We start from the raw sequence: 144,179 nt of genomic DNA, 5'->3' as shown, positions 1-144,179 counted from the left end.
ATTATGCATTTTTCAAGTGATATTAGTCCTTCTACATACCTTGGCATTTCCTTTTTCATTGGTCCTAGAAAATCCACATAGTGGGAATTGATTATTGACATAATCAGGTAGCACACCCTTGATTGGATAGTCTATTGGATGTGTCTCTCTAGGGAAATTTTACTTATTAAATCTATCATGTCTTCCATCTCAAATTACTACTTTTCTATACTACAAGCTTCTACTATCATTATTTCTCAAATTGAGAAAGTTATTTGAGATTTCTTATGGTCCAGTAACATGACTAGAGAACCTGAAATTCCTCTTATCTCCTTACAAGAAATGACATAGGATAAACAAGAAGGTGGGGTTGACCTTAAAGACCTTTCTAACATAAATATCACATTTGGGGGGGAGTTGGTTTGGTAGCTATATGAACATGCTTAGAATAAGGGGTGTTAGATTATCCAATAGAAATATCTTGACTTAGAGGACCCCATGAGAATCTTTTGATGAAGGTATGCTCTAATACCACTTGATGAAGGGTGCTCCCCTTAATACCATAAACACATAACATAACAAAGAAATAAAAAAAATTTGTAAGAAAAAAATATGGGCTTCTTGTTATCACCACAAATGTGGAATTACAGAATTCAAAATTACAATATGCTAACCCACATGGGCACCTTCATTATAGTAATCTACATGACAAAGTTGTGAACTATCACCCAGAGCTATCCTAGACAATGTTCAAGCATTTTTTAAATAGGAAATTTAATGCCACTCAAGAGGGTTCTAGACACTCAAACTTAATACCTAGAGTTGATAGATGTAGCAACACATATTGAGTTTTCCAAATACATTTTTGACATTTATTTTGGAAGTTTTGGTTAGCCTAACTTCAGAAGGCTATAACTCTTGAATTGTTTCTTCAATTGGATATTATAATCACTTTTCAAAAACCTTAGTTCCTAATCTACAAGCTTGAATTGGTGCAAACACCCATTTGTTGAGTTTTCAAGCTACATTGGGAACTTTTAGGCCTTCAATGGTGAGATTAAAATTTATATACCAAAATTGGAAACCAAAAATCTGCAATAAATCCATGAATATGAGTGATATGGAATTGAATCTCAACTGGTAGGATGATATATCCAAGATGAATATCCACCTTTGAAATTAGGACATTTTGAGCTTGTATGACTAACTTACTAAATAGCAAGCCTCTACAAACAATAACTCTACATTAAGACAACCCTTATTCAAACAACTATAATCAAACATTTCTGGTTGATGCAAGATTTCTCTTATACCCAAGATGATCTTGCATCATCTTTACTTCCTTGGATCCTTGAAGAGGCTTAGCAAGTTGGAATTTCATGGTTGCATTAAGAGGGCTAATTTCAAAATACATCACATGAAAAGTCAACAAAGGGGATTTTTGTTTGTTTTGGGATGACTCTTGAAATGATCTCCCTCCAACCTCCTCATCTTCTCTTTTGGAGATCCTTGTCTTCTTCCATTACCTAAAGACTATAAAGCTTCTTTCTATTCCATAATCAAAGATATGATGGTTTTCTTATCAAATCAATAGGATTCAGTTATTTGGGCTCCAAAAAAAGATGGAAGATACTCAATCAAGATGGGTTACAAGGTTTCCTTAAAATGGAAAGAGGATAGACCCCAAAGTAGAGTATTCAAATTTTGCTAGAGTGCCCCTATCCTCCCAAAAGTTGGTTGCTTCGCTTGGTTAGCTCTGAAGAAAAGAATTTTAACAAGTGATAAAATCTCAAAATTGAACATTGTGCAACCCTTCCAATGTGTTAGTTTTGATTCAGCATTGGAAGATATCAATCATCTTCTCCTATAGGCTGAATTTGTACAACAATGGTGGCCTCATATTCTCTAGAAAATCAATACATGAATTCCTCTTCCTTCAATATTATGGGACATTTTTCAAAGCTAGCTAATTCTGTTTCCTCATTTTTATTTTTTGATTTGGATTTGCACCCCTGTTGTAATTGTATGGTCTATATGGTTGAAAAGAAACAAATGTATTTTTGGGATAGTCTCTTCACCACTAGATATGGTCCTTAAAAATATTGAATCTTTTATTGTTAAAGTTGTTGCATCACATACCAAAAACACTTTAGAACACCTTGTTATCTCTTCTTGGGATATTAATATTGCCAATAGGTGAGAGGGTCTCCCTTCCCCTTTAAACCTTTTCAATAGAACTATCTTCTAGATGGTCAAGCATAGAAAGGGTGTAAAATGGTCTTTACTGATTGAAAATTTCATTAAACGAAACTTTGATGGATGCTCACATGGTAACCTTGACACATTTAGAATTAGGGCATGTTTAAGAGGTTATAGGGGGGAATTGATTGTAATTATGGTGTATGCATGAAAATCTAACCTATCGAGAGCACGTGTAAACAATAAAATGTTAGTAGCATGTGCATAAAACCATATTTAAATCAAGAAAACTACTAACTAATATTGTATTTTAATACTAATGCAATTGATAAGAAAGAGTCCCCACAGAACCCAAAGCAACTCAACAAGGGTGCCCATAACAGGTCTTGTTGGTGTGCTTATGTGTGAGGTATGTAGATGTGCTCTCCCAAACACAACTATGAATCCCAATGATATGAAAGATGCAATAATGAACATGGAACTAAGCTAAATGATGACAAATACTTCAAGAGATGGCTATAGAAGCAACCATTCTTGAGAGCATTCAATGGATAATGGAAGTGGACATAGAAAGAAAATCTAAGAGTGCAATACTATCATAAATAAGCAAAGAAATGCAAGAAATAAATAACTACCAATGGGTTAGTAGCAACATGCAAATTACTAAGAAAGCTCCAACTCTAAACTAGCATGATAGCAATGCAAATGAGGGAGATGTAAAATGCTTGAGACAATGGATCTATTTATAGGTTTGAGAGAGGCCTTGCGGAGGTGGCATCTATGTGGCATCCACATAGGTGCCACAAGGGAGAGAAATGGGTTAAAGGACAAGCCATGCAAATGTCAAAAAGAGCCTTGATGGTTGAGAGGCTCAAGGTGTGCTCACACATGTGTGAGCAACCTTGGGGAAAGGAGTGGGGGACAAAGGTGTAAGAGTACCCTTTTGGAGAGTGTAATGAAAGGAGGTTCCTTGAGCCTTGTGTTTCTCACACATGTGTGAGCAACCACTTAGTTGTTAAAGAGGTGATTAAAAGGGGTTTAGGATAATAAAGTGAGATTAATTAATAGATAGGCTTAGAAGGATGAGAGTGATGGGTGTAGACTGGGTTTTAAGATTGGATTAGAATCAAATAAATAAAATTTAACTTAATCACAAGATTAAAGAATTTAATAAAGTGGAGGGAACTAAATAAATTAGAATTTATTTAAAAGGGGGTTGATGGAGCACTATGCATTAAATGAATTTAATACATTTAGAGGGGATGCATTTAAATTAAATTTAAATACATTAGAGAAATGAACCTATTTAATTAAAAAATTTAATTAAATAAGTAAAAGAATATTAAAAAAATTATTAATTAATTAATAATTAAGTATAATTTAAAAGGAAATATTAAATGAATTAATATAGAGTTTGGGATGATTTTAAGAGTCTACATTTTGCCACTCTTTGGTGTGATGTCGTAATGACATTATATCAAAGAAAAGAAAATATAGGTTGCCAAGAGAGGATAGGAGTCCTAGGAGTTGTGTCATAGTGACAACAAGGGAGGAGGGTACTCCCTTGAGGAAATGGGGTGAAAAAGGAATATGTTTTGCCCCATTTTCTCAAAAATAGATGGGAAGGAAACGAGAAAGAGAAAAGGCTTAAAAGATGACCTTGCATGACTTGTTGGTAAGAGTGGAATGAAGTAGGGTGAATTGGATAATGATTAATCTAAATGTAGTTGAGCTACATGAGTGCATAAGATTCAATTGTGTTCATATGGGAGAGAACACCCTAGTTTGATATTGCAAGAGGAGTTATGCATCAAATGCTATAGAAGCGTAGATGACAAGATTCTTTTATGTGGACTAGACTCTCAACAAAATAGAGACTTTAGGAATATAGATGTAGGCTTCATAGTCATGATGGAAAATATTACATACACACACTAGAGAAGTCTGGGCACACCCAAATTCTTTTTAGGGATCTTGATGGAAAGTGTGCTAATGCATCACCCAAGTGAGAAATGCATAACTATAACTCAAAAATTGACAGAGATGTGCTAAAGAATCATAAAAATAGATTATATTACAAAACAACACATGTAATTAGGTTAAACCATTTAGATGATACCAAGATATTGAAGATCGAGGCGCACTTGGGAAGGTTATCACTGAAACAAAAAGATAAAATCAACAAAAAAACCTTATGACCAAGTAGTCATTCAGTCCACAGTTCTTGCCATGACCTTGATTTTGATAGTGAAATTTCGTAAGCCTATGTGTGAAGGATGCATCTTGTAAGGCAAAAATTTATTTTTTGATTGAATTGTATTGAAATGTTTGTGATTGTTCACTGGCAATGGTGTGAAAGAAACAAGGTTCTCAAATCATTTAGTCTTAGTGTGAATTTGTGTAAGTTTTTGTTGGAATATTCAAATAGGAAGAATACTTATGAGAGGGGGGGGGGGTGGTGAATCAGAAGTATTACACTTTAACCAATAAAACTTTTAGGTGGAAGTAAATTGCATGCATGTAAATACAACAAGTAAACAACACATAACACTGGAATTTGGTAACCCAAAAACCCTCCAGTAATAAGAAGGTAAAACTAGGGTGGGGATGATACCCACAAAAATTACTACAACAATATTGTTCAACCACTTATGATGGTCTGCCTTGTTAAAGGCCCGCCCTGTTAAAGGCTTTACACTATGTCAATAGTGACCTGGTTAGAGGATTTACAAACACTTTACATGAAGTGTCACCCTGTTAAAGGATTTAATCACCTATTTAAAGGATCTACGAAATAGCTGTTAAGCTAACCTATCACCATAGGATTTTCATTCTAATACAATTGCTAGAAAGTATTAGGTACAATGAACCTAATAGATTACAATCCTTGATTGCTGAATGCAGGCACTTGTTCTGCTGTAAGGTCCCATCCAAGTAAGGACTAGAACGATTGTTAATTTGTCTACAATATAATTTGATTAGTAGTAAATATTAATTTTCTCATTAGAAGAACATTATAAGACTTATGCAATAACATGATTAGGGAGAATCCTTATGTGACTTGCTATGATTAGTATTGTTTAAAAAAGATTGACTTATCATTCATAACCATCTAAATATTAGGTGCAAATGTGTATGTGATACTTTGTATAGAAGAATTCTACTTATTTAATTAATGTGCAAAGTTAGACTCAACTTATGATCAACTGTGGATTTTGTTCATACAATTGACAATAATTATAAATAGAAATGGTCGGACCTCTTTACATATGATACGATAGTTTAGATAGTTTATGAGACTGGTAGCATTAGAACTAATTCACACTATGATGAATTGTGTAATTTATGTTAACATCTTGATTAGCTAATGTGAGTTACCTTATGGATAAATAAATTATATTATTCATCTTATCTCATCATGATAATTAGATAGTTTTAGTAATTGAAATTATGGCCAATTGAATTGAATAGATATTGTGTTGTGGTAAATACATTCTACATAAGGTGACTATGAAAATGGAAATCAAGTTTTCGTTATGTGATTATTGTTTTGAAGTAAATTATGTATCATTTTAATTCAAAATAAAGAAGTACAGAAATGAATAGAATATAGATAACACAATGAATACTAGTGATACTTGTTATGTTATTCTAAGAGATATTATGATTTGTATCCTATAATTAGTGAGAGTAAGTACTTATGCTTGATAAATTTGATTAATGTATGTGTAAGGTGTAAGGTGTTTTGATACATATGCTATGAATTATTAATGTGGTTATTATTCTTGAAAAGTTTGTAATTAGAGCAATTAAAGTAAAAAGAATGATACTTATTTGTAAATGAATTTCATATGCAAATGATTCTGAAGAAATGATGTTGGAGTATGATATTGATCTAATGGGTTGATCTATGGTTAATTCAAGGATATGTATTAATGTTTACAGTCTTATATTTATATGTTTCAGTTACTGATGTTAAATTTGAATTTGTACAGCAGATGATTATGAAGGCCTAATTGAATGATTATGAAGACCTTTGAGAAAACTATGCCAACTCTTGTACAACAATCAAAGTCCACCTCAATGCAAACTTTTTGTAAAATCGGATATGAACTAAAGTTGGACTTTAGAGGGGTTAAAATGGATCCTAGAGTGCATTCTGGGTTTAAATATCCTAACCCACTTATACTACCTAAGGTTGGGGGTTAGTTGAGGGTCAAATCATGGTTAAAATTTACATTATGACACCTCAAAAGGTCCCCACTTCAAATGTGACGAAAATGAATAGTGGGAAACAATGGGTTATGACACATTGATAAGAGAGCCATGTGCCTTCATTAAAGAGGGAGGAAGACTTTGGAGGAGGGACTTTTTCACCATTGTTGGAGGTGAAAAGGGGAAGATATATGCAGAAGAGGAGGGGAGAATGACAAAAATATGGAGAGGAAGAAGAAGATGGAGGAAGAGGAGGAATGATTCTTGGTTGAAGATGAAGATCCATCTAAAGGGAGAGCTCTTGAAAAGATAAGTAACTTTTATACATTTAGAGTAGTTCTTACTTATTGAGATGAAATATTGTTAGAAAATTTATGACATAGTGTTTAGAGAGAACTCTTAGGATTGCATCCATGATCTCTTGGTTGAAATGAGTTCTCTTGCCTGGGGGTATGGCTAGGGCACAAGCAGCCTCATGATGCCATTATGGTAGGGTGGAAAAGGGCACTTGTGTGAATGGTTTTGATAATTATTGTTGTATCTTGCAAAGAAATGAAAATGAAACTTATAAAAGCTAAGCCTTGCTACTTGATTTAAGATTGTGTATATGATTCAATGCAAAAGAGAAGTTTGTGATCTTACATTTGTGATGTATGAAAGGTTTGCTATTTGAATACAAGAAAACAAAGAAAATAAAAGAAATAGTTCTTTCTTATTAAGATGCATATTTGAAAGACTGTTAAATAAAAATCTAATGCTCTTTTGAGTTCAAATCAATTAGTTAATCAAAGTTTCATTTCCTTATAGTGTGGATCTGAAATTTGTAGTTGAAAATAGTTATCTTAATCATGTCTTCCTTTAAAGAAATTTATTTCTTATTTTGGGTAGGAAAATATGGGCATGACATCTGCTTTCTTTGATCTTGATCCTTTGTGATTTGATAACCCTTGCTCTGAAAGTAGATTTCCTTATACACCCTTGTATATCCGCTCGTATTTTACAATGAAATTTCATCTTCCTTATAAAGACATTTGAGGATTTAGGGTTAGGTATGGATTTTTGATCCATATTCAATCTCTATTTTCCGCTCATTGTTTGTACTTCTTCCATTGGTTGCATGCCTTCATCATTTTTCTTATTGGCTGCATGTAGATTGCATAGGAAAGATAAAAGATTTGATCTTATCATTTAATCCTTCGAGATTTACCTTATGTCGGCTACAAAAACTATTTGCATCATAGTTTGTGCAATTACAAACTCTTATGCTAATATTCTGAGTTACTCGGCTCTTGAAGCATTACTGATGCTCGACACATGTTGTTTTCTGGATAACTCGACACCTAAACAAAATTGGCTTACTCAGCACTTATTTTATTTTAGTATTACTTGGCATCATCTATGACTCAACACTTGAATATCACTCGGCACTTTATTCTGCTCGGCACTTAAAGTGATTCAACACTTGAACTTTACTCAGCACCTGATCTTCACTTGGCATCTGAAAACTACTCGGCACATGAAGATCACTCGGCACCTGAAGTCTTTCCTAACTCGGCTCATGTTGTGGCTTGGCATTCATGGTGTACTCGGCTCCAATATAGAAAGTAGGTAAGTGTATTGGCACTCAAGTGTCAAAAACCATTATGAAGTTAACAATCTCCCCCTTTGACATGAGTGACAAAAACACTTAACTGACCTTATGAGTACATTTACTAATTTGTTTGGTATATACAAAGTTTAAAGAAAACTTCATCAAAATTTGTAACTTACAATATATACCTCAAAAATTTTGTAACTCCCCCTGAGTTGATTGTGCCATTATCTGTATATCATGCTCCTACTTTTATCTTTTCTCCCCCATTAATTCATCTTCATAATATCTGTATCTCCCCATATTATATCTCTTTTTCTTCTCCCCCTTTTTGACACTTATGTCAAAGAATGTTTAAGGGTTAAGACAATATTTAGCCAAAAATGTGTTGTTTACCTCCATAATCATCCTGAGAGCTACATCCCAATTGTTTAAAGCAATTTCTAGTGACTTATGCTGGATGACACTCTCTGCAGCAAGATGAATAAGTCCATCTGATGTAGAAAGATTAGGGTCTTTCTTGAGAATAGTTTTAGCATAGACTTGCTCTTTATGGAGTATTTCTAAATGTGGGGTAATGGAGGACTAGATCTGTATCAATTTTGCCTTGATATTGGCCTCTTCTGCTGTTAACACAGCTATTTCCTTTTGAGTGTGAAGCATCTAGGTAAAATGTTTCTCACTTTGAGCTGGATCTTTAGGTAGCTACATGCTAGAAATATTTAAATCTCTTTCCAAGCTCATTGTCTTTTGGCTAGTCTCCTGTGTGAAGTATGAAAAGTCACAACTTTTTGTACAATGAGAATATATTCTCAAGTACCTTTTTCACTTTGTCAATTAGCTTTGCCAATTCAACTTGGGAAAGTGCAATTTGACATGATATTTTCTCATTTACTTTTCCCTAGAATTTTCTTTTAGACCATTCCATAAGTTTTGCATTTGTCTCTTGGTCTTTATTTTTCACCTGGTCAACAATATCTGTCAATTGCTCTGTGATATGCTTTGACTCATCTGGTGATTTCAAACTGAAGGCATCCATAAAGATGTCCTTAATCTCATGTAGTGTTTTCTTTTGTTTATACTCCTTCCTAAGTATCTCTTGTCTTTTTCTCCTATTTAGTGCTTCTTGCACCTCATTTATTTGATCAATGGTTATAGTTTTTGAGTCATAGCCTGGTATGACTATCTCCTCATCTAATTTGAGGTCTCCATAGTGAAGTACCCTTGCAACTTTTGTAGTACTAGATGTTGGTATAGATATTTGCAATGGCTAGTGTGAAGGAGTTCTCGAGGTAAGAAAATTTATCAATGTTTGTATTGCCTCCTACTCTTTAGGGGTTTCCACTATTTCCTCCTCCTTCTGTCTTCTATCTTGATCAATTATGGTAATATTAGGAAGTGCACCTTGTGTTTGTGCTATAGGATCAAATGTAATAGTCTGTCATGTTTGTTCTGTTTGTCCTGTTTGTTCTGTTCCTTTTTCTACAGTTGCTCTCGGCTTCTATATTGTAGTATCAACTATGCCTGTTGAGATAACTGTTGGCATTTGAAGTTGACTACTAGTAGCTGTAGAGACGATGGAAGGTGGTTCTTGTGGATTCACCTTATCTCTAACTGTGCTTTCTACTAGTTTTTGTAATTCATCCATACTGACCAATACTGGATCTACACATAATATTGCTTGTTGTGTAGATTGGTCAAGGATTCTTTTGAGATCTTCTGTAGTTAATGGATTGATATTTTGACCAGAAGTATTAGGAACATCAATAATAGTTACAGTTTCTGCAGGTGTGATGGATACTTGAGGAGGGCTAGAGGGTGGCAATTGTGTGTCTTGCACACTCTGATTTGGTTGCTACTCTTGCTCACCTATTGCCATTATATCTTGTTTTTGTGTCTCTTCCTCCTCTCCATGTTTCTTTTCTTCTTCCTTCTTCTCTTCTTCTATCTTCTTTTCTTCTTCTACTTTCTTTTCTTATTCTCCCTTCTTTTCTTCTTCTACTTTCTTTTCTTCTTCTCCCTTCTCTACTGTTGTCTTCTCTTCTCTCCTTTTTCTCCTCTCTTCTAGTGGAGCAACAGCTTCTTCCTTGTATTCTTCTTCAAGAAAATCTTCAATCTTCTTGTACAAGTTTTTTCATGATTCCATTGTTCTTTGAACAATTTCTTCCATCTTGTTTTGGAGTATGAAGAATGCCCTGTATTTAGGTGTAAACCTATTATTATGCCTTTTAACTGCTTTCTTTACTTGTTCCTTAGTCAAATCCGACAATATGCTTGCTAGGGTTGATTCCCTCATCTCCTTCTCCATTTTCAAACAAAAATGTCATCTGTCTTCTACAATTTTAGACAGTTCTTTTGGCAATTATCCATCTAGTTCAAGTGGAGTGTACTTGAACTATGCCATCATTCCATAGACTGTTTCTTCTATCCTATTCTGTTCTTCTTTGGTAAACTTATTGAAATCAACTTTATTTAAGTTGCTTAAATCACCATTTCCAATCTTTTTACATAAAATATCAACTGAAGAATGGCTTACCTTTTCAGATTGATCTTCTTCATCAGTATCAGGCTGAGCCACATATCTTCTTCTTTTCCTTGGCTCTTCCTATGTTTCCTTGATTTGTTTCTTCTTTGTAACTTTCTCTTTAGCCTTTTGAGTGGAGGCCCTTGTTGCAGCTCATGTTGTAGGCTTTTGAGGTGATGGAATGGAAGATTTCTTTAGTTTTTGCTGAGCTGGAGGCTGTTCTGTTGCCTTTCTTTTCTTTGACTCAACTTTAGTTGGTGCTTCCTTGGCTTCTTTGTCTTCACCCAGTCCTTGAGTTAATTCCATTGGGCCTTGTTCTTTCTCATCTTCATCATCATTGTCATCTTCTTCTTCTTCTACTTCAATTTCAATTTCTTCACCAAATTTCTTCTTAATCTTCTTTAAAAATTTATCTTTCTTCTTTAATGTGGAAGCAGTCTTTAATTCCATGTTTATTTTTGACCTTACTACATCATAAGTGCCAAAATGTGGAGCACTTTTATCTGTTTATTCTGCCACTAATGCAGTTATTGCTATAGATGTCTCATCAACATTGATTTCATATCCAAATGGCCTTAGCCATCTCACTCTTGGAATTGCTGCTTGGATGTATGTGAAGTCAATATCAACCAAGAAACATATATCATTAACATGTTCTTCTACTAAAGTAACTGGTATTCTTACTCTTTGTTTCATGGATTTCTTGAAATCTTTGAAATAGCTTGTCATCAGGGTATCAAAAATTTCTCCCATTTGTTCTATATATTCATTGATTTGGGCAATGATTGTTCTATCATTCCTCCATGTCATTTTTCCAAAAGAGGGAAACTCATTTTGAACATAGAAGAATATACAAACTAGAATTGCTCCAAATTTGCATTGAGTGCCCTTTGTCCTTCTTATGGTAGCTAGGTTTTCATTAATCTATTGTAGTTGCAGTTCTACAAGATCATAAGTATGATCCTTTTTCACCAATTTGTAGTCTACATCTACTGCAATACATGGTACACTATTGAGTCTACTGGATTGGTAGAACTTACAGGCGATGACTCTAACAGAAAATTCAACTAGAGGATCCTGTATGGTGTGAATTGTCATTCCTCTCTTATTCCACTGAGCACCAGTGTTCTTTTCAATAACCTCCTTCGATTCACTTCTCAAGGTTTTAAATCGATCTAGGGTTGGGTACCCTGTTACTATATGTATGATTTCTTTGGTTAATTTGATGGGAATATATTCTAACCACAGACTACCACCATGAATTATGCTCAGCACAAGTCTAACCCATTCTATCTTGAATACGGTGGGAAAGCTCAAAACTCGGGTAAAACCCTTTCTTTCAACAATTTTGAATTCATCTCTTAAGACTCCATCTATGCACAATTTCTCATAGGCTTGCCTTATTTCCATATCTCCTAGGGCACCTATCTTACAATTGTAGCATTTCCTAATGTCTTGAACCATTACAACTTTTGGGGGTATTTGGGAGAGAGCTTCGGCTGGGTCATTTTTGTATGCAACTTCAGGTATGGGACAAAAATCAGGTTGCTTGACCTCATTGGACACTAACTGAACTTCAAATGACTCTTTGTCCTCGATTTTCTTGGAACTTGACACCATTTATGCAAACTAGGGTTTCCTTTTTATGAAATATAAAATTGCATAGCTCGACACAAATGAAAAATACCTCAAGATCGATGAAAACATGTTGGGAGAGGTTGCAATCTACTTGAAATGCTGGATTCTTTGTTGTGGAGTTTCTCTGCTCTTTTTCTCTTCTTTGCTTCTTGATCACAATGAGTAAAACTGATTAAAATCGCGATAATCTACCCTATTTTCATTGTATTAAATGCTCAACTGCCAACTCAACTTTTGATTTTTTTGTTTTTGACCTAACTCGGCATCAGTTATCAACTCAGTTGTTGTTAGGAGCTCGACATGTGTTGGAGTTTAACTTGGGTTCCAAAGATAGCTTGGCAACATCATTTAGATTTTGTCTTGACATCTTGTCTCATGCAACTTTATACTTTGCATAGCTTTTTTTGTCTTGGGACTGATGTGTGATATAGCTTTGTATATCAGTCCCATATACTTCTCATTCTTAGTTTGATGAAGTGTGATCACTTGACCCATTGGATGAAGTGGTCCCTCCACTTGATGTGTTGCACTCATCTTTCTTTTTCCAAGTTTTATTCATTTGTCCTCTTATATTTTTGACATCAATCTTTTCTTTGCCCTTATTTTCTTCAGTCTTAGGTGCCTTTGACCTTGTAGGACAGTTTTTGCTGGTATGACAAGTTTTCAGACAACTAAAACATGTGGTTTGGTTCAACCATCTCTTGCAGTTCCCTTTGAAATGTGTTCTTATGCAGTTTTGGGGCATATGTCCATATTCTTGACAGTAATGATAGCTATACCTGGTGTTGTAATCCCAATGATAATGACTTCCATTCCCTTTTGATTTCGCTGGTTGATTTGATGTCCACATAGGTTTTGATCTGCACTCAAATGCCATATGTCCATACTTTTTGCAATTATAACAATGTCCATCAAATCTTCGAGTCCTTGTGACATTGGATCTACAATCTTGTGTCATATGTCCTTGCATGTTGCACTTGTGATAGAAGTTCTTACTCTTGGGTGTGTTTGATTGATTGAATCTTCTCCCGTAAACATTAGCTGTATGCCCCTTATTATTATAGTAATGACAAGTGGGTTTTGAATTTTTACCTTTGTCACTTCTTTGTTCAGCACTCTTTGACGATTCTCCAACTTCAGTGCTGTTGTATCCAAGTAATCATGTATCATGGGTGGATCTTGGGAATTTCATCAATTGTTCAAAATACTTGATGGCTTCACTTGACTTGTTGAGATTATCTGCTACCTCTTTTTCTCTATTCAATTCATTTTGTATTTGTTCATTCTACATCTTCAAAGTAGAGATCTCAATATCTTTCACATTGAGTTCATAATGAAGGTTCATCATTTGGGCAAGTGTATCCATCTGCGTGTTTGAGATCCTTGTCAATTCAGTACATTTTTCTTCAAGTCTGTTTGCAAGATTTATTTTGTCATTTTCCATCATTACTTTATCCTCAACTGCTCTTTTCTTTTGTTCAGTAATTTCACATATCATTATGGCCTGTGATTCATGTTCCATCTTGAGAGATCTTATCTCCTCTGCTTGAACTTTGTTTTTCTCCATCAGTTCTGCTATTGCTGCATCAAATTCTTTAGTGTCTCCATTGGCAAACACTTGTGTGGTATCAATCTCCTTGTAGTGTATATCATTTTCAGCTATGGCTATCTCCTTTCTTTTCTTTAAATATTTTCTTAATTCCACTCTTGCTTCTTCTACTTTTTGTAGAGCGAGATGCACATCAATCACCTGGTTTTCAATGATCTTTCCAAGTTTGAAAACTTCCATCTTTAGATCTTTTTCTCCAAGCTGTCAAACTTTTCCTTGTGAGAACCTAGATGCTTTGATACCAATTGTTAGAATATTCAAATAGGAAGAATACTTATGAGAGGGGGAGGGGGGGGGGGGAGAATCAAAAGTATCACACTTTAACCAATAAAACTTTAGGTGGAAGTAAATTGCATGCATGTAAATACAACAAGTAAACATGAAGCTAAGACATGCATCAACAACACATAACACTAGAATTTGGTAACCTAGAAACCCTCCAGTAATAAGAAGGTAAAACTGGGGTGGGGATGATACCCACAAAAATTACTGCAGCAATATTGTTCAACCACTTATGATGGTCTGCCTATTAAAGGCTTTACACTATGTCAATAGTGACTTGGTTAGAGGATTTACAAACACTTTACATGAAGTGTCACCCTGTTAAAGGATTTAATCACCTATTTAAAGGATCTACAAAATAGCTATTAAGCTAACCTATCACCATAGGATTTTCATTCTAATACAATTGATAGAAAGTATTAGGTACAATGAACCTGATAGATTACAATCCTTGATTGCTGAGTGCAGGCACTTGTTTTGCTTTCTCTGATCTTGATCCTTTGTGAATTGATAACCGTTGTTCTGAAAGTAGATTTCCTTATACACCCTTGTATATCTGCTTGAATTTTACAATGAAATTTTTTCTTCCTTATAAAGACATTTGAGGATTTAGGGTTAGGTATGGATCTTTGATCCATATTCAATCTCTATTTTCTGCTCATTGTTTGCACTTCTTCCATTGGTTGCATGCCTTCATCATTTTTCTTGTTGGTTGCATGTAGATTGCATAGGAAAGATAAAAGATTTGATCTCATCATTTAATCCTTTGAGATTTTCCTTATGTTGGCTACAAAAATTGTTTGCATCATAGTTTGTGCAATTAAAAACTCTTATACTGATATTCTAAGTTACTTAGCTACTAAAGCATTACTGATGCTCAAAACATGCTGTTTCTTGGATAACTCGGTACCTAAAAAAATTTGGCTTACTCGGCACTTGTTTTATTTCTATATTACTCAGCATCATCTATGACTCAACACTTGAATATCACTCAACACTTTATTCTACTTGGCACTTAAAGTCATTTGACACTTGAACTTTACTCGGCACCTAATCTTCACTCAACATCTGAAAACTACTTGGCACATGAAGATCACTCGGCACCTAAAGTCTTTCCTAACTTGGCTCATGTTGTGGCTTGACATTCATGGTGTACTCAGCTCCAATATAGAAAGTAGGTAAGTGTATTGGCACTCAAGTGTCAAAAACCATTATGAAGTTAACAGTTTTTTTTGCAATCACTATTTTGATAAGCTCAATTTTGAAGCTTAGTGTCATGAGATAAATAGAAGAATTTGGATAAGATATGATAAGATAATGGATGAATTGAATTGGAATGCAAGGTGAATGTGAGAGAGCAAGTGATAAACATTCTCTAGAGGAAATTTTGTTTAATGGAAGACTAGAAATTTGATCAAGGTATATGCAAATAGATGGAAAAATGAAGCAATTGATTATGAAAAATGATTTGTATGAAATGATTATAAGAAGGGAATATGATTAGAGTATAGGAGAAATGAATTGATTTAATTGATGAAAATGACTAGATTGGGACCAGTAACAAGGGAGATCCAAGGAATGGTAAATGGATGAAAAGGGTGGGGATATCTGAATGGATGAATAATATGGGGGACCAAAGGATCTGCTATAGGAAAATGGGGAGCAAAGGAGCATGTTTGAAAGGAGTGACCAAAAATGTCCCATACCAAGGATAGGCAAATGGAAGGAAATATGGTGGGAAAGGATGTGTGAACATGGAAAGATGGTGCAAAGGCTATTGTATGGAGGAAGTGAGGGCATGTGGATGTCCAAAGTATGGATGAATATTTTTTTGTTGTGCCTCTAGTATTGATCATGAGCATAGGCATGAAAGTGGAATGAATAAGGGACATGGGATGGAGGGTATGAAATAGGGATAATAAAATGAAGAGTATGGATGAAATGTGGGATATGAAATGGATGATGTCGATGGGATAACCATGATCAAGGACATATGAAAGAAGGATGGAAGTATGTAGGAGTATGGATGGAGGATGGAATAAAAGAACATTACACGGACTATGGGATGCAAGATATGGATAGGATGTCAAGATCAAAGATGTGAAAGTGGATAGAAATATGTAGGATAATGGATGGATATGAAAAGTGAGCATGAAGGGACAAAAGAAATAGGATAGTCAAGATCAAAGATGGAAAATTATGATGGACGATATATGGAAATATGTAAGGCAGTGCAATATGGATGGAGCTTGCCACTAGTGTAGAGTGCAAGTGGAAGGATAAGGGAATTGCTGGATATATGATTTCAAAAAATGGTGGATACATGATGGGGAAATGGAGGGAGGACTCAAGCATCTATTTACATGGATGGTATCCCTTAATATTTCTTTCTCTTTTTTTATTATTTTCAAGGAATTTGTACTATTTTCTCATAGATGTTGGTAGGATGTGAAAAGAAGGATGAAATGGATTAGAAAATAAAAGTCAAGGACTTATGAAAAAGTTTGGATTAAGGGGGTACAGTGGTGGGGAGGAATACATGGTTGATGGATGCTAGTTTGGATGACTAGTGAATGAGTGGATGAAGGAGTTGGAAAGATCATCATTGGCATACACCTTGAAGGGTGATGGAAATGAGGGAATTTTGGAGGATATGTAGGAGAAAGTTTAAATTTTGGGATATAAGGACCCAAAATAGATAAAGGAGATAATGGATTTAGGATGGTCGATTTGGGACATAAGGACCCAAAATGGAAGCTTGGATGATCTATGAATGAGGGAAGCCTTTGGATTAGTGAAATTGGCTTTCACTTTGAATTTTTCTTTGTGATTCATTAGTTCATTAAGTAGCTTTGGAATCCACATGATCTTGCATTTTTTATTTTGAGCCTTTGTGGCCTTTTGATTTTTTCTTTCATTTGGATCACATTTCTCCTTTCTTGAACATGTTGTTTAGAGGGGACATGTTGATCCTTGGATTTTTGCAGATTTTTGGCTTTATTCACTTTATCATTGGCATCCAATTTTCTTTTGTTGGCCATGGTATGGGTGCATGAGGATAAAAGGTATGGAGAGCTTATAGATGAAATTATGGAGGGTGAAAACTAGAAGGAATTCAAGGATGTGTGCCTTTTTTGATTTTGATTAGGAGCATGAGGGGATGAAGTAGAAAACATGGATATGGTGGATGGATGTATATAAGGACCTAAACTGGATAGAAGGTATGAAGGGTTTGATTTTGGAACATAAGGACCCAAAAGGGATGTAAATGAGGAAGGAATGGGAATATGGAGATAAGGGCCCAAAATGGACTTGGAATATGGGTGATGGGAATATTTAGGTTTGGATGTAGGAATTTTAGGTTTCAAAGGAGTGGAAGGTGTACCAACATCTTGAGACAATATTTATCAATGGGATACTTATCATTTTCAATACAAGATGTGAGTCCATGTATAGGGGGTTCATGAATGGATTGGATAGTGTGATAGGGTCATGTGGAGGATTAGGATCATGAGGGGAATTATGAGGGATAATGGAATTGTGAAATGGATTTAGATCATGAAATGCAAATGAAGGGGTATTTTGATCTTGACTTAAAAGTGGATCATGTAGTGGGATGGAAGGAATTATTATATCATCTGGTGAGATAGGATCATATAATGGAATTATGAGATGGAACATTTTGATCTTGGTATGGAGGAATCATAGTGGGTGAAGTGGAAGGAACCTCTTCATGAAGTGGAGGATCTATGGATGCTAACTCTTGAGACAAAATGGAATTAGTAATGTGTGTGGTACATGAAATGTCTTGATCTTGATTAGGAAGGGGATCATGAGATGGACTAAGAGGGATAAATGGAGCTTGAGGGATAAGGGAGTGATGGGAGGGATAAATGCTCAGATCTAGAGGAGAAAAGGAATCCAAAATGGCATGCTTTGGAGGAAGGTCTTTAGATGGATTTGGCTATATGACTTTGGGTGATTAGATCACTTTATTTTTAGTTTTGTATTTAGATAAGGTTTCTAGTGAAATAGACCTATTACAAGGTGGGGATGATGTTGATTTTGGAGGATTGGGATTATGTGGAGGTTGAGGCATGGGTAAGGGATTGGGATGATGGTTTTGGACATTAAGCTCAAATCATGGGGAATTTCATGGAGGATTGGGGTTGGATGGAATATGAGGATTATCATCTTCGAAACATGGGGGAAGAGGATACATGTCTTGGAAGGTAGACTTTTGCTTTTGATTTGCTAGGCTCAAGATAAAATTATTGAGTTCCTCAATTTCTTTGGCAATAATATTTTTGTTTGAGGAATTATGTAGGATATGACTAGAATGATGTGTGGTTGAATCATAATGAGGTGGATTTCCCTTGTCAAAGCTAGAAGAATAAAGAATGTGAGATGGATTAGGATTGGACATAAAATTTTGAGGATTGATTTGATATGGGGTTTGTGCTGGAGGTATGACTCCATATTTCCTTTGAAGGTTCCCAACCATTTGGTTAAGCCAATTTTTATCCATGGAACTTAGATGAGGGGTGATGAAAGATTTGATGATGGATGAAATATGAACTTAGGACTAGGAGAAATTTTGGACTTTTTTTTAATTTGATTTAGATTGGATTTGACTTGATATTGATTGGATATGTTTTAATTTGATTTAAAATTGGATGAATAATTGAGATAACCTTGATGAGATTTGGATCATTCAAGATAACTAGGATTAAAGTCCAAGGATTATGATGGTGCTCCTAATTCCAAAGTAGAATATTTTTATGAAAAATTAAATTAGAAGAAGATGTGAATATATGAAATCAGACAGATTGATTTTGGATTGAAGATGTAAATAGATTGACTTAGAATTTGATTAGAAAAGAATGAATTTGACAAGGGATTGGATTAGAATGATGATGATTTGAGGGATTGTATTAAGGATGAATTATGATATTGGTTGAAGAAATTGGATCTTGATGTGGATTATGAATCATGACTAGAATGAAGATTAGGAACTTGATGGAATGATTAGGAAGATGAGGAAATGATTTGGATGAATAGAGATGATTAAAACTTTGAGGAATAATTTGAATGATCAAGACAAGATATGCATGATGGTGATACATTTGATGGATAGAAGAAGCAATTTTGAATTGATGTGGACAACTTGACTAAGAGGACTTAAAAAAGACTTGTTTTTTTTTTTTTTTTGAGATTTTTTTGACTTTTTTTTGAATTTTGAACTTTTATGATGTTTTTGGATTTTTTGAAATGTAACATGAAAAGGACATAATGAAATATATATACAAGAAAATACTAGATGGTGTGTCCCCTTCAAATTGGGGGAATTTTTTTTTTGAACACTTAGCATGTCGAACAAACCAAAAATCCTATAAAGTTTTGACTAGGATATAAAAGCTTAGCTAGGGGTGTCCTCAATATATGCAAGGTGAATGAGGCTCAAATCTATAGATGAAAGAAAATAATTCCACACAGTTAGAAGGAGATGGTAACCCGAATATCCACCTTCACTTTCCAAAGGTATAAAGTTCTTTGTGGCTTAGCCAAGAGTGAAAAGATTTTACTTCCAAGAGGGGTGTCTTTCGATTCACCTCTCAATATTTATACTCAGCTAGAAAACTAGAGTTGAGGTCATCCTAAAGGGTGATGAAATCCCCAAGTGAGCCTCCTAAAAATGTAAAAAAAGGCCTCCACTTATTTCTTGTGCACTCAAGATCACCTAAAGGTGCAAAAGAATTGAATACATAAGTGGTTTTGGGTTTAAAAGAAACTTGTTCTTTTCCAATGCAGCTTTAGGTTTTGTAATCTACTTTTGAAAGACACTTGTGTTTATAGTATACAATGTTCTTTCCAACTTGACAGTGTCATCAACATAATAAAATTAAGGATTTGTCAACAAAAATAAATTGATTGGCATCAACATAAGAAAATTGATAGAGATAGAGAAAGTTCCTTTATTGCATTCAACATTGAGTGAGTGTTCATTTTAAGAACCAAATTCAAAGGTTCATTACAATGTTCTTTGATCCTTAAGCATTCAAGATTTGATGAGATTCATTTTAAACCCAAATTGAAATGTGTATCATAGCATTGTTTTTTGACCTTTATGCATTCAAGAGTGTATTTGACTTCTAAGCATTCATTCCAAAAAATGTTTGTGAATTTTCTTAAGGCATTCAAGATTAAATTTAGATTTTTTTAGCTTCAAGACATTCAAGACTGTGTTAGATTTATCAAATTAATTGTAATGTACATTCCAAGACAAATGATTAAGCATTCAAGTTCATTCCCAAGAGCAATAAAATATTAAGGAAAACTTATAAGAAAATATGGTTAGGTGTTTCTAAAATGCTTCCATCTAAAATGTTGCAATAAACAAGTTGATTAGCTTCAACAGAATCTCAAAAAATGAAAGCTATGAGAAAATTTATTTTAACTTTTTTTTGTTATTTTTTCTATATGTAAATAGGCTTAGAATGACTCCAATCTCACAAAACCACTTAAATTCAAATTTTGATTTGTACTATTTTTAAAATAAAATAAAATTACAAACTATAGAATGTAGGCAGAGACAAAAAAAAATAGAGACAACCAAACACATAGATGACAAAATAAAAAAGAAATTATGATATACCTGTTACTTACATTCATAGATTGCAGATGATAGTAGCAAAGCAAAGATGCCAAATCACACAGAAGACAAAATAGAAGGTCCCTGGTAAATTGTAGATGCCAAAATAAAAGGTCATCAGAAAAACACAGATGATAGTCTACAACGAAGACACTAGTTAAGAGGCAGAGATGCTAGTTTAAATGCAAAGATGCCAGTTTAGTGGTGGAGACACTAGTTTAGAGGAAGGGATGCCTGTTTACATGGAAAATATGACACTTTATATGGAAAAGATGCTAAAATAAATGTAGATGACACAATGTGTGAATATAAATCAAAATCAACAATTTTTTCAAAAAAATGACTATTTTAGCATAAAATTTGAATGTTTAGAGGGACATTGGTCTCATTGGGCATGCCAAAGTGTATGCGTGAAAACCTAACCTATTGGGAGCATGAATAAACCATAAAATGTTAGTATCATGTGCATAAAAACATATCAATATCAAGAAAATTACTAACTAATGTTGTGTTCTAATACTAATGCAACCGATAAGAAAGAGTCCTCACACAACCTGAAAGCAACTCAACAAGGGCACCCACAAGAGATCTTATTGGTGTACTTAAGTGCGAGGGATGTAGATGTGCTCTCCCAAACAAAAATATGAATCCTAATAAAATGAAAGATTAAATAATGAACATGCAACTAAGCTATATGATGAAGAATGCTTCAAGAGATTTCTATGGAAGCAACCATTCTTGAGAGCACTCAATGGATAATGGAAGTGGACATCAAAAGAAAATCTAAGTGTTGAATATTATCATGAATAAGAAAAGTAATGCAAGAAGTAAAAAACTACCAAAGGGTTAGTAGCAACATGCAAAGTACTGAGAAAGCTCTAACTCTAAACTAATATGATAACAATGCAAATGAGGGAGATGTAAAATTCTTGAGACAAGGACTCCATTTATAGGTTTGAGAGAGGCCTTGGGGAGGTGTCATATATGTGGCATCCACATAGGTACCACAAGGGAGACACATGGGTTAAAGGACAAGCCATGCCAAAATCAAAAAGAGCCTTTATGATTGAGAAGCTCAAGGTGTGCTCACACATGTGTGAGAAACCTTGAGGAAAGGAGTGGGGGACAAAGGTATAAGAGTAACTTTTTCGAGAGTTTAATGAAAGGAGGCTCCTTAAGCCTTGTGTTGCTCACACATGTCTGAGAAACCACTTAGTTGCTAAAGAGGTGATTACAAGATGTTAAGGGTAATAAAGTGGGATTAATTAATGGATAGGCTTAGAAGGATGGGAATGATGGGTGTAGACTAGGTTTTAGGATGGCAATAAGATTAAATTAAATAAAATTTATCTTAATCACATGATTAAGGAATTTAATAAAGTGGAAGGAATTAAATAAATTAAAATTTATTTAAAAGAGGATCTATGGAGCACTTTGCATCAAATTAGTTTAATACATTTAGAGGGGATGCATTTAAATTAAATTTAAATATATTAGGGAAATGAACCTATTTAATTAAATAAATTTAATTAAATAAGTAGAAGAATATGAAAAATATAATTAATTAATAAATAAATAATTATAATGTTAAAGAAAGTATTAAATGAATTAATATAGAGTTTGGGATGATTTTAAGGGTCTACATATGGAACAACCAAGCCCACCTAGAACAAACAACATGGTTGATGCTTAGGCTCTACTCCAAGGATTATTAATGGAAAATAAATTGAAGATCGAGAATCTACACATTGAAGGAAATTGAATGATTGTTTTGAATGCATGTATAAATAGGTCAACATGTAGCTAGAAGAATGCATATATTCTTCACCATGCTTTGGTTCTGATGGAATATTTCACTTAAGTGTCATTTTCTCATACACTCCATGAAGGTGATACCTTTTCAGATGCTTTTGAAAATATTGGGTGTGAAAAAATTTCAATAGATTCAACAATTTCAAGTGTGACTAGTGCTATCTACCCTCAACTCCAAGAGGCTATTAACTTGGATAAAGTAGGGCTTTCTTGATCAGCCACTGATCTATTCTTACATTGACTCTGTTACCAGTTGTCTTCATTCCTATGAAGGATAAATAGATTTTTTGACTTTCCACTGATGGTTCCTCAAGTATCATGTAGTTGTCCAATTGTCTTCATTTACCTTCTTTCAAACTACTCATAGTTACCTTTATTTTCGACATACTCAAGTAGTGGTTATCTTTAGACTTTCAACTGGTTATGATCCCTTTGACGACTTGTGGATGATTGATTGATTACTCTCTTGCATATGATGCTTTTATCATTTATTTTTCTATGAGTACATTGAGATTATGTGGAGTAGATCACTTCAAATTACTCTACTTGCTTATCATCTTTTATTGCAATCTTTTTCAAAGACTACAAGTATAGATATTGCAAATCAATTTCTTAAATCCCTTTATGGAGTTTGATGGTTGGCATGTGAGTAATTCCTTTTCATTCTCACATGGTAATTTTCTTGGTGAAGTACATTTCTAACTTGTTATGATGCATTTTCCAATATTTTTTTATGTGTTTCTATTTATAGCCATTCTCACTAGATATTACTTATTCCAACCTATCTTTTTCCTCTCTCAAAATATAGAATATTGTCCAAGGAATTTTAGAATTGAATTGTCACTTATTGAGTGGGAAAGGCCATTCAAGTACCCCATCTTAGACTCGCAATTGGCTCAAGTGTTTACCATCTTGTGTTTATTTTTATTTTGCACTATAAAATGAATTGTTAGGGAGGAACTTCTTCCCCTGTCTAAAAAAAGGTTCATCTTTCCAACTCTGCTAGCTTTAATCTTTTTATCTCACATCATGGAATTTGTTTATTGCTAGAAGTATCTTGACTTCATAATGGACTGAACAATGTGCCCTCAAATTAGAACCTCCATTGTGTTATTGGAGCTTATTAAAGAATATGACCTTTGGTGTGGATATGAATTGGTCGCTAGCATTTTTCCACAAGAACCTATGAAAGATAATTGGAATTAAAAGATTATCATGGATAGTTTGTAAATGTCTATTTAAACACATCACATCCACCCACTTGAGCATATACTACAAGGCTTGGGTTAGGTTCTTTCCTTTGAATTGCATCATGCAACTTTTTCTAAGTTATAGGCTATTCTAACCATCCTTGGTCACAAATTTCATACCTAGCCATTCAACTAGTTGGGTATTGCTTCATGTGAATCTTGTGCTCTTGACACTAAATGATCTCATCCTCATGTGATTATTGCACCTTCTTTCATTATCCTATTCTCCAATCTAAAATAAGATGATGATGAAAGTGGGTGTCATGTGGTCCCAATAAAATAGACCTACATTTATAAAAAAAATAGCTAGCTCCTTGTACTCACTTAAGAGGTTTCACTTCAAGATGCTAGAGCAGTTGCTATTTCATTTGATTAATGGGTTCCTTGTATATTTATTTACTATGTTCTATTTTTAATAATTTTGTAGACCTTATCTCATGATGCTAGTGCAGTACCTATTTTTCCTATTGATAAATGCTTAGATGTGTCTTCTCTATGCATGGGTTGGATTTGATAAGGACAAAATGTTACAAATGGAGTTTCTCCACTGGAGTTTTTGCTATAATACATTGCTATTTTGTTCCTCATAGTGGCTTTTGGTGGCACCCTCATTTTCCTTTTGCTAATTGGTTTGGTACTTTCACACACTCCTCTATGAATATTACTATGCCAACTGGTCCAATTTGAGATTACTAGATGCAAGTTTAGTGTTGGGTTCAAGATTTGTGCTTCTTTTTAGATTCACCACTTCATTGGTCATGACTCAATGATAATGGTTGCCTATTTTTGTTGTGTTTTGACTTGTCTATGTATAGTCCCTTTGAGATTACATTATAGTTCATGAATTATTTTACTATTGGCTAGATTGTATGAAAGAGTTTAGATACATTAATTGTATCCCATATGATATAGGCATACTAGATTTGATTATGGCTTCTCTCTCTTGCTTTACATTATATCAAGGTCAGCTAGAAACCAAAAATTGTGTAATATTTTGTATTCGGTAGGGATTGAAGGTTTTCTTTTTGGTTCTTTCCCTCACAAACCTTGAACCAATGTGATTTATTAATATATCAGTGGCTTTCCACTATCACTAAAAAATGTATTCATTTTTTCTCCCTTAAAGTATATTATTTGTATTTATTATTAATGTAAGTTCTAATTACTAACATTTTGAATGAAAGTTATGGTTGAAAAAAAAATGAAATAATTTGACATAATAATATGCTATTATCAAGACTACTTTAACTAATTTGGAAAGTGACAATCATAAATTGTAATGCCTTGCTTGAGAACCCAAAAGAAATAAACCTAATATGTTAGAAAGTTTATTGAATTATTATTTTTTTCTAAATTTTATACAAAATCAAAGTAACAATACCAAAAAATATATACAAACAAATAATTTACACATGCAATTAGAATATAGATTTTATTCCTCAAGGGTTCCTTCACATTGAGTCACATTCAAGATTTTTTTATTAATTATTTAAGTCTTAAGTACAATATCCATAATCATAAAAATATAACATATTAATCCCATAAACAAATTCATTAATACAATTGATATAATGAAATATATCTAATGGATAACATCCATTGCACATGTCGCAGGATATGTGAGAATAGATACACGTACATCAAAATACAAGATACATGATACCATATAGATACATTAACTAAATAGAAGTCTCTAAGATAGGGATAAGAATGATAAAGGTACAACTACATCATCAATCTTCCAACATTTGCAAATCTGAGGGGGACCCAAATGGTAAGAAGTCACCACCTCCTAATTATGTGGTTACCTATTCAGGCTTCCACTCCCACCTTATAGGGAAGATAATGAATGATTCACATACAACTAATCAATCCATAAAACATTCCTAGGCAAGGAATTCTAATATGCAAATCTACCTCAAGGGTAACATAGACTACTCAAGAACAAAAGATTACCAAAGTTGAAAGAACACCCATCCAATACCAACACCATATACCAAGTCAACATATATATACCAAGTATATATCGAGTACTAAAATTTCAAGAGAAAGTCCACAAAAGACATCCACCTCAAGTCAAAATACATATATCAAAGTATAATCACCATGAATAACCAATTACCATCAATGAATGTAAACACCAACAATAAATATGTCAAATCACCATCAATGAAAGTAAACACCAACAATAGGTACACTACCAATAACTACACCACTAGAGGAAAATATAAAATCTATGGAGGAGACTTAGGCTAGGGAGTGTCATCGCATGGTCAAACTACTTGAGTTACCCTTGATTGGTCTCTCATTAGACCTTGGACCCTCAAGTGTTGAGTTACCCTAGACTAGTTACTCTGGACCCTAAATCCTCAATGTGACACATGTGTAACTAGAATACCCTCTAATGAAGATGAGGAAACCTAGTAATACCTCTCACTAGGTATCATCCCATTCCTATCCTTAACCTATTCAAGCACTCAAGGCATTGGCGAGGCACATCTCTAACTTATCTTTTTAATGTATCTCAAGGAAAAGGGCTAGGCAGGATATTTTAGTTATTGTGTTATCACTTATTACACAACTTATAATAGGTTACCTAGTATTGACCACTTTGAGTGTCAGACCCCTATTGCAAGTGACTCCTAAAGACATGTACCTAAAGAACCTACCCTAAGCACATAAACCATAGTTGTGTCCCATACCAAAACACCCAATGATAGAACTTGGTTCCTTAACATGAAACTAAAAAATAATTTGTTTCTCAAAAACTCAGTCATCATATATGATCACCAAATGAATCTCACAAACAAAAGCCTCAATATTGAATCATAAAGTATATCTTGACATCTAGTCAAATAACCATTATAAAAGAAATCTTAATAGATGCCTTTGGTGCACATCCTAGTTTGGCTAGCTCAATAGTTCACATAAAAGCCATCAAAAAATAAAATATCACATTAAAATTTCCAAAACCCATTACAAAAAAAAATACCACAAAACATCAAATAAATACACATTAAAATAATACAAGGTTCTATCAAATGATTTGGATTAGATTATTTTCAAAAGTTTTGTTTGATTATATAAAGGATATATAATTGTAGATAAATTTAGTATGTTAATTGTATAATAAGTTTATAATTAATTATTATTATTAGTTAAATCAATAATATTTAATAATAAAGATAAAATATTTTTGAAGTTCATAACAATGAGTTTTTATGCATTTTCTCTATGTAAATCAGCTAGTAATTTAAATGATATAATCTCATATGGAATGATACAAATCTACAACCTATACTGATGGAAAGATAATTAAATTTAACATATCTCTCATTATTACTAGTCCTAAAGAAAAGTTCATCTGAATGGTGTAAAATATGAATATTCCTAGCACCACTATTCAGATTTGAAGATTACCAATTTAGAAGAAAGAGCAATCTAAAGAGCATAACTTTTGTTTGAACTATTGGATCTTCATGAAAATCAAGAAAATTATTCATAATAGACTTATTTAAAATCACAAGGAATATATTTTCCTAACTATATATTTTCTAAAAGTTATAAGTGTCTGTTTGTGTGACTCTAATTGAAAAATCAAGCTCAAATAGGCCTAGTTTTAGCATGACAATCAATATTTGAACATGTCTACAAAAAAAATCAGATATGATTTTTATATATGTTAAATAAAATCCAAATGGGTCTCTAAAATTATATTTACATTTTTGATGAAATATATGAAATTTAAGTTATAACACAATCAAATGTTTGAAACACTTAAACTAACACATAAGAAACTGCAAACAAATTTATTCATAATAACGAAAACATGGAGAATACAATCTTTGCAACAAAAATTGAAAAGATATTTTAATATCCCAACCCTTAAACACCAAGTCAATTTGTTTTTGATATAAAAGTAGCCAAAACTAGGGGGCTAGCCCTTTACAATAGTGGCACAACCAGCAAAAAGCCAACCGACAACCAATAGACAACCACACACACCACCCCTAAAGATTTACATTAAAAACATAAGTAAAAAAATAACTATAATTAAAAGTACTAGAGATCCTACCCTTAGAACTAGTAGAGTTTAATAATTTATCAAAATACATATAGATGGTCATCCCATCCTACCACCTATAGCCCAAAACTAAGTTTGACATAAAAAAAAAACCCATCACCAAAGGCTGGATAGTAAAAACTAGCTGAGCACCAAAACACACCAGACACTAGGAGGTCATTAAACAAGGAAGCTATAGAGAAGCTTTGAGTCCTCTTTCCCTAGGCCCTCCTCCTCCAACTCATTAGCCAATAGTTGGAGAGTTGTTGCAATTGCATGAGTCACCTTGAGGGTGAATTTTGAGAAGAGGGTGAAGCCCTTCTAGACAACATTGCACTTGTCTTTCAGCTCTTGGAGATCCTTGTGAGTAACAACCCCATTTTTCTCAGTTCCCAACTTTAGAGCCTTACTATTCACCAGAGTATTGCTATTATCTTACACTACAAGAATGTTAATGGGGTCCTTTAGGTTATCCAGAACATCTTTCTTAACTAGGGAGGAAATAGTTTTAGTGGAGTAATATATAGTTTTTTTGTTCTCTTGGTTTTCCATAGAAGGTAGGGTGATGGTGGAAAAGACATGGGTGGGGTCAAGGAGGGGTGCTTAATAGGATTGCTCACCTCAAAATCCCAAGTGCCATCTAGAGTATTATCCCATTTCTTTGCATCTTTGTATGTTTCTTTGTTCCCCTTCTCTTGGCCATCCCCTAAGATCTTGTCACTCTCCTCAAAGTTAGTGTCTTCCTCCTCCTCCTCCTAAGAGTGACTATCCATTTATTTATATCTACCATGAGTATTAGCAATTCTTCCTGACCTTCTTTTTTTCCTACCAATTTCCTCATTCGAATCCCCAATTTCTATCTCCACCCTCCTTTTCATTTTAATTCTTTTATTAGTAGCTAGTTTCAGCGCTAGAGTCTTGTTCTTCCTACCTTTAATAGGGGTTCAGATAGGAGAGGGTTGAGGGGCAGGGGCATAACTATGACCCACAAACTCCAAAAACTAGTCCCCCTCAGAGGGGAGTACATTGTCAACGAAAAACACACAAGGTAGGCAAAGGGCTAGGTGAAACTAAAAAGTCAAAGCATGAGCCCTTAGTGAAGGATAATGAATTTGGCCCCTTTCTTCCTCTTCTCCCTAACATCCATCATAATCTCTTCAAGGGCGTGCATCAAGAAGAAAGGAATGCAAACAAGCTCCCTATTATAATAATGGTTAAGTAGAGGGAAATGGTAAAAGTAATATACATTGTGTCTGTCTTCCAGCATCATATATTTCATAATCATTAGACAAACATCATCCCTGGAAGCTTTATCCCTCCTAAAAATGCCTCAATACCGGTCTGGGGCTTCATTGCCTTTGAAGAAACTAGTCATACTAGCTTCATCTGCCACCTTTGTAATCTTCGACCATTTCCTACCAATAATGTCCAGGGCCATCGCCATGGCAATGGATTCCTCATTCACCTAAAATGTAATGCCATTGATAATCACTGGCCTATGCTTATAGCTAGCAATGAATTATTATGAATAGTTCTTGTCATAGCCCACCATAGCCTAGATGTAAGGGACAAACCCTCCTTCCTTCAATAGAATCCAAGTGGCCTATCTTTTGGAGAAATCCTCCATTGGGCTCCAATATATTAAGGTCCCCACCCATGTAAACAACTTGCTCAATGATACCTCCTTCCTCAATCTTAGCAATTCTCATTTGCACCCAGAGAATCACCAAGGTAGGGCTAAAAATGAAGTAACCAATGGTTGAGATGCTATCTTTCTTATGCTTCATGAGATTGCAAATTCTAGAATGTACTAACTAGTTTAAAGTATCATTATAGGGAGTGTAAAAAATCCACATGTAACACCTTAATGATCTAGCCTTAATTATAATCTAATTTTTTTTTGTAATCCTGCCATAATGCTGAACAATGATGGCACTAATTTTAAAGCTAGTATTGTTTATTGCATCCCCTTCTCCATGCCCTTTTGTGAAGTGATCCACATAATTTATCCTTGCAAAACATCTTGTCAAAATCAAGACAATCTTAACTATCATAAGGATAGAAATTCCACCAAAATCACCCATTCTCCAAAATTGGAAGGTCATCAAACTTGATTTAGAGGAGTCTTTTCCCTACTAATAAGGGAATTTTTATAATTAGGAAACATTTTAACACTCTTCCATCTTTTTATGTTCTTGAAACCAAACGCCAATCCTGCCAAGGCGTCAGCCACCAAGTTGATTTGTTAAGAAGACGAAAACCTTATTGTAGACTTTAGTCCCAAGCTTTGAAAAAATCTTTTATTTCAAAATCTAGATTCATAACCTATAACTTGTCTTCTAAAATCTCTATTCTAAATTATCTTATTGTTCTCCAAAAATCTTCTCACTCAAAATGACTACAATGGCCTCTTAATAAAGAAAAATAAATAAATAAGACCAATAAAACTAAAAGTTTTAAAAATGAGTAAACTTACAAAAGGAGGTAATTCAACTAAAATAATATTAGTTTTTCTATTTTTTCTTATATTTAAAAATTAAAAAAAAAATCACTTTACTTTTTTTTTGAGAAAAAAAAAATACACAATTTCTTTTTCTTTCATTCTTTTAATATTAAATAAATAAATATTCTTTATTTATTTACTTTCTTTTAACAAAATAGATTTATCCTTTTATAATAAAATAAATAAATATCCTTTCTTTTAAATTAAATAACTTATTTTCACTCAAATATCTTATTTTAATTTTATTAATTAATTTGTAATTAAATTGCATATAATTAGTTTAATCATTAATAATAATAATTAAAGCCCACTAATTATACACAACTCTAATTTTATTATCCTTAATTATATATTCATGATAAATCAATATTTAGTCTTTAATAATTTAGTTTATCCTTTTCCAACTTTCACATTTAGACTTTTAAATCAAGTGTTTTAAATAGAAAACAAATATTTAATTAATTTAATTTCCTAATTAATTTAATATCCTGATATTATAATTCTTTCTTCTATTTAAATAATATTTAATAATTCTTATATTATGTGATTGATCTAAATATCACAGTTAAACCTTTACCAAATAAATAACATAGTGAGATGTGTTAGGAATAAGGTGTCTCAACCTTGTATAATTCCTATTCCTATTATTTGTTTTGTAAAATGTATTTCTTGCAAATAATGTTGATGTGTCAACATCTTGAATTGTGTGTAAGGAGATCATGACTAAAATGATTATGACGGATTCCTATGACATGTAAGAGCTATGTTAGGAAGATTCAATGACAAGTGAAGACATGTGGCAACTAAGATATTTGAGTACTGTACACTCTAAAAAAATTTTGGGGTTCCTATTTTTTTAGAGAATGGTAAAACCCTAATACGGTTTACCTTTTGGGCGTAGCCCTAAAGTGAAGCACATGTTATAAGCATTTTTAGGGTTGCGAGGAGATGTGATGCGAAAAAGGTGTATTGTTGGTACTGCGAGCATCTATTGGAGTCTTCTATTGTTGATGTTGAACTTGCATTGCAAGTGTATTTTAACCTTGTGTTGAAGATAATACATTGTGCAGGTTCTGAGGGGATGGGGTTCTTTTACCGAAAGGTTTTTCCCCACCGACAAATCCTTGTGTTATGTGTTCCTTTCTCTGTCTATTTTCTGTATGCATGGTTGGCTGCAATATTGTTGTTTACATGATATTGAATCTGTAATTGTAGAAGATTTTAATAGGATTTGTATCATACTTTCCTTATGAGATTAGTGTAGGAAGCTGTTTCCGCACCTGAGTTTCCTTACAAGTGGTATCAGAGCTTGATCAGCTTTTGATCCTAGTTGTTGGGTAGGGTTTTTTGAGCTAATCTCAAGTTGAGTGGGAGTCTTGTCCAGAGCATCCTAAATCTTATTTGCAGATTGAGATGGCGAGTTCATCATATGGAAGAATGGAGGTGGAGAAATTTAATGGCACTAATTTCAAGTTGTGGAAACTCAAGATGGAAGACATGTTGGAAGATCGTGACCTATGGGAAGTGACTACAAGCACTACAAGACCAGAAACTATAGCTCAATCAAATTGGGATATCGAAGATCGTAAAGCTAAGGGTCTCATAAGACTCTGTTTAACCATTGCAGTCCTTCTGAATGTTCTAGATGAGAAAACCACATATAGTTTGTGGGAGAGACTTGGGGCTATGTATCAGGCCAAATCTTTGGTGAACAAGTTGTTCCTGAGGAAGAAGTTGTATTCTCTACAAATGGAGGAAGGTGGATCCTTAACGGATCATTTAAATGCATTTAATTTGCTGGTTGCATAATTGACATCAACTGGTGTCAAGTTAGAGGAGGAGGATTGTTGCTACATACTTTTGTGTTATTTACTAGATTCATGGGACCATCTTATGATGGCTCTCGAAAGCACATTAGTCACCTTCAAAATGGATGATCTGGTGTCTTCACTGCTATAAGAGGAGATGCGAAGAAAGGCTTCTATTTTAGAAAAAGAAGCCCTTGCTGTTCGTGGGAGATCCACGGAAAGAGGGAAGAAAAATGACAACAAGTCTGATAATAAGGGTAGATCCAAATCCTGTGGGAAGTCAAAGACTTCCAATAAGTCCAAGGCAAAATGTTGGAATTGTGATAAGACTGGGCACTTTCATAAAGACTGTAAAGAGCCTAAGAAGAAGAAGAAAGCCTCAGATTCTGGTTTTGAAAAATCTCAAGAAGATGGCAATGCATTCATCATAGCTTTGGCAGCCCATGCATCTGATGATGTGTGGTTGGTTGACTCGGGTGCTTCTTTTCACATGACCTCTCATCGAAACTGGTTCTCAAGATATGAAGAGTTTGATGGTGGAAAGGTGTACTTGGGTGATGATTCTCACCTAAAGATAGTTGGACGTGAAAGGGTCACTATCAAATTTCTTGATGGACGAGTAAAGGGAATCAATGGAGTTATGCACATTCCACATTTGGCACGAAACCTATTATTTGTAAGTATGCTGAATGATGTAGGTGTGCAAGTTGTTTTTTCTAAAGATGGATGTAAGATGATGAGAGGAGCTATGGTGCTTGCTAAGGGTACTAGGAGAGGTACTTTGTTTTATCTTGATGCACACATTTCTCAGTGTAATAGTTCTTCTATTTCAAAGAAGAGAGCAACTATCACTTCATCCCCACCATCTGAACAAGCAGTAAAGAAGACTGTGGTTAGTGGTTCTGATGGTAGTGCAACAAGTGTACCTAAGGGTGCAAACACTTTGGAAGGAAAGCTTCCTGCAAAAAAGACAATGTTGTGGCATTTGAGATTTGGTCACATTGGTGAGAAGGGTCTCAGAACCCTAAAAAATAAAAATCTCGTTGAGGGGTTAAATGATTGCAATCTCAAGTTTGACTTCTGTGAACACTGTGTATATGGTAAACAAAATCATGTTCAGTTTTACTCTAGTTCTCACAAATCTTCTGATGTTTGGGATCTTATTCATTCTGATGTATTTGGTCTTGAAAAAGTTCCTTCAATCTCCAAGTCTATATTTTTTGTATCTTTCATAGATGATTACAGTAGAAGGACATGGATTTATTTCCTTAAAAGTAAGAGACAAGTCTTTAGTCAATTCAAGGAATTTAAAGCCCTTGTAGAGAATCAAACTAGTAAGAAGATTAAGTGTGTGAGAACTGACAATGGTGGTGAGTTTTTCTTAGTAGAGTTTGAACAGTTCTATAAAGAACAAGGTATCAAGAGGCATAAGACAACTCCTTATACCCTGGAGAAAAATGGAGTTGCAAAGAGAATGAACAGGACACTGATGGAGAAGGCTAGGAGTATGCTTAGTGGAGCTGGTTTAGAACAAAGGTTTTGGGCCGAAGCTATTGCCATTGCTTGCTATCTGGTTAATATATCTCCTACATCAGCTCTTGTTGGTAAGACACCCATGGAGGTGTGTCTGGTAAGAAGCCTTCTATTAGACATCTTCATGTTTTTGGTTGTGAAGCTTATGCACATGTTCCAATGGAGAAAAGATCTAAGTTAGAAAAAAAATTTGTTAAATGTATTTTCATCAGGTACAGTGTTGGTGTGAAAGGATACAAGCTTTGGGATCCTGTGACTAGTAAGGTGTTGTATAGTAGAAATGTTATTTTTAGAGAGCTAACATCTTCTCCTATTGTGCTACAACCAGATGAAAAAGAAAAGGAAAAAGATGTTGTTCAGTTGCCTACTACCCCTGAGAAGACTGAACAGAGAGACCATGTTGGGTCTAATGATGAGGAGAGCTCTTGCAGCTCTGATAGTTTAGAAGAAGAGGAAGAACAACCTCAACCTTAGTCCTTGAGGAGATCCATGAGAGAAAGAAAGCAACCAGAAAGGTTTGGTTATTCTATGTTAGATTCTAGTTGTGCTTTTTCTTTGATTACTAACACTGATGAGCCTAGATCTGTAAAAGAGGCTTTGGGCATGGAAGATGTAGGTTCCTGGATTGAGGCTATGGATGATGAGATGACTTCATTAGAGAAAAACAAAACATGAGACCTTGTACCTTTTCCTAAAGGGAGAAAATCTATTGGCTATAAATGGCTGTTCAAGAAGAAATTTTGTGCAGATGGCAGTGTTGAAAGGTACAAAGCTAGATTGGTTGCAAAGGGGTATTCACAAGTAGAGGGAATAGATTATGGTTAAATATTATCTCCTGTTGCAAAGTTGACATCCATTAGATTTCTGTTATCTCTTGCTGCATCATATGATTTAGAGATAGAACAGATGGATGTGAAGACAACTTTCCTTCATGGTGATTTGGAGGAAGAGGTTTATATGTCATAGCCTGAGCACTACATTGTTAAAGGTAAAGAATCCTTAGTTTGTAGATTAAAGAAATCTCTATATGGTTTGAAGCAATCTCCTAGAATGTGGTACCTTAATTTTGATGCCTTTGTGTTGTCAATTAGATTTGTAAGATCAAAATCAGATCATTGTGTTTATTTCAGAGTTGAAAATGATCACCTTCTTATTGTTGCATTGTATGTTGATGATATGTTGCTATTTGGGAAGGGTAAGGGTATGATTTCTGATTTTAAATCTCAGTTGTCAGCACAGTTTGAGATGAAAGATCTTGGGGCAGCTAGGTACATCTTGGGTATGGAAATCAGTAGAGACAGGTCTAATAGAAAACTTTGGTTGAGTCAGAGTAAGTATGTGAAGTCTGTGTTGGACAGGTTCAGCATGGCAGATTGTAGACCACTATGTGTTCCTATTCCTATGGGAACAAAGTTATCTGTAGATGATTGTCCAAAATCTCCTAGTGAGGTGGAGGACATGAGTAGAGTACCTTATTCTAGTGTAGTTGGTAGTCTTATGTATGCTATGGTCTGTACTAGACAAGACATTTCCCAAGCAGTGGAAGTCCTAAGTCAATTTATGGCTAATCCTGGATGGATACATTGGGATGCAGTTAAGTGAGTATTTAGATATTTGAGGGGTACATTAGATTACTCCATATGTTATCATGGTAACTCTTTTGGATCTTAGCATTTAGTTTGTATTCATGGGTTTTTGGATTCAGATTGGGCAGGTAATATTGAATGCAAGAGATCCACCAGTGCTTATGTGTTCACTATGTTTGGTGGTGCCATTAGTTGGATGAGCAAGTGACAACCTGTGGTTGCTTTATCCACTACAGAAGCTGAGTACATGACTGCTACTCATGCTTGTAAGGAAGCCATTTAGCTTAAGATATTGTGTTCTGATGTTGGTGTTGATGCAAAATAGATTACTATTTGGTGTGACAGTCAGAGTGCTATTTGCCTTGCAAAGAATCCAACTTTCCATGCCAGAACGAAGCACATTGATGTGTAGTATCACTTTGTGAGAGATATGGTGGAAGATGGAAAGGTAAATTTGGAAAAGGTAGATACTGTCAAGAATGTTGCAGATGCATTAATGAAACTAGTGGGCACTGAGAAGTTCAGATGGTGTTCGGAGTCTATGGGCCTTTCAGCCTATAGTGGTTAGTTCTTGTTATGTTCCTGTTGCTCTTACAAGGTGTTCGACAAGTGGGAGAATGTTAGGAATAAGGTGTCTCAACCTTGTATAATTCCTATTCCTATTATTTTTTTTGTAAAATGTATTTCTTCCAAATAATGTTGATGTGTCAACATCTTGAATTGTGTGTAAGGAGATCATGACTAAAATGGTTATGACGGATTCCTATGACATGTAAGAGCTATGTTAGGAAGATTCAATGACAGGTGAAGACATGTGACAACTAAGATATTTGAGTACTGTACACTCTAAAATTTTTTTGGGGTTCCTATTTTTTTAGAGAATGGTAAAACCCTAATATGATTTACCTTTTGGGAGTAGCCCTAAAGTGAAGCACATGTTATAAGCATTTTTAGGGTTGCGAAGAGATGCGATGTGAAAAAAGGTGTATTGTTGGTACTGCGAGTAGCTACTGGAGTCCTCTGTTGTTGATGTTGAACTTGCAGTGCAAGTGTATTGTAACCTTGTGTTGAAGATAATACATTATGCAGGTTTTGAGGGGGTGGGGTTGATTTACCGAAAGGTTTTTCCCCACCGGCAAATCCTTGTGTTATGTGTTCCTTTCTCTGTCTATTTTCTGTATGCATGGTTGGCTGCAATATTGTTGTTTACATGATATTGAATCTATAAGTGTAGAAGATTTTAATAGGATTTGCATCATACTTTCCTTATGAGATTAGTGTAGGAAGTTGTTTCCGCACCTGAGTTTCCTTACAAAATGCACATAAGAAAAACCATTCAAAACTCAAATTCAGACAACACACACAAGATAACTCATCAGTTTAAAAGGGGGTAGATAGTCAGATATGTGTCCTCCTTGCAAGACAAGTGTTTAGGCTATGATTGAGATTGGACCTAATATTTATCTTCCCATTCTTACCATTGAGGTATTGTGATAGGGAAATCTCATCCTAGTGATTCTAGGAAGTCGATGCCTGGTACTTGCAACCTGCATAGTAGATGAGCATGTACACACACAAACACACACAACTAAAATAGACATGCAATGGTAGGGAGTGGTGCATTGTGTATTTCTTGACTAGTAGGTGACTACAACTCCCTCCCTTAACCACATTAAACATGTTAGACATAAAAGTAAAATAGACATGCACACTATACACATGCATGTATAAAGTAAGTACCATGATGAATCATGAATCAACTCATCAAATGCTCAGATATAACAATGCATTACTATGAATGTAAAATAATCATCATTAAAGACATATCACCTAACATCATTATGAAAGAAATTACATTTACTAACTAAGAATAATTAAAGTAACATTAACAGATAAGTAATCATATTCATTAGACAACACGTGAAATATAATCAACTATGTAATCATAAATGATATTTTGAATTCATGAAATAACATCATACCATACATCTCTACAACTAACACATTTATGAAATAGGCCTAAAAAAGTTCAATGTATATAATATAAAGAAAACTATGGGTGGGCATTATATAAATGCACAAATATAAGCACAAATATCATTTTTTTTTATAGATATCTTAATTTAGCAATTTTAGGGAAGTAATCTTCTAGTTCAAAATATCTCTTTTATTTGAATTTCTTTATCAAGATCTATTTTTTGATTAATTTGATGAGATAAAAATGAGTGTTTCATAAATTTATTCCTTTTTATTAAATTGTATGGATGAAAAAAAGCCTCGGTAAGGAAAATAAACCTAAATCTTTTAAGGTGGATTCTCTTTCTCATTTCTACATAGACTTGTTCCTAAACCATTATTTCTAGCAGAAGAACATATTTGATGACAAGAATATGATACCATAGAATAAGTTAGTTGTGATACCAATATTGTTAGCATTTGAGCTACCATGAAATGGAAAGTAGTGTCACAAAATTCCACATTTTAGATGTTTGCATGGTGAGTGCTCTAACAACCATGTAGAAAATCAATGTCCCCATTACAAGTTAAAAGAAAGTTGTAGTGCCATTTTTGTGCATAAAATTCAGCTCTTCCAAACAATGGGTTGGTTGAGCATGGCCATTTGAAAATATGAAAAATATAGTAATGTACTCTCAATCCTTATTTCTGCATGTTGATCCCTTAATTGAGTTGAATGTCATTAAGGTTTTTAGAGATAAGTCCAACTAGTAGATGTTTGGCATAACTAAGAAATACGTAAGGAATTTATTTAGATGGTGCAAACTATACAATTTTATGAAGGTTGGTAATTTTGGAAGATGATTCCATGAAATTGGATTCAACTAGAAACACAATGATGATTGAAAAAACCAAGTGTCAAAGAAGAAAGGGATTATTGTTGTTTAGTATAGAGATCCAATACATTTAAAAGGGAAGATATATAGGTTATGGTGATAGACACAATTGCTAACTGCATACATTTTCATAGTTATCCAGATAGAATGTAGTAAGGAAGATAACTAGAATGACGGTGAAATTACAAAATGAATGGTCAGTTGGAAATGTAGAACATAGTAAAGAACAATGTATACAAAGAATTGAAGTATCTGATAAGAAAATGTATGAAATGGTCTATAGTATACATAAGAGGTGTAACACTACTATTGCTATGATTTTACATAGGCATTAAGTAATTCATATCCTTCCTCTTTAGGAAAGACAAATAGATGAATGCCATTTAAGGAGGAGCTAGAAGTTTATTGATTTTATTTACCTCAAAAAATTGATCACAACTTTAATTTTTGTTTGGCCATATTCAATTTGAAATGCATATCATTATTGCCCCATTATCACATTTTCTTCATTTGTATTGATTTTGAATGCATATTAAAATTGCCCCATTATCAAACTCTCTTCACTTATTTTATTTCAAATATTCCCTATTATCAAATAAATCATGTTTTTCCATCAATTTTATTTGTGAAGCTACGTTGTCAATAATATATAAATTAAATGTTTGAGATTACTTGTTTCTTCTAGCAAATAATATATAAATTTTAAGGTGACTAGTTAAAGGTTTGGAAGCTTTAGAAAAGTGTCAAGCATTAAAAAAATTTGTTATGAAATTTACCACATTTAGAGGTGTTCCTATCTATATGTTGGACATCTATTAATCTTGCCTTTATATTAAAATTATAATTTAACAAACAAATTATAAAATATTAAAATTAAAATTATAATTTAATAATTATTTTTTCAATAAAAGAGGGGTACAAATTTATTAAGACAAGAAAAAATACAAAAATAAGAGCTCATCAAGGAGCTCTATCCAAATCAAGAAGATCATCAAAATCATAAGAAAGATCCAAAGAAAGTTATCTCCTATTCACAATACTCCAATATTGAGTATGGTTTGAAGCCCATTTGGCTAAACAATCATCAACTCTATTACACTCCCGAGGAATGTAAGTAAAAATAAAAAACTAGAGAAAAATTAAAAAGACAAGATTGTGAATAAAAATTGAAGCCAATTTCCAACTAACATCCTCAAGTACTTGTGAAATAAGAAAGTTCACAACCACTTGGGAGTCATACTTAGATAATCTTACACCATCCCCTCAAACAACATTGTTACAAAACAAATAAGATGGCCAAATAATTAATGAGATTTGAAATACACCACAATAAAAAATAAAACTAAGCTATTAACAAACATAAAGAACCATGGAATTTTTTTTTTCAATTTAATCATCAAATTGCAAGATCCAGTACAAAGATTGAATCATTCTCAAAAATATAAACCTCAACATAAGAGAATATATCATCAATATATATTTCCATAAAGATGTCTATACATAATGAGTTTAGTACAATATAGATGAACAATATCATTCAAAGATGCCTAGGTCCAACAAATGAAATTTTACAAGTATCAAATTTAGTTTCATGAAGTAACTTCAATAGTCTTCCTTCAAACTAGATATTCAACTTGAACACTTGAAAATAACACAAACATACAACACAACGCACAAAGGGCTCAGTACAAACTGAGTTAAAAAGCATAGTCCACCTGCATACATGTCAGAATTAACACACACACACACACACACACACACACACACACACACACACACACACACACACATGCACTCACGCACACACGCACGCACGCACGCATGCACACACACACACACACACACACACACACACACACACACACACACACACACACACACACACACACACACACACACACACACACACACACACACACAACCTTAAAGTAAATATCCAACTACATAACATAGTGCAATTCTAATATTACTATGCAAGAAGTAACACCTTCTAAACAATGCAAAATTAAACTCGCACTAAGAATAACTAGTTAATGAACCATATATATATTGAGGTGTCATCATTATGGTGCTAAGATACTGCATCTGTATATGGTATGCCGTTAGATAACACATAGTGGGGTTCTTTATAATACTCGTGAAATGAGACAATAGAGACCTGCCTTGTTCTCCGTACTTAACCTTACTGGTTAAAGTCATAGGTAAGGCCAGTTATATTTTATTTATAATTAACCCTCCCAATTCATTTTAAAATTATCACTAAATTTAATTAACTGAATAGAATAAATCGATATTCAGCCACCTCGATATATGTTCACTACAACTATCCTTAACATAAACATCATACAAATATTCTAAGAATGTACATGTAACTAATAACAAGTCAGTTTTCTCATGATATTACATTCTTCATCTTTTAAAACTCTCATCTTCTACTATCAATATGAAAGTAAACTTAGGTTATTATAATAATAGAAGTAAATACTACAATATTACAATCTCGTAAATATCACTAAACTGCTATATTAGTTGAATGATATTTACCAGTTGCAGTACTGTACTACTTATCTCTACTATTATAACAAGCTAAGCATATCCTTTGAATTGACCAAGATAATAAACAATACACCTATGATAATTTTACTTCAATTGACATATCTTCAAATGTATATCATAAATCTACTTCACAAAATGAAATAACTTCATTCCAATCACAAACTAAAATATATCAGTATGTAAAGAATTTTGTTTCAAACACTTAATCTCTAAACAATCCCTAAATTCTATAAGGTACTTCATAGCCTAAACTAAACACAATTGAATCCAAATGCAACCAAAAGATCCTTGTAATATCTTATGATATTCAAATGTTTATAGAAATTTCATCACTGTTTAATAATAAAATTCCACCTAGTTTTAACTACAATCAACAATTATCAGAAAATATAATATAATATCTGAGATTAATTCAAAATACACTTCACCAATATGCAAATTAATTTACATCATACTAATAGCCGAAATTAATTAGGATGTAAATTCCTAAGCTAACAGAAGCACACAATCTCTTCTCATAATGATCCTATTGATATAATAGCACCTATCTATATCTATATTTTTTTTTTTGTTGAAAAGAATGCCTTATTCATTTGCAACTAATTCCTCAACAATAGATATTTAACACTCAATTTCCATTATAAATTATGGAATAATTTATGCTGTCACAGAGTTTCCAGTTCGAAACAAGTTTCCTTTTTAAAACATTTGACAAAATGTCATTTCCAAAACCATGATCAAATGTTAACTAAGTTACTATTTTCAATATATAATTTAATCATATTATCGGATTCGACATACTTCTAAAGAAAAATAATGACAAAACCCTCGAATTACTCATCAATGTCATAATACAAGATAACTGTCATAAGAAATTTGAACTAACAATGTTCAGAGTGTATAATCAACCATGATTCATGAAGAAATTTCAAACATTTTGTTACCCATAAAATGCTATGCAAGTTAACATGACAATTTTAACATTGCTATGTTTCACGCAAACCATTTGACAAAATGTCTCTACCCTCAACAGCAGACAAGAGCATGTTTAAAACATTCTCAAGTCTGAGGCCGAGCCTCTCGAAATTTTCTATATATAACCAAGTAAGCTGGAGGTATGGGTTATCACAAGCTCATACCAATGAAAGCACAAACTTGCTCACTATTACACAACAACCGATATGCTTACTGCCGCAACCATATGTTTCTCACAAAACTCAACTTGCTGGGAAACATATGTTTGGGGTAAAGCTATATAAACATAAATGAAGCAACTTCCATACATATCTCTCCACAACTTCCACATTCAGAGGTGAATACATGCAAAGCTTTGTATAGCACGTAGTGAACATACTCATCTTTGAATGTAAAATTTCACAATATGCAAATCTGATAACTTTTACATAATGCAAAATGAAAGTAACATGGCATTCACAAATAGAGTGAAAGAGTAGGGTAAGAAATTTCCCCCTACCTGAAAAAGTGAAGATGGAAGATTATTCCTCAAACCAACTTGATGCCAAAACCCCAAAAATAAAATCCAACACCGATGAGCAAACTCCACAATGTCGAATCACACAATTCGCAGAAGACTTCACAATAGAGTGAAGCAGAAACTCCATAAAAAACAACAGCCAAACTTTGAGAAATAACTCCATCGAGTTAAACCAAATATGCACATTAACCTTCCAACCAACTCCCATTAAAATGCTGATATCTTAGCATGAAACCACAAATGTAAAATCAACAGAGCAATGTGGCTCAAAACCCAGCCAATAACCAGCAAAAACCTGACTCACATCAAGGTATGGCCGACTACAACTTCAGTGCCATAAGTTTGGTATTTCCAAGTCCACCGCCATGAATATGGCTCAAATAAAATAACAATGTTACCCTCCTTCATAGCAATCGATACCCATTTAGGGTTATATCATTGCTAATTGCTTATGAGGTGATTTAACTCTTTTAAAAAAAAAAAAAATACAAATGTATGCCAAGCTCCACTAAGGTGTTAAACCTTAATCATAAGAAAACATATATATAAATATATATAAATGCAAACCATTGTTCCCTTAATTAACAATCCAATATGAGTCAAGAAATGAAACCATCTTAAGGGTTAACACGATCTAAACATTAAATCCCTGTATAGTTACATGTATGAAAGTACAATAAAGGATTTTGATGAAATACAACATATAACCATTTATAAATATTTGCAACATCACGTCAACATATAGCATGAAACATAATGCAATAAACAAAGAGTCAAAACATAATAACATAATCGATAATTTATCAACTTGAAATCAATGATATGCCAAATGAAATTAATAAAATCCTAAATCACATTTATTGCTAAAACATAGTTCTTCACAGAAAATATGTTTAGCATCAGTCTCATCATTCAACAACAGTATAATAACCAAGTTCTACAGAAATTCAATCATAACATCAGAAAGAAATCTTAAAATAGCAAAGTCCTAATTTGTAGAAAAACCCAGAGTAGTGGTCAGGCATGACACCCTCCCCCTCTAGGTTTCAACTTTCTCCTGGAAGTTAGTAAACAAGAACGGATGAGCTACTCTCATCATTTCAGTGTCCTCCTAGGTAGTAGATGTTTCATCATCAGGGCCCCATAGGACCTTTACCTACCTTATTTCTCTCCCTCTTAAACTCATAGTTCTGCTTTGAATGATCTGCACTGGTTCCAGGATGATTTTTCCATCCATAATCTACAAATTTTTCCAATCAAGAATGTGAGCAATATCAGGTATATACTTACACAGAACTGAAACATGAAATACATTATGAATGCATGAAAGACTTGGTGGCAAGGCAAGTTTATAGGCAAGTGGTCCAACCCACTCCAAAATTTCAAATAGACCCACAAATCGAGGTGCTAACTTGGATCCCTTTCCATAACAAATTGGACTTTTACGCGGTCTTACTTGTAGAAACACTTTAACACCCACCAAGAATTGATGATCAGTTCTATGCTTATTAGCATATTTCTTCTATCTATCTTGAGGAGTAATAAGGTGCTCTCTGATCCTTTTAACTTGCGGCTCCAAATCTAGCAACATATCAGGTCCTAAAAGAGTCCTGTCCTCCAAATTATCCCAATTGAGAGGTGCCCTACAAGGTCTACCATATAATGCTTGAAATGGTGCCATACCTATGGAACTATGATATCCATTATTATAAGAGAACTCTACCAAATGTAGATACTCCTCCCATTTATTCTATGTATTCATTGCGTACATCCTAAGTATGTCTTCCAAAATTTGATTGACACGTTCAGTTTGTCCGTCTGTCTCTGGGTGATAAGCTGAACTAAAATTTAGCTAAGTACCTAACTCTCGCTGCATGGATCTCCAAAGAGATGAAGTAAACACTGGATCCCTATCAGAAATAAACTTTTTAGGAATTCTGTGTAACTTAACTACCTTCTCCATAAAAATCTTGGCAACCATTGCTGCATTATAGGATGATCTAACTGAAATAAAGTGGGAAAACTTAGACAAATGGTACACTAACACCATAATAGCATCATGCCTACGAGCTGTAATAGGAAATCTAGTAATAAAATCTATAGAAATGGTGTCCCATTTCCATTTTGGAACATTATGTGGTTGCAATAGTCCTGTAGGGTGCTGATGTTCAGCCTTAATCCACTGACACTCCAAGCATCGAGCCACAAAATCTACTATGTCTCTCTTCATTCTAGGCCAATAATAATGTCACTTAAGGTCAGCATGCATTTTCTTGACACCCGGATGAGCTGAATATGGTGCTTTGTGAGCCTGAAACATAACTAGATTTCTCAAATCACTTGAATCAGGAACGTACATGCTCCCTCTAAAAAGCAGTAAACCTTCAAAATTTACTGAATACCCCTCAAAATGCCCTTCCAAGATGCTGCCACTGTCGATAACAGCCTTAACATCCTAAAACCAATGATCTGTAGAAAGATTCTAAAGAATCTTATCCCTAAGATCCATTGTTAAGATCAAAGAAGATAATTCATGTCACCTTCTGGTAAGTGCATCAGCAACAACATTCTCCTTCCCTTGCACATACTTAATCCCAAAGTCATATTCACACAAGAACTCCATCCATCTTTGCTGCCTAGCATTGAGGTCTAGTTGTGTGAAAAGATATTGAAGGCTTCAGTGATCAGTATGTAACTCAAATCATTGTCCCAAAAAAAATACTGCCACTTGGTCCAAGCATGCATGATCGTTGCAAGTTTGAGATCATGAGTAGGGTAATTCACCTCATGACTCTTAAGCTTTTTGGACTCATAAGCTATAACACATCCTTCCTGCATCAACACTACCCCTATGCCATCCAAAGATGCATCCGTGCAAACCATGAACTCCTTAGCTGAATCAGGGACTACCAGAATGGGTGCACTAGTCAAACATTCCTTAAGTTTCTAAAATACTACCTCACACTCCTCTATCCAAACAAATTTCTTCCCTTTTCTCTGAAGAGACATGATAGGATGTGCTATTCTGGAAAAGTTTGGCACAAATTTGTGGTAATAGCTTGCTAAGCCCAAGAAACTTCAGACCTCGGACACATTCGCAGGTGCTAGCCAATCTACAATAGCCCGAATTTTGGATGGATCTACCGAAATTCCATCCCCATAAATGATATGACCTAAGTACCAAATCTTAGACTAGAAGAATTCACACTTCAAAGGATTGGCAAACAGTTTATTCCTACAAAGACACTCCAAAACTTGCTCTAAATGCTGATCATACTCCTCCATAGAGCTAGAATATACCAAAATATCATCTAGAAAAACCACTATGAACTTATCAATGAAAGTTCTAAGCACACTATTCATAAGGCTCATAAAAATAGAAGGTGCATTGTTTAACCCAAATGGTACTATCGTGAATTCGTAGTGCCCATACCTAGTGTGAAAAGCTATCTTATGAATATCCGCTTCCTGGATTCTAAGTTGATGATATCCAGATTTCAAATCAATCTTTGAAAAGACTCGAGCACCCTTGACTTGATCAAACAAATCATCAATTCTAGGCAAAGGATACATGTTCTTAACATTGACCTTGTTTAACTACCTATAGTCTATACAAAGTCTTAAAGAACCGTCTTTCTTCTTGACAAAGATTACTAGAGCACCCCAAGGTGATACACTAGGATAAATCAAATCTTTCTCCAAAAGCTCTTCCAACTGAAATTTAAGTTCAATCAGCTCTTGAGCTATCATTCTATAAGGAGTCTTGGAAATTGGTTCCGTTCCTGGCACTAAATCGATCTGAAAATCAATTTCTCTTCCCGGTGGTATTCTCGAAATCTCTTCAACAAATACATCTGAAAAACTCTGCAAGACTAGATGATCATGAGAAGAACCCTTATCCATGGAATCATTTAAGTAGTTTATCGATATGGAAAATAAACTACAACCTTTTCGAGCACACCTTGCCAATTTCTTAGCAAAAATTGTTCGCAAAGAGATGGGTCTCTTGATTCCAACAATAACTCTAGCTGATCCAACATCATCCAAACAAGTGATTATCTTATCCTTGTAATTCAAAATAGCTTGATGTTGTTCTAACAAATCCATTCCCAAAACTATGTCATATGATCCTAAAGGTATAACCCTAAGGTTCACTGAAGTAGTAAAAGGTTTCATTTGAATCTTACAATCAAGAGCAACTATATCATCGTTCACCCTAGAACCTAACGCTAACTCCACTTGCCATCTATTCCTTGGCTTAACCACAAGAATTCCACTATATGCAACTAAAGTAGAAGAAATAAAGGAATCTGTAGCTCCAGAGTCAAATAAAATAGATACTTTCATACCTTGAGTATTACCTTGAGCTTCAATAACTGTGTTCTGATGTTCTACTTGCTTTTGATCCAGGGTAGCAAAAACACAATGGTTTCTGGCAGAATCACCAACTGTCACTTCAGACCTAGCTAGCTTAGGTCCAACCTTAAGCTTGTCCCAATTAGGGCACTAAGATTGGTAATGACCTATCTGACCACAATGATAACACTCAACAGATTTCTGAAATCCCATATTCTAACCAGAAAGGTTAGGATATGGGTTATTACTCTGCACACTTTGAGGTGGTTGAGATGGTTTAGGCTGTTCTGAACCCTTGGAGTTCTTACCAAACTTTCTCTTCTTGAATTTCCCACCAGAAAATCTTGATTTCAAACTGTCTTGTGGAGGCTTTTGATTCCTACTGACATCCAGAGTAAGTGGATTCATGCTAGTTTTGTATGAAGCCCCATGATATCCAGACCTCATCTCAATCAACTTTTCTCATTTCAAAGCTTCCTGCATAGACACAGGTTTGAAAGTTCTGACTTCCTCCCCGATCTTGGGCATAAGCCCCCTGATGAAATGCTGTATCATGGCTTTATCATTTTCTACCCAGCTAGACAACTTCTTAAGCTCATAGAACCTACGTTCATAAGCTTCCATTGTAGAGCCAGACTGCATAATCTGAAAGAACTCCTCTGCACGAGCCTGTCACCAATATTCTGACATAAACCTCTCCTTGAATCGCTCTACAAAGAGCTCCCAAGTAACTAGAGAGATGTCAATGCACAACTTCTCCAACTGTTGCTCCCACCACAAGGAACCAAAACCTCTCAAATGCATAATTGTCCATCTTACTTTCACATTACTCAAGTAACGATGTAAGACAAAGCATCGCTCAATGTTCAGTAGCCAAGCTTCTACTGCTATACCCTATTCTGTACCATAGAATAACGACCCTTTCATCTTGGAAAGATCCTTGAGCTGAGCTCTTGCCACTGGATCTTCCTTGACAGGAAGGTTAATACCATGTACAAGAGGTACGCACACATTTGCACCCCCACCAAGAATCTGGTTATTAGTCTCAATATTATCGAGACGTTCCAGTATCATTTGAAGTACCACAACTTGATCTGCCCAGTTATCTTGATTGTTTCCAACCCCAACATTCTGATCAAACTGATCATCCCCAACATTTCCTTGGTGCCTAGGACCTCTACCATGGCCCCTGCCTCTACCTCTACCTCTGCTAGCAAGATTATCTTTAGGAATACTGTGACCTTGAGTTCCTCTAGTGATGGGAGGCATGGTAACAACCTAAAACAATTAATTGTTAATAATGCATCGAAGATGAGAAAAACCTTAAAACCCAAGAGTCCTAGTTAATCTAAATTAGGTTCTCTGATGCCAAATGAAACACACCACAAGCAAAAATAAAACTAAGCTATGAACAAACATAAAGAACCATGGAATTTTAAAAAAAAAATTTAATCATCAAATTGCAAGATCCAGTACAAAGATTGAATCATTCTTAGAAATATAAACCTCAACATAAGAGAATATATCATCAATATATATTTCCATAAAGATGTCTATACATAATGAGTTCAGTACAATATAGATGAACAATATCATTCAAAGATGCCTAGGTCCAACAAATGAAATTTTACAAGTATCAAATTTAGTTTCATGAAGTAACTTCAACAGTCTTCCTTCAAACTAGATATTCAACTTGAACACTTGAAAATAACACAAACATACAACACAACACACAGAGGGCTCAGTACACACTGAGTTAAAAAGCATAGTCCACCTGCATACATGTCAGAATTAACACACACACACACACACACACACACACACACACACACACACACACACACACACACACACACACACACACACACACACACACACACACACACACACACACACATAACCTTAAAGTAGATATCCAACTACATAACATAGTGCAATTCTAATATTACTATGCAAGAAGTAACACCTTCTAAACAATGCAAAATTAAACTTGCACTAAGAATAACCAGTTAATGAACCATATATATACTGAGGTGTCATCACTGTGGTGCTAAGATATTGCATCCGTATATGGTACGCCCTTAGATAACACATAGTCGGGTTCTCTATAATACTCATGAAATGACGCAATAGAGACCTGCCTTGTTCTCCATACTTAACCTTACTGGTTAAAGTCATAGGTAAGGCCAATTATCTTTTATTTATAATTAACCCTCCCAATTCATTTTAAAATTATCATTGAATTTAATTAACTAAATAGAATAAATTGATATTCAGCCATCTCGATATACGTTCACTACAGCTATCCTTAACATGCACATCATACATATATTCTAAGAATGTACATGTAACTAATAACAAGTAAGTTTTCTCATGATATTACATTCTTCATCTTTTAAAAATCTCATCTTCTACTGTCAATTTGAAAGTAAACTTAGGTTATTATAATAATAGAAGTAAATACTACAATATTACAATCTCGTAAATATCACTAAACTGCTATATTAGTTGAATGATATTTACCAGTCACAGTACTGTACTACTTATCTCTACTATTATAACAAGCTAAGCATATCCTTTGAATTGACCAAGATAATAAACAATACACCTATGATAATTTTACTTCAATTGACATATCTTCAAATGTATATCATAAATCTGCTTCACAAAATGAAATAACTTACATTCCAATCACAAACTAAAATATATTAGTATGTAAAGAATTATGTTTCAAACACTTAATCTCTAAACAATCCCTAAATTCTATAAGGTACTTCATAGCCTAAACTAAACACAATTGAATCCAAATGCAACCAAAAGATCCTTGCAATATCTTAGGATATTCAAATGTCTATAGAAATTTCATCGCTATTTAATAATAAAATTCCACCTAGTTTTAACTACAATCAGCAATTATCAGAAAATAAAATATAATATCTGAGATTAATTCAAAATACACTTCACCAATATGCAAAGTAATTTACATCATACTAATAGCTGAAAGTAATTAGGATGTAAATTCCTAAGCTAACAGAAGCACACAATCTCTTCTCATAATGATCCTATTGATATAACAACACCTATCTGTATTTATGTTTTTTTTCTTTTTTGAAAAGAATGCCTTATTCATTTGCAACTAATTCCTCAACAATAGATATTTAACACTCAATTTCCATTATAAATTATGGAATAATTTATGCTATCACAGAGTTTCCAGTTTGAAATAAGTTTCCTTTTTAAAACATTTGACAAAATGTCATTTCCAAAACCATTATCAAATGTTAACTAAGTTACTATTTTCAATATATAATTTAATCATATTATTGGATTCGACATACTTCTAAAGAAAAATAATGAAAAAACCCTCGAATTACTCATCAATATCATAATACAAGATAACTATCATAAGAAATTCAAACTAACAATGTTCAAACTATATAATTGACCATGATTCATGAAGAAATTTCAAACATTTCGTTACCCATAAAATGCTATGCAAGTTAACATGACAATTTTAACATTGCTATGGTTTCATGTAAACCATTTGACAAAATGTCTCTGCCCTCAACTAAAGACACGAGCACGTTTAAAACATTTTCAAGTCTGAGGCCAAGCCTCTCAAAATTTTCTATATATAACCAAGTAAGTTGGAGGTATGGGTTCTCACAAGCTCATACCAATGAAAGCACAAAATTTCTCGCTATTACACAACAACCGACGTGCTCACTGCCGCAACCATATGTTTCTCACAAAACTCAACTTGGTGGGCAACATATGTTTGGGGTAAAGGTATATAAACATAAATGAAGCAACTTCCATATATATCTCTCCACAAATTCCACATTCAAAGGTGAATACATGCAGAGCTTTGCATAGCACACAGTGAATATACTCATCTTTGAATGTAAAATTTCACAATATGCAAATCTGATAACTTTTACATTATGCAAAATGAAAGTACCATGGCATTTGCAAACAGAGTGAAAGAGTAGGGTAAGAAATTGCCCCCTACCTGAACAACTAAAGATGGAATATTGTTCCTCAAACCAACTTGATGCCAAAACCACTAAAACAAAATCCAACACCAGTGAGCAAACTCTACAATGTCGACTCATAGAATTTGCAGAAGACTTCACAATAGAGTGAAGCAGAAACTCCATAAACAACAACAGCCAAAGTTTGAGAAATAAATCCATCGAGTTAAACCAAATATGCACATTAACCTTCCAACCAAATCCCATTAAAATGCCAATATCTTATCATGAAACCACATATGTAAAATCAACAGAGCAATGTGGGTCAAAACCCGGCCTGTAACCAGCAAAAACTTGACTCACATCAAGGTATGGCTAACTGCAACTTCAGTGCCATAAGTTTGGCAGTTCCAAGTCCACCACCATGAATATGGCTCAAAAAAAATAAGAATGTTACCCTCCTTCATAGCAATCAATACCCATTTAGGGTTACATCATTGCTAATTGCTTATGAGGTGATTTAACTCTTTTTTTTTAAAAACAAATACAAATGTATGCCAAGCTCCACTAAGGTGTTAAAACTTAATCATAAGAAAAAACATATATAAGTAATATATATATATATATATATATATATATATATATATATATATATATATATATATATATATATATATATATATAAATGCAAACCATGGTTCCCTCAATTAACAATCCAATATGAGTCAAGAAATGAAACCATCTTAAGGGTTAACATGATCTAAACATTAAATCCCTGTATAGTTACATGTATGAAAGTACAATAAAGGATTCTGATTAAATACAACATATAACCATTTATAAATATCTGCAACATCACATCAACATACAGGATGAAATAGAATGCAGTAAAAAAAGAGTCAAAAAATAATAACATAATCGATAATTTATCAACTTGAAATCAATGATATGCCAAATGCAATTCATAAAATCCTAAATCACATTTATTGCTAAAACACAGTTCTTCATAGAAAATACGTTCAGCATCAGTCTCATCATTCAACAATAGTATAATAACCAAGTTCTATAGAAATTCAATCATAACATCAGAAAGAAATCTTAAAATAGCAAAGTCCTAATTTGCAGAAAAACCCAGAGTAGTGGTCAGGCATGACAAGATTGCTAGTATGAAAACCCTTATGAACTAAAAAAATAAATTATAATTCTCTAGAGTTGTAGTGAGCCACACCCATTGTTCTAACAGGACCAGGATTCAACTGAGAAGAATCATCAATGTTGAATTTAAGAATTTTTGGAGTGGGAGACCAATGCCCCTCACAATTCTTTCAATGCTTCCCCTTCCACCTAGGATGTTTTGGAACACTATGATACCTTTAAACTGCAACCCTTGGCATCCTAGCTTGAAGATGAAAATTGAAGCAATTGCAAATAGAGATTCGAACAGGATCCATATCCCCATCTAACTTACATTTATCTTGAATAGTTTCCTAAAGAGAGTAGGAAATCTTGCATCAAAGATGTAGGGCACCAATCCAAAAATCTTGAAAGATTTGATTCCTTGTAAAATTGACATGAAAAAGAATAAAAGAGGTCCCAACAACCTATATAGACTTAAGAGGAGAAGCCTTTGAGGGGACAGTCCCCAAGTGATCCCAAAACTCAAGCAAGGAGGAAGCATGCCCATAAGAAAAACCCCAAGCATTCCACCAAATGTTCCATAGCTAGGTAGGAAAAGAACAATGGAAGAAAACATGGGAGACCAACTCCTCCCCATTTACACACATCACACAAAATGAGGGGCCTTGAAATCAACATTTTCAAATATTATCCTATGTGAGAAACTAGTTATGAGCCGCCAACCACATGAAAAAATTACCTTTGGACCAAGAAAAGTTGTTCCAAACCATTTTCCATCAAGGGACCTCAACATCCCTTAAAAACTATCTAGTAATCTCCTAGTACCCAATAGAAAAAAAAATACTTCTGAGATAGAGTATCACCCCAAGCCAAAACATCTAGCCCCAATAGAGAGTATCACTCCCTAGAGACCAAAATCTTAGAGAGATCCTGGTCATCCTCCTCTAAGCCCCAAGGAGTCCAATCTAAAGAGTGCTTCCATATATAGCCAATAACAAGGCCCAAGTGAAAACAAGTCTTATAATGAACCATTTTATTCCATAGAGTAGCAAGAAAAGAATCACATAAAGTTTGAAGGTAAGGGTACAAGGATAAGATGGGAGGGTCATCATCCTAAGAATCAAACCAAAACAAAGCCTTGAAGTCTCCTGTACATATATAGAGAAGGCCCCTCTTAACTAAATGAGCACTAGTCCCTAGAGTATGATGTACCATAGAGGCAGGACCTTCAAGAGGAAGCACAAAAATTGAACAAGGATTAACAACTCTAAAATACTTATGAGTAATTATATGGGCCCAAAGTTGATTTTTCCCAGAGCACCATTGCTAATAAAGCTTTGCAGCCAAATCTTGGCTACTCAAAGTGTCAGATTGGAGACCAAGACCACCCTCTTTATTAAGCCTGCAAATAGTCTCTCAATTGATCAAAGTACATTTATAATTACACAAATTACCACTCCAAAGGAGTTTTTGAGAATGAACATCGAAATCCTTAAGAAATAAATAAGAGCAACTTGAATCATATTTCTATAAATAGGGAGAGATTGAATAATAGATTGAAGAAGGGTAACATGATTAGCAATAGAGAAACATCTATGACTCCAATTATTTACCTTCTCCCAAAGCTTATTAATTACAATTTTTTTAGAAGAGTCATGATTACCTAGAAATAACAGTAGGGATATAGAGATATGTCAAAGAGAGAAACCCAATCTGAAACCATAGGATATCAATAGTCTTTCTTTGAATGGGATTAGGAGTGTTGAAGAAATATATAGAATATTTCTTCTCATTAAGTTTTTGGCTTGACAGTGCTAAATGAATATCTAGAGTATGCCGAAAGGATTCAATTTCCTTTACTTGAGCAATTCTCACAAGAGCAGAATCAACAACAAATTGAAGGAGGGAGAGAGAAGATAATTTGTTGTCCTAATGCCACTTCTAAATTGAGTTCTTGAACACCTAAACTTAATTAATCTACCCAATCCTCAACCATAATAATGAAAAGATATGGAGAAAGAGTATCACTCTAGTGGAGGCCCCTTGAAGCACCAAATAATTGGGAAGGTTGGCCATTAAGGAGAACAACGAATGAGGAAGAAGTAAGTCAACCGATAGTATAACTCACTCTAGGCTAAAGTCAATGTAAGAAGAATATTCCTTAGGATTCTCCACTTAACTCTATCAAAGCCTTAACCATATACATCTTAATAAACATAGATCACTCCCTTGAGGTAGCCATAGATTGGATAACTTCTATCACAATAACCACACCATATAAATTTTGTCTTCCTATAAAAAAGCCTCGTTGTTCTTTCGAGATAATAATGGGGAGCCGCTTTTTAAGTCTGTCATCAACCAACTTAGTAATAAATTTATAAACCACATTATATAGATAAATAAGTCTAAGAAAACTCCAACTAATTAGCCCCATGTTTTGGAATAAGATCCAAGAAGGTAGATTTCAAAGCCCAAAGCATCTTCTTGCTATAATATGATCCATTAACTATGTCCAACAAATCTTGATTAATAGTGTCCCAGAATTCTTGAAAGAATTCAATTGGAAATCCATCAGGGCTAGCAGCTTTTCCCTTAAGCATACCAAAGAGAACCTCCTCCAACTCAATTGAAACTTAAGTAGTCAAATGAGATGATCATTCATTTCCTAGGTAATAGGTGAGGGAATACATGACAAAATAATATTATCTTCATTGTGTGTAGGAAAAGAATATTTAGAGAAGAGGGTAGAAAAGTACTGAGTATCATCTTGGAACAAATTTTGCAAGGAGGACAACCAAATACCTTCAAAATTAACCAAAGAAGAGATATAGGTATGACTCTAGCAAGATTGCACAATTTTATGGAAATAGGAAGTGTTCCTATCACCTTCTTGGAGAAAATTAATTGTGGCATTTTTCTTCCACAATATTTCCATTGGAATACTTTAGAATAACTGGGGGGGGGTGAATTAGTTATCCAAGGTTGAAATGTACGATTTTTTTTTCCCATGCTTTATCTTATACTTATGCATGCCCTGATTATTCAATATCTTAAACATATGCATATTGTTGTCCTAGGTCAAAATAATTTTGTAGAAATGTAAACATGTAATACCATAAAATCAATCACACATTTTGACCCAGGGATTTCATGTGGAAACACAATTTTGGAAAAACCACCAGTAAGATGCTACCAATTTTCACTCTTCTAAAGTGAGTTCTATGAGGAGCTAACCCTATCAAAGTTTATGATGCACACTATTAAATGTAACCTGGTTAAAGGATTTCAATCACCCTATTAAGAGTGATCCTTGTTAGAGGACTTTAGAACATTCCATTAGAATTTCACCCTTTTAAGGGATTTACTAAAGACTTTTAGGTCAACCTTAGTCTAAAGGAATTATCCGTACTGCTACAATTGTTAGAGAGTAACAAATTAAAAAACAATTCACTTATAGATTATAGATCTCACATTCAATCCTCCATTCTTCATGGCATTCATACTCTTTGTCTCTAATAGAATGTTCACCCTTCAAGCCTTCATTATCTTAAGCCTTCTTTCTTTTTATGCCAACTATAGACTCTTTCATTCAGCTAACATATGAAGCATCACCCTAGACTTCTTATCTTTTTTAGATTCTTGCACATGACACAATTGCTCATCTTGCTATCTACTTATATAAATAATTTAATTCTTTTTCCCCTTAGACACAATTATCCATTCTGGGGTTAGGTTAGATTCATTGAATCTACCCATCTTTCCATTTTATTTGCTTCTAGAAACTTTCTTTATAATCCTCTTTGAATTCACCTCAAAATGGTTTATCTTGAGTTTTGTACCACTAGCTCATCATAGTTATTTTCCACATGCTTAATAAAATTCAAGAAATTAACTTTGTCTACTTAGATTCATTAAATCTTTGATCTAACTCATTTTACTAGCACTTGGTAATAACACTCTATTTTCTTGACAAACATTGGGTTGCTCAAGATCCAATAAGTCATTACTAGTGCTCAACACATGCTAAATTTATCCACTTAACACCAACTAGATTTCTCTTTCTTGGCACATACTAAACTTATTGCTCGACTTCAAGTAATTTTCTACTTGGCTTGCACTAACTTCTCTCACCTTCCACTGTTTGCTCGATCAGGCTTAGGAGACACAATTCTTTGCTTAGCCTCCATCTAGTCTTTCCTTAAGTATCCTTTCATTATAGCCAAGTAAGTAGATAAAAAATACAATATATCATCAATGTTTTGGTTGGTCTTAGTGCTCCTTTTAAACACCATATAACTCAACTTTTCTTTAGGTTCTTCTATTATCCTTTCTTTTCAAACCCTCTTCATCAATCAATCAAATGATAGCATTTAGACCAAATTAAGAAAAAATCTCACAAAAAATTAGTATGTTTGACATTAGTGAAAAAATAATGATTGTTCCATGATAGGTTTCTTCAATCTTCTTCACTTCATCAATCTCTCTCTTTGGCATTGACAACAAACCAATACCAACAACAATACTAACATGAAACTTAATAAATTTTATTGAAATCTCTCCCTCTATCAATATGTGTGGCTTCCTCAAATTTCTCTCTCATCTAGTCTTGTCCCTTGTTCATAATATTTATCCTTCATTCTGTAATATGATCTCTCTAATATCTTAGTAAACTCTGATATCTCCCTCAATATATTCTTTAGGTTTTAGGTACAACACTCTCTTATATTCTCCCTCTTTCTCTTATATCTCCCTCTTTGACAACAATTCCAAAGACTTGTCATCTATACACATAGATATAATAAATTTAGGTTCTCCCTCTACCACCTTGCATGTGACTATAAATATTCTATTTCAGCTCCTTCTTTACTTCACAGCAATCCTAAAGTAAGATTCACTACATCAAATTGCAAAGTATGTCATTCAACTTAGTTGATGTAGGGCACTACTCTTTACTTCTTAAGTAGCTTTGGATAGGGGTATCACCACTACTTTACCTCTAATATATTCATGTGAATCCTTAGGTAAATCCTTTCTAAATGGGGAAAAACACAAACCTATGCCACCCTTTTGTAAAGGAAAAGGTTAACAAAAGTACAACTATTCATCTTTAATGACATATAATTGGTATTATTATTTAGAACTTAAAAATGAAGTAAAGTAATGAAATGTGTAGAAATGGATGAATTTTCTAGGATTATAGTTTTTAATAATTATTTGAAATAAGAATTGATATTTTTTTGAATTTTTATAGATAATTTTTCAATTTCTAAAAAATGATGAAAAATAGGGGTCTAGTTCCCACCACAAAACTATGTTAGGATTAACTGTTAGAAATGTTTTATAATAACTAAGAGAGTGGAGTGGGGGGGGGGAATGAATTAGTTATTCAAGGTCTAGATGTCCAATTCAAACTTTTCATCAAGTAAAATATACCCATCTGACTATTTATTCATCCAAGCTTTAACTTTCCTATTCAACAAGTTACTATAAATTAACATGAAAGCATAACACATGAAAATATCAACACATAACACAATGATTTATGTGGAAACCCAATTTGGGAAAAATCACCAATAACATGCTACTCAATTCTCACTCTTTTAAAGTGATGCCTTGTGAAAGGCTTGCCCTGTTAAAAGCTACAACACACTATTAAATGTGACCTAGTTAAAGGATTTATCCACCTTGTTAGAAGTGGGCCTGGTTAGAGAACTCTAGAAAATTCACTTGGAATGCCACCCTATTAAAGGATCTAAAAATGGCTATTAATCTAACCTAAGTCCATAGGATTTTAACCTAACTGATACAATTGCTAGAGAATAACAATAAAGGGTTTTGAATTGATTACAACATACAACTTAACTTGTAGATTTCAAATCACTTCTTCAGCTCTTCAGAATTTGCCTAGTTTTCAGTCTCTGTAGCTCTGATAGCTTTCCCTCTTTTCAATCTTTGTCTCCTTGTGTCTTCATGCTCAATGTACTAGTACAATCCTCTCTTTCTAACCACTTATCAAAGTAAAGTCTCTATGCTGTATTCTTCCTTCTCCTAGATGTCTTCTCCTTGACACCCTTTCAACCACTTTGCAATTTGGCACTCCAGAAACTCTTACTTCTTGGTTTGTGACTCCTTAAATAAAAGTCTAAAATTTCTTTTCTCGCTCTTCCCTCCTTTAATTTCTATTTGAATGGATTAGGTAGGATTCATTGAATCTAACCCACATTTTGTTCCTTCTATAAACATCATGAAAAATCCTCTTGAATTCACTCAAAAATGGTTTACATAGAATTCTGTGCCACCAGCTCATCATCCTTATCCTCCAACTAGTTCACAAAATTTAAGGTAACAAACTTGTCAGCTCAGATTTGGTGAATCTTTGACTTCTCAAATAATGTAGCAGCTCAACACTATTGAAATGTTGGTGCTCGACACATACTATGTTACTTGGCATCAACTATATTTTACTGATGCTCAACACCTATTGTGGATTCACTCGGCATCTACTAAGATTTTTTGATGCTTGACACCTGAACATGCTTAGCTCCTTCTGTATCACTCAACACACACTAGATTTTCCATTTGGTTGGCTTTAAATAAAAATTTTCTTGGCTTAAACTAACTCGCTCAACACTTACTAATGATCTTAGTTTAAGCTTTGTAGTCAACCTTGTTCCAAATTACACTTCTAGTATTTCTAAGTGTGACTAACCTCATTATTTTCAAGTATGTTATCAATACATCATTTGACCATTATCTTAGATGATCCTTGCACTTTATTACAAAACCATAACTCAACCTTTCCCTTAGGTACTCTTGCTACATCTTGTTAATTAAATCCTCTTCATCAATCAACTAAGTGATAGTACTTGGATCTTATAAGCAATTGTCATTCCTGCAAATAGAAAGTTTGAAATCAATGACAAAACAATGATTGAAAACATTCTTTCAACAATAATCTCTCTCTTTCAATCAATCTTCTTCTTACAATAATCTTTTCAATTAGATTTCCAAAAATCTCCCTCTTTGGCATTGATGGCTAACCAAACTAATTAACCATTAGACCAAACTATTTATCCATGTTATCAAAATGCTAACTAGGTTAGAACAGTAAGCCAAATGCCAAAAAAATTGTCTAACCATCAGTTGTCACATCTCCCTTTCTTGATCTACTATCTTGATTGCTTTACTTCTACTTTTCCCTCTTAGCTGCTGTACCTTCTTTCTTTCCTTTCTATTATTCCTCTATTTAATGTTCACTTTGATCTTGTATGACTCCTGAATCCTTCTTACACTTATTTCTCCCTCTGCATTCTTTTCTCATTTTTCTATTTAGATATTAGCTTCTCCATTCTAATAGTTTCTTATTACTTCTCCCTTTATCCAATAGCATGTTGTTGATTAGTTTTTGTCATTTCTCCCTCTTTGACAACAATTCCAAAGACATATTATCTCAGCATCTTTAGCATGCAAGTGTAGCATTTGTAGGTTCTTTCAATTTGTCCCTCTATCACCTTTCTTGTGACTGATTTGGAACTTCATCACTTTAATGACTTCAAGAAAAATCCTAAAGTAAGTATCCTCTGCATCAATGTTTAATGTTTCAATAATCAATGCATTTAATTTAGGGCAATCTTTATTTATTTTAAGTAGCCTTGGCTAGGGGTATCACCCCTAACTTACCTCTAAGATACTCAAAAGCATCTTTAGGTAGTGCTTTTGTGAAGATGTTAGCAATTTATTCCTTTGAGCTGACATATTCTATCCTTACTTGTTTTTCTTCCACCAATTCTCTTACATAGTGATACTTAATTGCAATATGCTTTGTTTTTGCATGCATTATAGGATTCTTTGATATGTTTATGGCACTTGTATTGTCACAATAAAGTATCACAGGCTCATTCACTTCTTCCTTCATACCTTGCAATAGATGTTTGATCCATACAATATTAGTGCAATTAATAGTAGCTGCAACATATTTAGCTTCTACTATTGACTGTGAGGTGCAACTTTGCTTTTTGTTGGTCCAAGTAATCAATCTTTTACCTAAGAAAAGTGCTCCTCCACTGGTGCTTTTTTGTCATTAATATTACCTCCCCAATCTACATCAATGTAGGCTCTTAACTCAAACTTTTCACTCCTCTTGTAGTAGAAACCAAAGTCATCAATTCCTTTTAGGTACCTTAGTATTCTTTTTCTTGCCATCAGATGATTTTCCCTTAGATTTGCAAAAAATATTGCTACTATTCCAATAGCTAATGTAATGTCTGGTCTACTATGTACAACATACTACAACTTTCCTATCATTGATCTATACATTGTCTGATTCACTTTAGCTGACTCATCATTCTTTGATAACTTATGTCCTATTACCATTGGTGTCCTAACTAGTTTTGAGTCTTCTAATCCAAATGTCTTGAGTATTTCCTTGATGTATTTTGATTAGGTCACAAATATGCCATGCTTTAATTGATGTACTTGAAATCCAACAAAGAATTTGATTTCTCCAAACATTGACATTTCAAACTCATGTTTCATTTGATCAACAAAATCTTTGCATAAAATATCTTTTCCTCCAAAAATTATATCATCAACAAAGATTTTAGATATCAAAATGTCTTTACCTTTTTCTGCCTTGATATATAGGTTGATGTTGTCATCTATTCTCTCAAATCCAATCTTCACAAGATATTTGTCTAGTCTCTCATGGCATGCTCTAGGTGCTTGCTTCAAACCATAGAGTACCTTATGTAGTTTGCAAACCATATCCTTTTTGTTGTCATCAACAAATCCCTTTGTTTTTTCTATGTAGACTTCCTCTTCTAGTATACCATTATAAAAAGTAGACTTCACAACCATTTGGTAGATCTTGAGACCTTTGTAAGAAGCATATGCAAATAGTGTTCTTACTCCTTCCATCATTGAGATAGGGGCAAATGTTTCCCCATAGTCTAGTCCTTCTTCTTGTGCATAGCCTTTGCAAACTAGTGTAGCCTTATTTTTTTGTTATCTCACCATTTTCATCAAGTTTATTTCTAAAGACCCATTTGGTATCAATTACATTCTTATCAACCGATCTAGGAACTAGGGTCTAGGTTTTGTTCTTCTCAATCTGGTCTATCTCCTCTTCCATAGCTTTATACCAGTCATCATCTTGTAGTGCATCTTTCACTATTTTGGGCTCAACCTTGTTTAACAAACATGATTCATTCTTTAGTCTATTCCTTGTCATTGGTCTAGTATCATTGTCACCAACGATTTGATTTGCAAGGTGATATCTTCTCACATACTTGGCTAGTCTTGGTTCTATCCTTCTTCCCATGTTTGTTTCTTTAGCTTCGGAGTCATTTTTCTCTTCTCCATCTAGTACTTCATCATTTCTTTCATGTATACTATTTTCAAAATCAAAATGTGCAAATTTTTCATTCTACAACTTAGCTTCTGAATGTAGCTCGATATTCATTGGTTGTGACTCAGCTGATACTAAAATTTGTTGCTAAGTCCCAACTTGATTGGCATCATTATCTTCAATAGTCATTCCTTCATAGAAGTATACAAAGGTTCTATAATCTTCTAGTTTCTTGGATTCATCAACTTGGACTTTTGCATGCTCATCAAAATTTACATTTGCACTCTCCACAATCTTATTAGTGTCAGTATTCAAACACTTATATGCTTTTCTTCTAGTGGAGTATCCAAGGAATATGTCTTCATCACTTTTTGCATCAAACTTTCCATTTCTAGTATCTTTAAGAATATTGAATTTGCAATCAAATATTTTGAAATGTTTTACATTAGGTAAGTGACCATACCATAATTCAAAAGGTGTTGCATTTGTCCCTTTCTTGACTTGGACTCTATTCAAAGTGTAAACAACAGTACTTATAACTTCTATCCTGCACTTTAAAGCAACATTTTTCTCCATCATTAATGTTCTGGCATAGTCTATCACTGATTTATTCCTTCTTTCTATAATACCATTCTATGGTGGAGTTCTTGGTGCTAATGTTTTCCTTTTGATACCTTGGTCTTTGCACAATATCTCAAATTCTTTTGATGTAAACTCTCCTCCTCTATTTGATCTTAGACACTTCAGATTTTTTCCTATTTCCTTTTAAACTCTAGCCAAATACCACTTAAACATTTGAAATGCATCAGATTTTTTTTTTTCAAAAACATAACAGTCATCATCCTAGAATAGTCATCTACAAATAGTATTATGTATCTGTCTCCTAGGTAGCTTTGCACTTCTATTGGTCCACATAAATCAATATGAACTAGCTCTAGTACTTCTTTAGAAGTGTAGGTTTTTATTTTGAAGCTTGACTTGGGCATCTTTCTTAGTTGACATTGTTTACACACTATGTTTTTAGGTTTCTTTAGCTTAGGAAAACCTTTGCCTTTCTTCTTTTTGCTGATGCTAATCAAATTGTCAAAGTTAACATGACATAGTCTTTTATGCCATAGCCACACATTATCAAATTTAACAACAAGACAAGTTGCATCTTCCATTTCTAGGTAATATAGATTACTTCTTTTTTGTTCACCTTTTTCTATTAGATTTCCATTAGTGTCAGATTTTGGCAGTTTTGTTTCCAAATTCTCCTTTGCAACCTACATTTCCTAACTGTGATACACTCAACAAATTATAGTTCAATCCTTCAACATAGTATGCATTATCACATGAAATTTTCTCTATAAGTTTAATTGAACCTTTTCCTTTGATTTGACATGGAGTATCATTTCCAAATCTAACACTATTTCCATCATATTGAGTAAAGGTAATAAAATTACTTTTGTTTCTTGTCATGTGATGTGAGCATCCACTGTCTATGATCCACTTGTCATTCTTGTTCACACAAGTCACCAATGTTGTTGCTTCATCTTCGTCTGATTCATCCTTCATGGCCACATTGACTACTTCATCAATCATTCTTATTAGAATCTTCTTCAACAATGTAGCATCTTTTGCCTTTGTTCATGTAATCATCTTCTCTTTTGTTCTTGTACTTGTTTCCTTCTTTGTAGTTCTTCTTCTATGTACATCTTGCAGCAATATGACCTAGTTCATTACAATTGAAACAAATGATAGGAAGCTTACTTTTGAATTTACCTTTGCCTCTATGAAATCTTCTTGCCAATAGTGCTTCCAACTATTCCACATCTTCTTCATCTGTGTTGTTGTCATTGAATGCATGTTTTCCTTTTCTACTCTTCTTCTTTAATTCACTTCCTTAGTGTCTTTCAATGTCAGCTTGGCCTTGGAAGTAGATTCAAGGTTCTTAGGTTTGTAGTTATCAAAATTGGATAGTTCAAATGCAGTAAGTCTTCCCACTATTCCTTAAAAATTGAGTGTGTTTCTTTGTACACACCTTAGCTCTTGGATGACTGAAACTCTAATAGCATAGATAGGGAGCAGGGTTCTCAAGTATTTTCTATTGATAGTCTCTTCTTCCAATTGACCACCTAGAATTCTTATTGCACTTACCACTTCTTTCATTCTGGAGCCATATTGAGCAACATTTTTACCTTCCTCCATTTTCATGTCATCAAACTTTCCTCTAAGGCTTTCTCTCTTTGCTCTCTGAACATTCTGATCTCCTCCATATATATATGATAGAGCTTTGCATATCTTGAATGTATTATCACATCCTTTGATGTCATCAAATTCAACATAACTAAGTGCAAAGGAAAGCTCAAGAATTTCTTGATTGTGCTTCTTCTTTTTGTTCAAATCATCTGTAGAGAGGGGTCTAGTTGGGTCTACATGCTCCACTCCAATTGAGGTTCTTACATAATCACCTATTGATCCAAGGTGTAATTTCATCAACTTTTCCATGCAATGAAGTTTTCTTTGTTGAGCTTGGGAACTTCTCTCTTGGACATCTTGATCTTCCTGCTTCTAGTACCTTGAAACTAAATCAACAGATAGCTTTGATACCAATTGTTAGAAATGATTTAGAATAACTGAGAGGGTGGGCGGGGGGGGGGGGGGGGGTGAATCTATTATTCAAGTTCCAAATGTCCAATTCAAATTTTTCATCAAGTAAAATGTGCCCATCTAACTATTTATTCATCCAAGCTTTAACTTTCCTATTCAATAAGTTACTATAAATCAACATGCAAGCATACAACATGAAAATATCAACACATAACATAGTGATTTATGTGGAAATCCAATTTGGGAAAAACCACTAGTAACATGCTACTCAATTCTCACTCTTCTAAAGTGATGCCCTGTGAAAGGCTTACCCTATTAAAGGCTACAACACACTGTTAAATGTGACCTAGTTAAATGATTTATCCACCCTGTTAGAAGTGGGCCTGGTTAGAGGACTTTAGAACATTCACTTAGAATGCCACCCTATTAAAGGATTTACAAATGGATGTTAAACCAACCTAAGTCCATAGGATTTTACCTTAACTGATACAATTTCTAGAGAATAACAATAAGGGGTTTTGATCTGATTACAACATACAACTTAACTTGCAAATTTCAAATCACTTCTTCAGCTCTTCACTACAACATACAACTTAACTTGTAGATTTCAAATCACTTCTTCAGCTCTTCACAAATTTCCTGGTTTTTAGTCTCTGCAACTCTAACAGCTTGCCCTCTTTTCAAGCTTTGTCTCCTTGAGTCTTCATGCTCAATGTGCTAGTGCAATCCTCTTTTTCTGACCACTTATCAAAGTAGAATCTCTGTGCTCTAGTCTTCCTTCTCCTAGATGTCTTCTCCTTGACACTTTTTCAACTACTTCATAATTTGGCACTCCAAAAACTCTTGCTTCTTGGTCTGTGACTCCTTAAATAGAAGTCTAGAATTTATTTTCTTGCTCAATTCTTCCCTCTAATTTCTATTAGAATGGATTAGGTAAGATTCACTGAATCTAACCCACATTTTGTTCCTTCTAGAAACATCATGAAGAATCCTCTTGAATTTGTTGAAAAATGGTTTACATAGAATTATGTGCCACCAACTCATCACCCTTATCCTCCAATTGGTTCACTAAATTTAAGGTAAAAGACTTGTCAGCTCAGATTTGGTGAATCTTTGACTTCTCAAATAATGCAGTAGCTCGACACTATTGAAATTCTAGTGCTTAACACATACTATGTTACTCGACATCAACTACATTTTACTGATGCTCAACACCTATTATGGATTCACTCAACATCTATTAAGATTTTATGATGCTCAACACCTAAACATTCTTGACTCCTTCTGTATCAATTGGCACACACTAGATTTTCCATTTGCTCGGCTCTAACTAAAAATTTCCTCGGCTTAAACTAACTTTCTCGACACTTACTAATGATCTTAGTTTAAGCTTTGCAGTCAACCTTGTCCCAACTTATATTTCTAGTATTTCTAAGTGTGACCAACCTTTATATTTTCAAGTATGTTATCAATACATCATTTTACCATTGTGTTAGCTGATCCTTGCACTTTATTACAAAACCATAACTCAACCTTTCCCTTAGGCACTCTTCTTACATCTTGTTGATTAAATCCTCTTCATCAATCAACTAAGTGAAAGTACTTGGATCTTTTAGGAAATTTTCATTCCTACAAATAGTAGGTTTGACATCAATGAAAAAATAATGATTGAACACATTCTTTCAACAACAATCTCCCTCTTTCAATCAATCTTTTTACAATAATATTTTCAATCAGATTTCTAACATTAACTACAAATAGAAATAAAAAATACATACAAATAGGAATAATATTAGGAAATAATAAATCACATAGAAGAGAACACAAGACACAAAGATTTAATGTGGCTCACCCAAACCCTGAGCTATGTCCACCAAACAAAAAGTTTAATATTATTACAATCCAATGATTACAACTTGATTACAATCCATAATCCCTTATAGGTCAATACCACTGCAAGAAGTAATTTTCATCACACACAATGAAAATCCACAACTCTAAGCTATTTTATACAAGTATTTTTTTCTACTTTAGGGTTATAAATAATTATTACATGTTGGCCCAAAATCTTGCTAAAATAACTATGAAGTATGTACAATACTTCCCTAATCTATCACCACAAACTAACAATCTCCCACTTGGAGACTCATCCTATATCAATATCACTACCACATGGGGCTCCCACTAGATCAAATCACCCTAGACTCTAATGTTCTTTTATTCAATTCAGTCTAGGAGACCAACTAAAGTTGAAGAGGAGTTCAAATTATCCCTTGTCACTACCTTGGTAAACATATTTGATTGATTGTTATATGTATGTATCTTTTCCAACTTTAACTATCCATAATCCAAATTTGATCGAATGAAATGGTACTATAACTGTATTTGTTTTGTCATTGCATGTAGAGATGAATTCTTTGCAAGATGAATGGAACTTTGGATATGTGTGAACAAATTATTATCCCTCTATGGGTGTCCCAATTCTTCCATGAAGAACTGAAGCCGTATCATCTCATTCAATACCTCTATAGAAGCAATATACTCTACCTCTTTTGTGGATAAAGCATTAACCTTTTACAATTGAGAAACCTAACTCACTACTATCCCACCAACAGTAAATACATAATCTGTAGTACTCAACCTAGTATCGATATCCTCTATAAAATTTGAGTCAGCATAGCCCCACAAATTATTAGTAGAGCCCCCAAAATGTAACCACTTACTAGATGTTCCTCTAAAATATCTAATAATCCATTTAACTACATTCCAATGCTCAAAAGTTGGATGATGCATATAGCTTCTAACAACTCTTGTTGCATGTGCAATATTTGGCCTTGTACATACCATAACATACATAAAGCTTCCTAAAACTGATGCATAAGGTACCTTAGACATCTTATCCTCCTCTTCTCATGTCTTAAGACACATCTCCTTGGTCAACTTCAAATGATCCGACAAGGGTGTACTGACTGCTTTAGCATTATAGAGAAATGTTGCAACACATTTGCAATATAATCAGCCTGAGATAATGTCAATATCCTACTCTTTCTATCTCTACAAATCTTCATACCAAATATTTGTTTTTCTACCCCCAAATCCTTCATAGAAAATGAATGTGCTAACTATTCTTTTAACCCTTTAATGTTATCCATGTTAGACCCCACTACAAGCATATCATCAACATATAAACATAAAATATTGTAACTATCATCATCCAACCTCTTAAAGTAAACAAAATGATTTGAATGACACCTACTATATCCATGCTCATGCATAAAACTATCAAATTTTAGATACTATTGTTGAGGTTCTTTCTTTAAGCCATATAAATTTTTCTTCAATCTTCACACTATGTTCTCCTTACCTTTGACCTCAAATCCTTGTGGATATGCCATATATATCTCTTCATCCAAATCATCATGTAGAAAGGTTTTTTTAACATCAAGATACTCCAAATACAAATCTTTAGTAGCCACAATACTTAAAATAGTGTGAATAGAACTCATTTTAACAACAAGAGAAAATATCTCATTAAAATTAGTACCCTTTTTATATTCAAATAATTTTACCACCAACCTAGATTTAAATTGTTTCTTAGCTCCATCCTCTTCTTTTAACATATAAACCCTTTTATTCTATAAATAAAAGAGTCCATTTCTTCTTTCATTGTTGACTCCCACTAAATCTTTGTATCCACTTCCATAGCTTCATCATAACACTCAGGTTCACCAACATCAATAAGTAAAATAGAATCCAAAGAAGGAGAAAACCTTTTTGGAGGTCTACTTAGCCTTGTTGATCATATAACATTCATTGGGGTGTGTGGTATTTGTTTTTATGGATGTTTCAAATCACGAGGAACTACTGGCACTACATAATTATTTTCTTCTTCTCATGCTACTACAACAGATCTTTGTACAACACTTTCTCATTGAATATGACATCCCTACTTCTTACAATTTTATGATTTTTAAAATCCCAAAGCCTATAACAAAATTCATCAATGAAATATCTAACTGTTGGTGAATAGATTTGTCTTCACATAAAATGCTTATAAAATAACTCAAAAATGCCTAGACCTAAAGACAAACTAGGACCAATAGTTGGATCGCATTGCAATAGAATTGTGCAAGCGTCCTCTAAATTTTGTAGGGTATAGCTCCATAATTGAACATGAAATGAATGAATTTATAAATTTCTTTTAACCAAAAAGAAAAGGCTCCCTCACTATTCTTGGTTAGAGGGAAAGTTGTTACAACTAAAATGGAAATAAAGGACACAACATACAATAATGGAAGCATACATTCTTCTCATCCATATATGTAGTTAGAAAGAAAAAGAGAGATAAATCAAACAATAAATAGCCCCTACAATAAATGAGCATAGTAGTAGAATTCAATTCCATTATTTAATCTTGATTGACACCGAAACCTTGAGTGAGAGCAATCTGAAGCACACAATCTTCAAAATGATGAAATCCTTATTCAACTCAAAAACAATACTATTCTTGAATGCTATTGACAATCAAATACTTGTAGAAAACTAGAGAAGAAAATTAAATTAAGAAGAGCATCTTTTATCACCATCAAAAATTGTCCTTTGCCTATACATTCTACATTTCCCTTCAAAAGCAGCACACAATCTACTTGTTTTGAGAAGAAGAAACCCCAATCAGCCCTGCATCATAAAGTCTATAGAAAGGAAAAAGATTCTTCCTTCTTTTTCAGAAAAAGAAGAACCCCTCACTGTTCTTTCTTTCACATATTTATCTTCTCCTTTAGCCAATTTAGAAAATTTATTCTTGTATTTTGTGGCACTTTAGGATCTTGGGAGAAAATTTTATGAATATCTTCTTTATTTCTTGGCTACATGATTTAGTTCCCCTTTAGTATCTTGAGAATTATTAAATAACATTTCATTAAACCCTCTATCTAGCATGCACATGTGGTTGAGATATGGATACAATATATTTAACCATCACTACAAACTGGGTGATTAACTTTATGGGTAAATGACTTGTCATGCATTTCTTCTTACACTTAGGTTCAAACTTACCATGAAGAGCTACCAATCTACAATGAGGCGACTTCCCATATAAAAACCAATATTATGGGAAATGTAACCAATAGTTGTGAAAGTACTTTAAAATTGGAGAAATAATCTTTAAGTCTTTCCAAGTGCTTTTAATAAGTACTATTTCAAATAGTTCTTCCTTTCATTAGAATGACTTTCAATGTGTACATTCTAAACTTCCTTACTGATTATGTGCAGAGTTGAATGACTTAATTTTCATTCATGTTGAGTTGGATTAGGGTGGGTTACTCTAAAAGATAGAAATGTGTTTAATGCTAACCAAAAACTCAAACAATAACTTAATATTATGAATACTTGAATCTAGCTTCCATCATTCAATGCAACTCTCATGTCATTTATAATTAGTGCATTCATATTAAATTTGGAAGGATACATATGTACTTGTAGGAAAATGTGAAACAACCCACTTTTTATGTCAATATGTATTTTGTAGGTTCCATCCTCTATATTTTGCTAAGATCAAATTGAACATCATACGTTTTTCCTTGAGGTGAGGTAAACTAGAGAAATTCAATTTGATGATCACTATCTATACTATGGTCTAGATACATCCTATCATACTATAGATGTACATGTTCAAGCCTGAGAGTAGAACATAAAATATATCCCATATGTGTACAACCCAATATCATGCTTCTCCATCACGTATTTGGAAAAATTGTGCATCAATCTCTTGTTGTTATGTCTATCATGGTGTGGGCTTATGGTTTAGTAGTAATCTCATTTACAAAGAACTCGGGACTAATAAAGAAGATATTTCCAATCAAGGAATGGAACTTTTAACAATAAGAATTTAACCAAAACTCATGAATCAAAGATTCCAAAACATGTAGGAGATGCTATATGTATCTTTGAATTTTTTTTCCCTATGAGACAATACTAAATTCCATCAACACCTATGAGATCCTGCATTTGAGCCTTTGTTGACTATCACAACATATCTTCATAGCAATCACATGCTAGATTCTAAAGTCTGATGTCATCAAATGATTTCATGGTGTAGAGAAATCATCTATGATGCTAGAAAATAATAACAGGTGATCATAGCTCTTCCTTATGAACACTTTATTTGTGCAAGAGAGATGCCATGCAATCAATACTCTCTATTGTTGGTAGATTGAAAATGTTTTTAAAACATGGGATAATCCAATTGCTTTCAAGATTGACAGTGCAAATAGGAAAGTTGACTGCAATTTGAAGAAGGCCGATGCCTATCTCATGTCAAATTAGATGATGCTTGGTTTCTTTTATAACTCATAAAAGGATATGATTCACATTACATGAGGATCTCTCCAAGTGAGCACTAAAGCTTAGGAGATACAGGGCTCAAACTATCTTTCAATTTTCTTGTAGTTGTGAATTAGAGATTATCATCTTTTGAAATCCTTATTTCAATCTTCCCTGATAACAACTTCAAATGGGTAATTTTATCCATAGCATTGGCTTCATGTGTCACATGGATTGAAACTTTTCTTTTTGCCAATTGGTGTGGAGTTCCAGATTTCAGATGACAAGAATCTTAATCCATTTCATGAATAGAAAAGATGAAAATAACATATACCTAATTGGATGTGCTCACTTAGTGCTTTCATAAAGTGATTTTTTCTCAATAGGGAGAAAATAAGAGCTCGGAATCAATATGATTATTTTGACTTCTAGTCATACAATTTGCAATGTGTCTGTCTCACTTGTGATTTGAGCACATATTCTCTTCTACCTATTTATGTGTGGACTTTAGGTAGCTTGGACCCAACTTTAAGATTATTTTATTGCATTCCATTAACTATTCCCCTTCAAGAAATAATTTTAATTTGAAAAATATAGAACTATCATTAATATTATTGCATATGGCATTCGGATTCACTTACGTGACCAAATAGAACTAGTTGTGTGCACCATAAATATCATTATGTGTTGGCGAATGAAGCACTCATTCTGGCTTTTTCATGACTATGGGATTTTAGTCTTTAAACCAACATCATAACTCCTTTAGAACTTTAGAATTAACCACATTTATTAGTCCCCTTAAACAATGAACTTAGGTGTCTGACTAAAACTGAAATTCTCTTCATACTTTCTGTGCCACCAAATGCTAGAACTTGAACCATGTATTTTGAAACTTGACTTATAAATTTGAACTCACCATTTGAAATGACTCTAAAAATTGGAATTCACATTTCTCTTGAACCACTAAATCACATCCATAATCACATCACTGAGCTAAACGCTAAATTTGAAGTTGAACTTTGAACTAGAATATTTGAATTTGCATATCAAAGTCTAACTTGGATCTACATTTGAACTTCAAACTAGTGAGCCATATTGAATCAATGAATCCATTTGAAAAACATATTGAACCTTCATACCTTTTGTACCCTTTGACACATTTGAACCTTTTTCAAAGCCAATTAGTGAATTTTCATCTGAAATCACATTCCAAGTCTGAAAATGGTGTACATCTAAAAATGAAGTTGGAATTTGGGTTATGCAAACTCAAATTCTGAACCATTAAATCATTGAAACCTATTCAATAGTTACAAAGAGGTTTAGAACCACTTTGTACCATCTAAGCCTATTTTCTCAATCTCAAGTTTTAGTATATGTGTTACTAAATTTGTTATTCTAACAATCAATCTAAACATTGCCTTCTTGAAACAAGACTTCATAAAGCATTTTTAAATACAGATTAGGGGAGACTGAGAGGAAAAATATGAAAATTTTATCAAGAGGGCCAAGTTATCAAGTTTTAAAATTGGGTTTAAAACACCAAATAACACTAACAAATACATATTTCTTTGAATTAGCTTCTGGTTTGTTTCTATTTTTAGATTCTATATGAGCAAATGCTTCACAATCGAAGGTTTTGAGAAAAGAATAACTCACTTTCTTACTAGTCCATGCTTCCTCTATAATACCACAATCCAAAGGAGTAGAGAAACCTCTATTTATCAAATATACAATAGTATTTACAACCTCATTCCACATGTTTAAGGGAAACCCTACATGCAACCTTATCCTTCTTGTATGCTCCATTATAGTCCTATTAATGCGTTCAACCACTTCATTTTCTTGTGAAATTTTTTGTCTATAAATGCCATTAGTGGAGCAATAATATTCAAATTCATGACTACAATACTCACCACCATTATCAAATCTAAGACATTTTAACTTCTTAACAGTCTTAAAAGTTTGAAATACATCAAATTTATGTCTAAGGAAATAAATCCATACTTATCTAGTTGCATTATAAATAAATGTAACATAATAATGAGAGCCATCAAGGGAGGATATCTGAGTTGGTCCTCATACATCTATATGCAAAATCTCTAATCTCTCACTTTTCTTTTCCTTCCCACTCTTCACAAAACTCACTCTCTTTTATTTTCCATATGCACCACTTTCATAGAAATCCATATTAACGCATTGTAGACTTAGTAAAAATTTCTTTGAATGAAGTAATTTTTTAACTTTCTCACTCATGTGCCCAAGTCTCTGGTTCCATAGTGTTCTATCAAAATCTATAACAATAGTTTGTTCTCCCTGCTCAACTATAGCAATTGTTCCTAAACATTCATTTTTCTTTGAAACAATCAAAATAAAAGGAACAATTTGATCTATACAAAGATATAAGGTACCTACTTTCACACCTTTTATTGCTACAAGAGAACCTTTTGAAACCTTACAATTGTTAAAATTAACTGCACAACCCTCATCATTGAGTTTCCGTGCTGAAATTAAATTCCTACTTAGCATTAGAACACATCTTACCTCATGTAGTAGCCAATGATTCCCATTCTATAACTTATTCTTAACTTTTCCCTTTCCAAAAATCTGACAAGGTTTATTATATGCCAAATAAATAAGCCCAAATCCCCTTGGACATAATCAATAAAATAACCTCTATGAGGTGTAGCATACAATAGAGCACCAACATTTAAAACCCATGACTCATGAAGACTTTTAGAGAAAGAAGCAAAGAATCATCTTCAGATTTGTTAGTTACCACATTTGCCTCCTTGTTCCCTTCTAGTTTATCTCCTTCATTGTTCTTTCAAGTCCAATAATATTTTTCCTTATGCCTTGGTTTCCCACTATACCAATGATCTCTTGGTCCTCTAGATTGAGACCTCTTCCCCTTTGACTTTCCTCTTGATTTCCCACAATTTTCATAATTATTTAAGGTCTCTTAGTCATTCTACCTCTACTTTGTGCATTCAAAGAACTTCCTAATATAGATCCTTATGAGGTTTTCCTATGAGTTTCCTCACTTAGAATAACACCAATCACATCATCAAATTTTGGGGTATTAAATCCAAAAATAGAATTACTCACAACCATTATCAAGCCATTCCATCTTTCAAGCAAAGAACACAAAATCAAGAGATCCCTAATTTCTTCATCAAAATCAATACCCATAGAAGATAACTAACTAGTAATAGTATTAAACTCATTTAAATGATCTATAATAGATCCACCTTCTGTCATCCTCATATTAAATAAACACTTCATGAGAAATACCTTGTTTGAAGCAGAGGGCTTTTCATACAATTTTGCTAGTGTTTGCATCAACTCTTCCATCATCTTTTCTTTTGTAATGTTAAATGTCACTAATGGTACCAAGCATAATCAAAATTTTCCAAGTGTCTTTCTATCTAAAATCTCCTAGTCCTCATTTGTCATAGTTCCTTGTTTCTTTTTTTCCCCTTTCAATGGCTTCCATAAATCCTTTTGATAAAGAAAGTCTACCATTTGCATCTTCCATAACTGAAATTTCTTCCCATTAAACTTGTCAAACTTTAGCTTACCCTCATTTTCCATTTCTCTCACTCAATTGTGAGACTCCGACTGAACCATGAGACTTTCCTGTAGAGGTTAACTAAAAAAATAACCTCACTCTGATACCACTTGTTAGGGTTAACTATGGATAGAAATAACAACTATATACAAATATAAACAATCATAGGAAGTAACAAATTACACAAAAGAGAACACAAGACACTAAGATTTTATGTGCTTCACCTAAATCCTGAGCTACGTCCACCCAAAAACAAGTTAAATATTATTACAATCCAGTGATTACAACTTGATTATAATCTGCAATCCCTTACAATTCAATACTACTGCAAGGAGTAATTTTCACATCACACTCAATGAAAATCCATAACACTAAGCTCTTTTATAAAAGTATTTTTTCCACTTTAGGGTTGATATTAATTATTACATGTCAGGCTAAAATCCCAATAAAATTATGAAGTATGTACAATACTTCTTTGATCATGCACAACAAACTAACAAACTATATGGAAATAAACTTATATCCCTTTGATCTCAGACTATGTTATAGATAACATATATAGCTAGAATAATCAAAACTAAAATAGGCTTTAGACCTATATTTTTTCTTTTATAATGATTAAAATTTTGACTCACCTAAAATTGATAGTTTTCATCTCCCACCATATTTTTCAAATCAAATTTATTCTAACTAGGAAAAGTTATACATTCTGGAAGAGGCCTCTCTCCTCTAGAATGTCATATAGTTTTAAATTTTTTTGTATATGATTTAACATTTTTTTTCTTTCTCAAATTTGAAATATTTTTCAATGTTAAAATACATGGGTTTAGAATTTTTTAATTACAATATGCTATATCTAATAAAAAAACTATAAACTCTACATGAGAATATTCTTGACTCTAAGCTCTATAAAATAATTTTTATATGTTATTAAAAAATATCACAAAAAATATTAAGAGTTATTGAAATGTCTATCTTATGAAATAATTTTATTTCTTTGCTAATTCGATACAAACTAGTATAAAAATGCATTTAGTAGACATTTCCAATTGGAAAAGTGTGAAACCATATATAAGTTAGCTATAATGAATTTATCTAGATCATATGTTTGAACAAAATTGATTTTTAGATAGACATACTCAAATTTAGTCATTTTGATAAGTCAGCCTAAAAGGTGACACAAATTTTTACTTTTACCCAAATATATCAACTATTTGTTCTTTTGTATTCACATATTCCATTCTCTATTTTGTGTTTTGAACCAATTCTCTCAAGTAATGATACTTGATTGCAATGTGTTTTATCTTTGTCTATATCACAAGGTTCTTTGATATATTTATAGAACTTGTATTGTCATAGTAAAGTACTATTGTCACAAAAGTTTGCACCCTCGTCCAAAGTTTTTCCCTAAGGACAAATTATGAAACATGGAAATAACCTCCAGGCTATGGGACTTTAACTATGAGGTTGAGTCTCTAGAGAAGGTTAGCTTCCTTTACTATCAGGATGCACCTAACTACACTTGGAGAGGAAAAAGGAGAAGGAAAGCATGAAAGCAAATCTACCTACTCTAACCTAAGGAGTGATGCACCAAAATAGAGTTTTCAAACCAATCTTTCTCCATGTACAATTAAACTATTATGACATCAAGGATATACAGATTCAAACTTGTTTAAATCCAACAATAACATGCAGATCAAACAACCACAATGGACAATATAAGGAAGAAGAGAATTCACTTATATATCATTCATAGGTCAAAAGAGATACAATCATGAAAAATGCAAATAGCCACAAAACATTGAAGAAAGGAAAATAGATCTTACATAGTCATCAATGGCTAAAGGAGATAAGGTAGAATGCCATATAGTTCAAAGGAAAATGGGATTTAAAATAGCATGCTAGAGAAAAATAGAGAAGAGTCAACCCTAAGAAAGAATTACAACCTTTCTTTTATAGTTCAAGAATAATTGAGATATTTCTAACTAAAGTTACTCCACAACCACTACCATTAAATACTCAAAGGAAAACCAAGACAACCCAAACAATAGATTTTATTTAGTGCACTTGCAGATGTATGAAAATCATGAAAACCTTGGCTGGAGTAAACCCTCAAGTGATGGAAATGACTTTAATCAATGCACAATTGGGTAGATGGATGAGAAGGTGATGAGTAAATGTTCCTTTTGGATTTACTTGGCATGGGGATGCTAAAAGAAATCTATAGATGATAAAAAATTTGATCCTCTATTAAAGAGTGGTTTCATCTTTTTTACTAGCATGCCAAGTTAGCTATATTAGCAAGTCAATTATATTCAATGCTCACCTTGTACCTTTCTTATAATTTTATTGGTTGAAGCCCCCTTTTCTTTTCAAGCTCAGATAAGTGAAACATCTTTATCAGGTCAACCTAGATCTTACAATCCTATGATTGTCAAGGTATCTTATTGTTGAGGAAACTCTTAATAATCTCTATGATCTTATGATCATCATCTTATTGTAACATCAGGCTCCCTTTAAAGTTTCTTTATGATCTTATGATCACTATGATGATATGAAAAACCTTTGTCTTTGTTGTTGGTCTCAACTTAGTTTTGAAAATTGAGTGTCAACACACTTAACTAACTCTTAAGATGATTCTGAGTATAATATAGAAGCCAAGCTACAATGTGTTCTAAGCTAGAGAATTCAATAGGTGCCGAGTGAAATTCAAGTGCCGAGTGATAAGTGATGCTAAGTCACTATAGGTGCTGAGCAAAGAATAGATGCTAAGTGAAACAAAATTACTATAGGAGCCCAGTGAGCTAGTTTTCCTATATGTGTCGAGCATCAACAACTAGTAAGTGTCGAGTAACACAAAATCAACATATGAGTTTGTATCTTCAAAAACTTAGATGTAAACCATTTTTGAAGTTGAGATGGGATGAATCTTGAAGGATCTTGAAGATAAGATCAAATATTTTTCATTACCCATGTAATCAACATGTAGCCAATAAGAAAAATGGAGAAGACATGCAACCAATAGGAAAAGTGCAAGAATTGAGTGGGAAATGAAGATTTAATATTGATTGTAGAATCATACCTCACCCTAAGTCTTTGAAATATTTAAAAGGAGGATGAAACCCCATTATATAGGAGAGAGAGTGAGAAGTGGATCTGAAAAGTGTATGGTTGGATTATAGAAAAGTGCAGAAGGGTGTAAAGACTTAGTGAAGAATAGAACAACATTGTAGAATCTAGTTGATCAAGAATAGAGTATCAGAACTTCAAAGAGTGACATATCAGATCAAGCAAGGATCAAAGTAGATAGAGCAGAACAAGGATCTAGAAGCAACAATTAAGGATTACAAGCTATCAGGTCAAGACTTTCTAACACTCTCTAGCAATTGTATTAGGTATGGAAAACCTATGGACTTAGGTTGGCTTATCAGCCATTTGTAAATCCTTTAATTGGGTGGCATTCCAAGTGAATGTACTAATTTTCTTTAACCAGACTCACTTCTAACAAGGTGGTTAAATCCTTTAACCAGGTCACTTTTAATAGGGTGAAAAGTCTTTAATAAGGTAGGCCTTTCATAGGGTAGACCATTGGAAGTGGTCAAACTTTGTAACCTTGAATAGTTACATATTACTGTAGTGATACTTTGTGAGTTTCATCCCCAACCTAGTTTTACCTTCTCATTTTAGAGGGTTTCTAAGTTACCAAATTTATGTGTTTTCTATTTTCATGCATGTCTTTACTTTCATTTTATTAGATGATTTAGATCCATGAAAATAATTTCATCTAAATGGTTTTGAAATCATTAAAGTTAGTTACTTCTAATTTACCCACACCCCCCCCCCCCCCTCAAAAGTAAAGCATCCCACTTGTAAATTCCAACAATTGGCATCAGAGCCAAGTTCTCACAAGAAGGAGCCTTACAACTTGGAGAAAAGATCTGGAAATGGAAATCTACAAACTTGGGAAGATCATAAAGAATCAAGCAATTGATATACAACTTGCTTTCCATGCTATGGAAGAAGCTAGAGAAGAATTGAGAAAATCCTTAAAGAGAAGAAGAGAGATTTCCATAGCTAAGAATGATACACAATACAAGGAGATTGACACCTCAAACCTATTTACAAATGGAGATTCCAAAGAGTTTGATGTAGCAATAGAAAACTTAATGGAAAAGAATAGAGCTTAAGTAGAAGAAATCAGAACACTCAAGCTTGAACAAGAATCACAAGCACCTTGCCAACAAACTGGAAGAAAAGTCAATTGAGCTTGCAAGAATTTCAAACATGCAGCTAGAAACCCTAAGTAAGATAATGAATGCACATCATGAACTGAATGTTAAGGACATTGAGATCTCTACACTGAAGATACAAAATGAACAATTGCAAAATGATCTAAAAAGAGAAAAGGAGATTGTAGAGAGCTTCAACAAACCCAATGAGACCATTAAGTATTTGAGTAGCTACTAAAATCACCAAGGGCTAGTAATGACACTTTAGGACTAGGATACATCAACACTAAACAAGGAGAGTCATCCAAGACTATAGAAGAAAGGAGTAACAAAGCTAAGAAAACTAAACCTACTTGTCATTTCTATGGTAAAAAAAGGACATACCTCTAATATATGCAGGAGTAAGAATGCCCATTAGCATGAAAAACCTAAGAATGTGAGTCATTTTCATAAGTGAAAAAAGCAAGGATATCAAGCACATGACTGTAGAACTAGGACTATTAGAACACCAAGATTTGAAGGTCATTGCTACAATTGCAAGAAGTATGGACATAGAGCTTTTGAGTGTAGATCAAAGCCTACGTGGACATCTAATCAGCCAGCAAGGGGAAATAACCATGGACATCACTACAATTGGGACTATAACACTAGGTATAGCTATCATTATTGTCAAGAATATGGACACATTACTAAAAATTGCATAAGAACACATTTTAGAGGAAACTACAACAGATGGTTGAACCAAACCACATGTTTTAATTTCTTGAAGACTAGTCATGTTAGTTAGAATTTTCCAATAAGGTTAAAGGCACCCAACTCAAAGAACAATAAAGGAAAAGAGAAGGTAGATGTTGAACACATCAAAGGAGAAATGAATAAGATATGGAAGAAGAAAGATGGGTGTAGCACATTAAATGAAAGGATCACTTCACCTAAAGGTCAAGTGGTCACACTTTATCCAACTAAGCAAAGAGAAGACATGAGGGACTAATTTACAATACTTTTTCATACATGAGTTCCTAAATGAATAAGTACTAAAAAGAAGAGATCAAAATGATCAGAGATGCAAAGTTAAAATTTCAAGATTTTACAAGTGTTGCCGAGTTTCCCTCAAAAGCTAAGTAAAATTCTAGTAGATGTCGAGTTGATTGTCAAAAATAGTAGAAGCCAAATGATTAGTTGGAGCTGATTTGGTAGTGGAAGCCGAGTAAAGAGAAATCTTAGTTGAAGCTGAGTAAAGGATATTCTTGTGGATGCTAAGTAATGTAGAAATCCTTCACAAGCCAACTGGACAACTGTAAATGCACTAAGCATTAAATACAATGAAAATAAGGTATATTAGCATGTTTTCAATCATTTTTCTTCATCACAAATGAAGAACAAAGACAAAAAAAAGCATAGAGTGAGTCTAAAGTAGAGAATCTAGTTATTAGGTCAATTTCAACAACATTCCAACTCGATCTCATCAATCTTGAGGTATTTATGTTTGTGCTGAGCTATGTAATTTCATATTTTCTTTACGTACAAACCCTAGTTCACATAAATGGCTTCTAACTCTAGGAAAACTTAGGAGAAGGAACCTTTTGAGGTCCAACTAGTGTCCAATGAGGTCAAACAACTTGATTTTTTCCCAATACTAGAGGTAGCATATAAAATCAACCTAGTTGGAGCCCTATCTATCATACCCCCTAAGGTAGTCATGGTTCAAGATGTTAGAAGATGCTATAATTGTGAGATTGGAGCCATAGGTGACATGGAGATGAGGGAAGCTTATGAAAAACTATGTGAAAATGGAGTGTTGAAGGAAGAATACCAGATTGTTGAAAAGAAGGGTTTGATGTGAGCCTTAGAATTCCCTACAATATTCAAAACTAAATGGATTAGGCTAGTACTCAGAAAAATACATGATGGAAGCTTATCGTTGGAGGACAACCTAGTGAAAATCACAAAAAGAATTGTTCATAGAGTGATAGGGTACCCAACCCTAAATTAGCCAAAAACCCTTAGGAGTGATTCTAAGGAGGCAATTGAGAAAAATAATGGTGCCAAGTGGAACAAGAGAGGCATTGACAATTGATACCATCCAAGACCCTCTTGTTGATTTTGTTGTCAAGGTAATTGCACAAAAGTTCTACCAATCTAGCAGACTTAATAGTGTGCCTTGCATTGCAGTGGATGTAGGCTATAAATTGGTGAAAAAGGATCATACTTATGATCTTGTAGAACTGCAACTATAATAGATTAATGAGAATTTAGGAGCAATCAAAAGACCAAGGGAGCCCAATGCAAATTTGGTGCTATTCTGATTTGTATATTCTTTTATGTGCAGAATGAGTTTTCTTATTTTGGCAAAGTTGCATGGAAAAATAATAGGTTGATAATAGCTCAAGTTAATGAATATATAGAGTAGATGGGAGTTAATTTTGAGGCCTTAAAGACTAGCTATTTTGAAGACTTCAAGAAGTCAATGAAGCAAAGGCTAAGAATTCTAGTTTCCTTAGTAGAGAAACATGTAAATGATGGGATTGGTTTGCCAATAAAGGTGTATGATCTAACAAGTTGATTACATGGAAATTGGGAATAGATATTCTGGTGGAAGCCAAGATCCTTATCAACCTGGAAAAAATCCAAGGGTGTATGGTGGAGATCTAATGGTAATAATGAATATTAAAGGTATATGGGATATGAGTATGAGTCATAAAGGCCTTTTGGTTTACGCAAGTAGTTGAGGCTTTATTTGTCTTTTTGACACATTTTGTGGGTTCAAATTGTCATTTACTACTTGTGTTTAAGGGGAATTATGTTGGCGCATATCAGAGATATTGTGCCAAAATCTTGCCTACTAAGGATTTGTAGAGACTAGAATTTATGAGAATTGTTAGAGCAAATATTGAAGAGATGGTGTGAGAACACTATAGAAAGGAGCCAGTGGGGGAGCTGGAGAAATGGAGGAAAAGGGGAAAAGTTTGAAAAAATTGAAAAAGAGAGTGGTTGCTAGTTACATTGCCAAACTTCATGGTTTCAATCTTGAGGTCACCAATAGTATGGTTAATTCATGGAAAGACAACAAGGTGAAAGTAAATGGTGTCTCCTTTTTTATCACTGAGGAGGTTGTTGCTATGGTCACAAAGATTCCTATGGAGGGTTTCAAGTTTTATAAGGACAAGAAAATCTCTACCAATACTATGAAGGATTTTGTGAAAAGCACTGAGGAAATGAATGAACCGATTAAGAGCGAGACATTTTATGTGACAGAATCCATCAAAAAGCTCTGGAGGTATGTGTTGCATGCTATCATTGAATATATAACTCTGGACCCTAGGTTTGATCGAGTAAGAACTCACCATTTTTTTCTTCTTAATCATTTCTACAATGCTAAGAAAATTTGTTTCTCTTTCTACTTATTTAATTCTATGAGCAAGGCTATCACTAGCTTTAAGAAGAAACCCATTATCAACCCAACTTTGGATGAGGAATTGTTTCTTCTAATCCATGAGTACTTCAAAGCTCAAATGATTAGCAACAATCCTTTGCTAGATGTAGACAAGGACAATGGTAGCTCTAGCTATTCTTCTGACTCTAATGAAATTTAGAGCATAAGCTCAGAGGAGAGGAATGTTTCTTGTGGAAAGAAAATTAAGGGTCTTATTAAGAAGTAGTCCTCTGATGTAACCCCTAGGAGAAAGAGCCCTGGGGACCATGGCCAAACCTCTAGCAAAGAGGATATGGATTACAATGAGGATGAGGAGGACATGAACTCTAAGGATGAAGAAAAGGAGATGGAAGAGGAGATTAAAGAGGACCATGTTAGGAAAAACTAGAAGAGGGATAATGCAGATATAGTGAGGGTTTCAAATTAGGAACCAAATGTTTCGATTCTCCCCCTTTCCCCTATTCATCCCCACCCTCAATAGCATTCTAAGGAGAAGGAAAAGGATAATGCCAATTCTAAAGAGGGGGAAGTTCTTGTAAAAAATAGGAGAAAAGCTTGGAGGAATTTCAATGTTAGCAATTTGACATTGGGAATTTATAGAGAAGCTACGAACCCTCAAATTCTGGTGAAGAATTAGGAAGAGCCCAGGCTTGTAGAGCTCATTGATCCAGCTATTGTGGCCATCTCTGATAATGCAAGGGAGACATGAATGAAACTTTTGAACAATACTCATAATAGCATGATTGATAATTTTAGATCAATCAAGTGGCTATACCATGAGCTAGAAGAGCTCAAAGAGAAGGTGTGTCAATTGGAGGGCAACAATAGGAAGATTGAAAATGAGAACTAGGAGGATCATAGTGATAGAGCTAGTCTGGTTCAAAGGAGAATAAAGAATCTTAAAAAGTATAATCACAATTTGGCTAGTTAGATGACCTCTCTCCTCAATTTGATCAATGACAATATGCTCTCTTTAATTAGTGTGATCAAAGACAGAGGCCTGCTGGTACATGAGGAAGGAAATGACAAAGAAAGAGCCAGGTTTGAGGATGATATGGCTACTGATATCACCTTTACCAATTTGGACAAGGAAATGGAGAAATTCCAAGAGCAGAAGCTTGAGGAGCACCAGAAGAATTATGAGGCTGCCCAGACCATGTAGGATTTTGAGAAGAAGAATGAAGAGTAGTCCTTTGGTTCTATGTTTTGCATTTTTGTTGTTCTACTAGGTTTTTTTTTTGGCTTTTGCTTAGTTTCACTAAAGAAAGTCTTTATTGGACTTTTTATTGGCCTTTGTTTTTGGCTAGGCCTTGTGCTTATTATCAGCCTTTAGACTCATTTTATCTGGCTGGGCTTTATTGCTTATTTTTAACCTTGGTTTGTAGCTACTTCTGGGTTTCAGGGTCCCTATAAAACCTATTTATCTTATCAAAAACATGTAAATGATGTATGTTTTCTTGTAGATATTGGCTATACATACATTCAAGCTACCATACCAAGAGTGAGATGGTTAAGACCTATTGGCTATGAAATAACCATAGATGAAGCATCTGCAATAATAATTGCATTGTTAGTAGAGGAAATAAACAAGGATGCACCACATTTTGGAACCTATGATGTGGTGAGATCAAAGGTGGATATGGTGTTAAAGACTACCTCCACATTGAAAAAGAAGGATAAACTTGTCAAGAAGTTAAAAGCCAAATTTGGTGAGCACACTGCAAAAGCAGAAGAAGAAGAAGAAGGTGAAGATGCCAAGGATGATGAAGAGGAACAAGGTTAGGGATCACTTGCCTTAACCCAAGGTATGGGGGAGGATTTAGAAGAGGAGAAAGGTACCAAGAAGGAAGCACCTAAGGCTCAAAAAAAGAAAAGGAAAGCTCAAAAATAGCCACTTTCATAGCCCAAGGAAAAGAAGGAAGCTACAAAGCCAAGCCCAACCAAGCCAACTACAAGGGTAGATACCAGGGCTACAACCCAAGTGGGAAGAGAATAGGAGAAAAAAAATGCAATAGAACAAGGAGGTCCTATAGAACCAAAGAAGAGAAGAAATTATGTTGCACCTCCTAAATCAAATGAACAAAGGACAAAGGTTGATGAAGATTAATTCAGATTAGTAAGATGTTTTACCAAGTCTAAATTGGAAGGTGTTTGCAATAATATTAGAGATAATACAGATCTAACTAGTCTAAAGACCATTTATTTCAATAAGTTGTCAAAAGAACAATAGAACATAGTGGAAGAGTCCATCTACACTATGATGGCTAAGCTCAAGACCACCCCACTTGAACTAGACAACTCAATGCCTAAGGAGCTAAGCTCATTAGTTGAAAATAAATGGCATTACTATCTCAAGATGGAGAAAGAAATAAGGGATTTTACATTGGCTCATGTAATGCCAAACCTTAAAAAAGGTCAAATAACTAAGGCTAACAAAAAGCATGGGAGAAAATTTGCACCCAGATATAGAGCCTTTAGAATTTTAAAAAGCCAAATAGAAGATGTTGTGCAAAAGTCCACACAAATGTGGAAATTAATTTATGGACTGACAACTATAAAGGAAGGGTAGGAAGACCCATTTGAAGGGAGAAATGATGAACAAGAAGAGGAAAATGAGAAATAGGAAGAGGTAGAGAAAGAAAAAGAAGAAGAAACAATGGAGAAGACATAGGGTGAAGATGCAACAACTGAAGAGTAGTAGCTAGAATAGAATGTCCAAGAAACCCAACTGCCACCACCAAGTCCTCCACATACAACACTTGCATAAACTATAATTGTAAAGGATGTTGTTGACACCTCAGGTCAAAACATCAATCCAATCATTGCAGAGGATCTCAAAAATATCCTTCACCAAAATAAAATGCAATCACAGCTATGTACAAATCCAATCTTGGTGAGTGTGGAAGAATTACAAAAATTTGTAGAAAAAATCACTAGGGAGAAGGAAAATACACAAGATCCACCTTCACAACCTCCCACAGCTACAAGAGATGAAACTAAAGAGAAAGAAGCACAAGATAAAACTACTAAGGTTGAACATATAGTTATAGTCATAGAAAATTTCGAGGAGCCAACAGAGGAACAAATAGGATAGGATGTTCCTACTGCATAAAGACAAGGTGCACCTCCTCAAATCATCATTATTGATCAAGGTAGTAGAGAAGAGGAAAAAAACCCTAAAGAAAAGGAGGAGGATGCAATACAAACTTTGGAAAACTTTCTTACCTCAAGGACTCCTACAAAGTAGCCAAGCACTGATGCAATACCATTGCAGATTTCAGCACTAGGCTCAAGCTCCACCAAGGTTGCAAGGGTACTTCACTATGGAGACCCTAAACTTGATGAAGAAATAGTCATACCTTGTTATGACTCTAGAAATATGAACCTAGCATAAATAAATGAAGTGCAAGAGGCACTAGAGAGAAGGAAGAAACAAGATATACTCAAAAATGAGTATAGACAGAAGCAAGCACTTGTGGAAATCAAAGACATATTTCTTGATGCATTCAGCTCACAAGTATTTGATGCATTCAGCTTGCAAGTACTTGATGAAACCAAGCCCATCATGGAACAATTGTCCAACATAGTGGACCAGGTACAAAACAAAGACCTTGATACAAATGTTAAGTTATTAGAATGGTCAGAAAAGAAATTTCAGATGAAAGTCAATGAGAAAATATCAAGTGAAATAGCACTTCCACAAGTTGAATTGGCTAAGAAGATTGAAAAAGGTAAGATAGTACTTGATAATATCTTCTCATTGTACTCAAAATTGTATGATTTATCATTCTTCACACAAGAAACTAGCCAAGGGATATTGAGCTTGGAATGAAATCTCAAGATTTCTAGCACATAGCTACCCAAAGATCTAGCTTAGAGTGAGAAATATTTTACAACTACACTTCACACACAGAAAGAGTTAGCTGTATTGACAAAAAAAGAGGCCAATGTCAAGGCCAAATTGATACAAATTCAATCCTCCATTACCCCACATCTAGAAGTACTCCATAAAGAAATGGCCTATGTAGAAAATGTTCTAAAGAAATATCCTAATCTTTCTACCCTAGAAGGCCTTGTACATCTTATAGCAAAGACAACCATCCATCACAAATCATTGGAAATTGCTTTAGCTAATTGGGATGCTTCTCTAAAGATGATCATTGAGGTAAATAAAACATTTTTGGCTAAATATTCTATTCATTCTTAGGACCCTTTGACATAAATGTCAAAAAGGGGGAGATATTCATTGCATAGGAGAGATATAATATTTTGGAGGAGATGTAAATAAGAAATTACATAATACATTCTTTGATGGAAGTAATAAAGAATATCCAAAGGGGGAGATATTCAAATTCACATTTTGAGGAAGTAATAAAAGCCAAAAGGATGCAAAACTACAAGAAGATGTGAAAGGGGAACATATACAAAGTACAATCAAAGAAGAAACAGGGTACACATAAATAGAGACAAAAGAATGATAAGGTAGACAAGGCAAAGAGTATCAAATACATCAACATGAGACAAAATCAGCACAAGAGTCTTTGGTTACAGGAATGGAAATGGCACATCGCTTAGGGGGAGTTAGAAAATTTTGAGGTATATAGTATTCTACAAAATTTTGAACAAGTTTTTGAAGTCTTGTACATATGTCAAACAAAATATGTAGCATACTCATAGAGATCAGATTCATAATGTTTAAGTGTTTTTCCACTCATGTCAAAGGGGGAGATTATTGGTCTTAGATTTGTTTTCACAATTGAGTGTCAACACACTTAACCAATTCTCAAGATGATTCCCAATATAATATAGAAGCTGAGCTACAGTGTGTTCTATGCTAGAGAATTCAATAGGTGTCAAGAGAAGTTCAAGTGCTAAGTGATAAGTGATGCTAAGTCACCATAGGTGCCAAGCAAAGAACTGATGCTGAGTGAAACAAAATTACTATAGGAGCCAAGTGAGCTAGTTTTCCTATATGTGCCAAGCATTAGGAACTAGTAAGTGCCAAGTAACATAGAATCAACATATGAGTTTGTATCTTCACAAACTTAGATGTAACCATTTTTGAAGCTGATGTAGTGCAAGGTAGGAAAATCCCCAAAGGAGATATCCTAACCCCTAGCTATACAACCATGTAGTGGAAACACAAAAACAAGAAGAAAAAATGCAAGATCTGATACCAAAATCATAATAATATATTCATAAAATATAACTGATTACATGCAATGTGTCGAGCTATAAGACCTTCCCAGTTATGGCCAAATACAAAGGAAGTAATAGTTCTACAAGATCCATCAAGATCCAAATCAATCCCTAGCTAGTCCAAATCTACACTCTGGTAGAAACCTCTAAGGAATATCTCAAGTTGTGCTTGCAAGCCCACCAAGAAATCTCCTTGTTTCCCAAGCTGCAACTACTAGCTCTACTCCAACTTCATCCAAGATCCTGCTATAAATTGCCTCACATTCAGCGTTCTATTCAAAAACTCAAGAAAACTCACTCTTCAGCTACTTCCCACACCCACTCCTCTTCTAAGTGAATCCATCATTCTTAAAGACTTCCCCACAACCCCTACTTATACCAATCTAAGCCACAAGTCAGCCTAGAAAATACAAATTAAAATAAACTCCTTACATTTAATATAGGTCGAGCCACAAGTTGGCTACAACACTAATTAAATAATCCATACATAAATTAAATGCCATAAGTCAGCTCACAGACAACTTAGAATGAACAGAAACCAAGACCAAGCTGAGTGTTAGAAAAATAAAGCTGAGCACTAGTAAATCCCAGACCATGTCGAGCTCCAGACCATGCCAAGCAACAAAGACCAAGCTGAGCTCCAAGACCATGCTGAGCTCCCAAACCATGTTGAGCTACCAGACCATGCCAAGCTCCCAAACCATGCCAAGCTCCTAGACTATGCCAAGCTCCAGACCATGTCAAGCTGCATAGACTAAGTTGAGCTCCCTAGACCATGCCGAGCTCCCAAGACCATGCTGAGCTCCATAGACCATGTTGAGCTCCTAGACCATGTCAAGCTCCCAAGACCATGCCAAGCTCCATAGACCATGCCAAGCTCCCAAGACCATGCTGAGCTCCCAAGACCATGCTGAGCACTAGTCCAAACACCCTCCAAAGAAACTATAGAGCCTCCTCCCATGAACTCCAAAGTAGTCACCAAGTAAATCCAAGATGCTCTTGCATCAGACTCCCCAGGTAAATAGAAAAGTGTGTCCCATAGTTTGATGCCCAAAGAAAGAGAAACTACCAACTTCATCTTCACCAAAGGCTTCCACTCCAATAGGGATAAGAAAACCAATCTACACATAATCCACGTCCACATCAGTTTGTCAAACACCAAAATCTCATCCAACCAATCATCATGCTCACTCCTAGGATCAAACTGAACATAATGCCTCATCAACAAACTCTCATCCACATTAGCAACTAGTGAATCTACACCAACAAAAAACCCCACATCAGTAGCAACAAAATCCACATCAATGACAATATGAAGATCTCCATTAACACATGCCAAACTCTCAACACTAGCAATCTCATTGATCACAACAAGATGCTCTATAGCACACAAGTCACCACCAACAACAACTAGATCATCCACGACCAAGCATTCTACAATTTTCATGTTAGAATCAACCAACTAATCATGAAAACCAACCTCTATCCCAGCATCAACAAGGTTAGGGATATCTTTAGAAACAACTTTCAGCTATTCTGTAGGTTCTATATCAAACTCCACAAACTGATCAACAAAACCAAACTCTTCCACCTTGACCTTTTTATGCCATCTTCTCTCACAAACAAGTCTCTTAACTGACCAAATGACTCTCTTCCAGATCAGTAGACTCCAACTCCACAAATAGCTATAGAATTCCTTCCTTACCCCATCCTTAACACGATCAGTCAAGCTAGCTTCAAATCGAGTAATCATCTCAGAAAACCTCCTTTCCACCACATCAAACCTCCTCTCCACCACATCATAGAGATTTGCAAGCATCTCAGGGTCCAATCCTCTTAGAGCCATCTTGCAAGATCTTGAAAAAACCTCTACAAAAAATCCTTCCCACACTCCTTGTGACAACCTTGAATTGTTTGCAAGTCAGATTGCAACTTGCCACCTCACATGAACAATTAGGAACCACATCACAAGTCTAGGACCATGGATCTGCAATCCACAACTCTTTATGATCATGCCTCAACAAGATTAGATTCCTATCTCCACATCCAAGAGATCTAGAACTCCAAAAAGAAAATCCACCATTAGATCAAGATCAATTCAGATTCACTTCTCTAATCCAAGTCTTGGTGCAAACTGCTTCAGCTTTAGCGATCTGTCTACACACTCAGGAATGACTATGCTCTTATACCACCTAACATAGTGCAAGGTAGGAGAATCCCCAAAGGAGATGTACTAGCACCAAGCTATACAACCATGTAGCAGAAACACAACAACAAGAAGAAAAAATGAAAGATCTGATAGCAAATCATAATAATATATTCATAAAATATAACTAATTACATGCAATATGCTAGGCTGTAAGGCCTTCTTGGTTATGGCCAAATACAAAGAAAGTAATAGTTCTACAAGATCCCTAGAGATCCAAATCAATCCCTAGCTAGTCTAGATCCACACTCTAGTAGAAACCTCCAAGGAAGATCTCAACTTGTGCTCGCAAGCCCACCAAGAAATCTCCTTGTTTCCCAAGCTGTAGCTACAAGCTCTGCTCAAACTTCATCCAAGATCCTATTGTAAATTGCCTCACATTTGGTACTCTATTCATAGATTTAGGAAAAATCATTCTTTAGCTACTTCCCACACCCACTCCTCTTTTGAGTGAATCCATCATTCTTAAAGAATTCCCCACAACCCCTACTTATACCAATCTAAGCCACAAGTCAGCCTAGCAAATACAAATTAAAATAAACCTCTTACATTTAATATAGGTTGAGCCACCCCTTACATTTAATATAGGGTGAGCCACAAGTCAGCTACAACACTAATTAAATAACCCATACACAAATTAAATGTCATAAGTCAGCTCATAGACAACTCGACACCAATAGAAACCAAGACCAAGCTGAGTGTCAGCAAAACAAAGCTGAGCACCAGTAAATCCAAAACCATGCCGAGCTCCAAACCATGCCAAGCAACAAAGACCAAGCTGAGCTCCTAGATCATGTCGAGCTACCAGACCATGCCAAGCTCCCAGACCATGCCGAGCTCCTAGACCATGCTAAGCTCTAGACCATGCCGAGCTACATAGACCAAGCCAAGCTCCCTAGACCATGCCAAGCTCCCAAGACCATGCTGAGCTCCATAGACCATGCCGAGCTCCCTAGACCATGTCGAGTTCGCAAAACCATGCCAAGCTCCATAGACAATGCCGAGCTCCCAGTGTATGCCGAGCACCAGTCTAAACACCCTCCAAAGAAACTACTGAGCCTCCTCCCATGAACTCTAAAGTGTAGACACCTAAATCTAATTACATCAATAAGTAATCATATTTAGTCATCTCCTAGGACATTATTGATTAAATATTTATTATTTAATTAATTAATCATCATCCCCTAGTTAATTAATTAATTTAATTAACTATAGTCCAATTGATAAAATCAAATGATCACCCAAAATCAAATTATCAATTAAATCCCTCTTCCCCTATTAAATTGAATAAATAATTAAATCTATTCAATTTAATTCCATACTCCCCATTTTATTAATTAAACCATTTAATAAAATATCTAAAATCCTAAAAGCCTTCCTAAACCTTATCCTAACCCCTAATCCAATTCATTCACCCATACAAAACTCACTTAGCCACCTAACTAACCCATCCCATCAAAGCCAACTCACTCCCCACCTAACCCCCCTTCTAAGCTAATCCTAATCCTCTTCTAATCATGTGCACAAACATAAACATGGGTTAAGACTTGCTAACCCAAGCTAAAGTCAACAAATATCTTCCCCTCACCCTCCAACATAAATGACCCTCAAATATCTCTTACACTCCTCTTAAATGGCTCTTACACCTTCATTCATGAGTCTTGCATACTCAACCACCCTCATCAAACCTTTGATCAACCCTTATGCTATCCTCTCACACTCATCCTCCTTGTGAAAAGTGTCACCTCCTCATTGGTGCTAAACTAGCACAATCCATGTGCTCCCATTTGAGTGCATCTTAGCCCTCCCTCACCATCTCATCATCTTGACATCTTGGCCCTCCATTCCTCCAACCCTTGGCCTATAAATTGAACCTTCCTCCTTCACTAAAATCATCCATCCTCCATGCAAAGTTATAATGCTATTTTGAGAGATCATAAACCACCAAAATACCATTATAATGTTGGAATCACTCCATGAATCCATTGTTGAAACCTTGCCTCATTCAGTCCATCCATCCATGTAAGCTTGAGCATAACTTGTGAGCATACATCCCCTCCCATTAGGGACATAACCTCATCATCATGAGAAGCATTTGAGGAGTTTACCATTCTTGATCTACTTTCCTCAATTATGTCTTCTTTGGTCCTATCATAAGTGTTTTCCATGTTTAGTATGGTTAAATCTTTCATTTAATAGTTAGTTATCAATTTTCACTACTAAACTAGGTGATACACAAAGTAGTCACCAAGTAAATCCAAGATTCTCCTACATCAGAAGCCAACATGTGATGAATCTCAAAGGATCTTGAAGATAAGATGGAATATTTTACATTACCTATGTAATCAACATGCAACCAATAGGAAAAGTGCAAGAATTGAGTGGAAAATGAAGATTTAATATTGATCATAGATTCATACCTAACCCTAAGTCTTGAAAATATTTAAAAGGATGATAGAACCCCGTTATGCAAGAGAGAGAGTAAGAAGTGGATGTGAGAAGTGTATGGGTGAATTATAGTGAAGTGCAAAAGGGTGTAAATGTTAGAAATGCTTTAGAATAACTTAGAGGGGGCATGAATCAGTTATTCAAGGTCCAAATGTACTAATCAAACTTTTTCATCAAGTAAAGTGTGCCCATATAACCATTAATTCATCCAAGCTTTAACTTCCCTATTTAGTAAGTTACTATAAATCAACATGTAGGCATAACACATGAAAAGATCAATACATAACATAGTGATTTATATGGAAATTGAATTTGGGAAAAACTACCAGTAACATGCTACTCAATTCTAACTCTTTTGAAGGGATGCCCTATAAAAGGCCTACTCTATTAAAGGCTTACAACACACTATTAAATGTGACCTAGTTAAAGGATTTAACCACCCTATAAGAAGTGGGCCTGGTTAGAGGACCTTAAAACATTCACTTGGAATGTCACCCTATTAAAGGATTTGAAAATGGCTATTAGACCAAACTAAATCCATAGGATTTTCGTTCTACCCTAACTAATACAATTGCTAGAGAGTAATAATAAGGGGTTTTGACCTGATTACAGTATACAACTCAACTTCTAGATCTCATATCACTTCTCAGTTCATAACATTGCCTAGCTTTTAGTCTTTGCAACTCTTGATAGCTTGCCCTCCTTTCAAGCTTAGTCTCCTTGAGTCTCCATGCTCAATGTACCAATACAATCCTCTCTCTCTGACCACTTGTCAAAGTAGAGTCTCTATGTTTTGTTCTTCCTTCTCCTAGATACCTTTCCCTTGACACCCTTCTAACCACTTCAGAATTTGGCACACTAGTTGCTCTTTCTTCTTGGTCTATGACTCCTTAAATAGAAGTTTGGAATTCCTTTTTCCCTTTCATTCTTCCCTCCTTTAATTTCAATTTGTATGGATTAGGTAGGATTCATTGAATCTAAGAAATATTTTGTTTCTTCTAGAAACATCATGAAGAATCCTCTTGAATTCACTCAAAAATGGTTTACATAAAATTTTGTGCCACCAGCTCATCATCCTTATCCTCCAACTAGTTCACAAAATTCAAGGTAACAACTTTGTTAGCTTAAATTCAAAAAATCTTTGTCATTTCTAATAATTTAGTAGCTTGCCACTATTGAAATTCTAATGCTTAGCACATTACTCGGCACCAACTATGTTTTACTAATGCTTTACACCTAAATTTTACTTGGCATTTACTAAGATTTTTTGATGCTTGGCACCTGTTACTTTACTCAATACTTGAACTTCACTTAGCACCTGAAGTTCACTCGGCACACACTAGATTTTTCATTTGCTCAGCTCCAACTGAAAATTTTCTTGGCTTCAACTAGCTTGCTTGGCACCCACTAATGAATTTAGTTTAAGCTTTGTAGTCAACCTTATTCTAACTTATACTTCTAGTGTTTCTTAGTGTGGCCCATCCTTTGTATCTTTGAATATGTTATTAATACATCATTTAACCATTCTCTTAACTAATCATTGCACTTCATTACAATATCATAACTCAACTTTTCCCTTAGGTACTTTTGTTACATCTTGTTGATCAAATCCTCTTCATCAATCAACTAAGTGATAGTACTTGGATCTTATAAGAAAATTTCACCCCTACAAATAGTAGGTTTTACATCAATGACAAAAAAATGATTTAAAACATCCTTTTAACAACAATCTCCTTCTTTGATAGTAAACCTTTTCAATTAGATTTCCAATAGTAAAGACTTAGAGAAGAATAGAACAACATTGTAGAATCTAGTTGATCAAGAAAAAAGAATAAGAACTTTGAAGAGTGACATATCAAATCAAGCAAGGATTAGAGTATATAGAAAAAAACAAGGATCTGGAATCAACAATTGAGGATTTCAAGTTATCAGGTCAAGACTTTCTAATACTCTCTAGCAATTGTATTAGGTATGGAAATCCTATGGACTTAGGTTGGCTTAGCAGTGATTTGTAAATCCTTTAACAGGGTGATATTCCAAGTGAATGTAAAAAATTCCTTTAACCAGGCCCACTTCTAACAAGGTGGTTAAATCCTTTAACTAGGTCACTTTTAATAGGGTGAAAATTCTTTAATAGGATAGACCTTTTATAGGGTAGACCATTGGAAGTGGTCAAACTTTGTAACCTCGATCAGTTACATATTGCTGCAGTGATACTTTGTGGGTGTCATTCCCACCCTAGTTTTACCTTCTCATTTTGGAGGATTTTTAGGTTACCAAATTTTTGTGTTATCTATTTCCACGTATGTCTTTACTTTCATGTTTATTAGATGATTTAGATGCATGTGAATGATTTCAGCTAAAAGGTTTTGAAATGGTTAAAGTTAGTTGCTTCTGATTCACCCCCCTCTCAGAAGTAAATCTTCCCACTTGAAAATTCCAACATTTTTACCCTCAGAAGACCTCTAAAACTACACCTATGACCTTATGAAAATCATATACCATAAGATTGTAGCCTTTCCTTATCACTTGTCATGACCATCCACTTTTACAATTTTATGATAACTACATATTGTAGCATCAATGACCTTGGTAATTAACTTCATGATCTTATGTTGGATTGCAATATTGTAACATAGAAACTTAGTTGTATTATCATTTCCTTAACTTTCACCCTTTGCTATTGGCTAAATGGGGGGCCCACTGGGGACATGTGTTAAGACTTCACTATGTCATATAAATTAAAATACATGTAGCTTCCATAACTACATAGCAAGAACCGTTGATCTCCCTCCATCTAACAAAAATAAATAAATTGGCCCACCTCTTTGTTGAGTCAGTACCTTGTTACTTTGTGGCCCACACAACATGACCTGGTCCATGAGTCCACATGTCACAATGTCACTTCCCCACATTGTTTAAAAATATGACAAATGTAGAATATAGGAAAGAGACAACCAATAGAATTCTAGTCGTATTCCAACTCACATCGACATGTCAACATAGTCAAATAATGACCCACAAACAAGAAGCAAGGAACCACCCTAGACATGTGGCAAAAGGTTGGTTCCCTACATTTTTCAAACACTAGGCAATTCCAAAATGCGAGAAAGTGACTACCATAGATTTGCGAGAGATCTGACAGTTGGAGGAAGTTGAAAAAATAAACTTAGGAGAACACAAAAATATATGAGGTTTTATTTAATTTATTTCATATTTCTATAGAATTGCTTAATATTAAAGGTGAGACATGCCTATTTTAGCATTTGAATTCAAATATGGAAATTTTTGTGCGAAGGATAATTTGGCCAACAATTTTGGTGACTCAGTGGGGATGCAAGAATGCTATGTATAGACTAGTAGCCTATGCATCCTTTGGGCTACTGAGTCATAAAAATCATGAAGATCCACCCAATTAAACCCTAAAATCATAGAAAACATGCCTAGGAACCTCAAAACTACCTCTCTACAACTGAAACTTAGGAACCAAAATTCTCTGCAACCTCTACAAAAAACACATGTGATCATGCACTTCTTGGAAAATAGGAAACCATGAGAAAGAAACTACTCTAACTATGTAAAGGAAATGTCATTTTATCTCAGAAACAAGGTTTGAGATATTTCACACTAACTGGAATGGGTAAAATTTCACCATTAGGCCTACTAAACTAGAAGACATTGGCCTATTTGCAACTAACAACCACATGGGGACCACTCCATAATGTATCAAATTTTGAGTGCCTCCCTAGTTTTTCCCTGTCTGCATCCCATTTTAATACTAGGTCACCCTCTCTAAAGATTTTGACCTTGGCCTTCCTAGCAAAGATCTTTTTAATTTTTTGGTGAAGTATTTTTAGGGTTTTCATGGCCTATTTCCTTTTCTCTTCCAACTCCATCAATTCTACCATTCTTATAGACATAGCATTATTTTCAATTAGCTCCAACTGATGGGCTAGCTCAAGAGTAGGAAATTGTAGCGAAATAGGAAATTTCACTTCCCTACCATATACTAACATAAAAGGCGAATTTCCAATTTCTCTCTTAGGTGTTATTCTATCATCTCATAGTGTTTTTTTCAACTTTTGATTCCAACACCTCTGGTTATTCTCTATAGTCCTTTTCATAATCTTGATTAGGTTTTTGTTAGATGACTCAACCAATACATTGCCCAAAGGATAGTAGCTTGAGGATGTACTCAATTAGATATTGTGTTCAACTCTTCATGTACAAATCTGAGCTCCTACAAAAGATTTTGCATTATTTGGAATAAGGGTCGAATGGACACCAAGCCTAGTCATAATTCCATCAAGGAACTCAACCACTAAATATTTTGTGGCATCCTTCAATGCCATTACCTCCATCCACTTGGTGACTAGAGGTAGAGGGAGGACTGATGGGGCCTATAAAATCCAATCCCCATTGAGAAAAAAAGGTTGGTCCACCTAGATGGGATGAAGAGGAAGGGCTACAAGTTTTTCCTTGCTAGAGAAAAAAGCACATTTCTCACACTTTCTTACATATCTATGACAATCACAAAATAAGGATGGCTAGTAGTAACCCTCTCTAATGATCTTCATTGTAGTGATCCTTGTTGAAAAGTGGCCACCATTAGGGCTATCATGAAGCTCTTTGATCATTCTTTTAGCTTCATCTATATCAATGCATCTCAATTGGGCTCTATTGAAATCCCTCCTAAAAAAGATAACATCAACTATGGCATAAGGAATTAATTACAACCTATACTATCTCCTTTTAGTTCTATCCAATCCTTGCAGATATCCATTGCTTGACAACAAGGTCATCATGTCATCCATCCAATTCCTTGGATTATCATTTCTTGCCTCTTGTTGTTCTATCAATACCATAGCAACTTCCTCATCTAATTCTTGAGATAAATTCATTTGTTTGCACAATCCCTTTCCCCTTACCAACTTAGTAACCTAGATCTCAACATTATACTCCATCACCTTAGTGATCCATCCATCTCTCTTCCCACTAATGTCCTTTCTCAAGATAAAGTCCTTGACATTGATATGGGGTATCTAAATATCTTCAAAGCTCTTATGACTGGAAGGGCTTGCTTTCCTACATAATTTTATTTGACTTCATATTCCTCAAGCCCTTCACTAAAAAATTCAATGGGCCATTCTTAATTCTTATCATTCATTTGAGTTAAGACAATAGAAATGTTTGATTCACCACCTAAGGTATAAAGAATGAAATTCCTTTCAAAATTTGGATTGAAGAGAGTAGGGGCTGAGGCTATGGCTACTTTAATTTCTTCAAAACTCACCTTCCCTTCCTTGTTCCATGAAAAGACCATATTCTTCTTAAGCATGGGTATAAGAGGTTTCACCATGGTAGTTAGATTAAGAATAAATATCCTTACAAAATTTATTCTACCAAGAAAACTTTTCAAACCTTTCTTATGAGTAGGAAGGGAGAGAGCAAGTATGGCTTTAGTTCTCTCTAGATCAATGGTTAGACCATCCTTTGATACAATGTGTCCTAATAATTTTCCTTAAATAGTGGCAAAGACACACTTTCTTGGGTTAAGGAATAACCCAAACTCTCTACATCATATGAACACTTGTCTAAGATGACCAAAATGATCTACTATATCCTTTGAGTAAACTGTGATATCATCAAGGTAAACCAACACAAGCCTTTCAATCATGTTTTTGAAGGCCATCTCCATTTCCTTTTGAAATGTGGCACCTACATTTTTAAGCCCAAAATTCATTTTACTATAAGCATAGGTTCCCCACTTCATTGTGAATGTAGTCTTATATTTGTGAGCCTCCTTACCCAGCACTTGATTGTAACTAGAGGACCCATCTAAGAAAGAGAACCTCTCTAAACCCTTGACCTTGGACAATATCTCCTCGATGGAAGGAAGGGGATGATGATCTTTAAGGGAAGCTTGGTTAAGGTCCCTAAAATCCACACATAGTCTTATTTTTCCATTCTTCTTCCTAACAAGGACAAGAATTTCTACCCATGATGAGTGCTTGATAGGAAAAATTATATTAGATTCAATTAGCTTGGATAGCTCCTTCCTCATTAACAGTTCAATCTTAGGATTCATTAGCCTCTACTTTTTTCTTATAGGTTTGACATTATACATTAAATCTATGGTATACTAAAACAAAATTCGGTAAAAACCCTTCAAATCATCATATATTCAAGCAAATATATCATTAAATTCTTGACATAGATGAATGAAATTCTCTTTCTTAGTTTCAGAGATACCTTTCCCATGTGTAAAGTCTTCCCATCAACAACCACAACTGGCATGTAATCATTTTTATAGTAGCTAGGTTCATGCTTTTGTTTCTTTCTTGGTCATCAGGGTTGAAGAAATTCTCTAAAGTAATGAGACCCTTAGGCAACTTATTAGAACTAATATTGATGATCTGATCACCATACTATCCATGCAACCTTGATTGATTTATATTTGAGAATTCTACCTCATTCTACAAGAAACTTACAATTTTTGCATCTTATTCAAAGACTTTCCAATTGGTGTTATTGTTAGGAATAGCAAGCCTAACTACCACTTTAATCTACTACTTCCTTTCAGCTTCAAGGCTCCTTGGCACATCATAAGATGCACCTACTACCACAAGTCTATTAGCATATCTATTCTCTTTTCTAGAGATGCTCTAAATATTAAATGCATTGAAGCTTTCAAGAAAATCCCATACTTTATGTTTATAAAACTCGAGCAAACCATTCTTAGTGATATTTTGATTTCTCACCTGATTGATCACCAACTAACTATCCCCATACACACTTAATTCTTGAATTCCTCTTTTTTGAGTAAGTAGAAGATGTTGGATTAAGCATTCATAATCAGCCACATTATTGGTACAACTGAATTGGAACCTAAAGGATAAGTAGTACCTTGTGTATGAGAAATCAACATCATAGCCACCCTCATCCATTCTTATTTATTGATCCATCAAACTACATACTCCATATCCCACTCATATCTTCTTTGGTCTTCACAAGGTTAGGGATAAGAGCATCCTTTTTTGATATATGATAGGTACCAAGGCCTCAAGGGTTTTTGATATGGGATCAAATTGATATGTATTAGCCCATTCATCTAAGAGAAAATTAGGTATCTCTATTAGAGAAGTGGCTGGCTCATTTACTATGTCATTCTCATCCATTTCTAGGATAGAGCAATTCATGTTGATGAGGTTGGGGGTGTAGGGTTCAATATGATGGAGGGCTAGAGGCTCTACTCTGATTGACACCTTAGTCCCATATCTTGTTCTTAAAAACATAAGTGACTAATCAAAAGATATGTAACCACCTATTTGTGCAATAAGTTTCTTGAAAGACAAATGACAAAGTGTGGTTTGACCTTAGCAACTACTATAGATATTGAGTTATAGTACAACCAAGGCATGCATGTAGGGCCATTTCAACATTCCTAAGAATCCCTACAGTTTTGATAGTACTACCATCCAATTGCAATACATCCCTAATAATGGGCTCATATTTCATTTCTAATGCATCAACAACACACTTAGGCATTACTAAACTACTGGCCCCTAAATCAATCATGCAATTATGGACTATTTTATCCCCTATAATCAAATAAACATAAAATGGAGGAGGTCTAACCTTTTTACTTGTTTCTATCTCCCTTGATAGTTGTTCTAGGCTTGTGGCACTTCCATGCTAGGTGGTTGATCCTTTGGTTAAATATTTTCCAAATTTTTCTGCAGCAACCTCTTTTGCATGGTTATAGTAGCAACAACATCCCACATTGAAATATTCACATTTTTCTTCTTCATCTACTCTACCACACTGAATGAGGCATTAGGTGCTTTGGTAGAAGCTTTGGGAGCTATATGTATGGGAGGTTGAGATGGAATAACTTAGGTACTATTCACATCTACTCTATCATTGTTTTTATCTTTGTTGTTGAGAAGCATTTGGTTGATCATTTGTTGCTTGTACATGAGGTACTACATTTGATGTGTAAGACTAATTGGGAGGAGAAAGGGTAGAATCTTCAATAGCTCTTCTTTTTCTCCTAGTGTTGTGAGCAATGGAATCTTGGTTTACATTACAATATTCTTCAACCTAATGAATCATGAAGGAGAAATCACCATGTCTTTGCACATGAGAGGCATCCTTAGGTTGGATCCCACTATATGACTATCCTACTATAGGCTCTTGGGTGGTCAAAGCCAAATAAGATTCAACCTTTTGGAATATACAATAGGAATAGAAGTAATTATAGGAGGAGCAAAAATCTTGGTCCTAAACCATATTTTTTTGAGGGACTATGGCCCTACTTTGACTTGCATTTGAATTAGAAGCATGACTTTTCTGCCTATTCTAATCAAAAGAATTATTCCCATAATTATGACTTGGGGACATACCATTATTTGAAGTTTGATATTGTAGTTGAGGGGCCTTATTACCTTGATATTGCTATCTCTCCAAAGTCACCACTTTGTTTCTCACTTTCTGGATAACAAAGAAATTATCTTGCAACTTGTTCTATTGACCTTGCAATCTTTTGTCTATGTACGATAACATAGATTGCATCATCTCTTTAATTTCATCCATTCCATTCCAAGATATGGAAGCTTGAGGGGCTAGAGCAAGGGGTTGTGATGTGGAATTTGTGGGAATAAGAGCCATTGTTGGTTGGTGATTTGGGATATTAGGGAAGAAAGGAATATGAGGCCTTGGATCTAACTTTCCTCCTTGTATCAATATGTTTTCTACCTTTATTTCTATTTCATAGGCATTAGGTAAGTTATCTCCTCCCATAGTTTGGATTGTAGTAGCAATATCAGTGTTAAAAATCTCTAAGGTAATGCAAGAAGGCATTACCAGGGGTAGGCTTCACTGAAGTAGGTATTCTATTCAATGTCTTTTGAAATCTATAGTTGAAATCAGTCATACATTCACGGGGGGCTCTTTTTTATGGTGGTTAGCTATTCTAAAAGTGATAAGTAGTCACTCTTGTCCTTAAAATGTTTACATAGTCCTACTCCTAACCCATCCCAATCCATTATAGAACCATCTAATAGACCCCTATACCATTTTAGGGCTTTACCTTTAAAGATGAAGCTAGGAGTCTACATCATCTTCTATAATACCATGGATATTGTAGACATTTGTGACCTCTTGAATGTGTTCTAAGGGAGAGATAGAAGTTTTCCTGGTAAATTTAGGTATCCTTTAAAGTGCAGCTATTGGTATATCATGTCTTTGGGATAATAAAAGAGGACTTCCACCATTAAAGGTAGCCAAGGCATGAGCTTTGGCTGTATAAGCAAGTGGTCTATTAATATGGGCTAATGACATTCTAAGTTGAGATCTAAAAACAAGAGGAGTGGAGATTGATCTTCTAGGGGTATGGATTTCTTCTATACTCCTAACTGGTGATAGAGATAATCTATTCTTCCTTCTTCTAGAACTACAAAATAAAAGCTCTTGATATTGGAAATTACCTCTGGAAGATGCCCTTGTTTCAACTTTGGGAATGAATTACAACAACTATAGTCTGAGACTGGATGTGAAGGGCATAAAGTCACCACGGGTTTTGTAGGAATGAGCCTCTTGAAGGCCTAGAATATTGAGAGAAATACTATCTTCTTAGTATTAACTTTAAATTGATCTCTTTTAACACCATCAAACTTAAAATCTTATGAACATTGTCCCACCGAGCACGCCAAAAACTATTGTCACAAAAGTTTGTATCAACTAGTAGATTTGACCTCATTTTTTGACTAGTATTAGTTGAAATTTTGACCTAGGTTGGTCAAAATTCGGACCAACCAATTGGTCAAAAATTTTCTCATCAAAATTTTGACCAACTTATCTGTTGGTCAAAAACTTTCCAAAGCCTTGTGCAATTTCTAATAGGCATTGGTTGAAATTTTGACCAATGCTTGGTCAAAAAATACTAGGCATTGGTCAAAATTTTGACCAGTGCTAGGTGGAAATTTCACTAGGGCTTTCATCAAAATTTCAACCAATGCTTGATCAAAAACTTCCAAGAATTGGTCAAAATTTCAACCAATTCTTGGTAGAAATTTCAGAAGGGCTCTAGTCAAAATTTTGATCAATACTTGGTCAAAAACTTCCAAGGATTGGTCAAATTTTTTTTGAGGCATTCTATAAAATAGTTCACATGCCTTGCCTATGATTTGACCTTTTGCATGCATTCTACACTCTCTCATCCTAATGATGGATTACAAAGAGTGATCTGAAATGATGATGCTAAAAAACACACATAATCAAATCCAAAACGAACTTGCATTACAAATGGATTGTGGAAATATGATATTGTTAATTTTGCATGCATGTCTACCAGGGAAATCACAACTTAAACATATATATAATCTCATCAAATCTATTATATATATGTTTAATTTGTGATTGTCCTGGTAGACATGCATGCAAAATTAATAATATCAGATTTCCACAATCCATTTGTAATGCAAGTTCATTTTGGATTTGATTGTGTGTATTTTTTAGCATCATCATTTTAGATCACTCTCTATAATCCATCATTACGATGAGAGAGTGCAGGATGCATGCAAAATGTCAAATCATAGGTAAGGGATGTGAACTATTTTATAGAATGCCTCAAAGAAAAGTGGTATCTTTGCAAGCCATGAACTATTTTATACAATTACCTTTGCACCACCAAAATAGTTATAACATGCATTCATAAATGATAAACTCACAAGAAACCAATAAAAATTTAGGACCTTAATAGTAATATATTCAAAACATATTGTTATTGATGATGAGACAAACCAACTCCCCCATTTGTAAGCCAAAATTAGTTTAAAAAATAATAATTACTCTTTCCATGAATGGATTCTAGAAGAAAAGACTACACTACAAGTAAATTTATCACTACTCGATCTAAAAAAATGTTTAGTACCATTCCAACAGCCAGGAATATTGCAAAGATTGTCATTTTGAACAAAAAGCAGGTAAATATTAAAAATAAGTTAAAGTTGTCACAGTTTTTACTTTCTAGTAAAAAATACAATAGTTTTTACTACACTCCTCTATCTAAGAAAAGGAGAGATTTAGAAAACTGAATTGATCCCTCTTTCAGGAGGGTTCCAAAATAAATGCTCATTGGTTCAATTCTATCAAAAGCATGAAGAATTAAAGATTTACCGTTGCAGCTTTATAATTACACTTTCCAAATTAAGCTAGCTATGCACAACATGTGTATCTTGAGAGTTTTGAATCAAGATGACATCTAAAAATACTTTGTAAAGCATCCTAACTATTCACAACTCTATTTTACTGTGTATGAAGCACATGCCATCAAAAGGATCTAAATGATCGTTGACTAGGCCATAGACTTATTTAAGGTAGTTCTCAAAACTTTGCTCTATATGGGGAAAAGTAGTAAAATATTAACACCTGAGGCTTTCTTAATATGAAATTATATCCAATGAATACAAAATTATTATTTGCCTACCTGCCCATAATAGAGGTATTCCCAACCTTAACATAATAGAGCTAATTCTTTAGACAAACGAGAAAAACTTATTTAGTCTAAAAGGAAGAGCATAAAATTCTTCACTTCTAGGGTCAGTTTTGAATTTACGTGACTTCTCCCACCAATGCCAACCTTATCCTTTCCTTGTTGAACTCTCATGTACATGCAAAGTGCTATCCAATACTATTGCTACAAATCTAGTAACTATTGTTGGTGATGAAAAAATCACATTTAGAATGTCATTGAGCTATAGCTTTTGCTAGTTAAAAATAAGCTCTAAAGCATTTTATGATTAGTATAATAAATTCTAAGCTTCATGAAATTTATTTAATGATTTATGAGAATTATGGAAATAAATGCCATTGAAAATGCAAATCCCTCGATATTTTAAATATAGAGAAATAATAGGGCAAGAAAAAAATTTAATAAGCTAACTGTGATGCATCAATAGAACACAATGGTACTTTTTTCACATCAAGGATTAGCATATTAAAAATAATAAATGAATAAACTTACCCTATTGAAATACAATTTAAAATAAGAGAGATAATCTACAATGGAAGGCCAAGATAGAATCATGTGCAACATTGACATACTTTTAACTATTGTATGGATCATGCATCAATTTTTAGTTTTGGCGATATGTCAAATACAAATCTAATAAAATTGAAGCAAATAAACATGATTAATTTATCTATTCAAATTCTAGATAGTCAAATGGAAGCATTAAATGCAATGAAAATATTCAAAACAAACAAAAAGAAACTCACATTTGATAAATAGTGAGGTTTATTGTGTTTTTCTTTTCTTTGAATACGATAAGACTTGGATGTCATTGTCAAGACTTGTAAGGCACTGATTGCAACCCAACAATTGTCCTGCTACAAATACAATTGAGCAACTTGTCTAAAAAAGAGATCAAATTTTTTCTCATAATCAAGAGCTCCAAACAAACGAGCAATTTCTACATTCAATACCAAGTGATCACTAGCATCAATGAGGGCCTTTGCACCATCAGTAGCACCCATCAAAAATTCTACAACCTCCTTAGCAAGCTCCCTTCTGCTAAATTCAAGCCAATGAAAAGGGGAAGTTAACAAAGATGTTTCAAAAAAAGGATTTTCATTGCTTGCTTACAATCATCATATCACAAAACTATGAAAGCATTCACCAAAATATGAAACCCAAATTGATAAAATATTAGCTCATTAATAATAAGATAGGAGATCAATTGTGAAAATTGAACAGAGTGCAATGAGCATATTGTCTCCAAAATAAATAGGTTTTACAAAAAAACTTACAAGTATTTGCTTGGCTAAGATTTAAAAATATTAACCAGCATAAGGAATTTTTAAAATTTCTCTATGATAAGAACAAAGATTACAAATGCCACAAATTATATCCCAAGAACCATGTATTCAGTGCTTATTTAAATAATAGTAGGATTTCCATATCAGACTCCAAGAAGGCTAAACCTTCCTTAAAAGAGCAATATGCCTTGATAAGTAAAACAATAAGGAATTATGTCCATGAAACCTCCACACTGCTTCATAAAATTAAATTTTAACTTTCAAGTGAGGCTACCACCAAATCAAAGTGGATAAAGACATAACATGAATAGCCCTAAAGACAAAGGAAGGCTTATATGAATGTTCAGCACTTCCTTCTACATTCATGAGGCTAGTGAATGATGTGTTAAGTAATTCTTAGATTATTTTTGACTTGAGAAAATTCTCAATTGGAAAATGAACTTACATAGTAAGAATACTAATCTTTGTAAGCATACCTTGTATATAACTTGTAGAAGTGCATAACTTCATTCTCTTAATACAGATACAATGCATGTTGCTAATGCATGGGAAAACACCCATATTGACTTTGCCTAACTTGCAAAAGTCTTTTGAGGTAGAGACATTTGAAACACTATACACTAGAAGCAATCTTACAAATGAGAAAACTGTAATGATAACATTCTGAATAATTGTGAAGGGTGGTTATCCAATTAACCCTACATATGACAAAGTTGTACATAATTTTCCAAAATAGATATCTAGAATAAACTATGTATTCACTTTCCTTTACTGATATTTGTACAAGTAAATGATTTTTTGTTATTTGCACCTCTATACATTCACAACTCATTATACCATTAGGTTGGTGTAGTAGATATCTAAAAGACCCTTTTTAACATCTCTTTTAAAACTTGTGCAAAATTCTACTATTTTTTGAAAGAAATTGTTCCGTGGCAATAAAGGTAGGATTTCTAATTCCCAAAAACATATAATAATTCATATAGTCTGTATATATTTGTATGTAGTTCATATACATAAATACTAATAAAACCCCTATGGAATTTAGTAAATCAATTATATAGTTTGTATTTTCAAATAATCAATGCTAATTAAGAACAAATCTGTTGCATCAATTATTGCTATAAATAATGGAGTCTTAGACTTTTTGTAGGCCTCAAAATGGTTGTTTTTTGGCATACAAACCCTTATTCAAGCTACTATGAAGAATTACCATGCTATGAATTGTTGAAAGGCTTCTTCAATTTGGTTTGAGGGGAAATCTATTATGATGAAGGCCCAAAGTTGGATGCTACCAGAACAACTATATTCACGTAGTTTTCTGCTACATCTCCATGACTTTCTATGCTAATAATAATCACTAATTGTGCTAGGGTTGTCTCTAGAACCGCTACTCCTATAAGAGTTTCATCTAGTAGCAGTTACACAAATTGCAAAGAAAAATAACAAAATCATGAGCTTGGAATGAATTGTTTTTTTTTTCTCATCGAAACCTTTATAAATTATCCTCTTCCTAATAAAGTTGTGATTCCCTCACAAATTCATTCATTTTTGGCAATTTCCAAATTAACAACACCATGAAGATTCCACCTAGTAAAAAAACATGGGTAATTTAGTTCTTTGTTCTAGTTCTGTTATCTTTCCTATGTATAACTTCACTTCTCTTGACAATTGTTTATCTAGATTTTAATAATTTTGATTTTTGTGCCCACATATCTCCTCAAATCCAAATGATGTGAATCTAAAGTAGATGACACTTTGGAGTGGTCAAGACATTTTAAAATTTGTAGAGAAATGTGTTTCTAAGATGCAAAGAGATATTTTTAAGCTCACGAGGGGTTGTACATCATGAACACTAATAAATTAAGTAGTCGGGAGATGGAATTTTATTTATGTCATTGCAAGTTCCATAAAATCATTGTAAATTATATCCATGGCTCCTATGGGAAGTGGGAAGGGTTGATTATGTGAAAGAAGGGGCATGACTGTGTTTCTCTTAGTTGGAGGGTTTAGCACAATATGTATTCTTAATCAATGTTAGAAAATAGATACTAGAAATACAATACTTGACTAGGCACATACTATAAAATTGAAAAAAAAGAATTTCACAAACTATTATAGCTAATTACATTGCTGAAATTTAAAAAAGTTTGAAGAAAATCTTATTTATAGAAACAACAAAAGAAATTGTAGGGTTAAAAATCAGAATCTCTAGCAACTTTTGTTGTATATTAGCCAACCTCACTCTCTATTTTTAAAAAAATAGTAGATACAAATTACTATATTTTAGTTGAAAAATGGAAAGGAGAGAAAAAAGATGAATGTAACCAAACTTGTGAGCTAAAACACCTACCTACAGAGAAATCGTGCCAGTTTTAAGGTGGCTTCAAGTTCAAAACTAATTCTTGATACCCTGTAAAAACAAGAAATTGGAAAATAAACAATGATCACTTATTGTAGGCTGAAAACATATCATGACTTCAAGATATATTATGATTGTATAAATTGGTAAAATAATGATATAATAGACTGAAAGGTGATAAAATGTTGCTATCACAATTCCCCAAAAGAAAACTAGCATATCACATCACTTACGTCAAATTTTTTTATATCTTTTTCCTTCACTTGAAAGTTGAATTTATATTTTGGGACCATCTTTTGGTGATTACCTAACTATCATCACTTCTCATGCCTTTTATTCAACACATTGCTGATCTGAATAAAAATGCCCTAGTGATGTTTTCCCTCCTGAGATTCATGGGAGTAAAAGAAAGAAAAAAATGAAACTCAAGTATTTGGACACAGTAAGAAACCCTAATCCCTATCTTGTAATTCAGTTATAATTGGTCCATTTCATGCATCATAGTCTTGGTTTCAATTTTGTACTTCAGTCCTATATTTTGATTATGTTTTTTCCTTAGTTATTGATTCATGAAATGAATTCGATTTGGGAATTTTTTTTTCCAATAATGATCTATGGAGATTCATGTATATTGTGTATGTGTGTGTATATATACACACTAAAAAAAAGAGAAATATGCATAATTCTAAAACTAATCATTTCATAGTATGAATCTATGATTCTAGTATGCATCTATGAATCTAGCATACTTGATAATTGGTCTATTTTCATGATTATAAAGAAAAAAAACACATTCACATTCATGATTTTATGTTTTTGTGCCTTGTATTGCCACAGATTCATGCTGGAACCTCAAACTAAGGCTTGGATCCTTGAGGGTCTGGGAAAGATCCTTGACTCTGCCAGTGGATTCTTGAGGATCTATGGTAGGATCCTGCTCGGATCCTCAAGGATCCAAGCATGAATCTAGATCCTATCTAGGACAAATCTAGCTACTAGGGTTTTTTCCTATAGTTAAAAGTTCAACTAATTATTAGCTTTTGTTTAAAAAAAATTGTATCGGTGTTACTCAAATATTAGGACCATTGTGATAGAAATGTTTCATTTATTTCCTAGATCATATATTTAGTTTCTTTTATTATTGCAACATGGACCTGCTTATTACAAAATGAGGCCCAAATCCACTTTTTTTCCTTTTCCCTCTACCCCCATCTCAATCGAACTTCTTATAGTTTCCCTTTTATTTATTTTAAAGAACTTAGCAAACCTTTATTTTATTTAAATTCCCTGCTAGGGGTTCAAATTAGGTCATCTTATTTACTATAATAAAAGTGGCCTCATTTTAAAAGCAACTTATAATCATCACTCCTAGGGGAATGAGCCAAGATCTTATAACTTATTATTGTATAAAGTGATTATAATAATCCACTTTATTATTATTTACTTAAATCCAACTTAGATAATATTTTAATATTTCCCAATTTATTCATAAAATGTTCATCTAGACTTAGAACTAGAATTTGACTGAAGCCACCTAATCATGGATGATACCCAAGTCTTGCAGGTCAACTAACAATCCCTCCTAATAAATAGGGGTCCTCCCTAATAAGTAAAACTACAACCTATCTCAAGAATGACTGTGGAGGTCCTCTGATGTGTTTCAATCAATTCTCAGTCAATCCCTAAAAAAATAGGGATCTCTTCTAGAATCAAGGAAACTATCCAAAACTACTCAAAATTGTTCAAAAAGCTCCATAAACCATTGACTGAGTCTCTTATCCATATTGTTGACCTACAAGAACTCAAATAATAGGTCAATCATCTTCCCTCTGCTAATCAGTGTAAGGAAGGGATGTTACAAAAGGCATACATGGAAGAAGAATTGAATCTAGATAAAAATAGTATAGTTTGTGGCAACTAGTAGTGCATGGTAGTTTCTCAAATAGTACTTCTTTTGGCAAGGAGGTCTTCTCATATTTTCCTTTGATACCTCAAGCTACATAGAAGGAAACATTGTTGAACTTTGATAATTGAGGGGCAGTAAAGATTTTTTTCCAATTTATTATAAGGGTGTGTTAAAAATTGATGGTTGTCTTTGTCCAACAATATTAAATGTAATTTATTTTTTTAGAATTTAAAAGGCTTGATCAATATATCTTGAAAAAAGGAATACCTCTTTATTGAGGGAGTTGAGCGATAGATAAAGATGTGAAGATTGTATCTCACAAGATAGGTCTCAGAGCTAAATTTGAAACCAAAAAAGATGAATCAACAAAAAGAGCCTCTTCCCACATGATTTTAAGATCTAAAGTTAAAAAGAGGATGTTGAAAGATTCTTCCTAGTGTAAGCTTAGCTCATCCAAGCAATATCCCAGTCTCTTCTCCCTTCTAGAACAAAAATGACTGACAATGCAACAAATTAAATTACCATGATCTAGAAAGCACAAGCTCAGTCAGCAATGATAGAGATGACAGTTCCTACAGAAACTAGGTAATGGGTGAAGTGGTAGGCAAAAGAACAAATAGATTTTTGGGGAGGGAAGTTGGTGCCACCCTGTATGCATTTGAATTCTAATTCTTCAATTAGGAATGTGTGTATTTTTATGGTAGGTTAGAGGATTTCTTCCCAACTTTCATGATCTTGTTCTCTGCTTCTTTGAACTAGCTTGAACAAATAAATTTCTAGGGAGGGAAGTTGATGCCACCCTTTACACATTTGAATTTAGTTCTTCAATCAAGAATGTGTGTATTTTTATGGTAGGTTATAGGCTTTCTTCCCAACTTTCATGATCCTATTCTCTGCTTCTTTAAACTAGCTTAGTTTTATAATTTATTATGTATTCTTAGTATTTGGCAATGCCTAATCTCAATTTAACATTAATATTGTTTAGTTTTTGTAGCCAACTTATGATTTTTCTACAATTTAAGGATAGGCCCAATGCAACCCTCAATAATTAATTAAAAACAAAAGATACGTTATCTGATATGTTCTATCAAGAAAGTAACTTTGTAATGAAAAAAAAAAAAACTTTATAATGGCCAAAGTTGTATAAGAAAGTAGGGTATGCTTTGAATCAAGTAGCAAAAATCATTCTCAAAAATAAATTAGCAAACCAAAAAATAAAAGAGTTTTATAGAAATCATGGTTTACTCAGTTGAAAACATGTATTAGGTTAGGGTTTCCACCAAAAAATGATGCAACCAACAAAAAGCACGAGAGAAAAAGAAGGCTTTACATGAAAATAGGGTCAAAATTGTAATTACACTGGTCTGGGGGCAAGTTTAGGCACTTTTACTGTGGTCATAAATGAGAACATTGCATTATTTTACTATTAAAACTAGAAGCTGTAAGCTTTTGTTAATGCAAAAAATTTTTAATGTGAATTTGTGGCCAACCAATTCATGATTTATAACATTTTTTCCAAGATCAATGTAGTTGGCTTTAAATAACTACAATCAATTTATGATATCTTACAGTTGCACTTGCAACAAGATTATATAAAACTTAAAATCATACCTCAATGACCAACACAATTGTGGTGTGCTCGAAGTAGCAATTATATATTAGTGCAAACAGATACAAGAACAAAAAGTTACACAACTAGAAATTATTTTACTCACTCAAACTACTATTATTTTTAAAATCTTAGTGGCACTACTTTTGTGCAAACAAAAACAAAACCAAATCTACCATAATCTTACCTTCGATAAAGTTGAATCACTTTGTAATACAAGTACTTTACTTAATCTTTCAACATTTGATCTTTCTACCCCATCCGTTCTATCTAGACATGTTAAAGACTTAAAAAGTTGACATCAACTTCAAGAATAAAGGATTCCTCAACAATTACTGATAGTTTAACATTACAATTAAGGTAGAAAAAAAAGTAAATTAATATATTTGAAATTAAAGATGAAATACAAGGAGGCTATTTAAGAGTCGAGAAACTGAAATATAGTATTTGAAAGGGATCAAAAAGACAATATAAAAGACATTAGAGAAGTTTCTTTTATATAGATTCTAATTTACCATGGATATCTATGATCAACATACCACTAAAGTGCACACACTACCTTATATGGCCCCAACATGCCAAAATACATCTCTTGTTAATTAGGTAAGTTCTATTGCTATTGAGTAATGGGAATTTGCACCTACAGGAAAACCCATCAAAGGGAAAAAATCCCCAATTGTCTTTTGGGTACGTCCAATCCTTCTTTTCTTTTCTTTAATCACCTATATTAGATCAACATCCTTCAGAATATCTTTACAATATTTAAACCAACAAATACAATAACAAATGTCATTGCAAATTCATATCATGAAACATTCCTCCAATATTTTCCAAACTATTTGTTAGGTTCTTAATTTCATTTTTAGATTCACCTAGAAACATACACATTTACTCAAATAGTTATGCAACACAAACCTCTTTTGAGCTTAAACTTTCTTGAGAATCTAATGGAGTCTTAAGGATGATTCCAGTAGATTCCACATGGAGGACCCATTTTTCAAACTCCATCAACAATGTTGCTGCAATATCTTGTATCAGTGTTCGCATGTGAAATTCTAATGCTTTCCAGTCTATAGGTGGGAACATAATTAAATGTTGTTACTTTTTGTCATCCTCTTCAACTTGCATAATGAAAAAATATAAGCCAATTACTAAACACCTACTTTGGACATCAAAGTACACGTAGCTATGAGTTCATCATACTAATTTTAATATGAGATAAGAAAGCAAATATAAAAATTGTCCCAATTCCAAATATGCTAAAAAATGAAAGGACTCTATAGTGGAGCCAATACCATTATCTTCTAGGCCTTGATCACCCAAAACCTCTAAGCAAAATCTATTAGCCAATTTTAATATAGCAAAAGTAGTGTCTGGATGGAAATGAATGTTCTTGTATGCATGTTAATAACTTAATTGTGTATTTCTCAAAAATACTTACTACAGCTTAGGTTAAACATGTTGAGTTTTTTCTTTTTGGGAGCACAAAATCTCACCCTCTTTGATCATAAGCCAAAAACTCATGAAAAATTTATGAATTGACATAACTTAGCTTAAAATTACTCTAAGAAACTTGCCTATGACTCAACAAAACTCCTAATTTAGAATGAAACTCACTCTAACCTGCATAATAATATTTGGATTGAAAAATCAAAAACATCAAACAAGGGTATGGTCAATTTAGTTGTCAAGATGCAGAAAAATATGAAAAAAATAAGAGCAAGACAAGACAAAAATATAGGTCATTCTCAAGCCCAAAGAAGAGAGAACTTGTTAAAAGCTAGCATCCAAAATGACAAGGGTTATTAGGCAAAAGTAACAATAAAGGGCCATTATTCAAATTTCTAGACCAAACTTAGTAAAAGAATTTAGTTTGATAAAGGAAATCAATTTAAGAGATAAACTTGATATAAGAAATAAAACTTTAGATATTTGTCCAGCTTATATCATCTCATTCAAGTTAAGTTTACATCTCTAACTACATCTTTCTTCTTTTTCATTTCATTCTTTGTCCTATTGAAAAAACCTATCAGTCGTCATGAGAAAGTACCCATAAATGTATATGATCAAGCTTGTGTGCAAAATAAAATTGGTGTTATATAGAAACATCTACCAGTTTAAGCTCTGAAGCCATGTGTAGTGTCTGCCCCTGGTTCGCATTTTGTTATCATTGCTAAACTCTTTTAGGGTTAGTTTTACGTTGTTGGTTAACAACATTCTTTTGAGATTATCAGATATTGTGCTATGGATTCAGTTGATATGTGATGAGATTACTTAGACTTTACATTTCATGTATGCATGATGATTAGTAAGATAATTTATCATATGTGTTTTCTTATGGATACTTACCCCATACTTGCATGTGTATGGTGTGCGTGTTTACTTTGCGTGTTTGCTTTTGTATGGTGTGTCTGATGTGGTTAAGGAAGGGAGTCGTAGTCACTTGCTAGTCAGGATCTACACGATGCACCACTTCCTGCCATTGCCTATTTAGTTAGTATATATTGTGCTTGTACATGCATGGTTTTTTATGCAGGTTGCAGGTACCGGGTATCGACTTCCCTGAATTGCTAGGATGAGCGTACCCTATCATATTATCTCAATGATAAGAGAGGGGAGATAAATTCTCAAGTCCAAATCCCAAACCCTTTAAGCCATTTGTTCTAAATGGAAAATTAGGACAAGTATCTGAGTTGAATACCCTCCGAATGCGTCAGATGATGTAATTCATGATTTAAACCCTTGGTTTGATTTTGTATATATTTTGGCTATGATGGATTTTCATATTTTACCTCTGTGAGTCTTTGGTGTATTTTCTATTAATTAAGCCTAATTAAAAGATTTAATTAATGATTTAATTTAATGGAAAATTAATATGATATTTTAATATTTATTTTATTTAATTAATTAAATAAAATAATTAAATTTGAAAATAAAAAGTTAAAAGTTTAGATTTGGAATGTGACAATAATTATTTTAATAATAATATATTTGGAGCTCATTTTTAAATAAATGACTAAATAATATTATTATTAAAGCTAACAAATATTTTAGCAATTAAGTTTTGAAAAATGAAATTTAAAAGTGGAAAATATATTTAAATTAATAAAAGATTCTAAATCTCATGTGATTAAAATATAAATATATTAAGATTGAAAAGTGGAGATATTAAAGTTAGTGCATGAGACTTAATAAATTAATTAATTAAATTAGAAAGAGTAAAGTAAATATTATATTAATTAATGTGCATTATTTTACTATTTGCTCACATATGAGTTTGCAAATTCTCGAGAGTTGTCATGTAGACAACACAGGAATTCGCACTCTAAGAATGCATAAGTTGTCTACACTTAGAGTTAGCATTTTATTTGAGCAAATGGTGTCTACAACTTTAAGACTTATCTAGAAAGTTGGAGAAGACCCATGCTTGGTTTTCATTCTTATCTTCTAGTTGTTTCTAAAGACACTCTAGATGCATCTTAGAGGCCTTTAAATAGAGGCTCTCCTAGTGTGTTTGGACAAGCTTAATGAAAGCTACAAGCTACAAGCTGAATGGAAGCTACAAGCTTCAAGCTAAAATGGAAGCTTCAAAGATTACATTCATTGAGAAGATCATATGCTTCTACATGCTCATATATTTTCTACATGCTTCTATGCTTCTTCTAACACTTCTAGTCACTTGGAGGATTCGGTTGGCTTGGATCTTGGAGGAATTGTGAATGATGGAGAAGGAAGGGATTTTCTATGAATTTTTGAGGCATGGCAAATTTAGCATCAGTGTCCAGGTGCACTCATGATATTCGCATACTCTCTTTGCACTATTTCTCTTCTTGTCTTCATCATGTTTGTTATATGTGTCAGAATACTCTTTGTGATTGAATCTACAATTAAATTGGAATCTAGATATGTATGATTGCAAAGAAAACAATAGAAAAACCCTAGATCCAATTAAGGAAGAAATTAGATCTAAACGGGTTTGGATTTGAATTAGAATCAAATTGAAATAGATTTGAAAATAGTTTCAAGATTTATGGCCAAATCCATTAGTGAAATTATTGGATAAATTTAGAGAACAATTATTTTAAGAGGAAATTCTTATTTCATCACAAATTGTCCTATTGCTGCCCCTTGGATAGACCCGAACTCAGTCATTCATAACTTTTTATCGTGATTGAATTTATTTGATTGCTCTAGTCAGAATTGGCGCAACTTGGCTCTCTCCAACATATTTTAATTTCAGCCCAATCCAACGGTTAATTAGGAAGATATGACCGTCATACTGAGACTATTTTATTCAAGGACAAATATTTTTCCATTTCCCATAACCAAGAGTTCTTTATGCTTATACTTCACAAAAATAATATATCAAAGTATGGAATGAATTAAAAATATTATTGTAATCTTTCCTTATTAGAATTTTATTAATATGCATTAGTTTTATATGGTTTATTATCTAATCTAATTAAATCAAATTTAATTAAGATTAATTAATAGTAGAAGAAGTGTAATTAATTATTAGTCAATCTAAGTAAATGAATTTTTAAATAAGAGAAAATTAAAAGAAAAGAGATTTTAATATAGTTTATATAGTGGACTTTTTATAATGTATATTAAATACTATTTAATATATATTAAATAATTTAGAGATGGTAATTTTATATTACATTTTTTTAAATAAGGAGACTTTAATGATAATAGATTAAGATTTAATTGACATGGAGTCATTATTATAACATTACTATAAGTAGAATTGTTATTATTAATACATTATATATTATTAACTAAATTATTGATATACCTTAATGGTATTAAGAGTTAGCTAATGAAGCTTATGTAAAGTTCTCTAGATCGATTAATAATAGTTTTGATGAGTTTATTATTTATTAATGTTTGTTGGGTCTAACAAACTATTAATAAATAATAGTATAAATAGTTTAAATAGTTATCAATTAATACGATCAGAGTTAATCTAGAGGAGATTAGTTAATGATTAAAGTACTGTAAAAGATATTAATCAAATTGAATTGGTTAATAATTTGGAGGAGTATTAATTAATTGAATCAACGTACATAGGGAAAACTTATTTGAGATAATAATACTTGGTATTGAGGATTTATTACAACTTGTTATTATTAAAATAAAACTGGGAACATTGTTGAAAGAATGACGAATGTAGTCATTATAGATTTATTAATAAGATTTCTAATATAGCTTGTCATTAAATATTAGCAAGTTATTATTATTGAACTATGAACTTGAATATTTGTGTATGGCTGACTTTTAGTTATTAGTCAACTAATATTCATTAGGTTGATGGTTTGGTTATGAAGTTATTAATTAAATCAATTAACTAGAGTTAATTGGATTTAATTAATAATTAAGTTATATAATGGAGATTTAATTGATATAATTCTTTTAATGAGATTGTAGAAATATTGATATCAAGTTGATAAGTCTTATTCTAATGACTTAGATATTTTAACAATTATTAGTGACAATTTAATTATTATAATAATTAAGAGGCTTAAGTGTTAGAGATAATTAAGTTTTAACCATTTAAATGTTAATGGATCATGGATTGTGTTTCTATGTTAATTGGTCGCTTTAATAAAGTTATATTCTTCTTATTCGAAGATTGATAATTGGTTCTTTTATAATTTAACAAATAATGATCCTTGATTTATGTTGGAAGTTGAAGTAACATTAAAGAAGAGTTGATTAGAATTTGGATCTTGGTCAAATAAAGTGAACAATTTAATTAAAAATCAATGATGATCAGTTTAGTGAACATATATCTTTGAGTTATTCTTAGAATGTAATACTTAATAATGGAAGGATAATGCTATCGGGGAACAAATGGGTTGACTTGTAGGTCAAATGATGAAACTTAAGACACTTGAAGTATATTTGCAAACAAAAAACTGGAAACCCCTACACATTATTCCCGGTGCTTCACCCCTGTGAGCATCACCTAGATCCAATGAGTGCTAAGTTTTCCATTTATTCTCATGAGAGATGGATTCATGTTGAATCACTACTCATGAAACATGGGTCATCGAGTTTGACTCAAAATCACATAGTTAAATCCTGATATTCATATCACAATTTGACTAGCTGTGAAAATTATGTCCTACTTATCAGTTGATGAGCTTAAGGGGCTTTCTAATGAATGGTTCATAAGGCACAACACTTGGTGAAGGTTTTGCAAATGGGGTTGCAAGCTTTGGGTTTAACTATGGAGGAAACTCTGTAGTTAAGCGCACTTAGGCTGGAGTAGTACTGGGATGGGTGACCTCCTGGGAAGTCTCGGTGCTTCACCCCTGTGAGCGTCACCTAGATCCAATGAGTGCTAAGTGTTCCATTTATTCTCGTGAGAGATGGATTCATGTTGAATCACTACTCATGAAACATGGGTCATCGAGTTTGACTCAAAATCACACAGTTAAATCTTGATATTCATATCACAATTTGACTAGCTGTGAAAATTATCTCCTACTTATCAATTGATGAGCTTAAGGGGCTTTCTAATGAATGGTTCATAAGGCACAACACTTGGTGAAGGTTTTGAAAATGGGGTTGTAAGCTTTGAGTTTAACTATGGAGGAAACTCTGTAGTTAAGCATGCTCAGGCTGGAGTAGTATTGGGATGGGTGACCTCCTGGGAAGTCCCGGTGCTTCACCCCTATGAGCATCACCTAGATCCAATGAGTTCTAAGTGTTCCATTTATTCTCATGAGAGATGGATTCATGTTGAATCACTACTCGTGAAACATGGGTCATCGAGTTTGATTCAAAATCACACAGTTAAATCCTGATATTCATATCACAATTTGACTAGCTGTGGAAATTATCTCCTACTTATCTATCTTAAACTTATCAAATGTCTCAGATTTCTCTTTAAGAAATGCAACCTAGATCATTCTAAAAATATCAACTAGAATCATAAAATACCTTTCACCATAGAATCCTTTAGTCTTTGTAGGACCACTAAGATCTATGTGTACAATCTCCAACTTTTCTGTAGTGGTAAACTTCTTGCTAGCAAAACGAGTTTTGTTATGCTTTGTCAAAAGACAATCCTTGTAAATTGTATTATTAGGCTTTGCAATCTTTAGCAAATCTCTAACTACAAACATTCTACTAGTCTTCACAATATCGTCAAAGTTTATACAATAAATTCTATTATGCCATAACTAACTGTCATCTACCTTTACAACCAAACATGTCATTTTAGTAGGACTCAACAAAATACATTACCTCTAGATTTGGTTCATGTTCCAATTACCTTTCCATCTTTGTCTTTGATCATGCATGTCTTCTTTGTGAACTCTAACCGATAACCTTTGTCCACTAGTTGTCCAACAATTAAAACATTGTGCTTTAAAGCATCAACAAAGTATACATCCTCAATGTTAGTTTTACCATCAAGAGTTATAGATCCAATACCTTTAACTTGGAATGTTGCATTATTTGCAACTCTGACAATGCCTCCATCCTAACTTTTTAAAGTTAGAAAACTTGTTCATATCACTAGTAATATGATGTGAACAAACACTATCAATTATCCAATCAAATTTATTCTCAACCTGTGACACCAAAGCTACTTTCTCTGGACTTTCTTCTTTAATTGCCACAAATCCTATTTCATCATCACTAGAACTTACCACTTTTTCATTAGAATTTTTGTCTTCATTTTCATACAAACACTTTCTATCTTTTCTAAATTTGTAATTTACCTTATACTTTTTCTTTCTTTTATGACACTTAGATGCATAATGACCATATTCATCACAAATCCAATATTTAAGGATTTTCTTTCATCTTTTTTCTATTTTTAATAGAATGGCTACTCCTTCTTCAATCTTTTTGTCCTCCTCAGATCCACTACTACTAACAAAATCTCCTCTAGCACTTGTGCTCCTTGATAGACTAGGTTGAATATTCAAAACACTAAAAATTATCTCTATCCTAGTCAATTCCCTAGATTGTCTAAGCTCATTCTCAACTATTTGGTACAAGATATCAATAATTGTATCATCTAAACTACTATCTTAAATAGTGATGTTAGAGTCTTCAATATCTTCCATATGACCTCATCATCTTCTTTGGTTCCTCCTTGATATTTGATACCTACAATAATTTCTAATATCCTACCTATATATGTTCTTATAGATTTATCTTCTATCATTTTAACATCTTGAAATGCACAAATCCAACTTTATAGCCTCAACTTCTTAGAATGTGCATCACTTTAAAAACTATTTTCCAAACCTTTCTAAATCAAATGTGATGTAGCAAGTGATTTTACCTAATTGTACTCAATTTTAAGAAGTGCAGTCAATAGTGTTTCTCTAGCTCTCATCTCACACATGAAAAGATATCTGTCTACCTTGCTACAAGTTTCCAAATCCTTTTCAACAATGATTTTCTTCACTAAATTTTTCAAGATCCAATATCCCAAACTCATACACAACAAATGTGTCTTCATCTTTTCCTTCCAGCTATTATAATTTGTCCCATCTAACTTCAAACTATCTTTCCTGGACATTTTCACCATGGATCACCCAAAGTTGTTAAACTTTATCTTCAAGGACTTGATGCTCTGATACCATTTTTTAGAAACAATAGTCCACCAAGATAACTAAGAGGTGGGGGGGGTGAGTCAGTTATTTGATATTAAAAAAAATTATCTTCTTTAAACAAACTTAACCTAAATAGAAATCATAATAAGATGCACATAGATAGTTACACCAAATATGTTAACTAGGGAAACCCTTGATTAGAGGGAAAACCTTAGTGGGAATGATGCCCACAAGATGATGTACTAATATAAATATACCTTTTTAGAGGATGGACCCTATTAGGAGTCTATTTCAATATTTAGTACATAGAATCCCTATTAGGAGAATTTGAATCCCTGTTAGGAGATTCCAACCCTGTTAAGAGTTGTAATACAATGAATGCAAGAAGATCCCACTACCCAAACATGCAATTTAAACTACAAGAAGAGATCACAGCTCAAACATGTAGTTTACTATTATTTTCTTCTTAACTTTGCTCTATTAACCTAACCAATCATTGTTAGACCTTTTATACTAGATCATGAACCTTAGATCCAAATATCAAACCTCAGATGACTTAGCAAAACCTTGGCAATGAAGTTTCCTTCACTTCCACACTGCTCTACTCAACTTCACATTCTTCTCTTCCTGCTATTTATCATCAAATATCAAAACCTTACCATTATAAATGAAAATTCCCTTCATTTATATTGAGTTCTCAAAATAATTCTTTGAGTAGGTTGTTAGACCTTCTCAATTCATTATTATACCAGATACTTGGAAGTATCTCTCATAACCTTAGATAGTTAGAATTTTCAACTAGCCATCTATACCAACTTGATCTTTCCACTGTTCTTCTTTTCAATACCATAGAAAATTGCTATGTTGACATCAATGAAAAACTTAGTCATGAATGTAACATATCATCATAATAACATATCTACAATACTCCCCCATAGGAATATCATTAGCATTCATGCTTGCAACAACGTAGATAACTTCATCATCATGATCTTTAGATTCATCATTAAATTCTTCTTCAACAACATAAGAAGCTTTCTTTTCCTTGTCCTTATAGCCTTTGTTACTATCATCTCTTTTTACCTTTAAATTTGTCTTCATTATTACTATTTGACTTATCAACATCTTGCTACAATATGAACAACCTCATTACAATTAAAACATATCATGAGTAACTTTCCTTTGTATTTTCCTTTTCCTGAGTGAAATTTCCTAGCTAGCAGTGCTTCCAATTCTTCTGGCTCTTCATCATTTGTATGACTATCACTAGCAATAGGTTTGATCTTTTTCTTTTCCTTATCTTTAGGTTCTTTTAATGCTAGCTTAACTTTGAAAGTAGAATCAATATTCTCAAATTTTAAATTATCAAAATTTTAAAGTTCAAAAGTAGTGAATCTACCAACCAGTCCTTCAAGGGTTAGATCACTACCAGGATTACACCTTAATTCTTGTATAGTAGAGACCCTAATAGCATAGATAGGAAATAGGGTTCTCAATAGTTTTCTGATCATAGTATCATCTTCAATTTTTCCACCAGATCCTCAAATTTCATTAATGACATCATTGATCCTTGCACAATACTGGACTTTATTTTCACCTTCTTGCATTCTCATTTCATCAAATTTTCCTCTAAGACTTCTAGATTAGGCTCTCAGCATATTCTTATCTCCTCCATATATTTTCTATAGGGAATCCCACATCTTCTTAGCATAATCACATCCTTTGATGTCATCAAACTCTAAATAGTTGACTATGCATAATCTCCAAGACCTACTAGATGTAGCTTCATAAAAAATTTCCATGTAGGAAAGTTTTCTTTGTTTAACTTGGGCACCTCCTTTCTATACATCTTGATATTTTTCTTTAAGTACCTTCAAAATTCTCTCAAACACTTGGTGTTTTGATACCAATTATTGATATCAAAGGTCCAAAAATACAAAGAAAACTTTTTAGTAATTCATCTTATACTTATGCATGCACTAATAATTTAATATCTAAAACATATGCATAATGTTGTCCTAAGTCAAAATAACTTCGCAAAAATGTAAACATGCAATACCACAAAATCAATCACACATTTTGACACAAGGAATTTATGTGGAAACCCAATTTGGGAAAAACCACTAGTAACATGCGACCAATTTTTACTCTTTTGAAGTGAGCTCTATGAGGAGCCATCCCTGTTAAAGGTTATAATGCACACTATTAAATGCGACTTGGTTAAGGGATTTCAATCACCCTATTGGGAGTGACTTGTTAGAGGACTTTAGAATATTCCATTAGAATTTCACTATGTTAAAGGATTTACTAATGACTATTAGGTCAACCTTAGTCCAAAGGATTTATCTAGACTGATACGATTGTTAGAGACTAATAGTAGGACTTGATCTAATAATAAAATAACTCACTTACATACTACATATCTATGATTTAGTCCTACATTCTTCTTGTCATTTATCCTCTTTGTCTCTAATAGCTTGTTCATCCTTCAAGCCTTCATCCTCTTAAGCCTTCTTGCTTTGTATGCCAATTGAAAACTCTTTCATTACATGACCATATGAAGCAACACCCTATATATTTCTTTTCTTTTTCAGGTTCTTTCACATAACATAGTTGCTTCTATACTGCTATCTCCTTATATAGAGAATCTAAGTCTTTTTTTGTTTAAGCACAATTGTCCAATCTAGGGTTAGGTCAAGTTTATTGAATCTACCCATCTTTGAATTTATTCCCTTCTAGAAACTTCCTTTATAATCCTCTTTGAATTCACCTCAATATGGTTTATCTTGAATTTTGTGCCACCAACTCATCATAGTTATTTTCTAAATGTTGTACACAATTCAAGAAATCAACTTTTTTGGCTCAGATTCATTAAATCTTTAATCTAACTCATTTTACTGGCACTTGGAAATAACATCTTTTTTGCTTGGTAAACACTATCTTCTAATGCTTGACCAACAATGGGTTACTTGACATCCAATATGTCTTTATTAGTGCTCAAAACATACTAGAAACTAGAAATATATCGAGATGTTCTGAGATAGATTCAACCACATTCATTCGATTATTCCAAGTATATAGGCCATTATCGACATTAATAATAGAAACATGCAAACTATTAATATTTTGACAAAAAAGATCAAAGGAAGGCCCCAACTAGGCCAACCCACCCTAATTCTCTTCCAAACATAAAAGTGAATTGAAATCTTTAGATAAAAACCAAGGATACATAGTATAAAAATTTATAGCATACCAAATATGTGTCCAAAGTTTCACCTTTCCCATGAAATCAACATGAGCATACATGTTAGTAATCATGATCACTTCACTAGAATCTAAAGAAGAAGCCACCATAAAAAGGGCCAAGCAGGAAGACACCTATTCTAGGGGAGAAAATTTCTAAGGGTCCCAAAAGATAGCCAAACCACAAGGGCTCCCCATAACCTCAATACACTATAATTTTCCATGAGGCCAATTACTAGATGCATATTGGACCATATAATTCATTGAAATCTTAGTTTCCTAGACATAAAAAATATCTTAAGAGTGATCAATAACCAAATTATGAATAGCCTTATGCCTAGGGATTTAATTTGACCCCATAAAATTCCATGTAAGGATAATTATCACTAAGTATAGTGGGAGAAATGAGCATCCATATGTTTGATAACCCCAAATTCTACCAACATATCTTTTGCAAATTTGATATTCTTGTGGTCTTTTTTATGCCAACTCTTTCGAGGAGTATAGAACACCCACTTAAAAAATATTTGTAGAAAAGCCAAAGGGAGAGGAGACCCTTCACCCTTACTAGATACCGATACATCCTTAGCTTGATCTTCTAGAATAATTTCATTATCCTAAAGCACTATAGGAGTCACCAAAGCTCCAAACTTAGGAAAAATAGGGACCTCATTTGGTTGATGAACCACAACTTGGGGTGCCCCACAAGAATCATGAGGTTCAACTCTCCCAGTTGAGTGAATCAGATCATAAGAGATACTAGGAGAAATGCCCTACATCAAGACCATACTATCTAGCACCTCAGAATGATTAAAGCCATAATCAAATTGTCAATCTTTCAAGGGCCTCTTTTGATCATGACCCTTAGCTCATGGGTGATCTAGAATTAAAAATCCTTATTCAAGATAAAATAATTCAATTTAATCTTTCCTTGTGCAAAATTATCCACTTGAACATGCTCCTTAGCTATATTATACATTTGAGCTTTACCTATTCCCGCATTATCCACTTAAGCATGCCCCTTATTTGTATTATCCATCTAATCCTTTCTTTTTCCTATAGTATCCATATTTCCACCACCATTTTAATTTTTTAATACAAAATGGTAGATATGAATCCCCTTGAAGATCTAGGTGGCTCTTATAATCCTACAAAAAAAAATTAGAATTGTTGAGAATAGATTGAAAACAATAAAAGAGGGAGATTGTTTGAGGAAGATTGTTGAGAACATACAAGTATGATTAGTATGTTTCAATCATTTTTTTTCCACTAATGTCAAACCTACTATTTGATAGTAAGAAAACTACTTATAAGATTTAAATACTATCACTTATTTGATTGATGAAGAGGATTTGATCAAAATATGTAACAATAACACCTAGAGGAAAGGTTGAGTTATGATTATGTAAAGAGGAGTACAAGAATCAATTAAGATAGTGATAACATGATGTATTGATAATCTACTCAAGGTTACAAAGGTTGGTTACAGTAAGAAAGTTTAGAAGAACAAGTTACACAAAATTTTTCTACCAAGCTTGACCGAATGGATAGTAGGTGCCGAGCAAAGTCATTGCAAGCTGAGTAGAAAATTAGTTGGAGTCAAGTAAAAGTTCATTCTAGTGTATGTCTAGTAGAACAATTGATGTTGAGTAAAGTTTAGTTGATGCTGAGCACTAGTAAACTTTAGTTCATGTCAAGTGATTTTACAAAGAATGCTGAGCAATGCAGTTTGTGTCAAGCATCAAAAGCTTGATAATGCTAAGCTAATGCATTATTTAAAAGATCATGAATTTGATGGATCTAAGCTGACAAGTTTGTTTTATTAGATTATGTGATCCTAGTGGAAGATAAGATTGATTAGTTGGTGGCATAGAATTCAAGGTAAACAATTTTTAGGTGAATTCAAAGAGGATTCAAGGAGAAGTTTTTAGAAGAGATATGGAATGTGAGATAGATTCATTGTATCCTCCTAATCCATCCTAACCCTAAATTAGACGATGGAGAATGAGAAAAAAAAGATTTGAATTTCATATTTATAGGAATGGCTGGTCATGAAGTAAGGTTGTCATGTGCAAGAACCTAAAGAAGTCCAAGAGAGAAGGGTTTTGCTTTATCAAGTGACCTAAGTGAAGAGTCTATAATGGCATGTTAAGCAAGAAGGATTAAGGGTATAAATTCTTGAAGGGTAAAAAAGCTATCAAAGTTGTAATGAGTGAAGGCCAAGTAGAATGGAGGACTAAAATAGTGATTTGTAATTTTCAAATAAAGTTGTAAGTTGTTATCAGATCAAGCCTTACTGTTACTCTCTAACAATTGTATCAGTCTAGGGTAAATCCTATGGATTAAGGTTGATCTAATAGTCATTTGTAAATCCTTTAATCGAGTGACATTCCAAGTGAATGGTCTAAAGTCCTCTAACAAGACTCACTCCTAATAGAGTGATTGAAATCCTTTAATAGGGTCACATTTAATAGTGTGTATTGTAACCTTTAGCAAGGTTGGCCTTTCACAGGGGATTTCAAAAGAGTGAAAAGAGTAGCATGTTACGGGTGGTTTTTCCCAAATTGGGTTTCCATGTAAACCATTGTGTAAAATGTGTTGATGAATCTATTATGTTTCATGTTTTACATTTTTGCAAGTTGATTTGACAATAACCTACAAGTTTTAAGTGACTGCATAATCTTATGGATGCATACATGATGAATAATGTTTTATGGGTTCACTAAGCACTAAATTTTTTTATTTATACATCTAGAACTTTGATAATTGATTCACACCACTTCTCAGTTATTCTAAAGTATTCCAACTATTGGCATTAGAGCCATCTGCTTAAGAGGACTAGTTTGAAGGTACTAGAAGCACAAAGATCAAGATGTCAAAAAGAGAAGTACCCAAGCTTAATAGAGATAAATTTCCTCTATAGAAAAGTTTGATGAAGCTACACCTTGGAGGACTTGGAGATCATGCACAATCTACCATTACCACTGAGCATGTTAATCCTACTGGTGCCTCAACTGCTGAGGATATTTGAAAGAAGAAAGAACATAACCAAGCAATGTTGGAAATTGTCTCTGCCCTCAGTTATATTGAATTTGATGATATCAAAGGTCTTGAAAGTGAAAATAAAATGTGGGATGCCCTAGCCACTATCTATGGAGGAGATACAAATATTCTAAGAGCTAAAGCTAAAAGTCTCAGAGGTAAGTTTGATGATATGATAATGGAAGAAGGTGAAAATATTTCTCAATATGTTGCAAGATTAAAAGAAGTTGTTAATGCAATAAGAGGGGCTACTAGAAAAATAGATGATGATACTATGGTTATCAAAGTTTTAAGAAAAATAGTACCTTTATATGCTAATAGATTTTTTGTGATTCAAGAACTGAGATGTATATAAGGGAATGATCTAGCACTTGAAGGTCTGGTAGGTAGACTCACTTCTTTTGAGCTATCTAATTTTGATAATTACAAACCTAAAAGTATTTAATCTTCTTTAAAAGCTAAGGTATCATTAAAGGAACCTAATGAGAAGAAAAAGAGGAAAAAGAAGAATTATGTGTCTAGTGACAATGATACAGATGAGCAAGATGTAGAACAACTTGAAGCACTATTGGAAAAAAGATTTCATAAAGGTAAAGGTAAGTTCAAAGGTAAATTACCTATCATTTGTTTCAATTGAAATGAGGTTGGTCATATTGTTGCTCGATGTCTAGAGAGGAAGAATAAAAGAGGTGGTGACAAATATAAGAGTAGAAGAGATGAAGACAAGAAGGACTATAGAGACAAAGGCAAAAAGTCATGCTACATTGCTAACGAGGAAAAAAAGGATGATTCTGAAGAACATGATGATGAAGTGGTGTATGTTGCAATGAATTATGAATCTAATGAAGATAAGAAAACTGCACTTGTGACTTGTGTGAACAAGAATGACAGGTGGATCATTAACTGTGGGTGTTCACATCACATGACTAGAGACAAAAGTAAGTTCATTACCGTAACTTATTATGATAGAAATAGTGCAAGATTTGGTAATGATGCACCATGTCTAATAAAAGGAAAATGTTCTATCAAAACTCCTAGATAAGATTTATGTGATAATGCATACTATTTTGAAGGAATTAACTATAATTTGTTGAGTGCATCACAACTGAATAATTTAAGATGTAAGGTTGACTTTGAAAATAAGATTGCTAAGATATATGACATTGATGGGAAACTAATTGGAAAGGGTGATTAGAGTAGAAGTAATCTATTCTACCTTGGCATAGAGGATGCTACTTGTCTTGTTCTAAAATTTGATGATGTGTGGTCATGGCACAAAAGATTATGTTGTGAGGCCTCAGCCTGACCCATCATAGCATAGTTGATACATTATTATTTTGATACACATGAATTTATATGTCGAGACACTATTAGATACACTCAAAATATTATATTATTTCATGTTATATGATGTTTTACTTTCAAATATTTGATTATGTTAATTAAGGTTTTATGAACATGTATACTGATGAAGTAGTGTAGAAACTGAATGCTATAGTGTAGAAACTAAATGCAAAATTAACACTTTGATTATGCAATTTTAATGATTAAGAATATGAGTAGAATGAGATAAACAACTAGTTATTTGAAAGATGGATGTTATAATTTCTATGATTTCCTTGATATGTTATATGCATATATGTATGTGATTTTCTTGAGCTACTAATGTGTGCAATGAGTGTGCAAGATATTTTAGCTGAGAAATCTAATGGAGAAATGGAATTGAACCCCATGTACCAATTATGGAAACTAGGGTTGAATCTAACAAAAGATGTAAATCCCATTTTTCATATTTTATTTGTGTCATGGATTGAATAAATGTATCATTTTTAAATCTTTAAATGTTAATGTTTTGTAACAGTGATTTTTCAGTGTCACTTGACACTCATGAATTGTATATACATTCTAGCATGATAGTTAGGGTTAACCAAGTAACCCAAAAATCTAAGTTTGAATAGGTTAGTGACCTTTTTGCTAATCAATTAGTAATCGGGGCTAATTACCCTAATCAAGATTAGTGAGTAATCTACATTTTTGAAAGTTGTTAGAAAGTCCTAAAATTACCTACCTTTTGATAGGTCCCTAATTAATCCTAAAGGCCAAAAATCATGAAATCTAAATACCTAAGGGGTATGGGTATGGGTTGGGGGCATTTTCTAACCCCCTAGCCCCTTTTGTTGACTTTTATGGTCACTCAAAAATTCTATTTTTTCTTTATTGCGAAAATTGAGTGTTTCATCATGAGTTGGATAACTTTAACTCCACTTTGAGGTTAGAATCATGTATAGTTGAGTTATAAGCCTCTAGAACTTTAGGCAAGTGTGGGAGTTATTACTTTTTGGAGTGATTAAGTTTAGGATCTTATTTAGAGGAAATTTTGAGAGGGTTTGAATGTTCACCCAACCTCTAGTTTTAGAGTGCAAATTAGGATTGAAGGAGAAGGAGAAGGAAGGTAATGCTCATCTCAAACTTTTTCAATTACCATAACTCTATTTGGAAGGTAGAAATACTTCACCTTAGTTTGTTCATGTTGTGTTTCATGTTTTAGTTTTATTGCTTATGTATGTTTATGTGTGTATTGAGTATGTTGGGAAGGATTGAAACAAATTTTCTTAAATATTTTTCTTTTGTATTTTCCTTTGAATTTTGAAGGGATTGTATGGGTTGTATTAGCATTACTTACCCTTGAATAGGGCAGAAGTGGATATGTATGGGAGGAGGTCTTTAGTTGGACTCCAACAATGTAGAGTCTCTTCTCAGGATGAGAAGAGGGAGAGAGGGTAGGGTGTTATGGGCCCCTACCTATTAGCACAAACCACATTTTGAGTTTTGGTATATAAGAATAGAAGAATGGAAGTTCTTGAGTTTTAGCCTCTAAAGGGAACCTATTATAGTGTTGTGCCTGACATCTCCTGTTGGAAAAATCCACCTGCTCCATAGTCACAAACTGGGATGGGAGTGAATGTTTGATTATGTCTTCATGTTATGATTGGTTGTCTCCTAGTCAATTTTCATTCTCTCTATGATCACCATGATGTATTGCAAAATTCATAATGGATCCCTTGTTAAGGACCAGGAAGGAAATTTAGAATTGTATTGGATTTCAAATATGTTGGGAATTTTTCCCTTGGGATAATATCCTACGTAAAAATATTACATTTAAACTTATTATTGAAGTGGCAATGATGTCAAGTTTTCTTACTAGTTCTTTTTCAATGGAGCCTTTTGACGTAGGCAAGGGAAGAATAACTAGGGCCAAAGGCTCACCCAGCTATCCAAACCACTGTACAAGAGTTAATACACAAAAGCAAACACAAAGAACAAAAACCAAAGGAGAGAGAAGAGAAAATACTTTTATTGATTCATCAGAATATCTTCATACATGCCCAGCTGTAAGGCCTTTTGGGTTATGACCAATTACAAATACATTCACATTTAGATATCCAACTACAAATTTGCACTTTCAATTCTGCTCTCTAATCTTCTTCCCAAAAACTTCTTCAAAACTTCTTCTCCCAAAAACTTACTTAACTCTAAGCCTAAACACTCTATTTATACTTACCAAAATAGCTTACAGAATATTCTAGAACATTACATAAGAGGAAGGTCGACACAAGATCTTATCATTAAATTCATGATTGAAACTAAATACATAGGTTGGCTCCAAAAATAGACAACACGACACCCACTGGATAACTCGACACTCACTAGGAAACTGGCACTCAGCATTACTCGACATCCATTGGAAACTAGCACTCAGCATCACTCAGCATCCACTATTTTCTAGCAACTCAACACATGAAGGATGCTCGAGACATGAAGAAATTCTTGGCACATGAAGAAAAACTCAGCACATGAAGGAATGCTCGGCACATGAAGAATGCTCGATACATAAAGAAACACTCGGCACATGAAGGAATGCTTAGCACATGAAGAAAGTAACTCGGCACCAACTGTAAGATGAATGAAATGAGCAAGATAATAAGGAAAGCCAGGATGCTCCTGCATCAGACAACTGGGGTTGAAAGAAATGACTATCCTGAATCATTGAGATGTCACAACTTGAGCTAAATCCAACTCAAACTGAGAAATCCATGAACCATCATCAATAGGTCTATTCTTCCACTTCACCAAATATTCATAGTAATCTTTTCCTCATGTACTCTTGCCAAATCTCTGATCCAATATTTGTTCAACTTCTTCAATTTATTTCTTAGGATAATCATTAGGTACAACAACTTCATCCTTTGACTCATGATACTTATACAAATCAGCAATATTGAATATAGGAGATATATCCATGTCATCAGATAACTCAACTTCATAAGCATTACCACTGTCAAACTTCTTTAGGATCTTACAAGATCCAAATTTCTTCATCTTTAGCTTGCTATATGTTCCAACTGGGAATCATCCTTTCTTTAGATGAACCATCACTTCATCACCAACTTGAAAATCATGGTGTCTTCTATACTGATCAACATTTTCCTTATACTTCTGATTGCTTTGTTCCAACCTCAACTTCACTTCCTTATGCAAAGACTCCATAAAATCAAGAAATTCTTCTCCTGCAACACTTTTCTTTTCTTCACTAGCAACATCTCTCAAATCTGATATAACTCTAGGATGCATTCCAGTAACAATCTCAAAAGGTGTCTTCCTTGTACTCCTATTCATAGAATTTTTATATGCGAATTCAGATTGTGCCAATACCATCTTCCAATTACTCGGCTTATTCCCAACTAAACATCTTAGCAAATTTCCCAAGCTTCTATTCACAACCTCTATCTGTCCATCTATTTATGGATGGAATTTAGAACTAAAATTTAATTCAACACTCATCTTCTTCCACAAAGTCTTCCAAAATAAACCAACAAACTTATTGTCTCTATCTGAAATAATGCTTCTTGGCAATCGATGCAATCTCACAATTTCTTTAAAGAAAAGTTCAGGAACATGCTCAACATCTGATGTATTCTTACATGGTATAAAATGAGCCATCTTAGAAAATCTATCCACTACAAAAAATATAAAATCATACCCTTCCACTGTCTCAGGCAATCCAAGAACACAATCCATAATAATGTCAGTCCAAGGTTTCTTAGGAACAGTAATAGGTGTATACAAACCAATATTTTGACTCACTCCCTTTGCAACTTGATAAAATCCACAACTCTTTATAAATTTCCAAACATCCTTATACATTTTTGGCCAATAATACTTCTCTTTCAGCAAACACAATGTCTTATCAATTCCAAAATGTCTAGCTAATTCACCACTATTCTTTTCCTTGATCAAATACAACCTCATAGAACTTCTACAAATACACAAATGAATACCTTTGAACAACATACCTTCTTGAATAAAATACTCATCATACTTACTTATGTGATCTATCAAATTTGGTGCTCTACACTCTCTCCAGGCCTCAAAAAAATCAGGATCAGCATCATATAACTCTTTCATCTCATCAAAACCAAGAACTTCAACCTTCATTTCAGTCAACAAAGAATGTCTTCTACTCAATGCATCAAAAATTTTGTTAGTAGCTCCACTCTTATGCTTGATCACAAATGTAAAACTATGCAAATACTCAACCTACTTCATATGTCTTTGATTCAATTTATGTTGATGTCCCAAGTATTGTAAAGCTTTATGATCAGTATACAATACAAACTCCTTAGGCATCAAATAATGTCTCCACTTCTTCAATGCTTGAACAATAGCATAAAATTCTTGATCATACACAATATTTCCTTTTAGCATCATTCAACTTTTTTCCAAAGAAAGAAACAAGCTTACCTTCTTGTCTCAATACAACTCCTATTGCATTACCACTTGCATCACATTCAACCTGAAATACTTTGTTGAAATCAAGTAAAGCCAATACAGGTAATTCAGCAACCTTTCATTTCAAAGTCTCAAAACTCTTATCAGCTCCATATGTCCACTTGAATTCCTTTTTATCTCCCCTCATTGTTTCATTCATAGCATTACAAAAAATATTGAAATTCTTTATAAACTTTCTATAAAAACTAGCCAAACCATGAAATGATCTTACCTCACCCACATTCTAAAGTGTAGGCCATTCCAAAATTACTTTAACCTTCTCAAGATCCATCTTCAAACCATTAGCTGAAATCACAAATCCTAGATACACAATCTCCTCTTGCATAAAAGAACACTTTTTAGATTAATTAGCAACTTTTCCTCTTTCAACCTCTGCAATACTTGTCTAATATGCTCAAGATGTTCTTCGTTAGTCTTACTGAATATCAAAATATCATCCAAATAAACAATCAAAAACTTACCCAAGAATCTTTTCAGAACTTCATTCATCAACCTCATGAAAGTACTAGGTGCATTAGTCAAACCAAAATGCATAACCAACCATTCATTCAAACCATCTTTTGTCTTGAAAGCAATCTTCCATTCATCACCTTCTCTGATTCTGATATGATGATAGCCACTCTTCAAATCAATCTTGGTAAAATAATTTTCTCCACTCAAACAATCCATTATGTCATCCATCCTCGGCATAGGAAACCTATATTTCACTGTTATCTTGCTAATGGCTTTGGAATCAGTACACATTCTCCATTCTCCATTATTTTTAGGCACTAATACAATAGGTACATCACATGGACTCGAAATTTCTCTTATCAAACCTTTCTGTAACAATTCATGCACTTGTCTGTTAAGTTCTTCATTCTCTGCAGGTGTCAATCTATATGGTGCTTTGTTTAGCAAACTAGCTCCAGGAATCAAATCCATACAATGACTTATTCTTCTTATAGGAGGTAAACCATCAGGAATATCTTCAGCAATAATACCTTTATACTCATTCAGAAACTCTACAATTTCTTCTGGTACTCGGTCAATACTACCATCTATCACTCGATCACCACCGACAAAACTTGGTTTTCTTGGAATTATAGCAAAATAGACTTGATTCTTCTTCACTTCCTTTCCAAATTGTTTCCCATTAATCATGCAAAATTTTATAGCAATACAATTAACCTCATCTGGACTTTCAATCAAAGGCAACAATGTTTGTTTCTTCCCATTTACCCAAAGAGTATATTGATTCAATCTTCCATCATGTACAACATATCTATCATATTGCCAAGGTCTACCCAAAAAAATATGACAACAATCCATGGGCATAATATCACACAAAACTTCATCAAAGTAATGTCCAATTTTGAACTTCACAAGGGATTGCTCACTTACCAATATCTTATGCTCATCTTTGATACATGAAACATGATAAGGTTTGAGATGTTTCAGCCTTTGCAACTACAAATTTGTAACTAGCTCTTTTTTGTAGAACTTCCACTATCAATGATCACTTTATAGCAATTTTCAGCCATCTTACATCTTGTCTTTGTTCATGCTTCTTTGTCAAGATTTCTTCACCTTTCAGGACATATTGATATGCTTCTTCTACACTTTCCAACTTCACAAAACTTATTTCATCTTGTATTCCAGATCTCAATCCATCAATGTACCTTGCAATTTTCTCAACATCATCATCCACATATCCAAATCTGATGTCCAGTCTATAGAATTCCTCAACATACTCTTTCATAGTCATGTCTTTTTGCTTCAAATTTTGCATCTTTCTCAACAAGATAACTTGGTAATCAACAGGAAGGAATTTTTTCTTTACCTTATTCACCATCTTTGGCCAAGTTTTGATCTTCTCTTTTCCTCTCCTTTGTCTATCAGTTTGCAAGTGCTCCCACCATAGAGATGCATGACCTTTCAATCTAGTGACTGCAATCTTCACCTTTCTATTATTAGGAGCATTTTCATACTCAAAGAACTTCTCCATATCAAAGATCCAATCCAACACAACATTGGTGTCCAATTTTCCATTATAAGGAACAACTTCTACAACAGGCTTTGAATTCATTGTAGACAATACTCTCAACAATCTTTCCTCATCTTGGTCTTCTTTAGGTTCTTGATTAGGGTTTGTTGCTACTGCTTCATCATCACTTACATCATCAAGGTGTGCTCCTCTCCTTTGGGCTATCTCCACAGCATCTAATTTGGCTGCAATTTGTCTCAATTGATCCAATATAGAATTATCAACATTATTTCCTCTACCATGAACCATCTTTAGAAATCAGGTTCCTATAAGATCGTAACCCTCTGCAAGTTATAGGTCAAATTCGTAGATCTACCACCCTAAAACCAAATCAAAATCAGGGTTCTACATGATCTAATCTCCACAAGGATGAACCTCAAGCTCTAATACCAACTGATAGAGGCAAGGGAAGAATAACTAGGGCCAAAGGCTCACCCAGCTATCCAAACCACCCTGCAAGAGTTAACACAACGAAAGAAAAAAAAAAAAACAACAACCAAAGGAGAGAGAAGAGAAAATATTTTTATTGATTCTTCAAAATATCTTCATACATTCCCAGCTGTAAGGCCTTCTGAGTTACGACCGATTACAAATATATTCACATTCAGAGATTCAACTGCAAATTCGCACTTTCAGTTCTGCTCTCTAATCTTCTTCAGAAAAACTTCTTCAAAACTTCTTCTCCTAGAAACTTACTTAACTCTAAGCCTAAACACTCTATTTATACTTGCCAAAATGGCTTACAGAACATTCTAGAACATTACATAGGAGGAAGGCCAACACAAGATCTTATCATTAAATTCATGATCAAAATAAAATATGCATGTTAGCTCAAAAAATAGACAACTCAACACCCACTGGATAACTCGACACCCACTGGATAACTCAACACCCACTAGGAAACTAACACTCGACATCACTCAAAATCCACTAGAAACTGGCACTCGGCATCACTTAGCATCCATTATTTTTTGGCAATGCGACACATTAAGGATGCTCGACACATGAAGAAATGCTTAGCACATGAAGAAACACTCGGCACATGAAGGAATGCTTGGCACATGAAGAAATTCTTGAAACATGAAGAAACACTCGGCACATAAAGGAATGCTAAGCACATGAAGAAAGTAACTCGGCGCCAACTAAGTGACTTAGCACCAACTGTAAGATGAATGAAATGAGTAGGATAATAAGGCAACCCAGGATGCTCTTGCATCACCTTTGAATTAGGTGGTTTAATAGAAAAAGAGATTGAGTAATATTCCTACATTAGAGACTTAAAGTATTTCAGTTTATGCACGTGTGTACTAAAAAATAGATAAAGTGATGACATGCAATTTATGCAATTTTGAGTTCAATAATGTTAATAGAAAAATTATGTCATGGTTGGAACTTTAGTTTAATTTCGTGATTATTAGGAGATAAAATAAATCTTACATTGTTGTTAAAATAATTATTCAACCCCTTTGTCTAACTAAATATTTAGTAAATTCAATTAGAAAAGGGAAAATATATAAACCTCCTTGTTATAAAAATAATTTTCTTAGATAATCCACACTTAGACAAAAATAGGCTTGAGAAAAAAACTAAACCTCCTTGTTTTAAAATTTCAACACTTAGAAAAATTTTGCATCCTAAAGAGTAAAAACTCTCTAGATTTTGTATGAGGAAACAAAAATGTAATTCCCTTGAGACAACAAAGAATATTCTTTTTAAGATTCTTTAAAAAAAATTTCATTTGTTTAAATCTAATTAATCAAAAAAATGAAATTTAAAAAAAGAAAATCTATAAAATATAATTAAAATAAATATCCTAAGCCTATCCTAAACTCTACCAAATAAAATTTTAGCACTAAATACGCCTCCCACTTGACACTTAGTCCCAAGAACATTCCACTCATTACTCCCCTGCATAGTAACTAGGCACCAGTTTTGGAAACTAGGAGGGAATGGAGATTTAAAAAAAAAACCTAAAGCCAATATACTTTGATTTGCAAAGATAAACTTGTCACCTTGATTTGACATAGGAAAAAATGCATTTAAGATGGGTAGGGTTTTTTAAAGTAGGATGTCTCTCGTCATACGAAGGAACCAATGAGGCAGAGGTAATAGGGCAAGAGGTGGTAGAGTGGAACAGGAGGATGGACCACCACCTCCACCACCATCACCACCGAACCTAAACAAGGATATTCTAGATGCCCTTCAGACATTGATTGGTGTAGTCTAGTAGAGACTAACACATGTAGTACAGCCAGAGTAGAAAATTCTTGAAGGGGAAGTAGAGGGACCAAGAGGAGGTGGGCTCAGTGGCAGAGAGAGGAGTAGGAGTCCACTAATGAGGTAGGTATGAGGGTTAGTCAATAAATTAGAGAGGATCACCACTTGATAGACCTCTTAGACATGTAGGAGATGATATAATGAAGTTTATACGACTCTAATAACCATTTTATACCAGTTCCACCGAGGGAACAGTAGTAGAGGCTTGGTTATAGAGTCTACAACCATGCTTTGGGTTACATCCTTATGGGTGTAATCTGAAGGCACATCTAGTAGTCCATCAACTAAGGGGAGATGTCTCCAATTGGTGGCATCACGAGGAGACTATAGGAGGAGTGAGGATGGATACCCTCACATGGGAGTCATTCTTGGAGAGATTCTGGGAGAGGTACCTATCTAAGCACTTCAAAAAAAAGCAGATTGAGGAATTTCATTCTCTATATCAGAGGGGTCTTATAGTATTTAGTATGAGAGTAGGTTTCTTGAGCTCCTTCCATATGTTGAATATATGAAGGATGAGAAATTGTGAGTGCATCACTTCATCGTGGGTCTAAATTTCTCACTACAAGGTCAAATCCATTTGGCCTTCCCTACCACCTTTAGATAGGTAGCTGAGATAGCACTAGTTACTAAGGTTACTTTGGGTAGACAGGAGTCACGATATTGGTCTCAGAGCTAAAACTCTACCTACCAGAAACCCCCTTAGAAAGGGAATTAGAATTATACAACAAGGTCCTCTAAGAACCAATGGTCTTAGTAGTAGCAATAGAAACCCTCTTAGGATTATTAGGGCTCCAAGCCCAAGTAGTGGTAGTCATAGGGTCTCGAACAATCAGAAGGTATAGGCCTCACAGTGACAATCAGTGAAGACTCAACACTCTTCTAGGGGTGGATACAGTGGATCTAGTAGGTCAAGAGGCCCACAATAGTCTAGATCACAAGGTGTATGATCTTATACCTAAGGACCATGCTACACTTGTGGTGACATGGGTCATATAGATAGAGAGTGTCTGTAGGGACAGCCACCCAGTGGTCAGAGAGGGGCTTTTTTAGAGTCAACAGTTGGTGATATGGGTAGATCCAACAAAGTTTTTGTAGCAATTGGCAACTGTCAGGCTAAGCATCAAGCCACAATTATCAAGGATATAGGTATAATACAGGGTCATATAGTTTCTATTTTATTAGATTTTGGAGCTATTAACTCTTTTATATCTCCTTATGTAGTGGAGTATTGTGAGCTAGTGGCAGTTAGACAGGATGTCAGTTGGGAAGTAGAGTTAGCCTTAGGAGCTAGAGTGTTAGTTAGCTCCATGGTGCATAATTGCTAGATGTAGATTGGAGACATGATCACAATGTTTGATCTATGCATTACCCTTCTAGGTTCTTATGATGTTGTCCTTGGCATGGATTGGCTCTATGCCCATAGTGCCAAAATGGATTGTTGACATAAGAGGGTGGAATGTGTAAAGAGACCAGTATCCCTAGTATGGGATCTTTAGAGTGATCTTTAGGGTATCCCTTCGTATGATTTATGTTGTGTAGCTTAGGTGGTGCATGTGAAAGGGATGTTAGTTGTTCGCTATCACCATTAGTGACAGAGACGAAGATATAGAGTGAGAGCCATCCCTCGATGATTTTCCAATCCTGTAGGAGTTTGCAAATGTGTTTCCTTTAGAGCTCCCTAGTATGCCTCCAACTAGAGTAGTGGACTTTCATATAGATCTTGTGCTAGGAGCTAAGCCAATATCGAGAGCATTGTACATGATGACTACTAATGAGCTCAATGAACTAAATACTCAGTTAGAGGAACTCTTGGTGAAAGGGCATATTTGTGAGACCTCGCCTTGACCCATCATAACATAGTGATATATTCTTTTTTGATACTCATAACTCGATATGTCATGACATTATTGGATACACTGAACATATTATATTATTTCATGTTGTGTGAAGTTTTACTTTCAGATATTTGGTTTCATCATTTAACACTTTATGAACATGTGTACTAAAGTAAGTGAATGCAAAATTAACACTTTGATTATGAAATTTTAATGATTGAGAATATGAGTAGAATGAGATAAATAATTGAATTATCTGAACGATGAATGTTTTAATTTATGAGATTTCTTTGATATGCTATATACATATATGCATGTGATTTTTTGGAGCTACTGATGTATGCAATGAGTGTGCAGGATATTTTAGCCAAGAAACCTAACGAGGAAATGAAACTAAACCCTATGTTCCATTTGTGGAAACCCCATTGTTCATATTTTATTCGTATCATGAGATGTATAAATGTATCATTCTGTACTTAGTAAATGTTAATGTTTTGTAACAATGCTTTTTATAGTGTCGCTTGACACTCATGAATTGTATATGCATTCCAGCATGCTAGTTAGGGTTAACCAAGTAACCTATAGACCTAAGTTGAACTAAGTTAGTGACTCTTTTTGCTAATCAATTTTTCATTGAGAGTAGTTACCCCTAATCTGGTTTAGTGTTTAATCTGCTTTTTGAAGGTTGTTAGATAGTCCTAAAATTTCTAGCATTTGTTAGGTCCCATATAAATCCCTAAGGCCATTAAACATGAAATATTAATACCCAAGGGGTATGGGTATGGGTTGGGAGCATTTTCCACCCCCCTAGCCCCTTTTGTTGACTTTTATGGTCACTTAAAAATCCAATTTTTTCTTTGTTGCGAAAATTGATTGATCCCATCATGAGTTGGATGACCTTAACTCCACCTTGAGATTAGCCTTAGGTCTAGTTGTGTTAGAAGCCTCTAGAAATTTTGGGATAGTGGGGGAGTTATTTCTTGTTTTGGGGTGGTTGAGTTTAGGATCTTATTTAGAGGCAATTTTCCATAACTTGTTTTTTTTGAAGGTAGGAATACTTCACCTCTTTTCGGTTTCATGTTGTGCTTCATGTTTTGGTTTTATTTCTTATGTATGTTTGTATGTGTGTTGAGTATGCTGGGAGGGATTGGAACGATTTTTTCTCAAATGTCTTTCTTTTGTGTTTTGTTTTGAATGATGAAGTTTTCCTTTTATGGGGTTTTTGGCATTACTCACCCTTGAATAGGGTAGAAATGGCCATTTTCAGGGAAAGATCTTCAGTTGGACTCCAACAGTGTAGAGCCTCTTCTTAGGACGAGAAGATGGAGAGAGGGTAGAGTGTTATGGGCCCGTACCTATTAGCACAAACCACGTATGAGTTTTGGCATGTAAGAATGGAAGAACAAAAGTTCTTGAGTTATAGCCCTGATAGGGCACCTATTTTGGTTTTGTGTCTGACATCTCTTGTTGGAATAATCCACCTTTTCCCTAGTTTTGGTTCAATGTTGGATCTATTGTGCAAACCCAGTATGGGAATGAATATCTGATTTTTTCTTCATGATATGTTTGATTTTCTCCTGGTCAATTTTCATTCTCTCCATGATCACCATAATATATTGCAAATTCAAAATATATCCCTTGTTAAGGTCCATGAAGGAAATTTAAATTGATTGTTGAAATTTAATTATGTGCCCGATTGAAATCCTATGTAAATTGTATTTAAAATTTTTGTTGTAGTGGCAATGATGTTGGGTTTTCTTCCTAGTTCTTTCCTGGCAGAGCCTTTGAATCAGGTTGTCAATAAAATAGTGATTGAGTAATATCATTTCTTATGAGGTTTTCGTATTTTTGTAGTTATATGAATGTATATAAAAAATAAGATAAAATGATGATGTTCAATTTTGCAAATTTCAAGTTCAATTATGTTAAGGAAAATAAATAAATAAATAATATTATGTTATGTATGTAATGTTGATTCAATTTTGTGATTATAGGGAAATAAGATCAATCTTTCAATATTGTTAAAATGAACTATTCAATTTCTTGGTTTAACTATGTATTTAGTAAATTCTATTAGTGTTAAAAATATATATATATATATATATATATATTACTCCCTTGTTAGAAAAACACATTGCTTGAAAAAACTTCATTTAGGCACATAACACTTAGAAAAAGAAAAAGAAATCACTCTAGAGAAAAAATGATCACTGTAATTTGTATGGGGAGCAAGATTAATTGTTTCTTGCAACAGGGCATCTTAAAAAGATTCCCTAAAAATATCCCTCTTGCATCATAAGTGTTCAAATTAAAGTCAAGAAGAAAAGAATAAATTTAAATAAAAATATATGTGTAAATATCTAAAATTTAACAATCCTATCCTAAAACTATCTAAGTTAATCTCACCAACTTTTCTTTTCACCATTACTTTGGCATAGACCTCTTTTCTTGGTTGGCATGTAAATCTTGGGAATGTGCTCCATGTTGGGTCAGTTTTTTGCCATGTGGGTGGGAGATAGGTGGGGCATTTCTTTTGTTTCAAGCTTAAATTTTTCTTTTACCTTCCCTCCACTCATGCAAATTTTCTCCCAAGATTTGACTTGGACAGTGCTTGGGTAGACATAGGGTAGTGTGAGGGGGCTGTCATTTCATGGGCAAGTTTGTGTTTAAAAAAAACAAGTTACTCTCAACTTTCCTTTTAAATCTTTTTCTCCTTCCATACCAAGTGTACCACATTCTTGGATCTCCTTCTTGCTGCTTGATAGTACCTTGGTATGTGTCAGAAGATCTTGGAAAAACACCCATGTTAATTTGACACATGGGCTTGTTATAAGTATACTTATCAATGCATAGACTTGGACACTTGTGTTTTTAACAAACCCTCACTCCTTAATCATCTCCTTGGGTAGGCAAGTTGGATAGAGGGGGGGACATTTAATGTGTGGTCTGAGCTTGGGACAATGAGCCCCATTCTTGGAGTTGTGTATAGGTAGTGTTAGGTTTATTTTCTTGTTTGGGTAGTATGTTAGTTTGTAGCTTTAAGTTAGCCGTGTTTAGTTAGTCTATTAAATTTAGTTAGTTTAAATTGGATTTAGTATAAATTAAATTTAGTATGTAGTTTGTTAATAAGTGTTTTTTAGATATTAGAATTTGTTTTTAAGTATAGCTAGAAATATTTTCTTTATATAAATATTATTAGATGTTAGTTCTAATAAATATTAGATTTTAAATTATATGATTAGTAAAGGTTTTATTAATAAAAAATCTAGTTTTCTTTGATAAAGTAAGATAATTGTTATGTTGTAAATACAAACTATCTTAGTATAAGTTAGTTTAGATTGTAGCTAATTAATTTTTTTAGCTATATTATTATTATTACTATTATTATTTTACAATAGATCATAAATTCAATTATAGTTAGTTTTAGAATTGAGTTTAATTATAGTTTAGATTATTGTTTCATGTTATCATAGTAATTAGTCCTTTGATGTCTACGATAAAATAATTGGACTTATACTCCATTCGATCAATATTTGAATAATTACAATATATTTCTCATTAATATTTTTCTTATTAGTATTTTAATGGTTAATATTAATATGTTTTTAATTAGATGAAAATTATGTTTATAAGTGAGTTGTCATTTAGCATGTGAGTCAACATTTTGGACATATCAATGTTTAGACCTTTAAATTAATTGCTTTAATTCTTAATAATCATTTTGTCAACAAAATTTCAATTTAACGACCTATACTTTCTCTTGTCAATCAAATATATTGAACTTAGTCAAATTAACTTAAAATAAATAAATTTATGTGTGATTATGCCCTGTATTTTGGGCATGACAATATTCAACCTAGTGTGTCCCCTTGGGGTGCTCCACTAATCTTTGTAAAGAAGAAGGATGGATCACTTAGCTTTTGTACTAATTATTGGCAGTTGAACAAAGTAACCATCAAGAACCAATATCCTCTTCATAGGATGGATGATCTCTTTGTTATAAGGTGCCTGAGTATTTTCAAAGATTTATCTAAAATCGGGTTATCATTAGTTGAGGATCATGGATAGTGATATCCCCAAGACTGCATTTCGTATGAGGTATGATCACTACAAGTTCATCATGGTACCATTTGGCCTCACAAATGCTCTAGCTATATTCATGAGCCTCATAAATGGAGTATTCTGTACTTTTTTGGATAAGTTTGTTGTCATTTTCCTTGATGACATTCTGATATATTCTCGTGATGAGAAGAAGCATGAACAACACCTGAGATAGGTATTACAAAAGTTGAGAGAAAATCAGTTGTATGGAAGCTTGTTGAAGTGTGCATTCTATAGACCTGAGATACATTATTTGGGTCATGTCATTTTAGGCGATGGTGTCTTAGTAGACCCATCAAAGATTAGGGCCATCATGGATTGGCTAGCACCCACCAGTGTCACTGAAGTGAGGAGCTTTATGGGACTATCAAGATATTATCGATGCTTCATATTAGGATTCTCTAGGTTGGCACACCCAATCACAGCTCTTTAGAAAAAGGGGAAGAAATATGGGTGGATGAAGAAGTATGATAGAGATTTTCAAGAGCTCAAGAGAGCCCTCATGAGTGCACCAATTCTTTCACTGTCAGGTCCTTCTATGGATTTTGTGGTGTGCATTGATGCATCTTTAGATGGTATATGGGTAGTCCTTATGTAGGATGGATGACCTATTTCCTTCGAGTCTAGGAAGTTGAAGACTCATGAATTCAATTACCCTACTCATGACCTAGAGCTTGCAGTAGTGGTTCATGCTTTAGTGAGGAGGTGACATTTCCTTCTAGGTCATAGATTTGAACTTCATTCTGACAACGAGAGCTTGCAGTACAAATTTACTCAGCCAAACCTTAATGCTAGGAAAAGAAGGTGGATGGAGTTCCTTTGTGAGTATGATTTTGATTTTCATTACATTAAGGGAAATGAGAATGTGGTTGTAGATGCCTTAAGTAGAAGGCACCACGCGTTTTCATCCATGACTACTTGCACTGACTTGAGAGAGCGGATCCTACATCACTTGCCAACAAATGAGCTTTATGTAGAAGCTAGTCAGATAGTGCATTCTTAGAGACCCTTGGAAGTGAAGTATTCAGAGTATTCCTTAGAGTCTGACAAACTTTTGCATCATAGAGGATGTATGTATGTACTTTGCATTGGGGGTTTGCATGAGCTCATTGTACTTGAGGCTCACAAAGAAACTTATGTAGTGCACCCTAGTGTTAAGAAGTTACATGTAGATTTGAGGTAGTTATATCACTAGCCAAGCATGAGAGTGAAGATTGCTAGCATTGTTGTGAGATACCTTGAGTGTTAGAGGTTGAAGGTAGAGCATCATCATCCTAGTGGTCTTCTTCAACCTCATGAGATTGTAGAGTGGAAGTGGGATGCTATATCTATGAATTTTATTGTTGGTCTTCCCATGTCATCTAGCTGTCATGATGCCATTTTTGTTATAGTTGACATGTTTACCAAGGTTTCCCATTTCTCACCCGTATGTACTATATACACAACATGAGACATAGCTTAGGTGTTTTTGCAAGATATTGTCAGAATTCATGGCATTCCTCGTAAGATCATCTCCGATAGAGACTCATTGTTCACTTCTTCCTTTTGGAGAGAGTTGCAGGTAGCATTGGGCACTAGGTTCAATTTTAGTATAGGGTACCATCCTCAGACTGATAGTCAGACTAAGCAAGTGAATCAAGATTTAGAGGACATGATACATATGTATGTGATGGACCATCAGGTCAAATGGGAGGAATACTTACATCTTGTTGAGTTTTCTTATAATAATGGGCACCATTCACCCATAGGCATGCCGCCTTATGAAACCTTGTATGGAAGACCCTATAGAATGCCCTTGAGTTGGGATAGGATCAAGGATTGAGTATCTATTAGTCCTCAGTTAGTAAAGGCGATGGAGCAGTAGGTAAACCTTATTAGACAATGCCTGAGAGAGGTACATGATAGGCAGAAGAACTATGGTGATGCAAAGAGGATAGATCAAGAGTATCAGGTTGGAGATAGAGTTTTCTTGAGTGTGTGACTACACAAGAGTCTAATTTGATTCAGAAAGGGCTCTAAGTTGGCACCCTAGTTCATTGGACTGTTCGAGATCCTAGAGAGGATAGGACCAGTTGCATACCATTTAGCTTTTCCACCTAGACTATTACACATCCACGATGTGTTTCACATTTTAGTACTTAGAGGATACATTTATGATGAGTCTTATATTATAGATTGGGATGCCTTGTAGATGGAGTCAGATGGGTAGCTAGCACTAGAGCCTATCCGTATTGTTGCCCGATGGACCCTAGATCTTTGAGGCCAAGAGCAAGACCAGCTTAGGGTCCAAAGATTGTTACAATGAGGTCATGGATTCATGGGAGGATGTAGTACATATGCAATCTCAGTACCCATATCTTTTTGATGAACTCTAGGAGGAAGTTCATGCCTAGTGGGGGAGGATGTGAGGCCTCACCCTAACCCATCATAGCATAGTTGATACACTATTATTTTGATACTCATGACTCAATATGTCAAGACACTATTAGAAGTGGCCATGTATGGGAGGAGTTCTTTAATTGGACTCCAATAGTGTAGAGTCTCTTCTCAAGATGAGAAGAGGGAGAGAGGGTAGGATGTTATGGGCCCTTACCCATTAGCAAAAACCACATTTTGAGTTTTGGTATGTAAGAATGGAAGAACATAAGTTCTTGAGTTTTAGCCCCAAAAGGGCACTTGTTACGGTGTTATGCTTGAAGTATCCTGTTGGAAAAATCCACCTGCTCCCTAGTCTGGTTCGATGTCAAACCTGTTGTGCAAACTGGGATGGGAGTGAATGTTTGATTATGTCTTCATGTTATGATTGGTTGTCTCCTAGTCAATTTTCATTCTCTCCATGATCATTGTGATGTATTGCAAAATTTGAAATGGATCCCTTGTTAAGGGCCAAGAAGGAAATTTAGAATTGTATTGGATTTCAAATATGTTCAGAGTTTTTCCTTTGGGATAATATCCTATGCAAAAATGTTACATTTAAACTTACTGTTGAAGTCGCAACGATATCAAGATTTCTTACTAGTTCTTTCCGGGTAGAGCCTTTGAATTAGGTGGTTTAATAGAAAAAGAGATTGAGTAATATTTTTGCATTTGAGTGTTATAGTATTCTAGTTTATGCACGTGTGTATTGAAAAACAAATAAAATAGTGACATGCAATTTATGCAATTTTGAGTTCAATTATGTTTAGAAAATTTTTATGTCATAGTTGGAACTTTAGTTTAATTTTGTGATTATTAGGAGATAAAATAAATCTTACATTGTTGTTAAAAAAATTATTCAACCCCTTTGTTTAACTAAATATTTAGTAAATTCAATTAGAAAAGGGAAAATATATAAACCTCCTTGTTATAAAAATAATTTTCTTAGATAATCCATAGTTAGACAAAAATAGGCTTGAGAAAAAAATTAGACTTCCTTGTTTTAAATTTCAACACTTACAAAAATTTTGCATCCTAAAGAGTAAAAACTCTTTGGATTTTGTATGAGGAAAAAAAATTTAATTCCCTTGAGATAACAAGGAATATTCTTTTAAAGATTCATTTATTAAAAAAAATCATTTCTTTAAATCTA

This window comes from Cupressus sempervirens, chromosome 10 (genome assembly GCF_028749045.1).
Source record: "Cupressus sempervirens isolate cs-2001-9-10 chromosome 10, ASM2874904v1, whole genome shotgun sequence".
Lineage (NCBI taxonomy): Eukaryota > Viridiplantae > Streptophyta > Pinopsida > Cupressales > Cupressaceae > Cupressus > Cupressus sempervirens.
Note: the sequence above shows the minus strand (reverse complement) of the source record.